The 129,184-nt window shown below is 36.3% G+C and overlaps 7 protein-coding genes and 3 long non-coding RNA genes across 18 annotated transcripts; 4 read left to right on the forward strand and 6 right to left on the reverse strand.

The window, feature by feature from the left end:
- Positions 1-2,474: 2,474 nt before the first annotated feature.
- On the reverse strand, positions 2,475-3,617 carry LOC147762798 (uncharacterized). Its single transcript, XM_087009023.1, has 3 exons — positions 3,454-3,617; positions 3,040-3,327; positions 2,475-2,753 (listed from the first exon to the last, which is right to left on the reverse strand). Exons 1-3 carry the CDS (start codon positions 3,572-3,574, stop codon positions 2,596-2,598), a joined length of 567 nt encoding a protein of 188 aa, XP_086865149.1. The 5' UTR covers positions 3,575-3,617; the 3' UTR covers positions 2,475-2,595.
- A 1,519-nt stretch (positions 3,618-5,136) lies between these two features.
- Positions 5,137-10,227, forward strand: LOC147762799 (uncharacterized). The gene is made up of 3 exons (XM_087009022.1): positions 5,137-8,552; positions 8,760-8,966; positions 9,130-10,227. The coding sequence occupies exons 1-3, from the start codon at positions 5,399-5,401 to the stop codon at positions 9,819-9,821; spliced, it is 4,053 nt and encodes a 1,350-aa protein (XP_086865148.1). The 5' UTR covers positions 5,137-5,398; the 3' UTR covers positions 9,822-10,227.
- A 4,664-nt stretch (positions 10,228-14,891) lies between these two features.
- On the forward strand, positions 14,892-23,074 carry LOC106162858 (uncharacterized). Of its 3 annotated transcripts, XM_087008539.1 has the most exons (8): positions 14,892-15,744; positions 16,038-16,146; positions 16,301-16,443; positions 19,844-19,996; positions 20,455-20,601; positions 20,939-21,056; positions 21,867-21,922; positions 22,703-23,074. In XM_087008539.1, the coding sequence occupies exons 1-8, from the start codon at positions 15,073-15,075 to the stop codon at positions 22,706-22,708; spliced, it is 1,404 nt and encodes a 467-aa protein (XP_086864665.1). In that variant the 5' UTR covers positions 14,892-15,072; the 3' UTR covers positions 22,709-23,074. The 3 variants fall into 3 exon arrangements, with proteins under 3 accessions (XP_086864665.1, XP_013395743.3, XP_086864666.1); XM_013540289.3 differs by lacking the exon at positions 22,703-23,074 and having other exon boundaries at positions 21,867-22,263; XM_087008540.1 differs by lacking the exons at positions 19,844-19,996; positions 22,703-23,074 and having other exon boundaries at positions 21,867-22,263.
- Positions 22,350-30,972, reverse strand: LOC106162859 (gem-associated protein 4-like). Of its 3 annotated transcripts, none has more exons than XM_087008533.1 (16): positions 30,906-30,972; positions 29,741-29,810; positions 29,055-29,429; positions 27,809-28,640; positions 27,569-27,623; positions 27,199-27,325; positions 26,760-26,918; positions 26,449-26,556; positions 25,861-26,112; positions 25,459-25,675; positions 24,874-24,980; positions 24,548-24,638; positions 24,048-24,175; positions 23,680-23,812; positions 23,201-23,343; positions 22,350-22,849 (listed from the first exon to the last, which is right to left on the reverse strand). In XM_087008533.1, the coding sequence occupies exons 2-16, from the start codon at positions 29,798-29,800 to the stop codon at positions 22,586-22,588; spliced, it is 3,051 nt and encodes a 1,016-aa protein (XP_086864659.1). In that variant the 5' UTR covers positions 29,801-29,810; positions 30,906-30,972; the 3' UTR covers positions 22,350-22,585. The 3 variants fall into 3 exon arrangements, with proteins under 3 accessions (XP_086864659.1, XP_086864661.1, XP_086864660.1); XM_087008535.1 differs by lacking the exon at positions 30,906-30,972 and adding an exon at positions 30,483-30,501; XM_087008534.1 differs by lacking the exon at positions 30,906-30,972 and adding an exon at positions 30,053-30,407.
- Positions 30,973-31,115: 143 nt separating this feature from the next.
- LOC106156818 (influenza virus NS1A-binding protein homolog) lies at positions 31,116-57,732 on the forward strand. Of its 4 annotated transcripts, XM_087008536.1 has the most exons (14): positions 31,116-31,254; positions 34,506-34,578; positions 35,464-35,591; positions 45,276-45,590; positions 45,877-46,001; positions 50,649-50,783; positions 50,963-51,078; positions 51,670-51,789; positions 52,241-52,391; positions 52,727-52,960; positions 53,325-53,570; positions 53,815-53,940; positions 54,334-54,507; positions 54,690-57,732. In XM_087008536.1, the coding sequence occupies exons 4-14, from the start codon at positions 45,295-45,297 to the stop codon at positions 55,010-55,012; spliced, it is 2,046 nt and encodes a 681-aa protein (XP_086864662.1). In that variant the 5' UTR covers positions 31,116-31,254; positions 34,506-34,578; positions 35,464-35,591; positions 45,276-45,294; the 3' UTR covers positions 55,013-57,732. The 4 variants fall into 4 exon arrangements, with proteins under 4 accessions (XP_086864662.1, XP_086864663.1, XP_013387701.1 ...); XM_087008537.1 differs by lacking the exon at positions 34,506-34,578 and having other exon boundaries at positions 31,137-31,254; XM_013532247.2 differs by lacking the exons at positions 34,506-34,578; positions 35,464-35,591 and having other exon boundaries at positions 31,158-31,254.
- A 50-nt stretch (positions 57,733-57,782) lies between these two features.
- LOC106156824 (uncharacterized) lies at positions 57,783-59,218 on the reverse strand. Its single transcript, XR_001237740.2, has 2 exons — positions 58,745-59,218; positions 57,783-58,277 (listed from the first exon to the last, which is right to left on the reverse strand). It is a non-coding gene; the product is annotated as an uncharacterized LOC106156824 (long non-coding RNA).
- Positions 59,219-60,869: 1,651 nt separating this feature from the next.
- Positions 60,870-67,675, reverse strand: LOC106162257 (uncharacterized). Of its 2 annotated transcripts, XM_087009064.1 has the most exons (7): positions 67,524-67,675; positions 65,854-66,950; positions 65,389-65,615; positions 63,926-64,748; positions 63,292-63,590; positions 62,674-62,850; positions 60,870-62,122 (listed from the first exon to the last, which is right to left on the reverse strand). In XM_087009064.1, exons 2-7 carry the CDS (start codon positions 66,849-66,851, stop codon positions 61,896-61,898), a joined length of 2,751 nt encoding a protein of 916 aa, XP_086865190.1. In that variant the 5' UTR covers positions 66,852-66,950; positions 67,524-67,675; the 3' UTR covers positions 60,870-61,895. The 2 variants fall into 2 exon arrangements, with proteins under 2 accessions (XP_086865190.1, XP_086865189.1); XM_087009063.1 differs by lacking the exon at positions 67,524-67,675 and having other exon boundaries at positions 65,854-67,141.
- A 6,176-nt stretch (positions 67,676-73,851) lies between these two features.
- Positions 73,852-75,309, reverse strand: LOC147762800 (uncharacterized). The gene is made up of 3 exons (XR_015333592.1): positions 75,193-75,309; positions 74,761-74,848; positions 73,852-74,354 (listed from the first exon to the last, which is right to left on the reverse strand). It is a non-coding gene; the product is annotated as an uncharacterized LOC147762800 (long non-coding RNA).
- A 920-nt stretch (positions 75,310-76,229) lies between these two features.
- Positions 76,230-78,029, reverse strand: LOC147762801 (UDP-glucuronosyltransferase 2A1-like). The gene is made up of 2 exons (XM_087007749.1): positions 76,903-78,029; positions 76,230-76,568 (listed from the first exon to the last, which is right to left on the reverse strand). The coding sequence occupies exons 1-2, from the start codon at positions 77,854-77,856 to the stop codon at positions 76,230-76,232; spliced, it is 1,293 nt and encodes a 430-aa protein (XP_086863875.1). The 5' UTR covers positions 77,857-78,029.
- A 3,531-nt stretch (positions 78,030-81,560) lies between these two features.
- Positions 81,561-83,032, forward strand: LOC106167457 (uncharacterized). The gene is made up of 3 exons (XR_015333655.1): positions 81,561-81,685; positions 82,036-82,123; positions 82,530-83,032. It is a non-coding gene; the product is annotated as an uncharacterized LOC106167457 (long non-coding RNA).
- Positions 83,033-129,184: the final 46,152 nt, after the last annotated feature.

Genomic DNA, 129,184 nt, shown 5'->3' on the forward strand with positions numbered 1-129,184 from the left:
CCCCCGCCATCATTTGTTTGCGTCTCGTTACATTTGAGATGTTACTCAGCGGTATATTTAGACTTTTTAAACCCTGTAAAAAGGTGTTTAGTCCTTGAGGTTTGTATTTCTTGCGCGGTACATAAAGATCGTGGAATAAATCTATTATATTTGTTCCTCGAATGACATTTCCTTCGAATTTTATTTCACCCTGATCATTATATGACAACACATTAGGACGATTGGACATGTATCTCAAAATAACACTAGCCTTCCGTCGCATACGCTGTGGAATTGAATCCAAAATCTCGTCATGAAGATGCGATGTTACAGAAGCAGGCTCTGACTTGACGTCAGGTGTAACGGTTGCGACAGTGGTGTCAGCTCCAAGATGTGCTTCCGAGGGTTGTGACGTATTTTGCACAACAACTGCAACCGGCTCTTTCTTTCGTGCGACTTTCAAGTACTGGACTTGTAATTCGTTGTACCGCTTCATTTTTTCATCAAAAGGTATATCAGTCCTTTGCATAGTCTTTGTCATTTCATTTTCTAGGCGTACAGTTTCTTCCAATAGGGGAGAATAATTATTACTAACTCTCTGTTTTAATGCATTTAGTTCGCCCTCGTTAATTAATACCATTTTCTTAAAGACCGACATTTCGCGTTATAGATGTGACAATAGCCTTCACCGCAGGAATGTTTTGTAACAATAATGTTTTCTTATGATGTACGGAAACTCCTTTAGAAGCCAATTGTTTGATGACGCGTTTAACTCTGCGCAATGACAATTTTTCTTTCGAAGTCAGGTTAATATCCGTATTATACAGTAGATTCGATGCGTAATTAGACAATATGCGAACAAGGTCGTAGTGAGAATTCTGTATTATAGCTTTTATAAGTTTCTTGTCGGCAATTAAAAGCAATTTTACGTGAGCGTTATACAATTTCTCAGACCCGGCTTTCATGGTACATCAGAGCTGCGAGTGTATGCGTAATGCGTTTCTCCTGGAAAGATATTTGTTCGCAGACGAATGTTGTCCGAACTGCTCTGACGAAGGTCTATCAGTAAGTAACCATGTGCATTGACTGTGGCGTCTTTATAAACATCTATAAAAGGCTTAAGGTCATTGGGGTACATTTGCATTCCTAGCGTTTTGACTTGCAGCAAATCTCGAGGATTTTTAAAAAGGATCAAATAATGACAGTTCAGCGATATAGTTCGAGCATGTTTTTCCTTGGGAAATAAATTTTGCACAATCAGCACTACACTTATGTTACGATGATGAGACCCCTTTGTGAAAAGGTCACGTATCAGGGGATCGTCCCCGCATTCAGCAAAGAGATCATCGAGAATTATCAGATTATTCAACTGAGAATCAAAAAAGGCTTCGTCACTAAGGTCTGTCGGAATACCTTTAAAAAAAGTTATTGCGTCAGGGTGTTCACTCTGAATGTCGTCGTAGATCGGCTGCCAAATTGCATAACAGTACATTATCTTTTGTGGCGGGGGAAATATCAACGTGTCAGTATTTGCTAACAATCGTTTAACCCACATCGTCTTTCCGGAGCCAGTTGGGCCGGCTATAAGAGCTGTAAAAGGATGTTTTAGGTGTATCTCGTACATTGCCAATTGTTAAATTGACCTGTACTTACTTGAAGGGTTTATTTTATAACTTAATGCATGATGATATTCATCGACACCTATGTACACTTTCTTAAATATATAACCCTTAATTGCACATGATGGACCCAGCAAACAGTGCAGTGTTTTGACTGTAACGCTATGGCTGCCAACGTGTGCATTAAAACCTATAGAGTTGTGTAATAAGCTTTACCACAGAGCACGTTAAGTGTTAGTTTTCCGTCGGGTCCCCACCGCTATTAACAACGTACACAGTGATTTCTGACAAACATCGATTGGCACTTGTTGAGGCAGTCACGGCTATGGATACCTACGTTGTGGGCGATTCCTCATTACGAGAGGTAATCAAAGCCAACGAGGAAGGCCGAGTGCCAGAACTCGAAGGGACTGCCGATATTAGATACTTGGCAGCGCCTCGAGATTTAACTAATGAGGCGCTGAAGGACATGATGCCTGATGTATTGGTGGGATTTCCCCATCTTATAATTTTAATGGGGTGGTGTCCTACACAGGGCAACCTCAATTCGGTGGGAGAGCTCGTTGCTCTCCTATTTACCATAATCAAAACTATGGCTCCGCCAAATCAATTTCAGCACGCGAGGATAGTTGTTATCCCGTCCGCTGACTGTAATTTAGATGATTTAGAAGATCTAATGCGGGCCGAGTTTTGGTTAAGAGGTCTGAGGACGACACCGGTATGGCGCCCTGGGAGTCCTGCTGCTGCGATGGGCGCCATACAAGCTGCCCTGGACAACGTGAGGAGACGAGTCCCTCACCCCAAACCTAGGGCAGTAGTGCCTCCCACCCCCCGAGACGTTTAAGAAATATCAAGAATAACAGGTAAGACAAATGATTGCTGATACAAATGTTTTATTTACAGAAGAGGATTTATATATTAAGTATGTACATACTAAAACTATGAAATACAAAACTAAAAGACTACGTAGGCTATTTAATATGAAATCGTAAACATATTATATCTCCGTCTCCAGTGTGGTTCCGATGGGTGTTGCACGATCTGGATTCTCTACCATTCTATCTACTAATCTAAGTTTAATATATTTTATGAGTCTATGTACTAAATATATGATAGTGAAACTCGCTAAACTAGCCACTGCAGATGCCAAGCCAGCTGTAAGAAAGAAATAAAAGCATTTAGAAAATAAGCTGAATGGATTAAATGAACGCTCAATTATCTAAAGAGGCTACAGAATCATATATTCTTTCTTGTAATTCTATGGGTGCTAAATAACTACTATTACTAAAATTACTCGCACTATTTGCCGAATTCGGTTCTACGCGTAATTGTAAACGTCGAAACATTTTTACAAAGTAAAATATAATGAAAACAATTAAGATAATTATTAAAAAACTAAAGCTAAGTGAAATGAAGTCCGATGCCTTCCATTCGCACGTACAGATAATTCCTTTATCATCATCATCATCAGCAGTCGTCATCGGTACGTAGGTTTGAGATTGTGTAGTGGCTGGGGCAGCAGGGCGGTGTTCAAGGGTAGTGGTCATGTCTAGGGGTTCTGTTGTCAAGGGCATTGACGTCATTCTGTTGTTGCACAATATTTCCATGCCTGTATTTTGGTTTAGGTCGCAGGGTCCATTGAGTATAATCAATAGTTCTCCGTCAGGAAATATGTTGTCAACTACGATATCCTTGTCAATCACTTCATCTAAAACAATGACTCTGGCCCCTAAATTAAAACAAAAATCGTGCGTCAGCTCCTTTTTACGTGCCAATTTCATCTCTGCTTGCATATTCAGAAATTAAGACAAAATCACAGTACGTTTGTTACTAAGTACATAATAGTTTTGCTTACCATAATATGTCTGGCCGTTTTCGATCTCTCCTGTACATCTGACGATATAATCAGGAATTTCTGTCATACAGTCAGCAAACGCAGTGCTGAAAAGTGTGAGCAGTACAAACAGGGGAAACATTTTGCATGTGATTACGATGAAAGCTAGAGTGAAAATGAGGATTGTATCTTGTAAAATAGGGAAACTGTTATAAAATTTACAACCATGACCTTTGTTGATAGTTAGGAGGATTATCTTTGCACTGCACTGTCAGTGTGACGGGAAACTCATTAGGACCGTGGATAGGATTGACATCTGCGACTGATTTTGCCTTTGATGCGCCCGATTTATTACTCTTTTGAAAGTACAGTTTGTCCAAAGGCGTTAACGGCTATTTGCATTAGAGCGTTTGAAAGCCTAGTGTATTATCAACACATGTTCAAATATTTCACCCTTACCCCTTGCTTACATAACACATGGTGCGTATCCACCTTATAATGTGTCTCGAGCAAATAAAATGAGTGTATTACTAACGATGGATTTTGAATTACCTTGCAATTATGCTGCACGATGTCGATAGAGGGAATTTAAATGGAATTTGACTACTGAAGACCAAGCTCAATAAACAAGTTATAAAATCCTTGCCTACGAATTTTAAAATTTCGGTGATCGATGAAAATAAATAATTTTTAAACTGATGCGTCGAGGTTGATATAAACACATATACGTAATTAATTAACAAATTTTAAAATCCACGCCTACGATTTATGTAATTTCGTTGATCGTTAGAAATAAATAAATTTTAAAATGATAATCATAGTAACCAAATAAAACATATACGTAACTAATAAACACGATTTTGAAATATGCGTCAACGGTCTTTAAATTTCATTGGTCGACAAAAATATAACGTTTTTAAACTGATGATCATAGCGACCATATAAACACATATACGTAGCTAATAAACACAATTTTGAAATTTACATCTACGATTTTTAAATTTTATTGGTCGATAGAAATAAACAACTTTTTTAATTGGCCGACGATCATGGAAAGTGAACTGCAATTGGTCATTTCAAATTTATAAAGGATGCGTTCTCTATAAATTTGACCATTCCTTCGACATTTTAACAAATTTGAAATCAGCGAGAGAGAGAGAGAACATATGAAGCCTCTGCTGCGACTTTGATCAAGACTTCAGTGGCTGCTCAAGACTGCAATAAGATAGAGAGAGCATATGAAGGCTCTGCTGCGACTTTGATCAAGAATTCAGTGGCTGCTCAAGATTCTACGATAAGGTAAATAATCATTCGTAATGTTATTACTATAATTTTCACTTTTCGTTTTATAAAATTTTTATTAGATTCATTAAGTGGGTTAGAACTTATTTTCATTTTTAATTTCTTAATTTCCAGTGGGAACGTTGCAGAGATATTTCGTTTACGATACCCCCCTAATGCGACTTGCCTTTAACTTCAGTATTATGTTGCATATTTTTGTACGTCAGTAGTTCTAGTTATGGGAGATAACTATTCTACAGTTTGGTTAAGACGTCGTAATAACCCCAGATCTCTAAGTTTGTTAGCATCAAAAGCCATTGTAAATCAGACACATATAATTGAAAATTACAATTTATCAGACCTTATCAACATAGCTAGTCAACTCCGAGACCAATACCTTTTAGATAAAGTTGTTCGCTACATTGAAAGGACATTTTCCTATCTTCCGAAAGAAGAAAAAAAAGAGCTAATAGCCGATCACGGGGTGCTTTTATTGGATCTCGTATTAGATAATTTAGCAGACATTAGAGAAGATTGTTTTTGTGGACATTTCTAGTGAGCGCGCACGAAAAACTCAATTTGTCTGTGCAATCTTTTCATTGATTACTCGTTGCTTTAGTTGAGATTGCAGTAGTAGAATTTTTACAAGTTAGTAGGGTCAGTTTCATATTTCATTGCGTTGACGATGACTGAAAGAAACGATTCCTATTTACAAGGGGGTGATGGACAGGAAGACGAGGGAAACAATTCTTTAGCCCATTTATGGGGAAGGGAGGACGAGTACGACGCTGATTTTTTGTCACGCGTCGATGCAATAGAGAGGGAACACTTTAACCCTCGAGATTACTATGTGTTGAATAGCATAGGCGAACGTTACGTTCAAAAATTCCGCACCACTTGCCGTGACTATCGTTTAGGGTTCAATCGCCTAGATAGGGTGCCCGTTACTTTTGCAGTGCCATTAGTACGTGCTGTTTTTGACAGTATTTTCTCAGAAATAACAACTGGATTTCAGGGTTACGATTTAATCAGAGTAGTCCTTCAGAGTGACACTTTAGAACACCCTGTGTCCATACCCTTTGTTCGCGTGTCAGAATTATCCGCAGACCTATTTTTGTCTATACTGATGCGTGTGTTGCAAAGTCACGAAGATTTCAGGTTAGACAGCAAAGTGATATTAACTATATGTCACGTAGCTATGCCACAGCCAGGCCTCGGTCACAGACGTAGAGGTTCTATGGGGGTGCAATCTTTCCTGAAAAATAAGAAATCTGTCGTAACTATTCGTAATAGCGATGAACTCTGCCTAGCTAGGGCATTAGTCGTTGCTATAGCGAGGGCTGATCACTTGCCAAATTACAAAGAGATCGCCGACCCTCGTTGCACGATTCAATTAGAAAGAGCAATGGCTCTTCACGCGGCAGCCGGTGTACCTGAAGGTCCATGCGGATTGGAGGAAATTAAAAAATTCCAAGATCATTTGCGTGACTTTCAAATTATCGTTTTTTCTGGCGATCATTTTAATTCTATTATACACAAAGGCCCCACGCGACTACAACAGCTTAACCTTTTTCATCATAACGGACACTACGACGTGATCACTTCTGTCAAAGGTTTCATGTCGCGTTCGTATTATTGCGCCTCTTGTAACGTAGGGTACAATATGGTAACCGATCATCTTTGTGCAAACAAATGCAGGTACTGCAGAAAGGGCACCGAGTGTGTTTTTGAAAATTGGACGCGGTGTGAAGACTGCAACAGGGCTTTTCTCTCCCGCGCATGTTTTGAATATCATAAACATGTGGAGAATGGGAAGTCAACCTGCAACACTTTTTTTACTTGCAAGAAGTGCAGCAAGTTTGTGGTTAAAACGAAAGAAAAAGATCACATTTGCTTCACGTATAACTGCACTACGTGCAAAGCACGTGTTAAACAAGGACACTTGTGCTACATGCAACCCTTGCAAAGTAAAAGTGGTCCTGCACAAGGTGAATCTAGCACCTCTAAAAAGAAAAAGAGAAAAGTAGAAAAAGACATGCCCTACGTTTTCTTTGATTTCGAAGCAATGCAAAAAGAGAATGGCGATCATAAAGCAAATTTAGTGGTCGCACACAAGGTGTGTAGGCATTGCATCGATAAAGAGGTCACGCCCACAAGCGAATGTATCGTGTGTGGCAAAAATGAAAGGATTTTTAGTGGGGCAAACGCGCGAGACGAATTTTGTTTTTGGCTATTTGAAGGACAAGGGCAAGAAATTGTAAACAGGCGCAAACAAAAACGTATCGTCACAAGAAAAGAAAAAGAACGTCTACACGCTTTGCAAGGCGAAAATTATATCGATGACGAAGACCCTGTCGAAGACGAACTTGAGAATATTTCCTGCGGTTGTATTGCTCTTGCCCATTATGCTAGCGGTTACGATTCGTATTACATTTTACAATATTTAAAGAATCAGGGTCTACTGCCAAAAGTTATACTTAGAGGTGCTAAATGCATTTCTATCGAAATTGGAGACATTAAAATCATTGACAGTTACAATTTCCTTCCCATGGCTTTGAGCAAATTACCGTCGGCTTTTGCATTGGACAAAGGGTTAAGCAAAGGTTACTTTCCACACTTGTTTAACACGCCTGACAATCAAAATTACATCGGTGCTTTACCCCCTTCAAACTATTACGGGGTGGAGTCCATGACCGATAATGCACGGTCCGACTTCTTTAAGTGGTACGACGATCTCGTAAAACAGAATTATGTCTTTGATTTTCAGTCTGAAATTGTTAAGTATTGCAGAATGGACGTCGACATTCTACGCAGATCTTGCTTGAAATTCAGACAACTGTTTTTAGAGATCACGGGCGAAAAGGGTCAGCAAATAGAAGTGTTTCGATCAGCAATAACCATTGCAAGTGCTTGTAATGTTGTGTATCGCACCCTGTTTCTCCCTCACAAAACAATCGGCATTATGCCAAAGGGTGGGTACAATCCTAGACACACTACCTCTGCAAAAGCCATAAGATGGTTAGCATACATTGCTCATAGCCGTGACATTCATTTAGAACACGCACGGAATGGCGGTGAAAGAAAATTCGGCAATTATAGGGTGGATGGTTTTTGCCCCACCCTAAATAAAGTCTTTCAGTTTCACGGCTGTTACTGGCACGGTTGTCGCGATTGTTACGATCCCTGGAACATGAACAGTGTGCGTAACATGACCATGGGTAATTTGTTTGAAAAAACAATGAATGCTAGACACTATATAGAATCTCGAGGGTTACAGTACGAAGAGATATGGGAATGCGAGTTTGAGAGAAATCTAAAAGAAAATTCAGAAATGAAAACTTTCGTAGATTCCCTGGACATTGTAGACCCATTAAATCCCAGGGAAGCGTTTTATGGCGGGAGAACAAATGCGGCGCGTTTGTATTGCACGGCAGAGGGTGCCCAGAAAATTCGGTACATAGATATAACAAGTTTGTATCCGTGGACCAACAAAATGTGTTCGTACCCCGTCCATCACCCCCATGTTATCACAGACAATTTTGTAGGTCTTGATCAATATGAAGGGATAGCCAAGGTCAGTGTGTTACCCCCTCGCGGATTGTTTCACCCCGTATTGCCCTACAGAAGTAATGGCAAATTAACATTCCCCTTGTGCAAAACTTGCGTTGAAAGTATGCAACAATCACAATGCGAACACACCGATGAGGAAAGAATTCTCACGGGTGCATGGGTTACTGCTGAACTTAAAAAAGCAGTCGCTAAGGGGTATCGTATCATCACCTTCCACGAAGTCTGGCATTATGACACCGTTAGCCGCTATGACGCAGGGACGAGAACAGGTAAGAATCTTCTTGCGACTATCTATCATTTTTAATCTGGGCACCTTGTCCTGTTCTTTAATTATGACATCAGTAAATTTTTTTTTCAATGCCTCTCCTGGCGCTGTTCAATAATTATAATTATGTAAAATTTTTGTTTGCTGGTTCCCCATGAGCTGACAAAATGTTTATATTTTGTATCTCATTATTCATTTTCTATCGTTACAGGTGGTCTTTTTGCAGAATATATCAACACGTTCCTGAAAGTAAAACAACAAGCATCAGGTTACCCTTCTTGGTGTAAGACAGACGAGCAGAAACAACAATACATTGACGACTATGCCATGCACGAGGGTATTCAAATGGACCCTGAGAAAATTGAGAAAAATCCTGGTCTGCGAGCACTGGCCAAACTCATGCTGAACAGCTTCTGGGGTAAGTCATTCTGTCATAATTTCTCTCTCTCTCTCTCTCTCTCTCTCTCTCTCTTTCGCACACACACATACACAAGAGGCTCACACTAGCGTATTGTGATTTTGTTTTATGATGCGTCATGATTATTACAATTTACTTATTTTTTTCTTCTTCTATATTTCAGGTAAATTTGGTCAGAAGACAAACATGGACAAAACAGAATACGTGGGCGATGTCGACGAGTATTTCGAAATTCTACTTGATAAGAAACTCGAAGTGAGCAACATTATGTTCTTAAACGATGACGTCGCCGAAATACGTTATCATCGAACAAATCCCGCCGAAATATCCTCCGATAACACGAACGTTGTGATTGCGGCTTACACCACCGCACACGCTAGGCTCAAATTATACGAATCTTTAGAATTTTTTGGTGAAAATATTTTGTATTTTGATACTGATAGTATCATTTTCATTGACGACGGCAGTGACGAAACCAAAAATTATCTAAATTCTATTATGGGCACACATTTAGGCGATTACACAGACGAGCTTGAAGACGGTGATTACATCACAACGTACGTGTCTGGGGGTCCAAAAAATTATGCCTACCAGACTTTCAATGGCAAAACTATTTGCAAAGTGCGTGGTATCAGTCTTAATTATACCACATCTCAAATAGTAAATTTTGAAACATTAAAGAAAATGATACACAAAGAAGGTCCAGAGAAAGTCACTGTGACCAATCACAATATTAGGCGTAACGTTGCTACAAAAGAACTCACTTCAAAATTAGAAGAAAAGACCTACAGAATGGTCTATACAAAGAGAGCAATAATGCCAGACGGAATTAACACATTACCATATGGTTATTAAGAAATTTTTAGATAATTTGTAGTATTATTGTACATATTGTGTGTGTGTGTGTGTTTATTTCAATAAAAATTATGTATACAATTCTATGTTGTTTTGCTTTACTTTATTTTGTATCTATTAATAAATATGCATTAAAGAATTGAAATTAACATGATCAGACTTGCCCTGTGACGTCATAGCAAAACATAAACAAACGTCCCACATGTCCAGACGTGTCCAGCGACATCATCATTTTGTCACAACAAAATTCCGTTACCATGGCAATACAAACATAAACATATTTGTTTACTTGTTACGTCATGTCCCATTGTACGCTATAATTTTTCTTTGTCCTGTTACGTCATTAAAACAAAGGGTTTTACGTCAATTAACGTCATTTCCTTTGTTACGCCAAAGTAGCCTCCTACTACTCCTGGCAGCTAAGAAATCTCAAATGCAACTTAATTTTTTCTTCCCTGCTACATGGTTTCTGTCCCAGGAAATAAAATCCATAAATCATCATCTTCAGTTTAAATTACTAAGCTTATTTTGCTTAAACATCTAAATAAGGCATGTGCACAATTAACTCCAAATGAGTAAATTAGTAAGGATAAAAAACTGTTGTTCAAAAGCAGCAGCAACAACAACAAAAAAAACAATGAAATGAATAACGCGCATGCACTTGTAATACACAAGTGCTGCCGTGTTGGGTGGGATGGGGAAGTATGTAGTCATCAGTTTGCAATTTACGGATATTGGGTCATAAATATCAAAGGTAGATACTCCTGTGAATGTGACTAAAAAAAAATTCACAAACTAAAAGGGAATGCATTAATTGCAAACTTTATCTGGCTTTTATTTTTTACTTTTTCAATATATTATAACCTAACAATATGGTATAAATGACAGAATTAAGTAATTTGGACCCGTTTAATTTCTTTTTGGTGATAAGATGGACACTTTAAAATCTTAGTTTAACCACATACTATATCATAAAGCTAAGGACAAATGCTGTCAAAAAAAGTCCACTGCATTTTGGCCTAAATACATTCCACCTAAAACTCAATAAAACTTCCTCAGACAACACATCTCAACCTGATGCACTTAATTCCAGCCACTTATTTCCCCCCATCAGAACACCAAAGGTCCTTATTTTCCCTCTTCTGATACATCCCCTGCCTCATTTCTCTTCCCTTTCACTCACTATTTAACACAAGCTAAGATGTTAAACAAAGATTTCTCAGTCGTGCAAATAACTTCTCTGCCAAGCAGCCATACTTCAAAGAACAGATTCTCCCTCTGGGCATAACCCTGTTATACACTACCCCAAACAGGTGAAATCAAAATTATATTTTCTTTCATGTTAGGTAGACAGGCTTTGTCCAATACCACAGCAGTTGACAGAACATTTAAAGGCAGGTCTTCAAATATTTACACATATTTGTGATGATGTTTTCTTAACATTTTCAGATTGTTGGATGAAAAAATGTATCTGGGGTACATGTTCTATAACCAAAAGATGGCCAAACTTGTCAGTTCAGTTTTAATGACAATGGTACTATTCCATCTTCAGGGACATGTTTGTCAACTTTCAAGAAATAAAAATGTGTCCATAAGAAATATAGATAATTTTAATGCACAAACTCCTTTTGTACAGTATCTTCATAAAACTACACCATTCTTCCTCTCCATGTGTGGTAAATACAGGTGAAAATATCTTATAGGGATAAATTATACTGATACTGTCTCTACTCAATTATTCGATAAAAAAAACTCAATTTGTCCTTTTTTCTGCAATTTTCTCATGTAAAAAATCCTGAGAAGTTGCAGCATATATCGCTACAAAAATTATCAACTTTTTTACAAATTGTTTCATTTTTCAGAAACACATACAGCCTTGATACAGGGGAAAAATCCACATACCACTGTGCCACATTATAACTGAAACTTCTCTTAATATATTTCAGTAAAAGTAAACAACGCAATGACATTCCCAATAATACACAAAACAGCCAATACACGTACTTACCAGTAGAAGAGACGTAATTTTAAATGCACATTTTTAAAAGTCCTTCTCATATATTTCTAAGCAAATTTGCATATAACACATAAGAAAAAAATCAGGTTCAAATTTTTCTTCACAACAACATATGAAATTATAAAAGCAAATAAAACCTTACCTGCTGCAGGATCTTTTTCTCTTGACCTACTGTTGTTATGATCTCCTCTGTAAGTGAAGAATAAGATGTATTTGTACATACAGGTAAAACCTTTTGAATGCTATTCTCTGATGATAGATCGTTCAGAGTATAAATTCCAATCAATCTTCACAAATAATATGTCCATGTTATCTTGTTGCAGTTCTCAACGTCTGTAATCTTTTCACCTGTATGTCGACATACCAGAACATTGAGGTACTCTAGCTTCTTTTATCATCACAACACCAAGTTTTGATGAACCTGTATTCCTTAGATTACGGCCGATTGAACTGGCATTGTCCGCTTCGCTTTGATATCAAATTTTTCTAATACAAAAATATGAAACGAGGGACATAATTAGATAATAATTTCCCTTTCTGTGATGCAAGTAGTACAAGATGGGGATAGGGTTACTTCAACAAAATAGCTCTCTGTCAAATGCCCCGATCAAATTGCCCAAATCAAGCATATGCAAAGCATTGTTGTTGCTTACAGAGCGGGCCTTTCAACTCCGGTAATTCAAGTAAACATGCATACAGGGGTATTGTTGATCAAAGACGCCGTAAAAGGATAAGAGGTTATGTCTCTTGAGCTGTATCATGCTCCAAAATTAAAGTGCAACATTGTCAAGGGAATATGATTATGAAATTTGGCATAATATTACTATTGTGCAAAACGCTTGTATAGAACTGAAAATTGTAGTCACAATGTCTGAGTGTAAGAGAAAAGAAGCGCTTCATAGTCAAAACATACAACAAGTCAAGGGTCTCTCTCTTTTTTTGACCCGTGTGTATATGGATATGCTAGCACTGGTGCTTCTGACTTAAAAGCTAACAAAGGGCAAGCAAGTTATCAAGTCATGAATTAAATGGCATTATGTTTACCAAATACAGTAGTTTGAGTCAATTGAAGGCAGTAACTTCACACAATAACTGTCTCACGTAAAATGATGCTCAAATATGTAAGGAATCAGCGAAATTGGCAATTGTAGGGCATAAATGGGTGATTTTATGTGACTCGTGTTACAACAATATTTAGTAAATAAAAAGTACCATTTGTGACTAAATAACCACTAGATCAAAATAAACATTTTATATAAAGTTGAAATGCTGACACACTTCAAAGCATATTTGTGTTGCATAATCCACAAGTAAATGGTGTGATTTTCTTTTTTGAAAAAATAAATAACAGCCTCTCTTTAAGTGCCTGGCCCTACATAACCTTCTTTTTATTTATCATTTTGCCACCCGAGTGGCATCACATAATCATTTATATTTGCAAATTATCTGCATGATAGCACTGGGTGGGGAAATAATCAAAATTATGTCTTTGAAGTCATTTTTATATTTCAAGAGGTTGGCAAGGAAGTGATACCAATCTTATGATGAATTACACAGCGACATCCTTTTCCAGACAGGTGTCTGCATGATATGGAGATATGCAGTTTTTGTAATAAACCATCATATATATAAGAATACATCACGAATCACAAATATTACAAGAATTTTTCATTATCAGTAAATACCTTGAGCAAGCCTCATCATTTTTTGGTTGATTCTCATTCCGGAATTCCTGCCAATTTAAGAGAGAAGTACTCTGCAAAACTGATGTTTAGCCTCTATTAACCAGTGTTTTGGAGAAGATTACCTGCAACTGAAATTCTAAAAAAAGATTTTTGGTTCCTTTATTTAAATTAGACAAAGTAAAAAGTAGAAATAGGAAAAAAAATTAAGCAGTAGGCTCAGCCTATAACCATTCATTGCAGAAATACAAAATCAGTAGGAGATGGAGGGAGGGAAAAAAGGCAAAAAGAAAAAACGTATTATACTGCTCTTTGGTTAAAACGTGTTATAACAAGTTTCTGAAATTTTTAATAAGGACCAGATGATTGTTTACTTTACATAATAACATTTATAATAAAATTAATTTCTTTTAAGTATTTATGTTTATGATAATCAATTTCAGTTTATTGCTTTTTCTAGCCACTTGCCTCAAGTCTTAATTTTTCCATTCCAGTGATGTGGCAATGCAAAGGGCTCACAGAACTTAATTGTGGTGAATTCCCCCTGTTAACTCCTAGTATCTTCACATGAAGCTGCATGGGTCTTCACAGGAGTGTCACCTGAATTAAATGTTCCACCGTAGGATTTACTTAACTATAAGTCAAGGGTTGCCATTACCGATCTCTGGGTATATTTTTGCAAAACTGTCACCACTGTTTGCGTAAAACTGAAAATTATAGATTTACTAAAAAGTTTGAAGAGCAATAAAAAGCTTGCAATGTGCAAAATTGACTTTATATAAGTCCGTCAATGCTGGGGTTCTATCAACGAGGGAAAAACGAGACTATACTGTATATTACCATAAAAGTATTATTTGCAATGCTTACCATGCATAGATACAGCTCTAAATTCTTGCGTGGCTCTTTCTTGCAATTAATTACATGTACGTTAGCACATAATAAAAATATTAATTAATGTTAACATTAACGAGTTCCTGAAATTAAAGTGACCAGAAAATTGTTTCCAAACAATTAACTTTTGTTTACGGATTTTGTTTCAGAGACGGACATAATATCAATCTGTTCTCCTGTTTATCTATAATCTGGACCTCTATTTCTCCGTTGTGGTGCAACGAAAAACATTCCTCATTGTGCAGTTGATGAGTGTGGTCACGAGTTCATGATTTCACGTGCAGGGCGTTCCTGTCGTCAGTGCGTTGTCAATATGAACTCTAATTTGCCACAGTCTGAGGGCGCTGTGTTACTGGGGGCCGCCAGCTAAAACCCCTCCAAACGCAAAATAAATGCGTCAGTTGAGATCACGAGTGCATTTCCTCGATGCATTTCTCGGTACCTATATGATCGGCAGTCAGTAGTTTTCCATTATAGATCGCTGAGAGCGTGTGTTTGGCGGTGCATTTGTCTGTTCAAGATAATTATTTTAAGAAGTTTATATACTAAGGGGTTCAAGTCTTTCAGGAAGATCATTGTATCTTATATTTTCACATTTACCACATTATGTTGTAAAACTCGATATGTAGTGGCCATCAATGCAACAACGTTAGCAAAACGCATGAAACGAACAGCTAACCCAGCGATGGCTTCTGCCACTGCATCAACACCCAGCCCTTCGTTGTTGACCAAAGTCAAAGAGTGCATTGATGACGGAGAAAAGGTCAAAGCTGAAGCAGAACGGGTCCAAGCTGAAGGAGAACAACTCAGAGAAGCTGAAGCAGAACAGGTCAGAATTGAAGGAGAACAGCTCAGAGCTGAAGCAGAACAGGTCAGAATTGAAGGAGAACAGCTCAGAGCTGAAGCAGAACAGGTCAGAATTGAAGGAGGACAGCTCAGAGCTGAAGCAGAACAGGTCAGAATTGAAGAAGAACAGCTCAAAACTGAAGCAGAACAGGTCAGAATTGAAGGAGAACAACTCAGAGAAGCTGAAGCAGAACAGGTCAGAATTGAAGGAGAACAGCTCAGAGCTGAAGCAGAACAGGTCAGAATTGAAGGAGAACAGCTCAGAGCTGAAGCAGAACAGGTCAGAATTGAAGAAGAACAGCTCAAAACTGAAGCAGAACAGGTCAGAATTGAAGGAGAACAGCTCAGAGCTGAAGCAGAACAGGTCAGAATTGAAGGAGAACAGCTCAAAACTGAAGCAGAACAGCTCAAAGCCGACACAGATTGGGTCAGAAGAGAACTTCTTCAAAGAACTGGACCTGGAGATGAGAAGAGAAAACACTTGAATGTATGGCTATGACTTTTATATGTTTTTTTTATTCTTCAGCAGGAATGATTGTCACAATTTCCTGAAACATGTATTGTTTACTGTGTAAAGTACGTGTATACTGATCTATTTAAAAAAGGGAAATAAGAAAGAAAAATATAGTAGTATATGTACATCGTATTAATGGCTCATTCAGGTTAAATCTTCTAGCATAACATTTAAGATTTTTTTTTCTTTAAAAGTGGAAAGGTTTCTCATTTTTTGCACGTTAATGACTTATTATGATCGTTATATTTATTAATTCATTTTTTCAGAAAAGTGAAAAACTTAGATTAAGATATGAAAGGATTCAAAGTCAACACAAGTTAAAAAGAAAGCAAAAGAAGGAACAGAAAAAACAAAACAGGCAGCAAGAAGCTAGTAGTAAGATGTTATTTTTATTATCATTGTTATTGGATTAATTTTTTTAATTAAATTTTTAAAAAAATGAACTTTTCACACATTCTATCCAGGTCACACTTTCAGTTGTACTGAATTTCAATTTCTATCTGTAAATGATTATTCTTTAATTTTGTAGCAGAGGCATCTTCCACCTGTGATTCAGAGAGGCTGAGTAAGCGTGATCTGAAAGCTCTTACTAAGAAAAGGTGCCTGCAAGCCTTGGAAACAGGGCAAAGAGTCTGTGTAGATCTGGGCCTAGAGCAGCACATGAGTGACAAGGTGATTTAGGAGTTTGAGTGTAATTATTTACTGCTATAATATGAAAAGGCAAGAGTTCAGTTTTCCTTCAACTCCATGCCTACTGATATAATTCTTTATTATATCACCAGATGTTTTGATTTTGAGAAAAGTGTTTATTAGATAAGTTGTTTAAACTGTGAGAAAAATAATAAGATTATATTTTTGACAAAAGTTTTGTCTTTTTATGTACAGACACAGATGTGTCTGTACATATTGCCATCACCTGCGTCTGTCGTCGCCGTCGTCGCCGATGGCGATGCCGATGCCGATGCCGATGCCGTCGCCGTGCACTTTCCTTGTAAACACCATAAGTGGAAGGCAGTTTTACTTTTTGGCTTTATATTTACAGAGCTGATGAATATTCATAAAACGCAGGTCAAGTTCGAAAATCAGCATGATCGGGCCATTATTGTAGAAGTTATGCTGTTTTTTCACTTTTCAGCATATATGCAACCTTGTAAACACATTTTAAGGAAAACCGTTTGGCCTGTTGTCATGAAACTCACAGGAGTAATCAATCTTACTAAAACGCAGGGCAAGTTCGAAAATCAGCATGATCGGGCCACTATTTTAGTAGTTATGCGTTTTTTTCATTGTTCAGCATATATGCAACACTGTAAACACAATATAAGAAAAACAGAAAGCCCAATTGTCATTAAACTCACAGGAACGGTCAGTCTTACTAAAACGCAGGTTGAGTTCGAAAATCAGCATAATTGGGGCATTATTTTAGAAGTTATGCTGTTTTTTCACATTTCCTCAGATTTCCTCAGATTTAATTCTTAGGCATGTTAATAGCCTTATTATTTAAGTAATAAGATACGTAAAAGTGTTTGTTTGACATTTCCTGAATCTTTACAACATTGTTAGTTGATTATGTAAAAATGATGGTAAACTTGTTATCGTGTATTGTGTAATAAAGTGTCAAAAATGGAAATAAACTCATATCATTGCAGTTTGTCAGATTCAATCATTCACTATGTTCAGAATCTCAGAATGGAAGAAATTGGACATTTAACACTGTTCTATTGATATTCTTCACATCTCATCAATTTTCTTAGTTGATCTTATAAAAATGGCAGTAACCTATTAATTTTGTTTTATGTTAAAAAAGTGTTAAAAATGGAAATAAACCCATTTCAGAACAGTGCAGTCTTGTTTACATTTTGGCATTTTTAAGGCGTGACTTTGAAGTTCCATCGGCCTAAAAACATTTGTTAGTCATGTTTACTATTTGTCCATGATACTAATATTTTATTATTAAAAATTGATGATCATTATGCTGTTAAACATTATGTAATATTGCATCAAAATTTGAAAAAAACCTATTTTGGGCACTGCTCCCATGATGACCATTTAAGAAAAACCATGTCACTTACTGTTCTCAAACAGTACAGTTAATATGTACAGATGTGTCTGTACATATTGCCATCACCTGCGTCTGTCGTTGCCGTCACTGTCGCTGTCGCCGGCGCCATGCACTTTCATTGTAAACATGATAAGTGGAAGGCAGTTTTACTTTTTGGCTGTATATTTACAGAGCTGATGAATATTCATAAAATGCAGGTCAAGTTCGAAAATCGGCATGATCGGGCCATTAATGTAGAAGTTATGCTGTTTTTTCACTTTTCAGCATATATGCAACACTGTAAACACATTTCAAGGAAAACCGATAAGCTTTTTGTCATGAAACTCACAGGAGTAATCGATCTTACTATAACGCAGGTCAAGTTCGAAAACCGGCATGATCGGGCCACTATTTTAGTAGTTATGCTTTTTTTTTCACTTTTCAGCATATATGCAACACTGTAAACACAATATAAGAAAAACAGATAGGCCAATTGTCATTAAACTCATTCCTGCTAAAGCGCAGGTTGAGTTCAAAAATCAGCATAATCGGGCCATTATTTTAAAGAAATGCAGTTTTTTCACATTTCCTCAGATTTAATTCTTAGGCATGTAAACAGTTTCATTATTGAACTAATAAGATACGTAAAAGTGTTTGTTTGGCATTTCCTGCAATTTTACAACATTATTAGTTGATTATGTAAAAATGATAGTAAACTTGTTATCGTGTATTGTGTAATAAAGTTTCAAAAATGGAAATAAACTCATATCATTGCAGTTTGTCAGATTCAATCATTCACTATGTTCAGAATCTCAGAATGGAAGAGATTGGACATTTAACACTGCTCGGTTGATATTTTTCCCATCTCATCAATATTCTTAGTTGATAATATAAAAACGGCAGAAAACTGTTAATTTTGTTTTATGTTAAAAATTGTTAGAAATGGAAAAAAAAAATACATTTCAGAACAGTGCTGTCTCGTTTACATTTTGGCATTTTCAAGTTGTGACTTTGAAGTTCCATGAGCCTGAAGACCTTTGCTAGTCACATTTTCTGAATATCCATAATACTAATATTTTATTATTAAAGTTGATGGTCATTATGCTGTTAAACATTATGTAATATTGCATCAAAATTAAAAAAAAAAAAAAAACTATTTTGGGCACAGCTCCCATGATGACCATTTAAGAAAAACCATGTCATTTACTGTTCTCAAACTTACAGGAAAGAAACATGGGACTAAAATACAGCTTCAGTAGGAAATACAGTCTGTTTAGTAATTCTTACTGCCAGTTAAACAGTTATTTTGTGAAAATTTCATTTTTCACATATTGGCATTTTCAAGGTGTGACTTTGAAGTTCCACGGGCTTGAAGACCCATGCTAGTCACATTTTCTGAAAATCCATGATACGTATATTTTATTATTAAAAATTGACGGTCATTATGCTGTTAACCATTATGTAATATTGCATCAGAATAGAAGAAAACACAATTTTGGGTGCTGCTGCCATGATGACCATTATGGGAAAACCATGTTACTTATGATTGCCAAACTTTCAAAAAAGAAATACAGGACTAAAATGCAGTCTGAGTTGGAAAAGCAGTCTAAGTGACTTCTTTTTCTGGAAGTTATACATTTTCAAAGTGAAACTTGTCACATATTTTAATTACATTGGTATTACCTGTTGAGGATAATTAAAATTTGATGTTGAATTTGCAGTTTAACATAATGTACTTTTGCATCAGAATTGACAGTAGCCTATTTTGTGCATAGTTATTTCCTGTTTTTTGTCTGTACATTTGACAGCTTTGCTGCCTTGTTCTACTATATTATTTAATAAATATAGATAATGCTGAGCTTTGGATTCATTTGAACAAGTTTTATTTTAATGAATTTCAGTGTAATGAAATTATTACCTTCTTTGAATTGCCTGTTAAAAAATGTATCTGTATTTGAAAGACTGAAAGAGTTTTATAACAGTTTTGCTTTTAAAATGAATGTTAAATTTAAGCAGACATTTTTTACATAGGAAAAAAGCAAACTAGCCCAGCAGCTTGGCCGGCTGTATGGTTCTAATAGACAGTCTGAAGATCCTATGCACATATACTTCACAAACCTTAACAAAGATGGTGTGCTTTACCAAGAATGTGTGAGGAAAAATGAAGGATTTGAAAATTATATGGTGAATACTGGAATCCACGTTAGACATTGTAAAACATAGTAAGAGAACTGTGATGTGTGGGGGTCATGTGATGTGTGGGGGTCATGTGATGTGTGGAGGTCATGTGGTCGTAACAACTACTTTGCTTTTTGTTCACCAGTGAAGTCCATTTACTATAACACATTTTGGTTATTGAAATAGAAAGATGTAATGCAAGTGTGTCTCTTTTTATATGTTAGATGCAGTGCATGCAAGATTAGTTGCTCTCCCTTTCTTATGCATTCCCTCTTCTGTATGCTGTGTTATAGCCAAGCAACTTTTGCTTTACGGCAAAAGGTCAATTAGAATATCTAACACAGTAGTTTTCTTTGCTGAAAACATTGGTGAACAGTTACATGTATGTTTGATGCTATTGTTTGAAGGAGCAATGAAGAAAAAGAATAATGATTGCATATTTTTATTTTGCCATTGTTTTGCAGGTTGACATGACTGAGAAATCTCACATGGAATTATTTAAGCGGGAAGATCTTGTGTTCTTGACCCCAGATGGCAGCACTGTGCTCACTGGTTTGGACAGGAACAAGGTGTATGTCATGGGAGGACTGGTTGACGAGAGCCCTAACAAGGTAGGGGTGGAACAAAACAAAATTATTGATAATTTTTCATATCTTCGGTATTCATTATTTGGTCAAAAATTTTAAGTCTATTAGCCTTTTGGAATACTATGGTCTAAGAATCTACTGACGAAGAACAGAAAAAGTGGCCAGTAGGTAGTATTGACATGGCAGACTGCATACAAAAGTTACAAATGTTTCCAGACCCAAACAAAATATTGCCTGACAGTTTTGATCATTATCTAAAAGATTTCAAAAGAATATTTTGTCTGTTACAATTTAAAAAAATTTACCATGGCATATGATTTATTATTTTTAATTGGTGTTCTTAAACATCTATATCTTGCAGAACATCACTTCAAGTGCAGCCCAGACAGCAGGGGTTCAGACAGCCAGACTACCCATAGATGAATACATGACCAAAGGCGACCAGGGCACCTTCTCTAAAATATTGGCAGTAAACCAAGGTAAGTGAAATGCTTAACCATCTTTGTTCTTATCTTTTTAATCCTGTTAATTCCCCTAAAGTTTTGACTGCTGCTTCCAAGTATTGTCAATATATTTTTTGGCTACAAGATGGCAAAATGGTTAAACCAGTTTGAGATTAGTAAAACTAAAAGAACAAGGCAGCAAAGCTGTCAAATGTACAGACAAAAACCAGAAAATAAAAACGCAGGAAATAGGATACTGTCAATTCTGATGAACTAATGTATTATGCTTACTGTAACTGCATAGCCAACATCAAATTCTTATTCTGCATAACATTGGATTAGGATGAAAGTAAAATGTGTATCAAGCATTAGACTAAGTTCCCATACCTAGATCAATCTAACAGGATCAATGCAACTCCAAGGGGTTTCTCACTAAATTGCTTTCAGTTTGAGAGTCTTAGGATTCTGGCATGCCAGTTTCAGTAGGCGTGACAGACAACTAAGCCACTTACATTGATTGCAATTTAGCAAGAATTCCCACATCTGTGTCTGTACATAAAAATCATTTTGGCATTAACTGTAGCCATTGGTTAAATGTTTACACTATTGTTGTACAAATAAATGGATTTGGTTAATGACACCTACAGAATGTTTCGATGTTATCAGTGAACATTAGGCAAACATGCTGTAAGAATAAAGTTGCGAAATTTTACTTTTTTTGCGTTTTTTTTTTTTTTTCACTATAACACAGCAATATTATACTTCTTGCATGATTTTTTTTTTCTTTCAGTATAACATGTATCTAAAATGTATTGTTTTAATTTTCCCCATCATTTCATTTTTCAGTATTTGACATTTTGTTGAAGTTCCAGCAGACAGGAGACTGGAGACAAGCGTTGATGGTGGGTGTACCACAGAGAACGGGGTTCATCTTGAAATCAGATAACATAGTCTGATACCAACTTACCTGTATTTGAACTGTCATGATGTAAGGGGGGCATCACAAAAGAACTCCAGAAGGAAGTTTTTACTCGAGATAAATCAAACCTAGTCCATTTAAGGTGCAATATTTTGACTGTTTTATAGCAAGAAAGACATGGCTTTGGATTATGTGATTGATCCATAGTTACTGTCTCCAACTAGACAACTGCAGATATGTCAGTAACTGAACTGGGGCAAAATTTCAGTCAGAATTTATTATTGCTCGTCTTAAAATGAACAACTTCAAGTTTTAAATTTGTTTGTGAAGGACAATGATTAGCCTGTCATGTATGCACAATTCTAAATCCTAAAGAATCCATAAACAAATCATTTTTTTCATTATATTTTATTTGAAAAGAGTTCCATGATGTCATACCCAACTCTCAAATCTACCTCTCTTTTTGCTGTCTTAAAGGTCAGAGCAACATTACATGCGAGTCTGTGATTTCAGAACTGAGGTCCCTGTATAATGTGAATGTATTTCGCAAACACCAATGGATACATTTTTGTGTTGCCTTCAGGGAAGTCTTAAATATGATTTGGCAAAAATATTCTTCCTGGGTCTCCTTGATGAAATGACACCATTATAACAACTTTTTCAGCAAAGTTTGAGACCACTGCTCATTTTGAATGAGTCTAATACTTTCCTCAATCGTTTCTCTGTACAATAACGTATACTTAAGTACACTATCTGCCTGTAGCTCTGACAGCCAGTCTAGAACAAGGACAAACATGGATTCTGTGCCTAGAGCAGGGAGAATAGACAGAAGATGGCAGACGTGGCATACTGCTTGACTCAACAGGAAGGCCTGGCTGGTAGCTGGGTGAGAGAGACTGCTGAAGACACTCTGAAATATAGACATTGTGTTCAACATGGTTGTATTAAACCTTTTTAACTGAATTTGAAGTTTTGCAAGTGACAAAAAATTACAAAGTTGTTATCATAACTTCAGTGTTGAAATATTTTTTTAAAAGTTGTTCAAGTTAAAGGTTGTTGAAGTTAAATTATGATGTTGTTACCTGTTTCTAAAAATGTAATAAAACAATGAATAAAAAATAATTAAAAAAAATAATGATTGTAATTCAATTTGTCTTTCGAATACATTTTCCAAAAAATCAATTTTATCACTCGGTCATTTCCAAGGCTACCTTAGTCTAATAAATTTTTCTGTAGATGGCATTACTTAGAATGTGCTTACTTTGAGCGTGTTGGCACAACATTGGTTAAGATGAAACCAAAATCCTTTGCCACTTTTTTCTTGCATCATAAACCCATACAATGTCTGCCATAGGCACATCACATCTGAGGTAAACTGTAACAAGCTCAGTTCATACTTAAGACCTGGAATTGGACATTTATTAAGAATCTTTAACATGTACTGGCATATATATAAAGTGACATGTCTTCTTAACTGTCTCCTAAAATGATGGCATGACCAACTAGATAACAGTATTTTGTAATTTTATGTGACAAACACTAAAAAAAGAAAATCCAAAATTATAAAATGAGGTGATTCTGGGACATTTTTTACAATATTCATAAAATGTTCTAAAATTCCATAACCACTGGAGAATTTGTTAAGTGGAAAAATTGCAAATAAGAAAGATTTTATAACTTGGATTATCTGAATATTGTAACATAAGATGATATTAACAGATATATTGAACCCATATTTACCTGTGAGGTCCACAAGTGGCAGATGTTTCATGTAATGTGTCTGAAACTGGACGTGGACCTGGTCAGCCCTCACCAGATGACCAACTAGACATACAATGTTTGACCACTCACTCATCAAACAATTTGGTAACACCTGAAAGGTGAGTTAAAGATTGAATGTCAATGTCTTAGCACAGCTCCACTTTAAGCTCCACTTCACATTAAGCTACCTGGCAGAAGATACTTGAATTTTCCAAGAGAAAATGTGTTTCAAGAACAAAATTTTAAAATCCTATCTATTAAGAATAATTACTTCTGTCCAACAGTCTTATCCCCGAGCTGCGTAATTGTAATGCTTTGTGTAAAAAAAGTCAACATTTGATGATTACCTGTATGGCTGCTGACAGAAGACACTGGTAGGACATTACTGTATTACAATCCATTCCTTTCAATACTGCTGATGTCAAAGTGTTGCTGATAGCACAAAGCTTGAGAAGTGAAACTTCCACCTCCTCATCTGAGAATAAATTATCAAAAATCAAAAATTATTAAAAATACAATTAACAATATACGCTGTGCATACAGTAGACTCTGTATACCTTTGGCACTCTGAGACCAGTAGATTTATTTGTTCGTGGAAAATGATAATTTGAGTTGTACAGTGAAGAATCTACTATGTACATGTAAATAATCAACATCCAGTTTTTTGATGACTGACAAGCATTTAACATTTTTGTCCTGATGATTCCTGATTATTAGTACTACTGTAACAGCAGATGTTTGTTCATTTTGGGTTATTTAGTGCCCACTTGATGATGTACTTGTATGCTGTTTCTAATACTGATACAGCATTTTTTCTTTACACTCTAAGAAAAGAAAGTAAACATACCTGTCGTCACATCGACTGCAGACCATTCATCAGCAGGAAGATGGCAGATACTGGAGATGACTTTGGGATAGTCCTTTAACTGATATTTCATCTAGAAAATATAAGATTAATACTGACATATCAATCTTCTCAGTAAGACATCTTATCTAACAAAAGATCATCATTCACTTAATCATAAATATCTTTTCTATTTAAACATCAGGAGTGTCATCTTCTACTAGTGGCATATATTCCCTTTCTCTTTTAAATTACTTACAATTAATATCACATAAACATGTGATTAGAAGAGTATATATGATCCTCTTTCAGTAGAAATCATAAAATACCTTGGGTAATGTGTCTGAAGTAATAGCTTTCAGCACAGGTTCAGCCTGCAGTCTTGCCTGCCATCCAATATTACACAGCTGCTCACATAACCATTCCACATCTAACTCTAAAACATACAGGAGAAGATTAGATGTAAATCACTTTGTGTCAAACATTTTTGAGCCTCCTTATCTTTCAGGACACGTGTCTAAGAATCTCCTGTCCTAAAGGAGAAATTTAATAGTGGCCAGTAACTGAACAAATTAACCAAAGTTCACTGGCCTGACAGTAATACTGACATTTACCATGGGCCACAGCTTAACATCACAGACTAGAATGTGTAAAATAACTTTATAATAAATTAATGAGGTCACTCTCTAACACTTTTTTAAGCTATCAAACCCAACCGTTAAAGCTTTAAAATAATTTAAATTACTAAAAGCAACATGAACAAGTAACTGACATAGCACTGACTGCAACTGGTAACACAGACAGCCCTAACTGATGGTCATTTGCGCATATATATATATATATATACATATTGTAAAAAGGTGTGAACTCTAATAAAACTTAGGCTGTAGGATGTAAAAAATCTGTTTCCTTACCTACAAACTTGTGATTTTGCAGCACATTGGCCATGTCTTGTAGTATATCAAGACAGCACTGCTTCAACACTGTCCTGTTTCCTGTGTCAGCAGGGTCCCACAGGGAACAGGAGCACTGTTCTATCATACCACACAAGCAGACTACTATGGCAAGGGGGTCACAGCAACCAGAGTCCAATATGGAAGACGGAGAGCACTGTAATACTTTGTGAAAAACCTAAAAGATAAGATTTGTTTTCAACATTATAATCAAGAACTTTCATAAAAAAACCAAGATATGGTTTTTAAAAATGCCATATTTGAAAATCCACAAATCAAAAAGAAAAGTATTTAGTCAATGTTTCAGCTATTTCTAATCAGAACATCCTAATAAGCAAAGAAACAGCTATAATATTATAATACCTGCAATGCAAAAGTTGGATCAATTTCCACCAAGGAGAGCTGTGGTACCACCAACTGCTCCAAACAACACTTGGGAGATATCAAAAATGGGGCCTCCTGCATCGCTGAAACCAAAAGTGCCATCAAGTTCTGTCTGTGAGTTTCTGTCATGTTTGGTTTATTCAGCCATGTTAATAAGACATTTTCCAGTAAAGGGAGATCTGACTGGCTGGCTGGATTGTACTGGCAAAGGACTGGGACTGACTTCAATAGCTGTGGAAAAAATTATTTTATTACAATGATGTATGCAAAGATATACTCAAATGTTCATCAGTAAACAATCAGCTACAGATGTTTCACAAAATATGACTGCACTGTTCATAAATTTGATTTTTCCAAAACTCCTGTTCCACAACCTACCTAGTGATGTTAAAGTACGAAGTACTGCAGTATTTTTGGGGTAAAAAATGTCAGTTTCTTGTAGTTTCTTGTAACATAGCAACAAGCAAACAAACATACAAACAAGCAGACCAATAAACTTGTAAAAATTCTTTAACAAGTAATAAATATTTTAGAAAGTAATATAAGTGCATAAAACAACTATCTGACCTGTGTGATTAACTGAGTCTGTCCATTATTGACCACTGCATACTGGATGATCTTTTCCATTACATCATGCGGAGACTGCAAGGCAAGAGCCAGCACCTCACACTGTACCTAAAAATATAATCAAACAGATAGCAACAAAAGCGAGATGAGAATGACAAAAAAAGCCATAAAAACTAGTAGTTATGTTGAAAAAATAAAAATATTTGAAAAAGAAATATTTTTTACATAAAGAAAAAAAGCATACTGCAAGAATAAATTAAGTTGGTGAGAGGGAACCATAGAGGTCACAATTAAATCAACCACTGACCCACCTGTCTCCCTGGCTTTCCTGCTGTAGTTAGCCTGTTGAAGGCGGATGTTAAAGTCTGATCAAACTGGTCATCTTTATGCCACTGATGACTGGTCAGAAACCGATGAAAGAGCTGGTTCTGGTTGTAAATGTCCAATAGCCCATAAGCACGGAGAACCAGCTGAATTTAAAATTGTTATTATTGGTTAAAAAAAGACTTCTGTTTACAGCCTGTGCCAAAAATTTTATATTTGCTCTTCAAGACACCAGTGATTAAGACTCTACTAACCCAAAGCACACACACATCTAGTCCCTCCCAGTGGACCTCCACATATGACAGGTGAAAAGAGTGATATTATTTCTTCACACTCTCTTTGCTCTAAACTTCAAAGGTCACAGAAAACTGTACATATTTAAAACCTACATATTTCTAAAATATGAGCAGGGGATTAAGGACCCACCTTCTCAAGCTTGCTTGCCACCTGCCCTTTTTTGGTTTCTTGACCACTGCCCAGCAGACCAAGGAGTTTAGGAATATATTCAACTTTGGCCAAGGCAACTACATTGTCTTCCAAACAATCCAACCACCTGCAAAATTATACTCACTAGAATTTCAACTTAACTTACATTTTTAGTTTCCAAGTTTGCTTTTGTGCAAAACAAGGTATATACTATTACCCAAACTTAGCCTTAAAACTTGCTCAAGAACAAAAGTACTGATGTTAAATAGATAAACCATAAATAATGAAGTTACTGTAGTTAATATCAGTATCTCTGAAAACACACAAGAACAGTAGCAGGCATGCTGTAAGTGGTCACACACATACTGACCTATCTTCAAGTCCTGACGTAATCTCTTTAGCATCGAGTAGCCATAACAACCAGTCTGAAACAAGAAAAGTATATATCTAAACTTCATCTAAAACATAATGACAATTTTAATCAATTATGTACATACATACATATATAACAGAACTTCCGAGATATTTCTGTGCATTCTATATGCTCTCAAATGAATCTTTTCTCGCCCATTTTCAAACTAAAACTCCTCTCAAGAGCTCTGATGCTTACTTTCCCAACCAGCCTTTCGCTCGTACACACATAAAGCTGCTTCAGCCAATTTTTCTTCAGGTGTGGGCTCTCGTCTCTTAAGCTCCTCTCTGTATTTTCTACTGATATCAGCATGAACTGGGGCCACAGACTTGAGCACAGTTTCCAAACAGTTTCGCATGCATGAAAACTCCTCTGTTTGCAGAGCCAAATTCAGGGATGCTTCAAACTGCTCCAATGTTATGAAAACGCAGTCGATGGTTATATTCTCGGACTGAGGGTCAAGATCAAATTTGTAAAACAAGCTTTGAAAATGGCCCTCTGTCTGAATGCAGTGGTTTAAAAAAGCTAAAATGTCACCAAGAAATGATTTCAAAGAATCCCAGAGGTCATGCACAGTGGACTGAGTTCCCCCTTCTTCTGATCTGACAGAACTGAGAACATGTACTGATTCCATGGCAACTGCCATTAAACACAGAAGCATTTCCCTCTTTTGTTCTTCCATGAGGGAATGTTCTAGCATTATCTGACAAGTGTTAAGTAATCTTTTCAATGTGGGAAGTTTATATGGCCATTCACATAATTTATAGTCATGCTGCACAGGTACACTGATATCTTCAGTGTGGTAAGCAACCAAATTTTCTTGCTGTCTAGTGCCATTGACAACTGCCCTGCCCTTGGATTCTGTAGATTTAATTGTCTTCTTGGCTGATACAAGTAATGCATTGTGTTTGACAGAAAATTTGCATATGGCATGGAGAATGTCTGCATCTCTGTCCTCATAGAGTGAGAGGTGAGACAAAAATCCATTCATAAACTTCATCTGTATGTCTTCTCTAAGTTCTGAGAGTATCTGAAAATAAACAGGTGACCTGACTTACATCTGGGGACGTAAATTTTTGAAACTATTTTTCTTTAACGAAAAATAGTATAATGTTTCTCTTTAATTCAAAACTTTGTTGACAAAAAGTGTGTGTGAGAGAGAGAGAGAGAGAGACAGAGAGAGAGAGAATAAATTACAATAGGATTGTTTTTTCTCAAAAATATTGGGCCTCACTGCAACATCCCACTTACCTTCCATAGAAATGAGAAATGATAAAATGAGACAGCCAAATTACAATCACATACTTCTTACTTAAAGTCAAATAAAAAAGATCACTTTTCTGGTAGCCTGAAAGATATATGACATACATAAAACCTTTCATTTAAAGACTTCATATCTCCATTGAAAATGTGTAAGAGCTACTAAATCAGATACCATACTTACTTCACAGAGTATTGCTTCCCAGTGACATGCTTTCACCAATTCATAGTAGACATCCATGTTGAGTCTGGGCAGACATTCTTCTAGGACATCACTCCACTCCTCCTCCTCCTCATCTTTCTCTCCCTCCTCATCACTGCCATGCCCCCTTAATCCACTGGAGCATACCTCCTCTTCATTATCCAGCTTCTTGGCCTTTTCTTCATTATTACTCAAGGTCCTGGCCAGAAGTATTGCACACAGCTTCCAGGCCCAAAACTGCTTGTCAGGAGCAGCATGTGGATATTCCAAACCTTCTATGATCTCTCCTATGGTTTCTATGACTGGCCTGATGACATCTACACAACAAGGCGGTTCATATGTCTCCAAGTCAATGCCCTGTAATGAACAAAGCCTTTAAGGTGAACCTATTTAAAATTTTTTTTGTGATAATATTATTCGAACAATCCCAAAGCTGGGTGACACATAACAGGTGAAACAGACCTTTCAAACAATCTGGTTTGAATCTTTAATTGTTGCCAGGAAGACAGGTGACAATTAAGGGACTGTTAGACAAACCAACTTGTTAATCATACTGAGTATAGCCAGGCGTATCATAAATGGAAAACTTCTGATTCAATAGTACCAACAAAATTCTTTTTGAGGAATATTTTACTCTTATATCTTTCCCCTTGTACTGTTAAGTTTACCTGTGATTTAATCAGCATGAAACTGCCATGTAGCACAGCCAGTTCTGGACAAAACTCCATCTTGTTCTATCTGGAAAAATGAAGGTTTATATGATATTATACAATTATGATGTATATTAACTGCTATCATTCTTGAAAGAGTAACCATCTCCATTCTTCTAAAATTGTTAAACAAGTTTTTACATGCATATAAATTTAATAATTTGTATCTGCAAAGCGCAAACTGCTTTTACAACTTTTAATTTTAAATTTGGAATATTTTGATGACATTCAGTGATGTATTAATTCAATAAATGTATTTCAAATGCACACCTTTCTTCAGACTAATAACATTGGACTTTTCATAAAAATGATGTATAAATTAGTCATAATTTCCCAACCATGAAATCTACAATATAATCAGGTCCGAGATCTCCGTCTTTCCAAATGACAAGGTTACATGTTAGCAGCACATATAAAAGTTCACCCCTAGAACACACTATATATAATTACTTAGAGATTTGGCATGTCTGAATCCATAATTTTGTTGTCACTCTTCTTAATACTTTAAAGACAATTTAAAAGAAGACACAAAAGTTAATTGCAATCAAGAAACATATCACAAAGTGCCAAGAATTCACAGATACTGGATAATGCACTTTACAGGTCAGTCTACAATTTGATAATGCATTTGATATCCCACGTCAAAAAAAATTAATCTAGACATTGCATGACCAAAGCTTGATTACAAGACAATTTCCACCTAAACTGGAATCTGGATATAGGTAGATAGGCTGTCTAATACATGGTTACACCACCCTACTAGATATGTTCACCAGTCATGCTGAAAATGACACCTTGGTAGACTGAACCTCTGAATACTGGCACAGATAAGTGGGAATTCACATCATCCAACCAGAAACAATATACGGTGGGCAGAATTGTCCTGCTATATCGTTGAAAACAGGTGCATAAATTTAGTAGTAATTAAGAGTAAGCATAACTAAAGTACACAATGAAAACGAATCAGAGTTAATGGGGTGGGGGGGTGCAAAAGTACCAAAAATCCAAAGCTAAGTTGAATATACCACCTCCAATTATCACTTTGTAACACAAAGAAATGCAATAAATTGCGTATGACCCACTGAACAAGTAATTATTGAGAATATAAACTGTAAAAACGTACGAAAGTGTCACGCAAGAGCGACGCACGTGTTGACTCGGGTTACATAGAAAACCAAGATTGAGGGCAATATTTCAAATCAGCATAGAAAATGTTACATCAAATTGATAAGAATACAAAACACATAGTGAATATCAAAAAATGTTTTTCATGCATGAAATTATATATTCTTGGCCATATTGGATACATATTATTTATGAAGAACATCTGAATATCATAATTTTGTTCCGGCCGTCATAATCTTAAATAGATGTGTGTCGTCATCAGTTCCCGCTCGACCACTGTCGTAAACAACGTGTAGTCAGAAGCTCCAGAGATGAAAATCAAGTTCTCATTGAGACAACTTAAACAGGTAAAAATTTACAATTTAGATGAGGGTGAAAATATTTGATCTACCATTTAAGGTTGTTTTTAGCGGTATATTAATATTTTGTAGCTTTTGTTCATTGTGAGACCACTTCGTTGTTCGGTGAATGAATCAGGGGTCAACCGCAATGTCACTGCGCGACGGTGAACTTCGTAATGTTTGACTATAAACGTCTTTCTTAGCAGTCTGTATGTTGATTTTAAATTAATGTTTGCAATGAGTATGCTGTAAAGTTTGTTTGGATGACTATTCACAGACTCTTGTGGGGGTGTCGGCCAATTTTTGCATTCGGATTTGGGTGTATTTTTTAAAAGTAAAATCAGCTGATCGCAGAATTACTGAAAGTGAAATAGAGTTTCGAGTGTAATTATGGACAAGTGTATTGCTAAACATCATAGCCTTGAATGTCAGTGCATTAAAATATAATGAATCCCCTTTTCATTGATTGGAATTGGATTTAGTGAAAAATTCTATTAATACATATGGGAAATTTTACCTTTATGGAGGAAAAACACTAATGATTAATGATAGGGGTGATTTACCGAGATTGATTTCTCTGCATTTTTAACAGTAGGTAACATCAAATTTCATATCCGTGTTTGCCTGTATGCTCCCTCCTCTCCAAAATTACTTTAAAATTTTTTTTCATGGTTTATCTTTGGCACAAATGATGATAAAAAAAAGTTCTATTTCAATTACTATACTAGTAGGAAGGCTTTGCCTAGAGGGGTTTTCCCTTATTTGTAAACATTTTCCATTTGCGTCACTCTGTATGCCTTTAGATAGCAGAGGAGCTTTGATTTCATTATATGGTTTTATTAGCACCTGTGTATTGAGTCTAGGAACTGTTGTACACGAGCAATTAATCCCCTGACCAAATGGAAGCCTCATATTTTCACTCCCCGTGCTTCATATAAAATTGATATAACTATGCTGCTAAATAGGAACGACTTGTTCTAGGCATTCATGATAGTGATTCAAGTTGTCTTGAAGCTTCAGGGCGGACTTAAGATCTATAAAGGTAATAGCATTCCAGATGATAACCAGGCTGCACTGTGAAAACGTGATGAAAGTTAAAGAAGTATTAGGAGCTTTCTGCTGTACTGCCAATCTTGTAAATTCCTAACTCAGGCAGCTAAGCTTTACATAGCAGGAAAAAGCTTCAATTTACTTTTATAACTTTTATCCAGAGTTTTAAAAGTTAAACCTAGCTATTTATAATCTACCTGTATAAATGGATGTTCATCAGTCTACCTGGTATAGAGTTCATTCTTTGAAAGAAAGGGGGAGGGAGACAAGATCTCCCTTAGATAATTGTGAAATTGTGTAGGTTCAATCAATCATTTGCACATGTCAGATATAGTACTCCAGTAATGTCAAATTGGAAAAAATGGAAATGTCACTTGGAAGTATCTTCTAGCTTGATTTGTGATGAACATTTTGAAAAAAATTCATATTTTATTGGATAAATTTGACTTGATGATGTGATTACAGTAGCTCATTGGTTTTTATTATTCAGCTATCTAAATGTTTTAACTTCATTAACTATATGCCCTGAAATGTGATCCCCAAACAAGCACTTGCCATGCCTCCACTCCCTAACATTTTTCTTAGTCTAAGAAAACAGCACCTGGCAGGTGGAAGGGCAGGTGAACACTGAGAGAAGGCCAGACGTTGGCTCCTTTCCAGGTCTACACCCCCAACAAAATAGGTATATATTAGCCAGCTACCTGGAAAATCTTGACTTGGTGATCTTTTATTGCTAAACTGAGTCAAGGCTTGGCTTACTTATCGGTCTTTTTATAAATAGAGTACTTATTTTAAAAAAAGTTAAATTGATTCTGGCCTGTAGTATTATTGGTGGTTTTAGACATACGTTCTTCATTATGTAATGATTCATTTTAAAAATCTTTAAAAGGTTTCTTGTTTTTAATTACATATTCTCCAAATTTGAAAATACCATTTAAGTGAGTCCATAGGGAGTATATATGTACATTATGTTGGTCATAAGTGTTGAGGTTTGTGGTTTCAGCAGCATGTCATATTTCACATCACAGTGACCACCTGCTGAAATCAAAGGCCCTGTTTAATAATAGCGTCTGTTTTAATATTCTCAACCTCCCCCTTAAATTAACCCATACTATTATGTTAATTGTAAATACAGTAAACCTTTTATTGCAAAAATATAGAAATATTACCACCTCGCTGTCAAATTTGCATTTTTTCCATCAACATGAACCTCTTTGTCATTTGGTATGCATGTTATGCACTCATTGCATGAGTGAATTGTTAGGAGAGAGGATAGAAAGGTTTTCCTAGTATATAATACATGTATATATATGCAGTCATTGACTCAATACACAGGTCATGTCTGTTATGTTGTCTCTGCTCCTTTGACATCAACAACTTGTTTTGGCTTTCTGTAATCTGGTCTGAAATAGATAAAGATAGGACAGACGTCAAATTAATCTGGTGAACACATCGAAGTGTTTCTATTTTGATACGTTTCATGATATCGTGAATAATATTTACAGTATGTCTTTAAGCAACATGAACTGATATCACCCTTTTTTGTGCTGCACACCTCCACAAAGTCGCTTCAAATTTATTTACTAGTAGATAACTACGTTTCTGAAGGCACATTTTGGTTTCAATAATTTTGTGTAAAAATGCAATCAGGGTGATCAATTATATAATATTATTGTTACATTATGTATTGGTTTATTGTTTTTAATATATTTATCTCTATAAAGGTTTTTGTGTGAATTTTTTTTGTGTATCTGAATGAATTGTAAAACCACTTCTACTGCGGTGTATACTGTGGCTTCTGTGTTGAATTACCTCAGTATCTCAATGACAATTATCATTTACATCAAGGTACAATTGCTCTTTTGAACTTCATTGGGTAAATGCACACCTCGTTCTGGCAAAGTTGTATTGCTTTTTTTCTCTCAAAATTGTCTGGTGTACCAGATCTTTTAAAACCAGCAGATTTTTCTGCATAAAAATAACAGGGAGACATGTTCAGAATTTATTATGATTCACTTTTTTGTCTAATGTGAACTTTTTGGACTTTTTTTTTCCCATTTTTTCATTGGGAGAGGGAGATATCCTATATACTAGTACTTTTTTTATATATGTTTCTTTTCGTTGTTGAAAGCCACAGTTTATCAGCAGCCAGGTAGGAGTGGTTCCATAATTGGAGCCAGTTGTTCTGCCATGTTTATTTCTTGCAGAAATCTTCCGGGAACAGTTGACCCTGACTCTCTAGCAGAGCTCATCTCGGGTTCTTTCTCTTATAGAAGTTTGGTATGCTTCAAGCAGGCCTACATTCAACGTTCTGGAGTAGGGTTGCCTTACTATCATTAAATATAATACTTGAAATCTTCAGCAATAGATCTATTATAAATATTTGCATTGAAAAATTCAAAAGTCTCAATTTGTGAAGTATTCAGTCAATATAAATTTAAAGGTATGTGTAGTTTTCAACATTTGAATTAATAATTTTTCGACACTTTGAATTAATTTATTTTACAATTTTACACTTTTTAATGGTGGATATTTGGCATTGGACTTAAAAATTACTGTCAAAAAGGAATTATCATTTTGGTATATTAGCAACTGTTTGCAAAAGAAAAGCCATTTGTAACAGTTTTGTCTTTTAAAATTTGGCAACCCTACGCATAACTTTTCCATCTTTTTTTGAATTCAATAATAAAATTTTATCATTACTATTAATGAAACTATTACATATCAAATACATGCTTGCACACTGCAACTCACACTGCTTTGATTAGTTAAATTACATTGTGACTACAACTATTATATCCTGTAGATTTCACATTTTAAGTAATATGACATAATTAAGGAGCTACTTAAGATCATCTGAATAATTTTTTTGTTTGCAAAGCTCATCTTTAAAATTGGCTTTTATTATCTCATGAACAGTCAACAAAATTATCTCAATTGGAACAATGTTACCCAAATTGGCTGTACTACATTATTGACAAATTTCAATATTCAACCTTTTTTTTATCTTTATTTAAATGCAGACAAACATTTACTAGTAAGTACAGTGGTTAAAAAATCATAAAACCCTTGTTACAAGTCACATATCAACTCCAAATTTAAGTGGGCTTTGCCAAACAAATGTCACGGCAGACAGATTAACAGAGAAAATATTTTTATTTCCAGTTGGATGGCCGTAGGAGTTTTTCAGCCATCAGTGTAGGAGAAACCGGTGCTACTTGCCTGCACCTTGATAAGTGTGGGTTTTCCCAGTCAACACTAAACAAATCACTACCTCTCCGTGAATAACCAAGGTAAATTAATGTTCACATATAGCCACCTTTTTCAATTATTTATTTATTTATTGATAAATTTGTCATTGATGTTGTTCTAAATTTTAGTTTTGCCAATTAATTGTACCACCAGCGTTAGCGCTGGCGGTACACATGGTTTCGGTCCCGTCCGGATCGTTCCGCCGGCTCCGCCGGCTCCGCCGGCTCCGTTGGCTCCGCCGGACGGCTACCGTTACCGCTTCTCCTCCTAGACGGTAAGGGCCCCCATACCCATCTCATGGATTTAGGTCACCTATAATCTCAACTCGTTCCACCTAAAATTTGGGCTTTGTCGGTATTGGGGTCTGGGTGTGGCACTCATTGCAATGCACCCTTGTCTAAAAATGGCAAAATTAAATGCTAATTATCTACCCTACGGAAGGAGTTATGGGAAAAATTTCTATAGACAGCTTTCCAAAAGTCATATGTGTAGATTTCAAATATACCCTTGGATTTGACCTTTGACCTTTACTTCAAGGTCAAATGGGCCAAAATTTTCAAAAAAATGAAATTTTTTACGAAAAAAATTTTTTTTGCCCTGTTTTTCAGACACCACACAGACTTAACCAATAATAGTATTGGAAAGTGTTACCCTTCAGGTCATCTTTCATCTCCATGAATTTGGGGTCAATCGGTGCATTTTCACGGGAGTAGCGGCCATAAGATACCGAAACTGAAAACTGTCTCTAATTCGGGAACCGTTAATGCTAGAGACCCATTCTTTTTTGCATTTTGTAGAGCATGTAAAGCCCAACACTGGAGGTGGTCTCGGTTTTTTTGTATTCCATACGGTTTTCGAGTTACGCTGTATCAAAAAGTACATATTAGTGGTAAAAGCAAAATGTGCAGTACGGTAATGGATAATAAATTTTGAACTCTGGAAAAATAAAACATAAGGCTTGGCAAAGCAGACAACTTGTGTTCAAAAATGACATTATTTCATCAAATTTGAACTTCTGAAACTTCAGAGCACCTCCTATTTCAAGAATTTTGACCAAAATGACATTTTCTTTATTTTAATTAATTTTTTCTGTACGAAATTTAAGGCACATTATGGTAACTCCAAAATTATAACATTTAGTCCCTTATATCTCCAAAACTGGCAGAGATAGGTCCATAGTTACTATTGAAGTTGAATAGGAAGTCATATACTGGCAATCTTCCTATGACCTTGAAAGTGACCTTTGACCTACTTTTCACCATGAACTGAACTTTGCAAATTTTTCTTCCCTTTTATCTCCAAAACTGGCAGAGATAGGTCCATAGTTACTATTGAACTTGAATAGGAAGTCATATACTGGCAATCTAAATGTGACCTTAAAATTGACCTTTGACCTACTTTTCACCATAAACTGAACTTTGCAAAATTTGCTTCCCTTTTATCTCCAAAACTGGCAGAGATAGGTCCATAGTTACTATTGAAGTTGAATAGGAAGTCATATACTGGCAATCTTCCTATGACCTTGAAAGTGACCTTTGACCTACTTTTCACCATGAACTGAACTTTGCAAATTTTTCTTCCCTTTTATCTCCAAAACTGGCAGAGATAGGTCCATAGTTACTATTGAACTTGAATAGGAAGTCATATACTGGCAATCTAAATGTGACCTTGAAATTGACCTTTGACCTACTTTTCACCATAAACTGAACTTTGCAAAATTTGCTTCCCTTTTATCTCCAAAACTGGCAGAGATAGGTCCATAGTTACTATTGAACTTGAATAGGAAGTCATATACTGGCAATCTAAATGTGACCTTAAAATTGACCTTTGACCTACTTTACACCATGAACTGAATTTTGCAAATTTTGCTTTCCTTTTATCTCCAAAACTGGCAGAGATAGGTCCATAGTTACTATTGAACTTGAATAGGAAGTCATATACTGGCAATCTAAATGTGACCTTGAAATTGACCTTTGACCTACTTTTCACCATGAACTGAACTTTGCAAATTTTGCTTTCCTTTTATCTCCAAAACTGGCAGAGATAGGTCCATAGTTACTATTGAACTTGAAAAGGAAGTCATATACTGGCAATCTAAATGTGACCTTAAAATTGACCTTTGACCTACTTTACACCATGAACTGAATTTTGCAAATTTTGCTTCCCTTTTATCTCCAAAACTGGCAGAGATAGGTCCATAGTTACTATTGAACTTGAATAGGAAGTCATATACTGGCAATCTAAATGTGACCTTGAAATTGACCTTTGACCTACTTTTCACCATGAACTGAACTTTGCAAATTTTGCTTTCCTTTTATCTCCAAAACTGGCAGAGATAGGTCCATAGTTACTATTGAACTTGAATAGGAAGTCATATACTGGCAATCTAAATGTGACCTTAAAATTGACCTTTGACCTACTTTACACAATGAACTGAATTTTGCAAATTTTGCTTTCCTTTTATCTCCAAAACTGGCAGAGATAGGTCCATAGTTACTATTGAACTTGAATAGGAAGTCATATACTGGCATTATAAATGTGACATTAAAATTGACCTTTGTCCTACTTTTCACCATGAACTGAACTTTGCAAATTTTGCTTCCCTTTTATCTCCAAAACTGGCAGAGATAGGTCCATAGTTACTATTGAACTTGAATAGAAAGTCATATACTGGCAATCTAAATGTGACCTTGAAATTGACCTTTGACCTACTTTTTATCATGAACTGAACTCTGCTAATTTCTTTCTCTTTTAACTTCAAACTTGACAGAGATAGGTCCATAGTTACTCTTGAACTTGAATAGGAAGTCATATACTGGCAATTTACTGTGACCTTGAAATTGACCCTTGACCTACCTTACGAAGAACTTAAATTTGATTGTACCATATATATTTTTTGCAATAGTTTAAAAATTCTTGTTGACTGCATTTTTACAGCTTGTCAAGCACAAAACTGGTGGCTGTGTCCCTTATTTTGTGTATGTGGAGTCTATACGAATGCGCTTGCTCCAGCTGGTGGTACAATATTCGGAGGCGGTATCGCCTCTCTGATCCTCTAGTTTTTGGTTAGTTTTAGGTTAAAAGCAACCTTATCCAAAATTGGAACAAAATTCTCAGTCCCAAAGTGTCAAAGTTATGCAATCTTCTGTGTTTTGTTCAGTGCTTGAGCTTGTTATAGATATCTATATATATGTAAATATATAAGGTTTTCAGCTGTATGCTCATACTCCTATTGTTCGGCCTACATGGGTTCCTTACTAGTAGGTATAGAGCACTGGATGATTACTAAGCAGTAATTTTATCGATCTTTTTCCTTGTTCGCTGGCACGTAATATGCTGTACAATTATTCAGGTATTTTCTGATTGCAAAAGTGCATTGATGTTGCTTCATGAAATCAATAATGCCATATCATTATATTGCCAAGTCATTTGTTTTGACATTTGTTGGTTTAATTTAAAATTCGGCTGTAGTGATTCAGAAAATGCAGAGCTGTCTGGAACAACCTAAATCAGTTTTTACGGGACGGATCCCAGGTTTATACTGAAAATGTATTTGTAGCTTAATCATTTAGCCTATGTATGCGGAGAAGGGATCAATGATAAAGAATACTTAGGTTAGTAGACCTATGGTTAAATGAACCACAAGGAGGAACCGTGACATGCAAGGAGACTGCAGATGTGCGAAAGGACATTGTAAGGGCATTTCAATATCAAAATAAAAAGGGTAAATGGGTGCGGCAAATCAGCTGCAAGGAAGAAAAAACAACCCTTCACCCTTGGTTGTGCCTTTGTGCTGGGTATTGCCAAAACTAATAACTGTGTGTAAATAATCCTATTGTGGCCATTGACCAGCTATTGGCAGACCCGATCACATCCAGTATGACTGCAGCATTTATATATAGCCTAGGCAATTAGAATGGGCTTTGTAATAATGCATCCTTGTAGGAAGAGCGGGAAATCGGTGGAATTTTCCAGAGCACCTGACAGTCGGGGTTAGGAACCTTGATTCATTGCGTAGTTTTTTTTTTTTTTTTTTTTTTTTCCTTTTTCGGCTTCAATCCTCTCCGTCCATTCTCTCAAGGGATCATACTGAACACGATGTGGTATTTTACAAGCTGTAACTCAGCAGGTTTTTGCTTAATCAAATTATTAATAGACTTGTAGATTGATACCATCTTGTGGTCTTGAAGGAATAAAACAAATTATTTTTAAAGACCAAACATTGAATCGAAAATTTTAAATAATGCCATGCAAGAAAATTCCGAATGTATTAGTACTTAAATACTTTTCCCCAATTTTAAAGCATTGAAATATTATGATATGTATAATATTAGCCAAATCACTGCTTTTTGTCAATTTGTTATCAAATTGGTTATAATTTGACTAAAACAAGTCAAATCAAGCTCTTTTTCTTTAGCCAATTTAAGGCAGTTTTGGCATTTAGCTAAGTTGGCAAGTGTTAGTGCTAGGTACCCCAGATGTAAAATACCAGTATTTGAATAGTTCTTACTATAGAGAAGCTAAGGGGTCTTGACATGGAAAATGTTACTGGTTTTTAACGTAAAGAAGCAGCTAAGTTCCACCATACCTTTTGCTCTCCTGATCATTGATATTGCCTGCCCTGCAGGGAACATATGTAAGTTACAAAATGGCAAATAAGCAAGGTGTGCAGGCAGCTGATTTGGTTAGCAGCTCCAACTCAGTCTCCTTTTTAAACTGACATATATGTTTGTTGGATGTTGCTATTGTCCTTTCCATGGTCTCAAAGGAAGAAGAATGTGTTTTCTCTCTCTCCCCCCCCCCCCAAAAAAAAAAAAACATGCATGGGTGATGTCATTCTTTGCAAATATTTCCTTAATAAAAAAGTCCAAATCTTGTCTTGTTTCTCAATGTTGACAGCAAGTCGAGAACAAAATGACACTGTTCAAGATTTAAAACATGATTCATTGCATAAATGGATGAGTGGAGTAAAATCTTTTAAGAACCACAAAATTACCCGTATATAAGTCTGTTGTGATGGAAGGCATTTTATAGTGAGGATATTTGTCTGCTGCATTCACATTCCTAATGGTAGCGGCAACCTGTAGCTCTGCAGTAAGGGGGTTAAAGTCACACTGACAGGGTTGGGAAACTAAGCTATTGATTGGTCGTTTCGTTGAGGTAACTACTTTCAGTTGACGTCAAGGGTATCAATCAATCGATACATTATACTCGCATTTATATCCTGCAGATTTTGTTCTAATTTGGAATACTGCAGTATTTGGACCTGTTGGAGCTGGATGCATCTTCTCTGTCTCAGTAACCATGGTTTCGCACTCTGTAATTGTGGCCTTGATTTTGTTTGCAGACTTCAAGATCAGCAAAGAGAAAATGTGTTTGTGTCCCCTGTCAGCAAACAAAAATTTCAGCTTGGCAACAACCCCTATTCAGCAAATCCTTCTGCAAATAGGATGACGTTAATTCATGAGAAAATAAAAAGCTGGGGGTTGAAGTATGCCTGCAAAAGATAATTATCCATGCAAAGGTGCTGTGGCCTTGATAATAATGTGTTTTAAAGGACCAAGAAACATGAAATGTATTAACTACTTGGTTGGCTGATAAATCTAAAATTGAAATAAGTTTAAGTTGCAGCATTACCCAAATTTATAATTACAAATTTCAATAAAATGAATAAAATTGCAACTTGTTGCTAACTGAAATATATAATATTTCAACATATAATCTGACAGTTGTAAAATTCAAATATGGTCTCTGTGGTTTATAATCCTATATACATGTATAAAAAATTATGACTAAGTAAAATATCAATAGTTAATCCCACAGTACAGACAAGTGTAGGTTACTAAAACATGAGGGCCAATGAACACGTACAGATAAACCTTTTATCCTCCCCTATATGGTGCTGCTAAAGAAGAACTTGTGCTTGTGCACTCTGAGCAGCCACTCTAGGTCCAGGAAATCATAGGTGCTATAATGTGTTTTATATTTAGACCAGTTAATTATTAACATTAACTACCTCAAGTGTATATTGCATATTGCAATAAATATGTTTGATGGGCATTTGTGTTTCTTTCCAGTTTGGAAGTGTTTAATCAGTTGTAGAATGTACATGTTGACTCTAGTATTCATGACCTTGCTGAAAACATTTTAATGCTTACCTTACTGAAACATGATCTTGGAAAACGTGCAGGGCTCACGTTTCCATGGGAAGTATTTACCAGTGGCTAATAAAATATAGAATATATTTTCATATGAACTGTAAGAGATATTTGGCTTCTTTCCATTGAATTATCATTTATTTAGTTAAGAACGATTGATATTGCTGCCAACTCTGTCAGTAATTTCTTTTTTTATACGGAAAACATACAACAGGGATTTAAAATCTGTTTTGATAAAATTTGTAAGATTAATTCACTGAAAAATGAATTAAAGATGACCCACTTTGGAGGAATTTTGTGAAGAGTGTTTGTGTGACCAGAATTTTTATTCAGAGTACGAGCCTGAAAAAATATTGAGAAAATTGTTACAGAAATTTCCAGCTATATGTAGCTGTCCTTGTTTGTTGTTGCAATTGATCAACAAAAGTGTAATCAGTTCTGGTTCAAAGTCCCATTTTGGGTCAACATTGTATGATAAGATCAGAATTGAATCATACAGACATCATTCATTGCTTGTTACTGTTTATAATTTATAATTGAACTTAGGCATTATATTGGTGTCATTGTTGCAAAGTTGTGGTCAGAATTTATTTTAACCTGACTTTTTCAACATCGGATTGCTGGAAGAAATGGTGCATTATAAGTGAAATCGAAAAAAAGAAAAAGCCAATACAGGTATGATTTTGATCCAGAGACCTGGGGTTTAAGGAATATGGAAGTTTTTTGGCCAGTGTCACCAGATATTGATTTCAGTTTTGTTTTTGCTTTCACATGGTTGGTAAATTGTTATTATTCATTGACCGGAATTAGTATCAATCGGTAAACAGGAAAGTGTGTGTTGACTTTTAACTATTTGTTTCCATCTTCTTTGATATTTAATTATCACGTTACAGTGATGAAATATGATGAAAAATAACATGTTCCCCCTCTACCTAAAAAGGATCAGGTTTGGTCCAGAAGACATCACGGGGCAACCCTACAACCTGGTCATTCAAGGATATCAGAGGAGCTTTCATCACCTTGGATTGTCTGGCTTTGGACATGACTTTTGAATTATCAAAACATTCACCAATATTTTACTATAATACTGGGTCAACAACCTTCTATCTCCAATGACAGAAGACCTGGAGTGACCCGTGAATCATGTAACCACAAAGTTATTGATCAGCTTTTCGTCTCATAAGACAAACAAAAACATGGTGAATTTTGAGGTCATTGAAGAGCCCAGTAATTGTTGATCAGAAAAATAAATCCAGTTTATGGTTGATATCATTCACTGAGGCCAGAGTGGCAAAATGTTTTACTGCCATGTGAATATTTATAGCCAAGGTTATGAATAAATATTGCAGAGGTGATTTTATTCCCTGACGTTTATAGCCAAATGAAGTTACCTCCTCTTTGCACAAAAAATTGAATTATGTAGGATCAGTCCAGCACAAACTAAGTTACTAGTATGAATATTTACCACTATGCTGGTTGGTTCAGTACTGGAGTACCCATAGAGTTAGATTAATACAGGCTAGGAATTTATATCATCAATATAATTCAAATACATGACAGTATCCATTTTCTGTTTTTTATATTTTTTTAATATCTCAGTCATGAGAACTCAGTTGATTTCAAGTTTTGTTAAGAAAAACACAGGAGAACAGATATAGAGAGCAAAGGATGTTGCAATCAAGGCCATGATTTATTCATCTTTCCCTTGCTGATGGTAGCCATTATTAACTTTGTGCCAAATGCTTTGAATTGTGTTCTGATAACCAGTGTACAAATGTGTATTCCTGAGTGGATGGATAGGATTGAAAACATTTCGTTTCAAGTAGTTGGCAATATTTTCTTTTTGAATGGCAGTTATCTTATTCTGCAATTCTGTCAGCTTATGTCTTGAAGATGTTCATGTCTTAACAGGTTTTACAGGTATATGGGATTTAAGAGGTCAAATTATTGGCGTCAAACTTCACAACAGGTTTTGATTGCCCTTTCTAATAGTGATCAGTGTTTGTTTCACCTCATGAAGATTTGTTAATTCTCATAAAGCACTGTCTCTAAATGCATTCCTGGATTAATATTCTCGGAATCAGTATAGTATTAATGTAGTTTGAATGTTTTCAGCAAATCTTGGTTCATTTTGATACAAAAAAATAATAAAAAAAAGCATCCAGTCCAGTATCTTCAAGTGTAGCCTCACAATATTGGCAAACTTTCTCATAACAGACTTTTCTTGGACAGTTCCTAAGCTGAGATGTGATTTTGAATTGTTTAACCAAAGGATATAGTCCAGGTTTCTTAGAAATTTGTTAAGCCCAGTGTGACACCAGGAAATGAACTAAACTGAGTTTTTATTCCTTTAAATCCCTTCATTTCTAACACACATTAAGAAAAGAGAAAATCTGAAAAGCCCCGTATCAGATCAGGAAATGGAAAAAAAAACTTTATTCCATGCACATATTTCTTATCACAGATATAAATGTAGATTTGGAAAAGAGGCAATCTGTAAAGCCCTGGATCAATTCAAAAAATGAATAAAACTGAGTTTTTATTCCCTAAAATCTTCTCATCACTGGGATAGATTAGGAAAAAAGAAATCTTTAAAGACTCGTATCAAAACAAGAAATGAATAAAACTGATTTTCGTTCCCTTTAATCTTCTTATCACTGATATAAAAAAATGGAGAAATCTTTAAATCCCCCTATCAAATCAAGAAAAACAAAAAAGGGTTTTTATCCCGTGGATTTTTCTTTTCACTGACATGAATAAGGAAAAGGATCAAATGCAAGTCAGCAATTATGAATAATACAATATTGTGACGCACATTTTTTCCCCTCTGTGAAAGCTCTGTCCTTTGGGAAATGATTAGGGAATGAAGTGAAGAATAGATAGTTTGTTTTAAAAGGCAGCTTTGCATCTTTCATGAGGAAGTATTAGGTGCTGTATATTTAAATGCTGCTATTTTTTCGGCAGCACTGGTTTGGTTTGACTGTGTCATGTGTAAGAACCAGTAGATTTTACTGTCTGTATTTGCATTATTCAAATGAAAGAAATGTCATAGATCTAAGGTATGTTTTGTGTACCTGAAAGCAATTGATAGGGTAAAAGCTATGAAGTGAATAAAAATAAAATGTCTTGTTCCTAAACATGGCATCTAGTAGTGATCTCAGCCAGCAATTATTTCCTGAAGTACAACATTTCTGCAAATTTGACATCATTAAATCAGAAAAACTGATACTGGTTTCGTGCAACTGATAGGCTGACATTAAGTAAATGAATGAAAAGAAATAAATTTTATTGCTATAAATGGAACCTTACAGTGATCTCAGGGATCAATTATTTTGGAGAGGACGTCACTGGTTGTGTAATGCCCTATTATTCTGTAAATTGGACATCATTAAAAGTAAAAACTGATATTGAGAGCCAAATCCAGGTATTCGCACACCTGTAATATGATAATGCTGTGAGACCACTGGATATCAATTACTGTGAACCCCATACCAAGCAGTTTTATAAAGAGTTGACAGCAGAGTGAAGGTTTATTTCGCTGAACGCTACCTCTGTTCTACATTTCAGTGCCCAATTTTCTGCCACCATGGAAGAAGACGGGGAAATTATGGAGCAAGATGTGATGATCTTTGACGACATCCAACAGAAGCAGACCATTCTCAACGATCTCAACATTCTGCGGAAAAATGCTCAGTTCTGTGACGTGATTCTCGAGGTTGAAGGCCATGAGATACCTGCCCATCGCGCCGTGCTCGCATGTGCGAGCCAGTACCTGTTTGATCTTTTTCAACAGGAGGAGGGAAATCATTTGACGCATTGCAAGTTACAGGGCCTTGATTACGAAGTGTTTGAGTATCTGGTCACATATGCTTATACAGCAAGGTGAGGGAGAGAAAAAATCCTTCATTCACTGTGGACTATTACCAGTTTGACTATTACAAAAGAATGGTTTGTTTTGGATTGATTTCCTATCTTCTTACTTATTCTGGAGTAATTTTGTATTTTTGCCAAAAAAAGATTTTAAATATGTGCCCCTAAAAAGTCTTTCAACCAATTGTTAGAAGTGCTAGAAGTAAAAAAAATTAATAAATGTGTTTGGCCATTTTTAGAAAGATTAGATCAAATTTAAACTTTGCTCATTTATTTTATAAAATCACAAATTTTTCAGGTTGGAAGTTGCCGGGGACTTGGTGAAGTCTGTGTACAAGACAGCTACCATGTTGAAGATGCAGCGTGCAGCTGATGCCTGCTCTTGCTACTTGGCTGAGCATTTAACACCCATCAATTGCCTGGGTAAGTACAACCTAGGCTTGTAAACATACAAAAATAGCAAAATGAATAGGTGTCTTTTCATTCACGCAGGCTCAAGGTTACACCATTTTATGTAAAAAGGCGTTTTGAATTCCTGATGTATGTGAAGTAAGCGTGCAGATGCTTAAAGACAGGTAGAACTGATGAGGAGCGCCCTTGACTGTGACTCTCTCTGTACTTCATCAAGGTCAAAAGTTATTTTTAACAAAATTTTCAAATTTTAATGTAACCAATTTGGCAAGTGGGGAAAATTTGAATTTTCTCCATTTTGTCAAATTTCATTGCAACAACAGTTTACATTCAAATAAAAAAAATTGAATTAGCAGATAGAAGATAAATGAGACAAATCGATGGTAAAAATGTTAATTTTTTTTTTTTCAACAAAATCAAAGTGCAAGATTGCGAATGTTTGCAAAAGAATTAAAAGTGCACAAAAACAGGAAAGCCATGAGGATGTGGTAGTTATTTTTGGTCATGGTCTGATTACCACCAAGGCAGTGAGGAGAAAAAACAAGGTTACTATAATTGAAGACCACTGTGGCATATAAACATTAAGCCTTTTTTTAATGCTGATGCAGCACATCATAAAAAAAGTTAAATATCAATGTGATGCCCAATAAAGAAAAAGAATATGCAATAGGCTCATGCTTAAAACTAAATTTGATGTCAAATAGTTGAGACCTTTCTTTTCCAGGCATTTGAACTTCTTCACTTCATTCGTTTTAACTTAGTGATGCATGGCCTGAGTTTAAATGTCGGTTATTACCAAAAAATATTTTAATGTAGAAAAATCTGTCTATTCTGCACCAAGTGACACTATCTGTACTGTGTCACCTATAAGTGTGATTGTTGGCTGTCACCGAGACATGATTAACATTTTCAAAGGTCTGAAAGTAGAAACAAACAGCACAAAAACACTGGCACATAACCTTAAACCAGACTTGTGTTTAATGTCTTTTTCTTTTATGTGGCTTTGTTTCCAAAAAACCCTATTCATTCCAGTGGTTTGGATGAAAGTGTTTTGGTTAAAGTAAAGGATTCTTGTCTATTGAACAGGTGCAAGTTAAAAAAGAAAAAGTGTCAGTTTAAGGAGTGCTTGTCTTTGGTTGTGTTTGGAAAATATGAAAGTGTAAGTGGTTAGATTCAATTTGCACATTAATGGACCCTGAAGAGAAAACCATTTAAATTAATTAGTGTGGAAAGGCCATTATATGATCTTGTTAAAAATTTTGACCCAAATGCTGTGGGAATGTGACTTAATTATGCTCCCATTAAAGAGTCTGGTGCTGGTCTCTTTGCTCTTTAATTAATCAGCATGGACAGCACGTGTGTCTAACCATGTGTTTTCTCTACTAGTATATAGGTTACATATAGTGAGTTGTGGTATAATAGCTAAAATGTTTTTCTCACCTGTTACTGTCATTCTTAGTTCTTTTGAAGAAATCGTTTCTTGTATTTCATCTCAATGCAGCTACACTGCGAGCCTGTTATGAACAAGTTGGATCTGATACACTTTATGAAAGATACAATATATAGGATAAACATAAGTAAAGATGGAACATATTTGATTTTGTGAAAACTTGCTATTTCAGCAAGTTTTCATGTTGACCTCAAAATATAGGTAGCCTTTTTCGTGGCTCTTAAACCTCATATGGGTGATGATGGAATGTTTCCTCACCCTTCAGCTAAGAAGATGTTCAGACAGTGTCTGTGTGAAAATTAGTCCAAAATGTCAGCATGCAGTTAGGATAAGTTAACTAGGGCTTTCACTGTTTGGGTGTGCATTAGGCTCCTGAAAACCTTTTGTACAAATGGATTCATCTTTTGCATGAGTAATTAATCTTTTCATTTAATAATATTAATAATAATATTAAACATAATAAAAAAAGTGCCTGCGCTTGCCTCAACTTGGGTTTTAGTTGACTTAGTGTGAACAGTCACATTATCCACCTGAAGATCATATTTTGGAGGCCTACTGACATCCCTAGATCAGCAGAAGTGTGATAACAAGATCATATCTGTCAAAAAAAAGAGCAGAGCACCTGCAGAGTGAAGTGTGAAGAGAAAGTGTAACACCTTGAAATAGTAGTCTCCTCTAGCCTGATGTCAGGCTCATCCAAGAAAGCCAAGAAAGTTTTGGTTCATCTCTAACATTTGCCACTGTCTGTTACTAGGAAACGGGTGTTTCAAGTGTTGGCAGCTTTCTGCATTTCATCTTTTAGAAAATGGCAAGATAACTTGTATATTATAGTTAGTTGTATATTTGGCAGAATGAGCCCACCACGTCCCTCCACACACACGCGCGCGCACACACACATACACACACACACACACACACAGAGAGACAGACACAAAAAGAAAGATTGAAAATATTATGTTTTGGAAAGAAAATATCACATGGCAAAGAACAAGTATGTGCTGTCATCCTTGCAGTTGAAAGGCTAAGCCTTCTCACATCCCTTCCCTTACACAAAACGGGAAAGAAAAGATGTGCTTTGATATAAAGTATTACAAACTTTGCATTTTCTTTAACTGAAAGAATTCTTGGCTGGGAACTGCTTACTGTTGGAGCAGGCCTTGTTTAGCCTAACCCTGTCTTTGTTGTCAGTTGAGCAATATGTCGAGTATGTTACCATAGCAGCATCAAGTAATAATACATAATATTTATAACATGACGGGACCTCTATTTGCCCTCAGGGCTCGTGTGCTTCTTTGGTTACATGTGCCCTGTGTTAAGAAGGAACACAGTTGTACAGACACTTGTGTGATGGCAATTTTTTTAATTTTTTTAAATTTTTTTTTATTTTTATTCTTTACTTTCCAAATTGGGTTTTTGATAGTTGCTATGAGAGTTGAAGTTTTCTTGTTTCATGTAATGTATAATTGTCAGAATTTTGTATGATTTTGCGTATTATTCTGCATGTATTAATTCTGCATTTAATTAATCCTGCATTTAATTAATCATAGATATTTAATGTAAATATCTGGTAAACAGTAAACTCAAAAGTAAATACAGACATATATGCTGTTAGAAGTTTCAGGCCAAAAGAATCACCAGATATCACTATATATAAATAAATTAACAACCTTTCTGTTGTGAGTACGTTTCACAGAATTGCCTAAGGTAGAAATTAGATATCTTTACAGTGTAACCAGGTGCTGAAAATCACTTCTGCCTCACAGATTTGAGGTTATAATTCATGCTGTAGATGGGTTCTCATGAATTTTGAAGCATTTGTCAGTCTGTGGTTCAATAATGTCGTAAGGTGTGCTGAAACCTGCTTTAATTAACCTCAATATGGGCCAGCACCAGACGGCCTGAAGTAATAATCACGTTCTTCCAAGACAGTGATGATCTTTATGAGATCCATTTCTCTGGTCTGTTTTAAGGTTAGACCATTTACGTAAGCGTCTTTGTGTTAGCCAGATTCTAAATACTAATAGCAACAAAACCAAGATGGCTATAGAAATTGTTTTTAATTTTCTCAGATTTATATGTTCACCGTTGAAGATGATGATCCAGGGGGGGGGAGGGGAGGGATCGTTTTGATCCAGAGTTATTAGCCTTGTTATATTTTGACCTCTGGCTATTGGGCTGTAATTATAATTTGATCTTTCACTCAATGTATATATGATGAACATGCTATACATTTACATATAAATGGGTTGCTTGGTTGATATAAGGTATTGATTCCCCAGTAATCTCTGTATTCTATCTCTCCAGGCACAGTTTTGGTCTATTCATTCCCAGTGATTGCTGCACATTGTGCTGGGGTATATCACTAGTGATAATTGGTCTCTGGTTGATGTGCTTGTTCCAACATTGTTCATTGATTGTCACTTTTCATAAGCATTTTAAGTGTAACAAAACAACTTGTTTGCAAGTGTTGTAACAAATGGGTGCAGGTAGCATTTTTTTAAATGCATATATTAGGATATAATTGGGTTGACAGGTAGTATTGATTTAATACTATATCACCCAAGAATAAGTTTTATCTTCGCTACAATTGCAGATCCATATATGATGTACTAGTAGGTATTTAATGCAATTTTATAAATGGTAATTGACTTGTCTTGAAATCATTAATACAGCCTCCATTTTCTAACAATGTGACGCACACAGTCTTAGGCATAAGCCCAGTGTGAAACCCTAGTTTCTGCATTCTCTCCAGTGAAAGCACATCTCTAAGTATCTTGTATTGATCGCTACTTTCTGCCACAGGGCATCGGAATAAGATCACGACAGGATGTGGAATTCAAATCATTGCAGAAAGTAGATTTATTCATGGAAATTAAATAATCCATGTGGTATAACTAATGTACTACGTTCATTCATTGAATACCACTCATTCATTTTTAGTCATCATGGATGTGTACAGTTTGTAATGATTTTAAAGGCTGTCCTTAAATGTATAGCCAGTATGGGACACTCATTATTTTTACAAAAAAATAATAAATAAATAAAATAAAATAAAACACTATTTGTATTAATTAAAGTTTGAATTAGCTATTTCCAGCCTAGATTCCACCTAAAAATTAGCATGACAATAAAAAGCTAGAAGTTGGGATTGAAAAATATATATTAATATCGATAATAAAATATAAGTTTCTCTTCGTTTCTCTTTGCAGGCATCCGTTGCTGCGCCATCAGTGATGACAACTTGAAGCAAAAGGTGGATAACTACATCCAGCAGGAGATCACCGCCATTACGGAGACATGCCCTGAGTTTATCCGCCTTCCTAGAATTCAAGTGGATATCATAGGTGTGAATCACCAGTGTAACCTCTATCTGAGACACAGAAATATTGTAGTCAAAATAAAGATTTTAACAGTTGTAGTGAAGCAATTATCATTATAACTTGCTGTATACAAGAGACAGGTGGTGGAATTAGGTTCTCTTTATAATTAGTAAGCAGCTGTTAATTGGTGGCTAAATTTGCAGGTGCCTCTGAACATGGTCTGCAGAGTAGTAATGAGAAGCATCTGTGCCAGTTGGTGCTGGACTGGTTGAAGGACAACGTGGGGCAGACCAATAATTTGGATGCTGTCACTGATTATGTATGTGGTCTCGTATAATTACAAAGCTGCAAATTATATTGAAGATATACCTTCCTGTATTAAGTTTAATAATTTGTCTTAAATGATATTTGTCTAATGGAATATTTAAAGAAAGATTTTATATGTCTGTTTAGTTATTTGGGTTATTGGTATATTGCTGTATTTGTATTTTATGAGAAAATGGCTTTGAGACCATCCCCAAAGACTATTGTACTAACTTTGGATTGAACTATCTCCAAGGGGATTCTCGCTTGATTGCAAGTAACTTAGGCGACTAAGATGTCTGTCACGCCTGCTGAAGCTGTTAGGGGTAATTAACTTTTGCTTACCAGCTTTAGTAGGCGTCCGAGACATCTAAGCCTCTTGGGCTGAAAGCAATTTAACGAGGGACCCTGTGGAGACGGACTGATCCTTTTAGATCGATCTAGGGATGGGAACCAAGTCTTTGTCCAAATTTTGTTATAGTACCAATGTTTAACACCCTGAAAAATGTTATTCTTCACCTTACATTTCACTTTCCCCCCACAATTAGTATACATAGATCTCTGATATGTAATAATATAAGATTATACATGTTCCTGTCATCCTCAGGTCAACATGCTGTACTTGAACAATGACAACACCCTTCATGATGCCAAAGACCTGGATGACTACTCCCTGAACAATGCTGAGATTATCCAGGATTACAAGAAGCTGGCAAAGAAGAGACACGTAAGGAGGCATTTGATTGATTTACAAATTGCTGATGATATATCTTAAAAAGATGATGCTTGGGTCAGACTAGCCAGTGCAATGTAGCACTGTAAAGAGTTGACACAATTTATCCATGGATATTTTCTGGTTTGTCTCCTCTCAAGTTCTGTCAAATAAGAATCTGTTGCACAACAGTATCAGTTCACCAAATTTTAGGGATCACTTGTTTTGGTTTCTAAGAAGACATTACTGGCACTTACAGTTTAAAAAATCACCCTGTTATTGTTAATATCAACTCAGATGATCCCCATTCTTACTGCATTCATTTCGGAAAGTTCTGACAAAAAATTATCTTCATGTTCTTGAAATCAGTAATTTAGAAAAAAATGGTAATAGGTAAAAAGTGAACTAGCTGTTAGCATAACACATGGTTTAAGTTTAATATCATATGGATATCCTATATTTTCAGAGGTCACCAAAGAACAGTTTCAGCCGTATTCTGCCCAGTGAGAACACCAACACTACTTACCCAATGAAATCACGCAAACATTCTGGAGGGCGCTTTAGTCCCCAGTTGATTGCCGATGAATGGAAGGTGATTGCCTCTTTGAAGAATGGAGGTAGGAAAATAATTGATACTGTTTCGAACACACAAAATTTGCTTTGAAATGGAATTGATTGTTAAAAATGTATTACTAATGATTTAAGTATTTTGTTCCATTTAGTCATAGGCAGTAAATCAATGCATAATTATAAATCCTTTACTAGTTGTAAACTAAATCCTATGACAATTTCTTTTTTGGAGTGATTAAATTTCTGTATAGAAATGTGGAATGGTATAGATTATAAAATGGATATTACAAAGAGAAAAATCTGCAATAAAATCTACAATACCCCTTCCTTTATATTTATCTGGAAAATTTAATTTTTCATTGTTGACTTATTTTAATTCCAGAGCAAAGTATCATGTGTATTGCAATTCTGGACAGCACTGTTGTCAGCATGTCCCTGCACCTGCTGTCTCGCGACAATGTCACTCCCGTCGCCACCAATGGAGAGGTGTCTCCCACGCACTCACCCAAGGGCTCAATCTTTGAGAATTCCAAGTCCCTTACGATGCTGGCTCCTATGAGCTCCCCGCGCTGTGGAGTGGGCACTGCTGTTTTGGATGGGAAGATTATCGCCCTCGGTGAGCACATGTAGAAATTAACTACTAAAATAGAAATATTTCAAGGTAACAAAAAGCTTTGCTAAATTGGGTTGGCAAGTGAAGAAATATCAGAGCATTGATGTGATAATTAGTTCTTGTTAAAGGCCAAAATCAAATGCAGCCTAGCTTAATTTATGTACTAGAAGATACATAGAAGCTTTGACTATATTGAATATATTGAAGAATTGTTGTTTTCAATCAATCAGCATAGCTTTCCCCATTCAAGATGATTTACCTTTGACACACTACCTCAAACCAATAGGCTCTGAGACTACAATTACATATGTTTCAATGGGAAGTTTCCACGGTCAGTATAAATTTTCTTCTCATTTTTGAATCCCAGGTGGCTATGATCGTGGCGAGTGTTTGAGGACAGCAGAAATGTACGACATGTCCACCAACTCCTGGACTGCCTTGCCATCCATGGGGACCCCTAGGGGGCGCTTTGACGTCTCCCAGATCCAGGGCCGTCTCTACGCCTGTGGGGGATCCAATGGACACACTGAGCTGAAGTCAGCCGAGTGCTATGATCCCGAGAGTGAGAAATGGACACCCGTTGCTGATATGTTGAAATGCAAATCGAGTGCAGGTGAGATTACTATTATTATTATTTTTTTTTTTTAAGTCTGTATTTGTTAAGTCCAGAATGTACAAATATCTGTTACTTGGAAGTTGTAGCATGGTCTTATTTTTATGGGCAAAATACCCATCTGTTTTTTCAGTCCACACCTAGAATAATGAACAGACAATACATTTCAGGCTTTGATATATTAATAGTAAAACCCTTTTGATTTAATGGTCTCATAATGATAACAATGTGTGTGATGTTGCAGGGGTTGCCGTGCTGAATGACAAGCTGTATGTGATTGGTGGATGGAGTGGGCTGCAGGGGGTCAAGTCATGTGAGGTTTTCGATCCCGAGACCAACAAGTGGTCAACCATAGCGAAACTCAATGTGGGTGAGTATTTTGCTCTCTACTTTGTAAGTTCAATCAAGACTCTAAAACCTCTAAATCTGACAAGATAGTTTTAAAGCCAGCAAAGACTCATATTAATCAAAAGGATGGTAACAAAGCAGCTGAAGTTAGTTATAATTGATATATTTTATGAATTATAAAATGGTGACTGATATAATATGGAAAATGTCTTATTTAAAAGGAATATCTTTTGTAAATCCAATGTTCTAAGATATAGAAATTGGTGATGAAACTTACCTGTCATTGTCATATATTTCTATTTCTTTCCCAATAGAGATATTCTTAGAGTCTTGTGGAAATCAAATGTACTCTGAAATAGAAATCGTAAGACTTTCCCCTGCCTTTGTCTTATATTGCTATTTCTTTCCCATCAAGGGCGTTCCCAGGCAGCCGTCTGTGCCATGAATGGTAAACTGTATGCTGTTGGAGGCTGTGATTCCTGGCACTGTCTGAATAGCGTGGAGGTGTACTCTCCCGAGGAGAACAAGTGGACAATGGTGGCGCCACTGAGCATGCCCAGAAGAGGTGCTGGAACCACTGTCTTCAATGGTAAGTTGAGGTGTTACCAGAACGTACATGTCACCAACCCTAATTATACTAATAATATATTTTGGTGATATTCATTTCAGTGCATATCGTCTGTATTTCAATATTGTTTCCATTTCTCCTGATAAATCTTTAGGTAACCTTTAAAATTTGATGTCTGATTTCACATTTGTGGGTTTTTCCAGGTAAACTCTGCGTGGTAGGCGGCAGTGACGGCTGCTCCCCCTCCCTGGCAACAATGGAGGTTTTTGATCCGGCGACCAACTCCTGGGCTTTTGGACCCCCCATGAATGTCTGCCGGGCCAATGTTGGCGTGGCTGTGTGCGATAACAAGCTGTACGCCGTGGGGGGATTCAGCGGGAGCACTTTTCTGGACTCCATCGAGTACTTGGATGGAGACACAAATGAGTGGTCAAGTTATTTACCCATGAAGGAGGCGGCCATGGTGAACGGCACTTTTGAAAAACTGGACAGTTGTGCTGGTGATGCTGAGAAAAGCGTTTCATAGTACAGCAGCGCACTCTATTGGCGATGATCAGCAAGAGTAGTAATGCCAAAAGAAAATAAAAACTGGAGTTTCTTCACATTGTGTATATATGATTCAGTAGGATAGAATGGGAGTGGCAGACAGAGACTGCATTGAGCATTGTTACTAACATCACATTAAAAAGGAAAAGGTTTAGTGACTAAGTCTGGTCCAGGGGTAGACGCCATGACACCTTATCTATATTTGCACCAGAATCCAAGTACTGAGTACTTTTGAGCACTTTATATTTATACTAACATGTATTTAGAATGTTGTAGAAAGTTGATTGAATGTCAGACCCGTTCTGTGCATAAAATCAGAGTCATTCCTAAATACAAATTCAGGTTAAGTGTTTTTTTACAAGTTGGTCTTTAAGTATTGAGGAGGCTACATAATTGAACGCAAATTCCTATGTAAAAGAAGTCCAATTCTATATAAAAACAAACACAAGGTTCTATGTCAAAGATCAGTTCCTAATTTATCAAACTGGCTGAAATGTATCCCATTTGAAGTGTCTACAATTTGTAATACTTGCGTCTCAATTTGGTGCTCTATTCGGCTACCGTCCACCATATTTATTCTTCTCGCCTGTCCTTTTTGACAAAACATTCACAGCATCAATTAGTTAGTAAATAATTCCTTGAATTTAACAATTAAATTTATTCTTGGATATAGTATGACCAATAATGATATTAGAATGTATTTTTGAATATCTGTCAGAAATTTGTGGGAATGGGAATATATTTTTTTCCTACGGCAGCTGATCAGTTAATCCCTACTTTCATATACATATATATACACATTTACTTTATTTTCACCATTATCATAAAATCTTTTTCACTTTGGATTCAGTCCATAGTTTTTTTAAAGCACTCATTATTAGTTAAGAGAAGCTTTGTTTGAAATTGTTTGCACTTGTGTTATTAGCACTAAAAAAATTTCAGTTAACATGATAAAGGGCCACAAGCGGGGTCACTGAAAAAAGACATAATGTTATTCAGTGGTTAATGAAATCATTTTAAATTTGTCACATTGCATTTGAATGACCTAGTAGAATTTTAAAGTCTGCAATGGGTAGAAGCATGTTGGAAACCATTGGAATGCAGTTGATTTGAATTATTTCTTAATGTGGGTTGTTCTGCTGAAAAAATTATTTTATAATCTAGCTGCAGGACAGTAAAATGGGGTTCAAATTTGATAACATATTTGGTTTATTGCTCTTGTTTGTTAGTTTTCAGCAAATTTTGGTTTGATACCATTTGCTGCCAAGGCCTGTTCACATTTTACATGATCCTTTATGTGGTTATATATCTGAAATTTTGTAACAGAAGACAGATGGAGTTTGCAGAATTATTGAGATGTATCAATTTTGTACATAATTTATACAGAGTTTAATATTTCCTTGCTGCCTTGTGGTATCGCTTGTTCTCGTATCATACATATTAAACAGTAATATGTCCATAATTCATAAGAAGTTAACTGTATTTAATGTACTGACCCTCATTAACAAGATCAGTAAGGGTTTTTTTTCTAATCAGTGCTTTGATAAGGCCTCAATTTTACCTTCCATCTTGAATGTGTCAGGGATGGGAATGGAAATTGCTTAAAAAGGGGAAACCATCTCCCTCAGAAGTTGCTGTTTTTGAGGATGTACAAAATGTAACTTAAAAAGTTTTTAAAGCATTAATAGGAAATAATGCTGCAGAGGAGCTGTCATACCATCTCTGATGCATGTATAAATATCTGACATCTTTTCAGATAGAAGTCTGTTAGCACTGAACAATTTTGAAGCCACTGGCAAAATTTTTTCAATACATTGCATTCTGGTTAAATCAATGTTTTGGAAGGATTTGGGTATTGTACTCATATACTATTAGCTATACCTAAACAAAGCGATCACAGAATTACTTATTTTTCCACATGGTGGTCATATTTCCTTTCAGAAGTACATAGATTTATGGATGATTATTTCAATTTGAAAACTCTCAACATATCAAAACTTGCATTCCTTCTAGGCTAGTATTATATATTGGAAAAATAAGAGGGATTTTTACATCTTTTGAAAGCTAAAGTCTCTCGTGGCAAGATTGGAAGTTATATGTAATGTAAGGAGGAAAGGTTTTGTGATGCAAGTTGATATATGTGAACCTGCATGTCTTGGTAATGTCCAACGTTGTACAGTTCAATAGTTGGAAAAAATCAATCATTTGTCATGCCACATCTGCTTACCTTGGTGACAAATATAAATCCAATTTATTGCCCAATTTTATTAAACAAAATATACAACCACAACTTTTTATCCTTTAAGAGTTTATAAAAGGACAGTACATTTAAAAGTGAAATACAGTAATGAGGTAACAATGCATCCATTAAGCTGTTAAAGTAAGGCTTTAATACTGGTGCTTAATATGGCTACAAAGTAACCAATTGTGCGTGAACTGCTTTGTAAAAAGTTAAAATATATACTGTGAAACAACTTATTGTATAAAGGCATTGTATGTGTCAATATTAATGTTATTTGGCGATGAATTGCTACATGAACTGTGGGCATTGTCTACTGACGGGTATTTTCTTATAAAATTTGAAAAACAATTGTAATGGATGTGTCATAACTGAAGTGGACTATTAAGTGGACAATCGTTTTGCTTGGTAGGGGTGTAAACATTGTAATGTTTATGAATAAAGTGGTTTGTTTTCCCAAGTGAGAATGTTTTGTTTACCTTGAAAGTAAAAATGACAATTTTCAACAGACTTCACAAGCTAGTTTTAATAAAACTACAAACAAAAAGTACATAAATGACTTTGACTACTAATTTCTACAGCTTTTCATAATTCTTCTGCAGTCCTCTGGCTAGCAGCTGAAATACAGCACACAATCATTCATATTTGTCCATAGTTGAAATGGTTACACTTCATCAGTCCTCACAAATTCCAGGAATACACAATAAAAACTGTTCCAATGGGTTGCTTATACAATGTTCCAGTCGCCACTTTCTGTTATCTACATTATAAAGACGTGAAATTCACAATTAGACAAAAAAAAACAGCCTTTTCCTTTGAAACAACATTCATAATCCATTTCTTCAATGGGTAAACTGGACATCCAATAAGTACCATTCTTTTCTCCTTTTAAATACATTGTTTATGTACACTGTGCACCAACTGTAACCTTTGTCTTTCCTGCATTATTCAGTCTTTCATAAAACATCCTCTTCATCTCATGATAGCTTGTCAATCACAGTTGGCACTGAAACAAAAAGAAGGCAATGTTTTAAAGGTGAATGTCATCTTCTTAGGCCTAAAAATGAACAAATGATTAAGTCTAGCTATAGACAGTCATTCTCAGTACATTAATTTAACAAGTTCAGAGGTAAATAAGAGAAGCAGGGGTTATCATCTGGCTTTACTGGTGCAAGTGTAGATCTCTGTGTACTGTTATGACTACAATACAACACAATACAATAGAGATACCAAGATGTGCTGATTAATCCAGTTTGTACAATATCCACTGAAAGTGTCATCACTCATCAGAAACCGCCTGTATAGATTAGACAGATAAGGGTGATTTTAAGACGTATGAACTGACGAACCAGGATAAAACAATCCTAAGAAAGTTAGCATGGGAGCAACACATCAAACCCTACCCGCAAAAACGAAAAACGAAGGGACTAAGTAGCTCAACTGAGTCGAGTAAGGGGCTTCACTTTTACTTACGTGCTCGTATAACAACAACTGCTCCAACAAAACACGCAAATGTTTGTAACACTGCCGACCTAGCCATTTTTTCAAGCTGCTTCTGGTCAGGGACGCTCATCCCGGGCACTTTAGGCTGCATTCGGATCATTTTGATGCAAGATTTGTAACAGCGTCCTCAAAGAAGCGTGCTCTGGTTTAGCCGATTGGTTCCAAGGATCCAAATTTCCAACATTCCGTACGCACAGTCCTCATGGAGATCATTATATATACAAATATTTACTGACCCATAAAATTAAGAGTTTATTACACTTATTTTATTTTATTTTGTTGATATGATTTTGGATTTATGTGTATGACTATATGCTTCTCTTTTGAAAAACAGGGCAATCTAAACTAGGGAACCAATCAAATATATATCTCACCTATCACACTTGATTTAATCCTCTTTTTTGGCACAACTATAGCATTGCTGTTTGTTGATGGACTACTATAGAACTAAGATCAATGTTACACAGTACTACACACACTGGACAAAAGAAGTGTCACCCCTACTGAGCCAATACTATGGGGGAGATAAATGACTGTGGAATAATATGCTCCTGGTATCATTTTATTAACATCAAATTTCACAAAAAATCACAAAATGAGAACAAAATATACATTCTACCAAAATATGTAGTTTCAAGTCCAAAATTAGTACTTAGTGGCATAGCCACGTGACCTAATAATAGGTGCCAGTCTACGAAGCAAGGATTCATTTAATTGTCTGATGCGTTCAGGGCTTTTGCTGGCCCAAGCATGAAACACTGAATATAACAGAGTTTCTCTGCTGGTTGGACGGGCATTTGTAAAAAGTTTTGACATATCATTCCACACATTTTCTATTATGTTTGTATCCGGACTCTGGGCAGGCCACATCACCCTGCGAATGTCCTGTTGGTCAAACCAATCATCAACTGCTCTGGGCCTGTGACAAGGAGCATTGTCATCCTGGTGAACAGATGGATAATTCCTTTTACCAAACATGTTAGTAATAGATGGTAGCAAGCCTGACTCCAAAACATCGAAATGTTTCTAGTGATTCACGTTTCCATTAACCACTATCAATTCGCCCAAGCCATGGATGCTGATGCAGCCCCACACCATGATGAATATGCTGCTCCGGGTTCGAAAATTCAGTGCATGTGGTTCAAATGTTTTACCAGCAGGTTGCCAGCATAGTACCCGTCTGTCATCAGAGGTCAGACCAAAGCGACACTCATCAGAAAAAATATATAGGACCAATTGTCATGAACTGTCCAGTTCAAGATCCTGTTGACCCTAGTTTACTCTACGTTGCCTGTTTTGTAACGATATAAGAGGTTTCAGTCTTGCTACCCTGCTGTACACTCTCTGAGCATGTAACCGACGCCTAGCAATTTTCACAGACACATTCTTATGTGTGAAATTGTTTCACTGTGTTGTCAACTGACAAGCAGTGTCGAACTTTGACAACCTGGACATCAAAATCAGTCGTCGGTCTTCACGGCCAGTATTTTTTCTTGGACGACCCATCAGAGGCAATTTGTCTCTTGATCCAGTGTTTCTATACCGAGACCAGACCCTCTGCACGGTTCTGACTGAACAATTCAATTGTATCGATATTCTGACATTGCTTATATTCCGCCTCTTCAGGTTAATAACTTGCACCTATAACCGTTAGATAATTACCTGTATCTTGCCATACTGGAGGAAGACAGGAATAACATTTGCTGTACATGTACAAGCCCAACAATACAATTCCATGGTATAGCGGTTTTATACTCATTAGTCACATTATAAGTAGACCAGGCATTATAAGTACCCAAGATCTGCCTACGTTCATTACTCTGAGTTAGGGGGTGACACTTCTTTTGTCCAGTGTGTGTACCTTTTTAGAAAATCATAACAGTGTGATCAACATTTTGCTTGTAAAGTAAAATAGAAAAAAAAAAACAAAGTAAAGCATGAGGAAACATCTTGAACATTGTCCACAAGGAAGGCAAATTTATATCATTATCATACAAAACTTCAAGATAGCGAGTTTCTTCATTTGGGAAATTTAAGAGAGGTAGGCCTACTTGAGCAAAGGAAGCATTTTTTATCAACAGCAAGGAATCTGTGGAACTTTTCATTATTCCTTCTTTTTATTAATGCAGGTTTTGTGTCTGAATGACATCTTCATGATAAAACTACAAAGCAAATTAATGTTTCTTTTTTAAAGACAGTTATATTGGTACCATTATTAAAACGTAGATCTGTGTAGATAATATAATTATACAGTAGGGCCTATTTGTGTCCCTGCAAACTGAAAGCTCTTATCTCTTTGAGACAGCAATCTTAGGTCCAATAACGTTAACGTTCTATAGGCCTATTATAGTATATGTAAAATATGTATATTAAAGAAAAAGTTATACGCAACCAGTCACAAAAAGTACATAATTTCTGTGATATTCTCAAACTTTTTTAAATGAGTCCGTTCAATTTTCTTGAACGCAGATTCTACATAACCGTAACAGGGGCGTAACCAGACCTTTAAAAATTGACCTTTAAAAATTCCCAGCAAAATGTAGACTAACGCAAGAGATGAAGGACAGCGTAATTACAGCATATGTACCACACATCGCAGCTTAATTTTCATTAATAATAAAATCATCATTTAGTCAGAAATATTCTAGCAATTAAAAAAGTTTCAATATTCTTATTACCCAGAACGATATAGGCCTATTTATTTAAAAGGAGGCTAGCTTCGCATATGTGGAACCCCCTTCGAATAATCCTGGATCCAACTCTGAGTTGAACTAACATACGGTTTCATTCGCCTTAAATGTGGATGCATGGCTCCCAAAAACAACCAATTGTACGACACGACAGAGCATCTAAGTTTAATTATTTGTTTGTAAAAGTTGCCCATGTCACCCTGTTAGTTTGGAGGGGTAAGCTGGGTCAAGTCCGTGTCAAACAATAGTGCCTATACAATTGATACAGAGGATTTGTACATACAGGTGACTTTAATAAGCAGAGGATTTTCTTTTATATTCCGTGAAAAATACACTAAATTTATATAAAATAATATCATGGTTGGCAAAAGAAATTGTACGCACAGTGCATCCGTGCGTATGCCTAGTTACGCCCATGCGTAAAATACAGTTTATACATCGCTATTATTGCCACTAGTAAACTCTAATTTTGGATCGTGACTATTGCTTGCTCGAAGTGCCTCTTCATAAGTTGGCAAGCGTTGATCATGTGGTTCTCTTGGTGTTGGAGGACCAAATTGGTCGGTGCTGACATCTGGCGACGAGAGAGTCTGACTGTATGGCGGTGGCAGATCTTCGCCCAAAAGATCACTGCCAAAAGCGTGGTTTCTAAAAACGTCTGGAAGATAAAACGTGCCTATTTGTTAGCATTCAATACTTCGGTGGCACAAACTCGTAAATCACAGATAAGAGTTTCCCCACTTTCATATGTCAACACGTATCGTGTATCATTTACCGGGATTTTTCAAACGTTTATTCTTAAATGCAAAGAGGACGATTGACTTGCGCCAAGATAGGGGTGGTCAACTTAGCATATACATTTAACGAAAAGCCTTTTTGCAATCCTAATTAAAATGAATAATGAATTTCTGAAGTGAAAAGTTATCTTAAAATACTTCCACTCAATAATGTTAACGTTGATCTCGATAAAACACAAAAAGCAACGTCACTTATGAAATTTGTAAGGGAAAAAGTATTTTAGGGCGTCTCTGAGTCTGGAAATCGAAAGAAAGATGGTCGTTTAGTACGAGGAATATGACGTCAAGAAATACGCCATTCGTGCCTCTTCACCCTAAAATCTCGATCGAGTAGGGCGCACTCGGTAGAATCACAAAAATATATATTTGTTTTGTGACCAATCATCGTTATATCGCCATGTAAAAAAGTTACCTATGTGTCCGGTGTCAGAAGAGCCGGTGTTCCTCGCCGCTGCCGCTGCTTCCTTTCTTCGTTTCCTGTAGCCAAGGCAGAATGCGCCTATACTCATTAACAGAGTAAAAAAAGTCGCAGACATGGCGATAGCTATCACATTTGGCCCGGCGTCCCCAGGTACCCCATGTTCTTCAACTGGAAGGTCAATTTATTCAACATATGATCCTAAAGTTACATAGAAAATATAAATTAATGGTTATTTGTAAGTTGTTTTATCTAATTATCTTACCTCTTTGTTTTGCAACCAACGCCTCTCTATGAGTACTATATTCATCTAATGATTTTTCCCTCTTTTTTGCAAACTTTACCTCTAATGCATGACAATTAGGCCTTTAATAAATTTGTTCTTACTTGTATATGTGCAATGGTGAACCTACAATATATAGAATGCAAATCTGAGCTGTTTTAATACCCAGTGGACTATATCATGCCAATATACGGTTTTGCATTCTATGAATGATATTTTCCATAATGATAATAAACAAAATGACCACTCATTCCATCCGAATTTTCATAAATGCATTTTGTTCTGCAGCTAATAAGTCTTAAAATGCAAATAACAAAAAAGCATATTACACATATTATAGAAAGCAATGCCACAGAGCCGGTGGGGAAAGTACTTCTGTCTTCTTCGAACCACGTGAATCGGGTCCTGTTCAACTGATCCGTTTCCCAAGATGGCGGCTACCACCAGTGTTCTGCCTATGCCATTATACCGCAGAGAGTACAGTTGTTCTTTCCTCGTAACCACCACTACAGTAAGGCCGCTGTCATCACTGGAGTACACGGCGTCGAACGTAAAGTAGGGAGGGGCAAACCTGCAATCTGCGGTCAGTGGTAGTTGGATGGCACCCTCTAACTGACCACCTGTTGTGCTGAAATAATAATAGCCAACACATGTAAGGTTATTCACATTATTATATGATGTAAAAGATCCACCCTGATGTTTATGGCTTAAGTTCAATATTTGAAGAAAGAGTTAACCTGTTTAACTGAAAAAGCACTAAGGATATATTTCATATTTCAAAGGCATACCGGGCGATTTTTTTTTTCTTTTTTTGAAAAAAGTTTGTTCATACACTCTTGACCTATCCCCTGCGCCCATTTTAATAACAACGTCTACCGGTAAATAGTGACTGTTTAATTTGTTACTAAAAATTCAGAAAGAACATTAGGAATCAAAGTCACGGATGTAATGCTGTATTCTTACTTGTACACCAAAACGGCGGCCATGTCGTCCTTCAAAGCTAACAATGTGTTGTCTTGTGTTTCAGCAAAGCTGGTGAAATCTGAGTATTCATCTAGTGAAAACTGCTTCTGCAAGTCCTCTTTTGTTGAACTAGAGGCGTCCAGCACTGCCCCACTGCTGCAATAGATGTTCTGTCCGGAATGTTCAAACCAGATCGGCTGGCACACCGAGATGGCGATCTTTTTATCCAAGAGGGACAAATCTCCGCTGCTGTTTATCTCAAACTTGTACAGGTATCTGGGGGCTTGCTGCATGGTGGGACAGTAAAGCCAGATCTGGTTTGGGTGAAGGTAGCACGTGGGCGAACCTCTCAGAGGCCCACCCTGAGCAGACACGATGCCAGACACGGAGTCCAAACGCCAGAAGTTCACCAGGTAGGGGTTGCTGGCATTGCCGTGTTTGGGGAATATGAATATGTGTCTGCCTCGGATCACAGCATTCCATGAGTCGTAAGAAGGAACAGGGTAGGTGCTGTTGGAAGCAACGCGGCGCGGTGAGGCGGTAAGGTGAAACGTCGAGACGTAACTATTGTGAATGACGGCAACCAGTGAACAATTGTCATTTACGGTGATTTTTAAACCAGGCAGTGGCAGCTGAATTACGTGGATGTCGTGACTGGTGGTATTAACAAGGTGTAACTCTGCGTACCGTAGTCCTATGAAAAGCCCCCCATCATGCAAGCACGCCGCGTGTTGGTCGTAGAGAATGTCTTTTCTTTCATTACTGGACGTGCTCAGTATGGTCGTGATATGGTCACCTGGGTGCCGCCAGACGGAAACCGCCACTGCAAAGGAAAGACATGATTGTTACCTTTACCAGACGATTATCGATCAACAAAAGCATGTAAAAATTAAATCGAGAAATGTGATTGTGTAAAATAGCCATTGGTGTCAATTGATGAATTTGCCAACTCTAGCAACTTTCTCTCTACCATCGACTTAATCGTGCATTTTCATATGAAAATTTAAAATAACACATCTTTTCTTAACTTTACTGAGAAGTATAAAATAACACGGGCAAAAATGCCATAGAAATACGTCGAAAATTGACCTCGCCAAGATACATGTACATGTATCCCTAGCCTGTACTTCAAGTGATTTATTTCATCACTGTGATCAAAATTGTTTCATTTCCTTTATACGGAATTGCCTATATTTCTCTCTTTACTCACACCCAGGCGATTAACTCTTTTCGATGCTGCAAAAATTATCGAACCAAAATCACAATTACAGCCCGCATTATCATCCTAGCAATATCACCTTCTTTCACCCTTTTCTAAAAATTCCAACGGTCTATTCTTAAGTAGACCGTTGGAATTTTTTGAAAAAAGTGAAAGATTAAAAAAATTACAAATAATAACCGACGACTGTCTTTGTCTTGAAAACGTGATAACCATCTTCAAGATATATAAAACAATGGCCTACCATTTGAATCGTAAAGTAGGGACGCCTCCGGGACTGGAAGAGGTTCAACCGAAACTCTGACCCAGTAAAGACTGTCCGGTGTTTTACACCTTCCAAGCATGGCCACGATATATCCGCCATGATTACTATGACGCATAATTTCCATGGAGACCAGTTCTGTACTGCTGAGGTGTGTGTTGGGAATCACGTGTATCTCTTTGGACTGGAGACCGTTCAGGTAAGGCCAACTAAAATATGACGGTGACATGAAATTATCATAACAAAACAATTCTTTGAAAAACGAGAGAGCCAAATTTTGAAAATTGCTAAACATATCAAAATTCCGAGTTGAAGAGCTAATATCTATTTATCTTATTGCAGAAAAGTTTGTTTGGAGGAGGTCAAAATTACACGGTTTGTTAAGATTGCACAAATTAAGGCCGTACTGTTAATAACATTAATGGAAAAACGCCTTATTTACTGTACCTATACACGTGGATGTGTTCGTTATCCCCGCTTTTAAACCCGTAAACATAGTGGGGCGGCTCTGGAGACTGGACCAACCATTTGTACGGCGTTGTGGAAGAGTTAACGTAGCCTCTCCCTTCGAGGTCACTGCCAGAAACGTCACTGGACTGTAACACGTGACCGCTGTCCACTATTATTCTATTTAATTCTTTGGTGGGAAAGGCAAAGTTCGCCACTTCAAAGTAACGTTTGATTTCCAAGAACCGCGTAGCGCAGAAGGGTGCAGAGATATCGAATATGATTATTTTGGTCCTCGTGTCTCCTGTTGGTAGCACATACAGACGTGTGTTTTGGGCGTTGACGACGACTCTGTAAAAGTGGAACTGCAGACTACAGTCGCCGTCACAGAAACGTAAAGACTCACTGGTTGACAACTGGTTGCGTAAGTCGACGCATTTAAGCGTCATATTTGGATGATGATCTTCTAATACGTAAACACGATTTGAATCAGCAGATATTTTATGATCGATGATTTGATTACCATCAGCTATATGGAGCCGTCGGATGGGGTTGCTTTCATTATCTCCGAATATAAGCAATCCTACGTTTTGTCTAGCTGAAAACAAGAACTTGCAGTTGGGACTGAACTCGAAAGAAGATGTCTGTGAAGAATCATAAGCACCTATAGAATCTCGGACATTTACCCTTCTTATGGTCGTCTTGCTTGTGAAATTATATAGTTGAATATCACTAGTTACTGGACAGAATGCTGCAATGGTAAGAGCGCTGTAGCTGTCTGGATTACATATTCTAGTTACTAATGGTGTGTCAGCGCAATCTTCGTGTATGTACCACGTGTTGGTATCTTCTGATAGATAGCTAACTCGTGACGTCACTTCTGGTGAAGTCACTTCACACGTCACGAAAATGCCGCAGTACTTGAAAGTCCAAAACGTCACCAGTGTTAAAAAGACTAAGTGCCCACCTTGGCATACTGCTCTTCTGGAGGCAGCCATAAGGGGATGCTGAGGTTATGTAATCTGACGAATAGTGGACTCCTCACTTATGAAGCACACCACGGGTTCATTTACTAACACTGTCTGCTCCCATTAACACTGCAAGAACAGTTTTCTTACAGTTCTCACATTTTTTGTAAATAAGCACGACAAAAGATGACATGCGCTATATAGACACATGGCGATACATTTACTGGTATTAGTGCGTTGTGCATGTTCATATACCCAGTAGAAGTAGGCGCAAAATTAATTAAGTTGAAGTGTCCTGTTGTATCCCTGTAGATTCTTGCCTATTGACAAACATTCTTGACAAACATTTATACCGATTGTACAAAGTACTGTACAGTTGTATATGTTCCGTAAGTGTATAGATCTATAATTTTTGTACATGTACTGTATGGCGAATACATACATGTATGTATGTTAAACCTGGGCCATTATTTTACGTCCGACGTGCTGTAACTGCTCTAGGCCCTAAAACATTCATGTACTAGTATATGTGTAGTGTCACAAAACATACCACTGTACATAGTGTCACAAAACATACCTCCAGCGGAGAACATACGTTCTATACTCTGTAGAGCATGTATTACGCGGCGAGCCTAAACGGTTTCGCACGTCGTAGGCTTCTTTCTCAATTAAACCGACACGTTGTGTAAGTTGTTTAAATACCTGTCTCAAGTCTCTTGAGCTGCAGTCTCATATCTAAACCGGCCCAAGAATTATAGCCTCCTAACGAGCGTGATGCAAATGGCTGATGTACATGTCCCATATCCTTGTAACAGTGTCACCTGTGTTGACCTACTTTAGCATAACCAAAACATCAGGTGTTAACAACGAGGTCAAGGTCACAGTGCTCACGTTCACTTCCTTCGGGGACCTGTTCCACTTGAGTCTGAAAGCAAGGGCGGATCCAGGATTATATGTAGGTTGGGGGGGGGGGGAGGATTTGTTTTTTGTTTAGAATTATGGTTCAGCAATGAAAATTCTAATTACAGGAGGGGACCATACGTGTGATTTTTTTAGAAATAGAAGAGGGGGTCAGGAACCCCTGCCCCCCCCCCCCCCCTAAGTCCGCCACTGGAAAATTGACCTCAACTTTTCGTCTTATGGTTTGGTCCACTTTTGTCCAAGATACATCAGTAAAAGTTCAATTAACCTTTTTTAGAACAAGAAACAGTTCACGCATGGATATTTTTTTAAGCCGATGTTGTAGGCCTACTAACATGGACTACTTTGGATTTGACTATAAATGAAGGAGACTGCATTTTTGTCTAAAAGTTCTGATTAAAGTTAGTGCTTCAGCTCGACGTGTATTGTGAGTTGAGCTCCTATAATCGTAGTCTAACCCGCACAAAAATGCAGCAGTATCGAAGTAGCAAAGAAGCATTAACGCAGTAGTGGTGTGGAGCATATTTGCAGTAGAAATGCAGTATAGCCTACTGCAATTCTACTTCAAAAATTACATAGGGTTGTACAGAGGAGGAGCATCAATGCAGTAGATTAGCAGCATGATAGAAGCATGTTTCAAATATGCTAATTAGCTCCCACATCGAAGCAGATTTGAAGCATGTTTGCAGTATGATTGCAGTAGTCTACTGCGCTGTTGTATCTACTTCGTTTTCGTGCGGGTAAGGTAGAGCACATGCACTTCGCTAGGAACTGTCGTTAACGCATAGGCCACGGTTTTCACAGAATATGATTGAGTCCTATTTTTTAATGATAATAACAAGAAGAAGAGAAATGAAGAGGGCAAAAAAGAAAAATAACAGTCCAACCGATGACAACAAATTGCTGTTTATATCTTGCATTGTCGATCTTACTATTCTTCGTGAATCGTTTTTCAATCACCGACACAGCTGTCGGAATAATTTAAATGTTTCTTTTTAAATTGTATAACAATTACTTCAAAAAATGATATCGGTTTGTATTTAGAGGATACGTGTATACTCTCTGCCAGTCAAACATATTGATTATGACCTAATTTATAACAATTTTTCTCTAACGTAAAATTTTGGTGTGGAATCCATCACCCAGTTAGCCTCTCTTTATAAATAGAGATGTAAATGCTCGCAATTTTTAAAAGGATGTCTGTCTGGAGTAAGTCACTTTTGATTAGAAATGTAATAAGATATTGGAGAACTATATTATTCTCCATATACTGGTTATTTCAAAATATTTTTTGTTCAAATAGTAATTCATTTTAGACGGGGGATGTGTTACGTTTCAAAACGCTGTAATTTATTCTCTTTAAGTGCTTCAAGACATGTTTTGAATCGAATTGGCTTAAATTGAGTGACTTATCACGCGTTCGATGATATCTACAATCTTTTGTACTAATTGAGAAATAATGTTTTGGCAGCCTAAAATTTACATTTCTCATTTCATTTGGAGTTCTCTGACCTTCCATTTTATAACTCTTCCACAAAAAATGAGGTCTATTTTCGATCAGTATATTTTCTTTTGCAAAAAAAAACTGAATATTTGACCAATGTGCCTGTTCCTAACCCAAGTATTGATCAAATTATGCCCGATAATCCCATTTTCGAGGTATAAACTTCTCATTGTTATAATCGTGGGTGTGATCAACCAGTCTCTACCTCCATTACGGTAGAGGCTCGAAAACATGATACCCTTTTGCTGCATCAAAGTGCGTCTAACAATGCTTCTGTTTACGGCGCTACGTTTTGTGCTATGGAGTTGAACAAATCTCCCCTCCCCAACCTTGGGGAACTTCGAGTCCAATTTCAATAAACACGTTACAAATTAACCACGCACTTCAGCAAATCCGCTAATACCTTTCATTAAATTGGATTAATTGATAAGCACACAATATGGTTGGACAGACCCGACAGCGTTGTTGACAGAAATGACTTTGTCGTCAAGAGAGAATATATTGGCTCTGCTGAGCGAGGTCTGCAACGGGTAAATACGCTGTGCGTCTTGTGATTTTTCAGTATCCATTCTCTCAGAGGTTTCTTGTCTCTTCCACTAAGGTCAGCATTTAGAAATGCACAGATCATGTGTGTTATCTATAATATACAGTCATCGGTATTGGTTGGCTTATTTCATTCAAAAATCAATAAAAGAAAACGAGGAAGAAAAAATTATGGATGACAAAAGCAGTATATTAGCAATGAGTAAGGCAGAAACTATACCGATGTGCACCGCTTTTACATATCGGTTTTATCTCGAACTTTTATAAAATTGTTTTAAAACTCATCTTAGCTTAGAAAAAATTCAGGACTTTTTGTATATGACTCTTAATACTTATTAACCAACCTAGAACGTGTCCGAGATGCGAAATCTAGCCTTGATGTTAATATTTTCCAAGCGGTCATTCGTATAGCGTATGGTAGAAGGCCTCACCGCACCGCACCGTTCAATTAATTGAAGACTTGTACAAGAACGGCAATGTCAGCATTGACGGCGCTAAGTCCTTGTCCGACAAGACATTTTCTCAAAGCAGTTAAGAACTAGTATTTGTACTGTTAATTGATGAAATCCAAACAGCATTTTAGTGGAGTGTACCGAATGATTGGACGAATTTCACTGCAGGTTCACACAATCAGCATATACAATCCAATTACTGACAAAAAGAAAACTTTGAAAGTTGGTGATTTCCATGCACATGAAACACTTGGCAAAGGAGATAGCAATAAGGTGTGACGTCAAGGTATGAGGACCAACTAGCAGAAAGTCAACTAAAATGACAAACAACCTGTCTGATCGACAGTGGCGACTGACAGAAAAAACAAGGAGCCAAAACAAACGTGCAGATAGACGACTTGCTCTTGAAATAGACAGCCGATATGGGTTGACCAATGCGCATGACATAAACATCAAACATGTCACCCAAGAACAGAAACGGATCCGAAGGGAACTTCTGAAGTGCACCACCGCACCAGAGGAGCACGGTAAGAGTTTTTGGGGACTGAGGAAGAATAATGTAGGCAGAACAATGCGTCATCGCCTCGAAGAAGAGCGAATGGGAGAAAAACAGACTAGGACCCCATATGACAGTACGCTGTTTCGATCTAATAGCGCCCCCGATTCCAAACTTAAATTGCATCAGACTGGGGATCTTTTGGTTGATAATTACTCACGGCATCGTTCTACTCGCCAGTCACAATTAAACCCTGCGAAACAGCGGTCACGTTTTCTACAGTCATTGCAGCACGAAGAGGAAAGAAGAATGCGAGAAAAGGTTCAACATTTTACAGGTAAACCTACAGTAAGCATAAAGACTAATCTTACTGTTGGTGGAAATACGTCACCACAACTGTATCTTAGAACTAATGAAGTTTCTAGCAATGCACTCCCAGCCTCCTATCCGGATAGCGGAAACACACGCGAGAAAATGACGTCACGTTTTGTGCCCTTGCTAGGAGAACCCCGCTCTGCAGCAACGACGCCTGGAATTACACGCACGGTTCTTCCTAAACTCAAAAATCCAAATTCCTCAATCTTGTCATCAGATCCCCTGTTACCAACTAGTATAGAGATAACAGATGATGAAACTATTACGAAAGGTCCAAAATTGCCTTTACCACCCACGATTGCACCAAGTACCGGTAGAGTGATCCCGGGAACAGTTTCACAGATTCCTCAGTTAGCAAAAAATGGAATAGCTCAGGAACGTATTCATAAACCTTTGTGCGATTTTGAGAGATACAACCCCGACGGTTCCCTGAGAACCATGTTGACAATGCCCAGTATGCCTGAAAGATTTGAGGAAGCTCGCAAAGCTAGGTATTTGCGCGTGCGCACTGAAGATTACCTGGAAACGGAACGAGCACTCAGCATCAAAGAAATATTTGAACCGAATTAGACATGATATAGTCTGCCCTTGGTAAAGCTTTGAGAAAGAACAATTTTTCTTTGGCCTCGACAATTGGCAATATGATAATAGGTCCCATTCAGAACAGGGGACTAACTTGTCCGAGGGTCAAATATAGTGACCCACTACAAAGCTTGCCGTCCAATCCGCTAACAGATACTGAATAGATATCCCGTGGGGAAGTATTCAAGTGGGTCGGCCATGTTTGACTCTCGGACTGCTTAGTCTCCAATTCTGAACGGGGCCATACATGGATTCACCTGGATGTGGCTTTTTGAGACTAGGATTAATTGTAACCATATACAATTGCTCAAAGAAATTGATGTATTTGTGCATTTATAAGATTCAAGATTTTAAACTGTCTCAATTAAGTAGCCCTTTATTTGCTCTTATTTGAACGGTTTCTCAATAAAAAACAGGTATATGACAATCTTGTTAACGGAGATATTCAGGGCTTATTAATTAAGCAATGAGGACAAAAAGACACCGTCTTATGAATAGGTACACAATTACATGCAATTAAAATGTGCGCACTTCAACATTTGTCACTGCTAACAATTATTAGGATTTAATTTCAATAAAGATGTTATATAAGCGTACAGATATCTCATACTCCGTGTAACAACACCTCAATAAAGTGCTAAATATCAAGCGTTATCTATTACCAAGGTATCTTTATGTTTTTTTCATTTTCTCTCTCCTTATCAAAAGCTTACTTACACGTTTGATCATCTTAAAAATAAATACAACGAAAACCTTCAACAGATAGATTAAACAAAGAAATGCGGCTACAAGTGGTAAGATTATATCTAGAAGGTAATATTGGTACCATGAAAGTCTGTAGACCGCCTTGTTATGAAGAAATAATGGTCCACGGTGGCGGATCACGTAGTCAACCCAGAATAAAAATTCATCTTTTCCAGATATTGGAACGTCTTGTAAAATATCGGACATCTTTGCCGCATTTTGTTTGTATTTTTCATTACTTAAGTGTGTGTCCATGATAAGACCAGTCAGAGGGTGGCAAGGTGGGGGTCAACAGATTTCAACCAAATTCATAATATAGTTGCATACATAGGAGATATTCACATTGAAGGCAACAATCCCAAAAGAAATCATTGGATATAATTTTAATATAATATTAAATGTTTTGGCCATTTTTGGCTTGATTTTCAGCTTCGGTCAATAAAGCCACTTCATTAGCAAATAGGTCAAAACTGCTGACTCTTTAAAATAAATTGATAATTTACCTATTTAAACCAGCCATTTGCCATTGAGAATATGTTACTTAATTTCAGTTTAACCCACAAACTAACGAGCCACGCCCATTTTTATAACCCCACCCCCCAAACTCACTTTTCTACCAAGCAATGTTCAAGCATTCATATCTCTCTTTTTGCAGGGTTGACAGCCATAAAATTGTATAGGGATCCTGAGCATATATTGGTCTCATCATACAAATTTTAAAAAGTGTGTTAAACACAACAGAAGATATAGAAAAAGTGCCTCAAACATAAGCAATTTTAGCAGAAAACCAAACGACCAAAATCAAGATATCAGTACCTTTCAATAATCAAATTTAATCAAAGACTCACAGCCAGGAATTCAAACAATGCTTTGATAAGGGCAAATCTATCCAATTTTTATAAATACAAGATGGCTGCCATCAATTCTGTCCCAAAATACAGTTACCTTAATTCCTCAAAATAATCAAGAGGCCCATTTTTGCAGGTTTTTTTTTTTTGAGATCTGTAATACAGGATTGCTCAGATAATATTCTTTTCAAACAGAGCCATACAACCTCTGAATAAATTTAAATTATTAGTGACAAGTTATTCACACCCCCCCCCCCCATTTAATGAGTTATTACTGTGCATATCCAATGTTATCAGCATTGTGTATATACCTTATTTTCAGGGAGCAATAGAGAAAAATAAAAAAAAAATTACGAAAGATTTTTCTAAAGGTAAAAGGGAATGACTGTCTCATTTTATCAGTTTTCTCAAGTGCAACACTAATTAATCCACTTGAAATGATTTATATTGCATTTTTCAACCATTCTTTTTCCTTTCAAATGATTCATAGGTTTTGTAAATACATGTGATATCTTGATATCTATATTCTTTTTCTATAAAGAAAAATAAAACAGAGTCAGCAACATACAATGACAGGAGTACTTTATTTTCATATTATCAATTGGACAGTAAAAGAACAAAACAGTTACTTTTCACAGGAGTGAAATCAAGCTATGAATCTCCCAAGGTTCCAATATCACGGTCATCTTTTCCATATACTGAACACAACAGTGATGGGTAGTGTTCCAGAGATTTTAATCTTATAACTGATTGATCCCCAAGTTTCTTCTTCTGGTTGAGAGATCTAGGGTCTCCTTAGACAGTAATGATAATTCAGCAATCTTAGAATAAGTGTGGTAACTTGAAGCAACATACCACTATAGTTTAGTGTGACTGAACTGTCAATTGTCAATATTTGTCAATCCAATGGAAATCCAATTTGAAATCCAGAATTTCATAATAGAAAGACAGAGTTGGTGCTCACATCTGAATCTGATGAATTTGCCTGTGCAATTTCAGGTGACTCTTCTATTATTATCTGTACGATTGTCCAGGTCAAGGTTCACATCCAGGCCTAGGATGTTAAATCTGAAAAATAAACATAACATCAATAAATGTTTTACAACAACAGAGGCTTACTGTGTTCAGAATAGAAACTACTGTAGCAGGATCAATCTATCTCAGCGGAGTATCACACTCAGGCTCAGTCACTGTAATCAGCTTAATTGTCTGGCACACCCCCTTGCAAAGCAACATGAACAACATAATGGACCACAAAGTCTTCCTGATTTTTAAGTACTTTTAGTTGTACAAGTGTTCTGTGTAAGTCTTGAAAATTGAAGCACAGTGTGTTACAAAGTCACATAAAGCTAAGTGGTTAACTTCAACTTCATTGTAAACACATAAATCTGCAAATGAAACTAAAATATAAAAAACTGGCACAAGTAACATCCCCTAAAATGGCAAAACTTGAAACTGAATGTGTGTTACATACCTTTGATTCTGGGTAAGAAATTTCTAATGAAGCTGTCTACAAGCTGTCTCTTAACTGTTTGTGTTATGATAACACATGTAACAAAGCCCTAGAATTTAATGCACAAATATACTTCATAAGTTAGATACACAGTTAATTCTTTTCAGCAAATATATTTACCATGAAATAGAAATCAAGTAAAATTCTATGAATTGAAATATACCAGAACTTCTTTTAATTCTGCTTATATTCTTTATATTACTTAAAAATATTCAAACTTATTATTTAAACTGGTTTGAGTTTTTAGTGTATCTGATTCTAGTATATGTATGCCACCACTGGCCAACAACAGAGTAGGTTATTACTTCCTGAAATAGTGACAGAACCGACTTTGTCTGTATATATATATATATATATATATATATATATATATATATATATATGATCACTTACCTTACAACAAACATCCAGAGCTAAATCGATGAGCTGGATATATTGAGGAACCCAAGCCTGACAACAGTCTGAAGTGGTTCAACAAAAAAAAAAAAAAAAAAAAAAGAAAAAAAAAATGCACATTCCAGCTGCTATGGCCATTTCTTGTGATATTCTGGTGCACACCAATCCTTCTGAGATGTACATAAGCATCACCAGTGCGTGTTCTTCATAAAATTAAGAAAGCATTATGTTTTCACACTGTAAAGACGATGTGCTTTGCTCCACAGTTGCTCCGGTGATAATCCTAGTACCCGCCATGTTGAAAATAGGTCACAGAGTTAGCATCGTTATTTTACATTTAGTTTCTACAACATAAACAAATTTAAAAAACGTATTTTTGCTTCTTACGTTTGTCTGCAGGGCAAACATGACTATCTTAAGGGCTTTTCACAAACCTATACATGGTTTTGACTTATTAATTTAGTTGAAGAAACAGTTTAGCATTTAAGCAGTATGAAAATATTCGTTTTTAGACCCTTTTTAAAATTGTTATAGTTCTAATTTTACAAGGTTTAACACAGATTTTATTTCACAAAATTTATTTTTCAACCCTTTTCTGTTAGCACATACCAAAATTATATGGATACAACCTGCAAAAAAGAAGTTGTGTGCATTTAAAGAAGGGGAGGGGGTCAAGCATACGGAAATCGTGCCTAATTAGAATCAACCTTGTGTGGTCATGACAGTGCCTTTTCTGTACTGGGTATTAAAGGTCTTTCCTTAACCTATCATGTGGCTAACCTAAATAATTCCTTATGATGTACATGATTTTTTAAAAGAATATTTAAAATTATAACTTTTCAAGAACTAAAAAATGCTATATTTTGGCAAAATTGCCAATAAAAGAACTGCCACCATATCTCTAAAACTAATGATCCAAAATAAGAAAGCCAGTGTCTCACAACATCTTTCATGTTGATGATTTACCACACCAAAAATTATTAAAATCTGCTGACCCCCACCTTGCCGCCTTCTGACCGATCTGTTTGGCTTTCTCATGGACGCGCTCTTAATAACTCGTTGATTGCTTCCTCTAGCTCTATCTGTGTCATTGTATGAAAGTCGATTAAAACCCCAATTTTGGCCCTTTTCACCAATTTAGCTGCATTGTGATGCTGGTCTGCAAAAAGCGGTACTGCTACCACGGGCACAGCGTGGAACAGCGTCTCCCACGTGCTGCTGATACCACAGTGCGTGATGAACAGCTTCATGGCGGGGTGAGCTAGAATGTCGTTTTGTGGAATCCACTCCATGATCTTGGTGTTTTCCCCTAAAGATGGTGGAATAGGTCCTTTGTATCGCCATAATACTTTCTGTGGAAACTTGGAAAATACCTATTTAAGGAAAAAAGAAATACTTGATCCAGTAGTTTTTATTGATAACCAGCATGTAAGCCCCTATATCAAATTTTATCAGATGTATACAAATTAGGTAAGCTTCAAAATCACTACATTAGTGGAGATAACCCCAGCTATCGTTACTTTGAATCCTACATGCAAGCGGATCAAGATAATTCAGACTAACAATAAGTATAATGTGTGTACCAACAAACAAGCCAATATGTCCGAAATGTAAAGCTGAATCTGCTAGCAGACACTATTTCATTTATCCCAATTGTGTCATTTGTATGAACATATGTTTTTATAAACAAGTGAACTAAAATTTCACCTTTGCAAATAATTCTGCAGTTTCCTCCTCCAGCGTCGGCACCATAGATCCAAAACTCATTAGTATAACCCCATGATGAGCAGACGACATGAAAGACAATAGATCGGGCGATAGAGGGCGCGCCGGTGTCCACTGTAGCCCGGATATTGGTTTTATGTGAGGCATGAGGGGCCTGGGGAAGTCAAAGGCAAAATGCACATTTGCTGTGATAATAATAGAAACGTTTTCATAAGACCAGCCAACTGGAAGAAAGTTGTTCCCTGGGAAATATGTTGCTGATAATTCCTCTATCTGGTTTAAATACAAGTACCTATGTACGAATCCAATGGTCACCCATGACACTGTATTCAAAAATCGGTCAAAGTAGTTCATGTCGGTTGTCAGCCTTCCACTTATCAACGGGGTAGTGGCTGGGTTAAATGGATTGCGGGTTATGGTCCACAAATCTTCTAATCCGTAATTTGAATACATGATGGTGGGTAGCTGTAAATACTGTACTAAAATTACAGAACACATCTCGACATAGTCAAATATGAACAAAGAATAGTTTCCTTTCTTGATATTCCCCATCATTTGTTTGTCCGCAAGCATGCTTTCACAAGTAAACCTATTATGCCGAGCTATATGTAGAACTAAAGCAATGAAGTCACTTTTTGCTAGGCGCATCATTGATTTGAAATCCACTGTTTGAAACGGTCGAATTACGTCCGAAAGAGTGATATTGTACTTCTGAAATGTAACACCGTTTAGCACCCGCGAAGGTGTATAGTCCGCCCTGACTATCATGGTCACATTATGACCATGTTCAGTCAACATCAAAGCCAACTTCTCCATATTCATAGCTCTCGAATTGTACGTTGCCGCATAAGGTAGAATAAGAATGTTGTCCCCATTGCAAAGAGTGATAATGTGCAGTAGAAGCAAGGAGACCAATCCCGCTCTGTTAAGATCCATGGTCCAGCCCTAGCCATATAAACGAACCGATACAGCTGGATGGCACTTTATATGGAATATATATTTAAACCACGGCTAGCGCATAGCACAAAAGATTCGGCCGTGCTGTATTCGACATACAAGCACGTCATGTACGAGAGCGTTCCAAGGTCTGTTGCACTACTAGTGTAATATTTCGCGTACGGCTCTGTGACTCCTATTGTATCTATCACATAAAACGAATTTAACTCCACATCTGGAAACACTTATTGTTATACATGTCAGTATTGGTATATGAATATGTAGGCCTATTACTTCTGTCGATCCATCATTTGCCTTGTCAAAATTCCTCTAATCTCAATATAACGTCTATATGACCACACATGCCTGTATTCCACGCTTTCCTTCCATACGATGAGTCATGTTCAAAGCCCAAATACGCACCCGTTAAAGAACTATAAATCTTTTCTTTTTGTGGAGAAGAAATATGAGACCGCATGACCGGCTTTACCTAGTAAGATATTTTTGTGCCTTTCGCATACAGTACAGTACGTGTGTGTGTTGTATTCACGAGTTCCCCGCTGTTTATAGTGACCAGCACAAGAATGTGTTGATGATTGCCAGATTTTGATGACAATTCTTAAAGCGTAGTCAGGTTATTTAAAGGAATGCCTGTTTGGAAAGTATTTTTAGGCCACTTCCCCCGTTTTACTCTGCTATTGCTGTTATTTCTAGTTTCGATCTCAAAAGTTGTTTGCTATAAAATACAACATGATGGCTGTCCGAAAAGCAATGAAACGAAATCAAAAAAGGTTTAATATTTGGATATTAATCTCTTAATCTCTTAGAATTTCAATTTCAGTGTTAAACACAATTTATTGACAGGAACATTATATTAAAATAAGTGATATATATGCAATGTATTGTACATGTAACACAAAGATCAACAAGAAATCCTTTTGTGACTTATTACTCAAACACGTCAAAATAGTAAGCTGAATCTAAATTATATTTGTGGCTGTTTTTTTTTTAGTTCAGTTTTTCATCTCTTTCTAGAAACCACTATTCATAAATAGTGCAAAACACGTCTTGCTACTTATTCCTTGCTACTGCCTTCTCGATATACATATACATGTGATTGTCCATTAATATGAATATTTAAAAAATAGACATTGAAAAATCAATTCACTGTTACGTTGTTTGAATATTATTATATCATACACCATACATGAAAAAAAATAAGGAAGAGAAAAAGATTGCTGTACTGCCTCCTTTTTGGTTTTGGGTAATTGGATTAAAGTTCAATAAGGTTCATAGTATCTGTTTACAAACTTTGATAATATTTATCAGTATTGCTTTCGTTATTTACATGTTTGTGAATCATAATATATTTTACTGCCTCAGTGCCGATCGATATCAAGTGTGATTGATATCCTCCCTATTCAGTATCCCGTAGACTTACAGCCCTTATATCCACTTGTGACAAAACCCATTATTCCTTCCACGGCATATATATTCTAACAGTTTTATCTATGCTATCCAATGGATTTTGTCGTCTGAGATCAACTTACTTTATAGTTTCAAACCACTGGACTGCCAATATCGATATCACTAAATTAAGTCTTTGTAGCCAACAAAAACAACCAAACATTGGGCTAACAATAATTTTCCATATCCAATCTTATACATGTAGAACATTGCCATACACATGTTGAATCACATGCACATTACAGCAAGGATTGTTGAATGTGCTCACGTACCAAGACAATATATGTAAGTTTCAGACGACAGTTCTGTCACATATGAGGAATTTAACCTCACTACTAAATTTTGTATTTAATCTTCTTTTTGAACTGCAACTGCTGTACACACAATGGACAATGGAAGTGTCACCCCCTGAATCAGAGTAATCAAATAGTACCCAAGCGATCAATAATCAAAGTAGGCAGATCTTGAGTAATAATAATGTCTGGTCTACATTTTTATGTGAAATGTGATGTGAATAAAATGATACCAGGAGCATATCATTACACAGTCATTTATCTCCGCCAAAGTATTAGTTCAGTAGGGGTGACACATCTATTGTCCATTGTGCTTATGTTACGAACTATGCTCCTTGTAAGTCCAGTTGTTGCCGTGGGTCATTCATCAGTTAGGTAAAATAAGGTACATTTGGCATTGTCAATTTACAACGTCTATAGTAGAAAATGAAAGAAAAATGAAAGTCTTAAAACGATGTTTTGGTCCGCTTTGCTTTTTCACCGTAACAACCCATTATTATAACAAGACCTGTTTCCTTTGTAGTCAAATGTCTTTCCCTGCTGGGTCGATTTTGATGTCTTTTCACAGCCTTTTTTTGCCCCACAGTTTCTTTTCTTTTCTTTTGATCTTCCCTTGTCTGGAGCAAATGACATAGCGTTCTAAACGCCTCACGAAGGCTTCTTTTCGAACCCAAAGATATCAAACTGCCGTTGATCCGTACCTATGAAAGGATAAAGGATAGGATATTGGAAATTTACCATGATATACAGATAACCAAATAGACTGCCAGCTAAGTACGTTAGTTTTTTTTACATTATTCAGCAATAAAATAACTGATATTGCAAAGAGAAAAACAAGATCCACAGCACAGCTGTAGTTATACAGCAGGTGGCAAACACAAATAAAAACAATAAGCCCAGATGGAGCTTATTACAATATTATGAAAAAATCAAGAAAATAAAATCAGATATTCATAAACGAAAGCAAGTTTTGATTCAGTTTACTAAATTTTGTAAAAAAAAATCTATTAGTTGTTAAGAGCGCGTCCATGAGAAAGCCAAACAGATCGGTCAGAAGGCGGCAAGGTGGGGGTCAGCAGATTTTAATAATTTTTGGTGTGGTAAATCATCAACATGAAAGATGTTGTGAGACACTGGCTTTCTTATTTTGGATCATTAGTTTTAGAGATATGGTGGCAGTTCTTTTATTGGCAATTTTGCCAAAATATAGCATTTTTTAGTTCTTGAAAAGTTATAATTTTAAATATTCTTTTAAAAAATCATGTACATCATAAGGAATTATTTAGGTTAGCCACATGATAGGTTAAGGAAAGACCTTTAATACCCAGTACAGAAAAGGCACTGTCATGACCACACAAGGTTGATTCTAATTAGGCACGATTTCCGTATGCTTGACCCCCTCCCCTTCTTTAAATGCACACAACTTCTTTTTTGCAGGTTGTATCCATATAATTTTGGTATGTGCTAACAGAAAAGGGTTGAAAAATAAATTTTGTGAAATAAAATCTGTGTTAAACCTTGTAAAATTAGAACTATAACAATTTTAAAAAGGGTCTAAAAACGAATATTTTCATACTGCTTAAATGCTAAACTGTTTCTTCAACTAAATTAATAAGTCAAAACCATGTATAGGTTTGTGAAAAGCCCTTAAGATAGTCATGTTTGCCCTGCAGACAAACGTAAGAAGCAAAAATACGTTTTTTAAATTTGTTTATGTTGTAGAAACTAAATGTAAAATAACGATGCTAACTCTGTGACCTATTTTCAACATGGCGGGTACTAGGATTATCACCGGAGCAACTGTGGAGCAAAGCACATCGTCTTTACAGTGTGAAAACATAATGCTTTCTTAATTTTATGAAGAACACGCACTGGTGATGCTTATGTACATCTCAGAAGGATTGGTGTGCACCAGAATATCACAAGAAATGGCCATAGCAGCTGGAATGTGCATTTTTTTTTTCTTTTTTTTTTTTTTTTTTTTTTGTTGAACCACTTCAGACTGTTGTCAGGCTTGGGTTCCTCAATATATCCAGCTCATCGATTTAGCTCTGGATGTTTGTTGTAAGGTAAGTGATCATATATATATATATATATATATATATATATATATATATATATATATATATACAGACAAAGTCGGTTCTGTCACTATTTCAGGAAGTAATAACCTACTCTGTTGTTGGCCAGTGGTGGCATACATATACTAGAATCAGATACACTAAAAACTCAAACCAGTTTAAATAATAAGTTTGAATATTTTTAAGTAATATAAAGAATATAAGCAGAATTAAAAGAAGTTCTGGTATATTTCAATTCATAGAATTTTACTTGATTTCTATTTCATGGTAAATATATTTGCTGAAAAGAATTAACTGTGTATCTAACTTATGAAGTATATTTGTGCATTAAATTCTAGGGCTTTGTTACATGTGTTATCATAACACAAACAGTTAAGAGACAGCTTGTAGACAGCTTCATTAGAAATTTCTTACCCAGAATCAAAGGTATGTAACACACATTCAGTTTCAAGTTTTGCCATTTTAGGGGATGTTACTTGTGCCAGTTTTTTATATTTTAGTTTCATTTGCAGATTTATGTGTTTACAATGAAGTTGAAGTTAACCACTTAGCTTTATGTGACTTTGTAACACACTGTGCTTCAATTTTCAAGACTTACACAGAACACTTGTACAACTAAAAGTACTTAAAAATCAGGAAGACTTTGTGGTCCATTATGTTGTTCATGTTGCTTTGCAAGGGGGTGTGCCAGACAATTAAGCTGATTACAGTGACTGAGCCTGAGTGTGATACTCCGCTGAGATAGATTGATCCTGCTACAGTAGTTTCTATTCTGAACACAGTAAGCCTCTGTTGTTGTAAAACATTTATTGATGTTATGTTTATTTTTCAGATTTAACATCCTAGGCCTGGATGTGAACCTTGACCTGGACAATCGTACAGATAATAATAGAAGAGTCACCTGAAATTGCACAGGCAAATTCATCAGATTCAGATGTGAGCACCAACTCTGTCTTTCTATTATGAAATTCTGGATTTCAAATTGGATTTCCATTGGATTGACAAATATTGACAATTGACAGTTCAGTCACACTAAACTATAGTGGTATGTTGCTTCAAGTTACCACACTTATTCTAAGATTGCTGAATTATCATTACTGTCTAAGGAGACCCTAGATCTCTCAACCAGAAGAAGAAACTTGGGGATCAATCAGTTATAAGATTAAAATCTCTGGAACACTACCCATCACTGTTGTGTTCAGTATATGGAAAAGATGACCGTGATATTGGAACCTTGGGAGATTCATAGCTTGATTTCACTCCTGTGAAAAGTAACTGTTTTGTTCTTTTACTGTCCAATTGATAATATGAAAATAAAGTACTCCTGTCATTGTATGTTGCTGACTCTGTTTTATTTTTCTTTATAGAAAAAGAATATAGATATCAAGATATCACATGTATTTACAAAACCTATGAATCATTTGAAAGGAAAAAGAATGGTTGAAAAATGCAATATAAATCATTTCAAGTGGATTAATTAGTGTTGCACTTGAGAAAACTGATAAAATGAGACAGTCATTCCCTTTTACCTTTAGAAAAATCTTTCGTAATTTTTTTTTTATTTTTCTCTATTGCTCCCTGAAAATAAGGTATATACACAATGCTGATAACATTGGATATGCACAGTAATAACTCATTAAATGGGGGGGGGGGGTGTGAATAACTTGTCACTAATAATTTAAATTTATTCAGAGGTTGTATGGCTCTGTTTGAAAAGAATATTATCTGAGCAATCCTGTATTACAGATCTCAAAAAAAAAAAACCTGCAAAAATGGGCCTCTTGATTATTTTGAGGAATTAAGGTAACTGTATTTTGGGACAGAATTGATGGCAGCCATCTTGTATTTATAAAAATTGGATAGATTTGCCCTTATCAAAGCATTGTTTGAATTCCTGGCTGTGAGTCTTTGATTAAATTTGATTATTGAAAGGTACTGATATCTTGATTTTGGTCGTTTGGTTTTCTGCTAAAATTGCTTATGTTTGAGGCACTTTTTCTATATCTTCTGTTGTGTTTAACACACTTTTTAAAATTTGTATGATGAGACCAATATATGCTCAGGATCCCTATACAATTTTATGGCTGTCAACCCTGCAAAAAGAGAGATATGAATGCTTGAACATTGCTTGGTAGAAAAGTGAGTTTGGGGGGTGGGGTTATAAAAATGGGCGTGGCTCGTTAGTTTGTGGGTTAAACTGAAATTAAGTAACATATTCTCAATGGCAAATGGCTGGTTTAAATAGGTAAATTATCAATTTATTTTAAAGAGTCAGCAGTTTTGACCTATTTGCTAATGAAGTGGCTTTATTGACCGAAGCTGAAAATCAAGCCAAAAATGGCCAAAACATTTAATATTATATTAAAATTATATCCAATGATTTCTTTTGGGATTGTTGCCTTCAATGTGAATATCTCCTATGTATGCAACTATATTATGAATTTGGTTGAAATCTGTTGACCCCCACCTTGCCACCCTCTGACTGGTCTTATCATGGACACACACTTAATCTTGGAGGTTTTTACATATCATTTGTGACTAACCTCATGAGGTTCATGGGGAAGAAATCTGCAAACGAGATTTGCAGGGTGGATTTCTTTGAGGTTTACGTGACAATTTGCGCTTTTAAGTCAAAATAAGATTGGCGACCTCGCCGTTTCCTGTAGGATATAGCTATAAATTCACATATATGCATTTAAAAATACTGAACTTTTTTGTAATTTTGCTTATCGCTTTATCAATTTGAATTCTATACTTTAAAACAAGCTTTCAGTCAGTTTCGTAGATGGATTCGGTAGTGAGGTTCCTCACCAGTTTGACTGCCCAGACACCTGGAGACTTCATTGGTGTATATACAAATGATCTATTTACATACACTTTTGGCGCAACCTTTCTTTCTTACCTGCCTCACAGCTCGCAATTTCAGTTTGGTGTACATTTGCTTCTGTCTTTTTGATTGTAATAATTTACAAATTGCTTTATTATCTGGTTTCACTGTTTTGAAAAAAGAATAACTGCTAGTACCTTTAATGCATCCTCGCGGCCCCGGAGTAGTTTTTCAATACAGCGGCGCCATACAACTGCATACACATTCGAAAGAAAAAATAATGAGTCAGATCAAAGATATAGAGTAAGACTGTATCAAGACGATCAAAAGATAGGTGATTAATCTGACAGAAGAACTAAACATTTTGTACATAAAGTTTACATCCAAAATGTAGTCCGTACCGACAGGATGACCTAGTGGTCTGCGTTTTTGCCTCCAGAGTGGGAGGACGTGGGTTAGGGGCATACCAGGCAAAAAAGGTATAAAGGGCCTGGTCTGGGCAGTAAAAGATAATGTTTGTACGGCACCTCATACATGGGCCTCGGATTTATGAGCGCGAACGCCGAATTAACGTCTCAAAGCGCCATATCTTGGCAGGAACGCTTAATTAGGGGAAACCTAAAAACCACAAACCGTTATTCTGCTTAACTAACCATGGTTTTGTAAATGCATCATGTAGCAGCAGCTATCATGTCAAGCTTATTGACACGTAAGATTCACATTCTTTTTCTGTAAAATCATTTCATTAAATTAACAAAATATATTGATCAATTTTCATTATAATATACCTGTTCTGTACGTACCGAATGCATCGAGGATTACAGAGAGCGCATGGCTCCCGTATCAGTAAGCGATGTGAATAGTATATAAATGCATTAGTTTAATTTGTGTTAATGTTTCTGTATTCATTTTCTTTATTTTTTAATGATGAATTTAACCTAAAAACAATTGTGTTGTGATGGAAAAAGTCATTGAATTCATTTTACTTGTATCCTCACCACTTACAAACGCTTCGTTGCGGCACGGCCCAGTATTTAAGTATGTTACGGCAGCCGTAACATACGTGGATGGTTTTATTGGGCAAATGATGAGTTTGCAGCTGCAGTCATAATAGGATGACGTCATTAATAAAAACGAAATGAGCATTACAGTGACGGAGAAATTAAGAAGTAACATTATTCCATTTTGATTTAGAAATTAAAACGTTGAAACCAACTGGCTTTTCTCCGGCGTAGCGTTTTGCGTTGGATTTACGCCGGCACAAATCTACCCCTAACCTACGACCGGGTGGTGCAGCTGGGCCCTGTATTTTTGTACTTAAAGTATTTAAAGCTTTGAATGACCACTGTAGTAACATCATCTCCTCATCGCATTCTGCCAATAAAGAAACCATGGTTTGGGTTAATAATTTTGTGTTTGAACTCACAGATCCGAGGGTATATATCACAAACAGCAATTACGGTTTATGAGGCCTCATGTGGCAGCTGGGCTGTATCAACACCACAGAAGTGGTAACATCTGCACGCAGCATGTGGATTTTGGAACGGATAGAGGAACGGATTACACTTTTTTCACTTGTACAACCTGGCTTATCGTTTAACAAAAGACTAACCCTTCAAAGTTGGGAGACCAACCAGTGTTAATAAAACCAACAATGATATATATTACATTTAAGACGACAACGTACCTTCTGATTCGCTTTCACGTGGGCTTGAACATATGGATACCATTTTGAAAGCGAATACACCATGTTGTTCGAGCATTGAGAAATTTCCCTGGATCATACAAAGGTTTATTAGATTTATAAAAGCCATAAAACGCTTGTGCGGGAATTGCAAGAAAATTATACACAAATACACAAAACATATACATAATTTGTCAAACCATAAAATGTGTAATACCAAGACAGAGACCTAATATAAGGACTTGTGAAATGAAAGACATTACCTTAGGCTGACCCCAACCATCTGTGTCGACCTGATGTATTTCTTCTATAACAGGTGGATAAATAAGTGACAAATTTATTGACCAGCTACCTTAAAAAGTAGTCTCAAGCAGAAAGTAGTTTTAATGATATAGGCTATTATATACACAGTTGACCTAAAGTTGTACATTGGCAAATGCTTCCAAACAGTTGAAATATAATCAAAATTAAGTATATTATTAAATTGATCGCCTAACTTTATACATACAATAAATACAAAAGCTTTCAAGCTATGACGTGGGGAAACACATCATTATTATGTACTAACCGCAACTTATAAGAATCGATGAATAAAAACAAGAGCCATTCTCATCATCCTCTTTCGCATCATCAGTACCTTCACAGATTGTTGTTTTATCAAAACCTGAAAAATATCACACGGTGCCTTTTTGATATATATGGAGACAGAATTAAAAAAAAATATTATTCCTTCAAAGACTTTTTGAACTGTAAATATGCAAGAGAGTATTTACAGTAAACCGTTTGAATCATAGACGACATACCCGTGGCATATTTGGCGCCCTTAGCGGTTAGTGCACCTATGAACTGCTCGAAGCTCTGAACCTTTTTGTTGGCATCAAACTTGTGTTCGTCGTTGTCTTCAGGGTGACAGGGCAGCGGTCTCTCCATTGGGACATTTACCTGGGTAATACGAAGATTTGATAGCTTTCAATCATGAAAATGCTTGCGCAGAAATGGTTAGAAAAATTTACACAGATACACAATTGTTAAATCGCACACAAACATTACCTCAGCTTGACCCAATTTCTGAATCTTTTCCCAACCATCTGTGTCGACTTGGGATATTTCTCCTATAATAGTTGGATAAAATAATTTAAAACAATAACGTGCTGTACACATTGATTGGAATAATACTGCAAGCAGAAAAAACGATTTCAGTGACACAAACTATTATATACACAGTTGATTTCATGCAGATTGTACATTCTCAATTGCTTCTAAGCCGTTGAAATATAAGCACAATTTAGTATATTATTAAATAAATCGGCTAATATTATACATAAAACAAGCAATAAAAAAAAACATTCTAGCTTTGACGTGGGGAGATGCAGCATTATTACTTGTACTGACCATGAATTGGTATGTGTAAAATCACCGAGTTGACGCAAGGTCCATTCTCGTCATCTCCAAAATTTGTTATTTCATCAAGACCTGAAAAAGTATCACACGAAAACCTGTTTTATATATTACGAAGACAAAATAAACAATATCGTTAAATAAGTGGTACAGCTCAAACATGGTTGAAGTATATTAATCAGAAAGGATTTTTACTGTAAATCTTGTTAATTATATACGACCTACCCGTGCGATATTTGTCGATTCCTGGTCTGGCAGTGTGCTGCAGGCAGCGTTTCGTCTCTTTGTCGGTATCAAACTTGTGTTTGTTATCGTCTCCTGCGATGGTGGACAGTGGTCTGTCCTTTGTAAAATTGATCTGGATAGTACAAGGGTTAGATGTTTTTAAATCATAGACAAGGCAGCAAAGCTATCAAATGTACAGACAAAAAGCAAAGAATAAGACATTGCTTAGCATAAAAAACTGCTTAGCAAAGGTCTTCAGGACCATGGAAGTTCAAAGTCACACTTTGAAAAGACCTGAAAAAATTAATTAATTATGCACTGCAGGTAAAACAGGCATTTAAAATGTGACTAGCAAAGGCTTTTAGGCCCATGGAAATTCAAAGTCTTACACTAAATTCCAATTTGTGAAAAGTATGAACATTACACTTAAGTGTATAAATGGACCTGTATTTAAGTAATTGTGATCACTCCTGGAAATTTTGTTACAAGATCTGTGTACGATGTGTCTGTTCATAAAATGGTTGAACAGAAATTGCAAGAAAAGTATCAACAAATACAGAAAACTTAGACAATGATTGTCAAATCATACGAATTCGTTACACGTATATCAATGCAGAGATCTTTTAAGATTTGGAAACTAAAAAATGTACCTCACTGTGATCCCGTTTCTGATAACTTAAATGGTGTTGCCTGCGTCCCCAAATATCTGTTTTGGTCTGTGATGTTTCTCCTGTAAGTGTTTCACAATGTGATAAATGACTTAAATGAATAGCTAAGCCCATAAACATAGCTTGCAAAACTCAGAAAGGCACTTTCGGAAGAAGACATCACACACACACACACACACACACGCACACACACACACAAACACACACCACCAGTACATGTTTCATGCATTTACTTTCTACTGGCAGTCTTTGACATTGTCTCAAACCAGACTGAGTAGTCGTGTAACTATAGTGGTGACTATCTGTAAACAGTATTGCAGGTAAAAATAGGGTCGGTCGATTTTTTTTACAGATGGGAAAATGTGAATCCAACAGATTTTTTAAAAAAGTCATAAACATATATCATACCCCACACATATCTCTCGCGTGTGTTAAGTGGACCTCTGAGATAGATGTTTCTCCTGTAACTGCTTCAAAGTTTGATAAACGTATTACTTACACCATAAGACACAGCAAACATACCGTCAAAAGATAATGTATGTGTGCATTTATTCCATCTAACGTAAGAAGATTAGATACAATTATAACGTCAGAAAATATAATAGAGGGAGTGTGATAACGATAGGGTCGCTAAACGAATTTGACGGAATATTGTGACTAGCCTAATCCTTTTGTCGCTTGGTAAGGCACGCCCCCTTAGAGTACTTATGTAAACAAAAGGTCTTCCATATAATTTGATTCTGCATCAAAGTCGACTTCCTTCCAGTGATGGATGGCCAGGTTCAGGTGCCTGTGGGATCACTGAAAGTATCATTCACAGCTGATATCTCATTACATCTTCAAGAACTGACTTTTGGTTAACTTCAGGCTTTGTCATGACTGCACACTTGCTCACACCTCTCGCCAGGCAAGTGTTTGTTGAAGAAACACAATGGTCTAAGGATGGAACAACCATCTTTGAGCCCTGATATTAAACTTACTAATCAACTGTGACATGAATTGGAGTGTGCAATGCAAAGGAGAACCAACCCCATAAAAACGCAGACCAACCCCCCCCAACTTGCTTAAGAATAATGGGACAATATCCCACAAAACAGAATTGTAACCCATGTTGAAGTCTTGTCGCGCCATCTACAGGAGATAATTGCAGTACGCAGTAGACGCACACGCTGTTAGGCACGTGACCTTTAACAAACACACCCTAATGCTAATTGTGTGTGAATTTGGTGACATTTGATGGCGTCTTTTCAATTTTATAGACATTTCTTTACATCTGTAGAAGTCACAGTGAAACAGTCGATTTGAGGGGGTACCTCTCATAAATTTTACTAAATGGTATAAAATATGTATATTTTACCACTATTTTGTATTTTTTAAACCATTAATCACGTTAGACACTGTATCCGTAATAAAAAGCACTATTTCTAACAATTTAAATAAAGGTACATGGAAATGGGGGTGGGACAACCTTTTTTACCAATGCTGTAGTGACGCTATACAGCTAACTTCAGTTAAATCTGTGAAAGCTGTTTTTTTAAATTAATTCTGCTGTGTCAGACATTGTGGGCCAGCCCAATGGTTCATTCACTCATTCTTTTCTGAAGATTGGTGATGCATATTTTGAGTGCTTAATTATTTGCCCTCCTTACAGGAGATAGGAAAAGGGGAGAGAAACAGACAGTGTCAAATAAAAAGGGTAAAGAGTAATATAATACATTAATTAAAGGGAGTCGCGGTGGAAGAAACAATAGACTGTTTTGCATCAAGGTATGCAATTATAATCCCACATGGCCATTGCATATACGGCCGTACTTTAAATACATTACTCATAGGTGTGGTAAATTACATTATTTTGCTGAATAGACATATATTTTAAAGTTGGTCTTTCAGGAAATCGTTTTGTTTGAAATAATACAAACGACAGAGGTAAAATCACATATAAATTTATTTTGCAATAAAATGTTTCGCTAGATCTTGTTAACACTCAGCGAAACGCACCTAGTGATTATATTCAATGTGTCATCACTTAATTGTTTTCTCGGTCTCATTAATTGACGATAATAATTGCAGTAAGCAAGAAGGAGGAAATGCTGAAGACAAAACAACGCCGGGGGTATGTGTGACTTTCTCCCTTAACATTGGCTTCCATGATGCTGTCAAAGAAAACGGAACCGAGATAGCGATCATTTAAACCGTTGCTGTTTACAGGTGGACTTCTTCGTTTATCATTTAAATGCTCCCTCCCCAAGCAGACCCAACTTGAGGAAAGTCATAGTAGCTACAGTACACTGTATATCAAACCTCGGTCCAAGTTATGAAAGGTTGAAGCACAAAACGATAATTTGAGGGTATTTTTTCATTCAAGACAAAATTCAATAACTATGATGTGTGACAAAAGAGACTTTACAAAGCTTTACGTGTACTTGACAATGGAGGCGACCAAGTGGAATAATTACAATATACCCCTGTACAGTCAAAGAGAAATTAATTATGAAAGCTTACTTCGGGTCAGCCTTTAATTTGCTTGTTCGAAAGAAAGAGATAGATGTCGCAACGCGAATCCTTTTATTAACCATTCATGAGCTTGTTTAAAAGTGTGAAAGACAGGCAACGATCTCGAGTCGCTGTTGATATTGATCGCAATTAATATTGGAGTATACCGCCTACATGCAAACATCAGGCGTTGAGATCGATAAAAGTGGAGGTTTCCGTTATCTGAAAAATTAGATGCGATTTTTGTGAAATGACTTATTAAGTGATGTGCGTGTACCTAACATGTTTAAATTCTTGATTTTTTTTATTTGAACACCTTTCATACACGGCCTCATATTTATATTTACTGTATATTTCTCCCAGGCCATACTCATAACTCATTTTATTGTATAACACGGGACTCTAAAGCACAGGGCATTGTGAAAGTTAATTGGCTACAGAGACTTGTTATTCTTCATGCAGTTTTATAGCGTGGATGAACTAGAAACAGGCTTTCCTTAGCTTTACTTAATTTACGAAAATTTAAACAAAATCAATCTGCAAGGCTTGCTTTGACTTGATGTTAACCTGACACTGGTTTTCAAAGAACAAATATGATTGAAAATAAAAATGAGAAATATAAATGAGCTGTTCAAAATTTTTGCCACGAACTCCCGATTCCAAAAAATCGTAGTGAATATCTGGACAATATTCGTGCGAATCCAGCCGAATCCCACGAATATTCCTAACACTATCGGACCTGTATCGGAAGTGTATTGTACAGCGTGTCAAATTAGACCAGAAAATTGGCAAAATCTCACGAATCCTCACGAATACTGAAAGGATGAGTGCGAATAACCATTGGCAAAGTGCCCATCGTCAAAATTTAAAAATAATTTGCTATTGTAAAGTTTATGCATATATTTGTTGCATGGAAAAAATATTATTTGGTTTGAGGTATCGTAACTTAGTATTTTTAATGAGTTATATGTGGGGGGGGGGGGGGTAGCCGGATTTACCTGTTGTATGCAGTCTAATGAATCAGAGCAACTTGTTTCAGCATTTATTTTACATAAACGATTTTTTCTAATGAAACTTGTCTTGTGATGTAAAAAAGAGTTATATGTTAAATAATTATGGTGTGGCGCAAGTAAATGGGAAAGTAATTATTATTTTTTTAATCCTAGAGAAGAGAGGGAGGGGTGGTATATTACGGTATTTTCTCACAGAAGCCATCACTGATTTCACTTAACTGTATAAAAGTCTTGTCACTAGAAAAACTTGTTTCAGCTATTTATTAATTTTATATAACTTTTCTCACAGACCAGCATTTGTTGGTCTAAATAATTGTATTTTTAACCAATACACATTTTGTACAAGGCTCTAAGGAATAGTAAAAAATGCTAAAAGCAAAAGGCTGTTACAGCACGTAACAACAACAAAAAATCATGTGTAAAAGCACTCTAACCAGCTATTTGGAATGTTTCCATAAACCATAAAATAGGTATCCAAACAGGTATCCAAACAGCCTTCTCCACAACATAATTTTCGATTGCATCCCTGCCTCATGGCAAACACCATATACCACAGGACTGAAGTGATATGTGCACAACTTCCAACTGTCTTGGAACCAGCTTTACACTGTCAGTACCAGCCACTGATGGGTCTAGTTTTGCTGTGGGGGGGGGGGGGGGGGGGGGGGGGTGTCTGAATCCATAATGTGTACTGGTGTCTAGATGTGTGTCTTAATTAACTATTTTGGCTCTGATTAAATCAGGTGCATCCTTGCATACACTGATTTCAAACTGGCCATCTAGCAGATGCTCATCAGTATATTGGCTAGCTTGCTTTATCTGGTAAACTTCTGGTATTTATTATAGGCTGGTGGTCTCTTGTATGGACTATTTATCAAGTCAATAGGTTTTCACTGATTTCCTTGACAATTAAAGTCATTCATAGCATTTTGGTGCAAAAAAAAGAAGAAAAAAAACTCTGCAAAGCTACTATGAATAGTGCTGGTGTGGAAGATTAGCTAGGTCATAAGTAACAAAACTAGGGTGTGTGTGATGGAGCCTTTTATTTTACTTTTTATGCAAAATAGACATAAAGGGGACATTTACACAACAATTTTTGTTGTACAAAATGTACTTTCATGCCCATTAGAGGGTGTTGGGTCAAGCCACCCTTATGTGTAGAGGTCTATTACAGCATGGGTCTCTATATAAAGTGGGAGCCACCATAATGTACATCTGCTATTATGATAATTAATATAACTTTGAATATCTAAAGCACATTTTACATTTAATCTTTCTAAATCCTAAGAAATAAGAATGAAAGTAAGATGTACTTACTGTATTTAGACTCTATTTCCTATCCATATTTTCCCTTTAACTTTTTTTTTTTGATAGCATGCATTACAAGAAAATTACTTTTCTTTTTTTTTGGTTGTAATTGAAAAAACATTTACTGACTCTAACCCCTATTTTGCTTTCAATGACCTACATTTTATTTTGAGTTGTTCTTTTTGTACATAAGTTTCAATGTATCTGCCTAGCCATCCTATGTAAGCATGTAGCAGCTACCTCATGGCAGGAATAAACATGGCCGCCTGCTAGTATATGGACTGAAAATGTCCCTATTTAGTTTGAGTACATATCGAGCCCAACCCCCAGACAAGCTGATTTTCACATATATCTCACCTTATATTCATGTCTTTTCAACCGTGAATAATTAGCTTGTCTGAGGCAGGGGCTCATATAGAAAATGAACATCTTTTATCCTTGTAATGTCCAATATCTTGACACAAAACACCTTTGTAATGTCCAATATCTTTTATTAAACTTTGACACTTTGTCGTCCATGCATAAGATCATGTCCGCATATCAAAACATAAACCGCCTTGCACTATCTTCTATTTTATGGTTCTATTCCGCAACATAAAAATGTTTTCTGTTTGCATATATTAAAAGTCTTATCAAGATCATCAATCACAGAACTGAATAGTACATGTATCGCCGTTATCTTTCATTTACTAACTTCTATCCGTTCCTTTCTATCCGTCTGTAATGTCCAGTATCTTGACAGAATCCCTTATGAATAGCTTTGATCATCTGTTGTAATGTCCAAAACACTTTATGAATACCTTTTATCATCTGTTGTAATGTCCAAAACACCTTATGAATGCCTTTGATTGTCCGTGGTATTGTCCAAAACACCTTATAAATACTTTTAAATACGTTTAGACTAGTTTAAACTTGTACATGCATAACCTCGTGGTCTTGTGGCAGCCATACTTTTCTTTGCGACCTTGACCTTGTTACGTCAGCAAACGACCTATATTTAGACTTAACACTGATCTATACTGCATATACCACTGAACCACCAATTATGCAAGGGATTTGGGTGTTTACGAAACTGTATCGATAAATTTGCTCTGGTATTTTGAAACTACTTTCTCCTTTTCTTTTCTGACAAGTTGTTCAAGATTTATCTTCCTCCTCTTTTCCTGTTCTATGATTTTACTACATAACTAGACTTAACAATCCTCAAGTCACTGTAAGATTCTTCTTTCAATCAGCACTACATGTACAAATAAAGCAACCAAAATATTGATCACAAACAATGGTTGGCCACATATTGCCTTACCTTTTTACATGGGCACCTTCTGTACCCAATTACAAAATTTCACAGTTGTCACCCTACTATAACTAAAGATATGTAGCATTGCAATTCAGACCCCCCCCTAAAACACACATTTTCAGGAATATTTGACAAGGTCATTTTGACATTAATTTTTTATATTTCAAATTCAATAAAAAAAAATTTTTTTTAAGTGGATCATAAAAGTGTAAGACCCCAACTTTAATTTGGCTTCAATTTTTTTCTATTCATTTACAATAATTTTCATGTACAAAAGTGGGCACTTTTACCCCCTTATTCGCACTCATCCTTTGTCAATTACTGGCGATTTGTGGGATTCGCGGTCTGTGTGAAATAGGGGCATAGGGTATTGTGTGTTATTACGTCTAAATTCCATTGTTTATCCGCTCTTCTATTCACAGGATAGGGATTAAAACAGGTCAAACGTTTTTAAAACGTTGTACAACGAACATTATTACTACTGTATGTTTACTTTACTTTTCTTTTCAAAACGTAAACCCAAAATTTGTCAAGAAATCAATCTTCTCTCCGAGGGTGGTAATTTCTTGCTTTTCGCCACAATCCAAGGGTTAAATAATGCAATGCAATATTGTGTAAATAATCAACAACATTATATAACATTACGTCAACACAATGACGTAATGTTATATAATTTGTACATTTTCAAATGCATCCAAACGGTTGAAATTTTATTCTTAGATTATTATCTAATTAATCGGCTAAATTTATACATAAAATTAGTACAAAAATGTTCCAGCTATGATGTGGAGAAAGGCATCATTATTATATGTACTAACCTTGAGAAGGTAGCTTAAGAGTTGGTGGTTCAAAACAAAAGCCATTCTCATCATCCTCTTTGGCATCATCGGTATCGTCACAGATTTTTGTTTTATCAAAACCTGAAAAATGGCACACAGTACCTTTTTGATATTTTACGGAGACAAGTTAAAAACGATTTTTATTTTCAAAGACATTTTGAAATGTGAACATGCGGTTCAGCTCAAACATACCTTTTTTTACAAATACTGTCTTTAACTCTAAATATATGATTTATTTAAAATGTAAATTTTCTGTATCCAATAATTTACTGTTAAAACCCTTTGAATCATACACGACATACCCGTGGCATATTGGGCGCCTTTAGCGGTTTGTGCACCTATGAACTGCTCGAAGCTCTGAACCTTTTCGTTGGCATCAAACATGTGTTCGTCATTGTCTTCAGGATGACAGGGCAGAGGTCTCTCCATTGGGAGATTTACCTGGGTAATACGAAGATTTGATAGCTTTCAATCATGAAAATGCTTGCGCAGAAATGGTTAGAAAAATTTACACAGATACACAATTGTAAAATCGCACACAAACATTACCTCAGCTTGACCCAATTTCTGAATCTTTTCCCAACCATCTGTGTCGACTTGGGATATTTCTCCTATAATAGTTGGATAAAATAATTTAAAACAATAACGTGCTGTACACATTGATTGGAATAATACTGCAAGCAGAAAAAACGATTTCAGTGACACAAACTATTATATACACAGTTGATTTCATGCAGATTGTACATTCTCAATTGCTTCTAAGCCGTTGAAATATAAGCACAATTTAGTATATTATTAAATAAATCGGCTAATATTATACATAAAACAAGCAATAAAAAAAAAAACATTCTAGCTTTGACGTGGGGAGATGCAGCATTATTACTTGTACTGACCATGAATTGGTATGTGTAAAATCACCGAGTTGACGCAAGGTCCATTCTCGTCATCTCCAAAATTTGTTATTTCATCAAGACCTGAAAAAGTATCACACGAAAACCTGTTTTATATATTACGAAGACAAAATAAATAATATCGTTAAATAAGTGGTACAGCTCAAACATGGTTGAAGTATATTAATCAGAAAGGATTTTTACTGTAAATCTTGTTAATTATATACGACCTACCCGTGCGATATTTGTCGATTCCTGGTCTGGCAGTGTGCTGCAGGCAGCGTTTCGTCTCTTTGTCGGTATCAAACTTGTGTTTGTTATCGTCTCCTGCGATGGTGGACAGTGGTCTGTCCTTTGTAAAATTGATCTGGATAGTACAAGGGTTAGATGTTTTTAAATCATAGACAAGGCAGCAAAGCTATCAAATGTACAGACAAAAAGCAAAGAATAAGACATTGCTTAGCATAAAAAACTGCTTAGCAAAGGTCTTCAGGACCATGGAAGTTCAAAGTCACACTTTGAAAATGCCAATAGCAAAAATTTAACATTTCACACACACACACACACACACACACACACACACACACACTAATAATAATAATACTTTGAAGGAAAAAAAAACAATCAGACTGGTTTCCAACTAAATCTGTATTTTAGTCCCATGTTTCTTTTCTGTAAGAACAGTTAGGGACATGTTTTACCTCAAATGGTCATTATGGTGACAGTGACAAAATTTAATGAAATATTACAAAATGCGTGACAGCATAATCACCACCATTTTTAATTATGCACTGCAGGTAAAACAGGCATTTAAAATGTGACTAGCAAAGGCTTTTAGGCCCATGGAAATTCAAAGTCTTACACTAAATTCCAATTTGTGAAAAGTATGAACATTACACTTAAGTGCATAAATGGACCTGTATTTAAGTAATTGTGATCACTCCTGGAAATTTTGTTACAAGATCTGTGTACGATGTGTCTGTTCATAAAATGGTTGAGCAGAAATTGCAAGAAAAGTATAAACAAATACAGAAAACTTAGACAATGATTGTCAAATCATACGAATTCGTTACACGTATATCAATGAAGAGATCTTTTAAGATTTGGAAACTAAAAAATGTACCTCACTGTGATCCCGTTTCTGATAACTTAAATGGTGTTGCCTGCGTCCCCAAATATCTGTTTTGGTCTGTGATGTTTCTCCTGTAAGTGTTTCACAATGTGATAAATGACTTAAATGAATAGCTAAGCCTATAAACATAGCTTGCAAAACTCAGAAAGGCACTTTCGGAAGAAGACATCACACACACACACACACACACACACACACACCACCAGTACATGTTTCATGCATTTACTTTCCACTGGCAGTCTTTGACATTGTCTCAAACCAGACTGAGTAGTCGTGTAACTATAGTGGTGACTATCTGTAAACAGTATTTATTTTTGTTTTATTTTTAGAATTTATTTCAAATGCTGTTCAACGTGCATTGCAGGTAAAAATAGGGTCGGTCGATTTTTTTTACAGATGGGAAAATGTGAATCCAACAGATTTTTTAAAAAAGTCATAAACATATATCATACCCCACACATATCTCTCGCGTGTGTTAAGTGAACCTCTGAGATAGATGTTTCTCCTGTAACTGCTTCAAAGTTTGATAAACGTATTACTTACACCATAAGACACAGCAAACATACCGTCAAAAGATAATGTATGTGTGCATTTATTCCATCTAACGTAAGAAGATTAGATACAATTATAACGTCAGAAAATATAATAGAGGGAGTGTGATAACGATAGGGTCGCTAAACGAATTTGACGGAATATTGTGACTAGCCTAATCCTTTTGTCGCTTGGTAAGGCACGCCCCCTTAGAGTACTTATGTAAACAAAAGGTCTTCCATATAATTTGATTCTGCATCAAAGTCGACTTCCTTCCAGTGATGGATGGCCAGGTTCAGGTGCCTGTGGGATCACTGAACGTATCATTCTCAGCTGATATCTCATTCCATCTTCACGAACTGACTTTGGGGTTAACTTCATGCTTTGTCATGACTGCACACTTGCTCACACCTCTCGCCAGGCAAGTGTTTGTTGAAGAAACAAAATGGTCTAAGGATGGAACAACCATCTTTGAGCCCTGATATTAAACTTACTAATCAACTGTGACATGAATTGGAGTGTGCAATGCAAAGGAGAACCAACCCCATAAAAACGGAGACCAACCCCCCCAACTTGCTTAAGAATAATGGGACAATATCCCACAAAACAGAATTGTAACCCATGTTGAAGTCTTGTCGCGCCATCTACAGGAGATAATTGCAGTACGCAGTAGACGCACACGCTGTTAGGCACGTGACCTTTAACAAACACACCCTAATGCTAATTGTGTGTGAATTTGGTGACATTTGATGGCGTCTTTTCAATTTTATAGACATTTCTTTACATCTGTAGAAGTCACAGTGAAACAGTCGATTTGAGGGGGTACCTCTTATAAATTTTACTAAATGGTATAAAATATGTATATTTTACCACTATTTTGTATTTTTTAAACCATTAATCACGTTAGACACTGTATCCGTAATAAAAAGCACTATTTCTAACAATTTACGCCTGTAAGGTTATCATTTGTAAATAAAGGTACATGGAAATGGGGGGGGGGGGGGGGCAACCTTTTTTACCAATGCTGTAGTGACGCTATACAGCTAACTTCAGTTAAATCTGTGAAAGCTGTTTTTTTTAATAAATTCTGCTGTGTCAGACATTGTGGGCCAGCCCAATGGTTCATTCACTCATTCTTTTCTGAAGATTGGTGATGCATATTTTGAGTGCTTAATTATTTGCCCTCCTTACAGGAGATAGGAAAAGGGGAGAGAAATAGACAGTGTCAAATAAAAAGGGTAAAGAGTAATATAATACATTAATTAAAGGGAGTCGCGGTGGAAGAAACAATAGACTGTTTTGCATCAAGGTATGCAATTATAATCCCACATGGCCATTGCATATACGGCCGTACTTTAAATACATTACTCATAGGTGTGGTAAATTACATTATTTTGCTGAATAGACATATATTTAAAGTTGGTCTTTCAGGAAATCGTTTTGTTTGAAATAATACAAACGACAGAGGTAAAATCACATATAAATTTATTTTGCAATAAAATGTTTCGCTAGATCTTGTTAACACTCAGCGAAACGCACCTAGTGATTATATTCAATGTGTCATCACTTAATTGTTTTCTCGGTCTCATTAATTGACGATAATAATTGCAGTAAGCAAGAAGGAGGAAATGCTGAAGACAAGACAACGCCGGGGGTATGTGTGACTTTCTCCCTTAACATTGGCTTCCATGATGCTGCCAAAGAAAACGGAACCGAGATAGCGATCATTTAAACCGTTGCTGTTTACAGGTGGACTTCTTCGTTTATCATTTAAATGCTCCCTCCCCAAGCAGACCCAACTTGAGGAATGTCATTGTAGCTACAGTACACTGTATATCAAACCTCGGTCCAAGTTATGAAAGGTTGAAGCACAAAACGATAATTTGAGGGTATTTTTTCATTCAAGACAAAATTCAATAACTATGATGTGTGACAAAAGAGACTTTACAAAGCTTTACGTGTACTTGACAATGGAGGCGACCAAGTGGAATAATTACAATATACCCCTGTACAGTCAAAGAGAAATTAATTATGAAAGCTTACTTCGGGTCAGCCTTTAATTTGCTTGTTCGAAAGAAAGAGATAGATGTCGCAACGCGAATCCTTTTATTAACCATTCATGAGCTTGTTTAAAAGTGTGAAAGACAGGCAACGATCTCGAGTCGCTGTTGATATTGATCGCAATTAATATTGGAGTATACCGCCTACATGCAAACATCAGGCGTTGAGATCGATAAAAGTGGAGGTTTCCGTTATCTGAAAAATTAGATGCGATTTTTGTGAAATGACTTATTAAGTGATGTGCGTGTACCTAACATGTTTAAATTCTTAATTTTTTTTTATTTGAACACCTTTCATACACGGCCTCATATTTATATTTACTGTATATTTCTCCCAGGCCATACTCATAACTCATTTTATTGTATAACACGGGACTCTAAAGCACAGGGCATTGTGAAAGTTAATTGGCTACAGAGACTTGTTATTCTTCATGCAGTTTTATAGCGTGGATGAACTAGAAACAGGCTTTCCTTAGCTTTACTTAATTTACGAAAATTTAAACAAAATCAATCTGCAAGGCTTGCTTTGACTTGATGTTAACCTGACACTGGTTTTCAAAGAACAAATATAATTGAAAATAAAAATGAGAAATATAAATGAGCTGTTCAAAATTTTTGCCACGAACTCCCGATTCCAAAAAATCGTAGTGAATATCTGGACAATATTCGTGCGAATCCAGCCGAATCCCACGAATATTCCTAACACTATCGGACCTGTATCGGAAGTGTATTGTACAGCGTGTCAAATTAGACCAGAAAATTGGCAAAATCTCACGAATCCTCACGAATACTGCAAGGATGAGTGCGAATAACCATTGGCAAAGTGCCCATCGTCAAAATTTAAAAATAATTTGCTATTGTAAAGTTTATGCATATATTTGTTGCATGGAAAAAATATTATTTGGTTTGAGGTATCGTAACTTAGTATTTTTAATGAGTTATATGTGGGGGGGGGGGGGGGGGGTAGCCGGATTTACCTGTTGTATGCAGTCTAATGAATCAGAGCAACTTGTTTCAGCATTTATTTTACATAAACGATTTTTTCTAATGAAACTTGTCTTGTGATGTAAAAAAAGAGTTATATGTTAAATAATTATGGTGTGGCGCAAGTAAATGGGAAAGTAATTATTATTTTTTAATCCTAGAGAAGAGAGGGAGGGGTGGTATATTACGGTATTTTCTCACAGAAGCCATCACTGATTTCACTTAACTGTATAAAAGTCTTGTCACTAGAAAAACTTGTTTCAGCTATTTATTCATTTTATATAACTTTTCTCACAGACCAGCATTTGTTGGTCTAAATAATTGTATTTTTAATCAATACACATTTTGTACAAGGCTCTAAGGAATAGTAAAAAATGCTAAAAGCAAAAGGCTGTTACAGCACGTAACAACAACAAAAAATCATGTGTAAAAGCACTCTAAACAGCTATTTGGAATGTTTCCATAAACCATAAAATAGGTATCCAAACAGGTATCCAAACAGCCTTCTCCACAACATAATTTTCGATTGCATCCCTGCCTCATGGCAAACCCCATATACCACAGGACTGAAGTGATATGTGCACAACTTCCAACTGTCTTGGAACCAGCTTTACACTGTCAGTACCAGCCACTGATGGGTCTAGTTTTGCTGTGGGGGGTCTGAATCCATAATGTGTACTGGTGGCTAGATGTGTGTCTTAATTAACTATTTTGGCTCTGATTAAATCAGGTGCATCCTTGCATACACTGATTTCAAACTGGCCATCTAGCAGATGCTCATCAGTATATTGGCTAGCTTGCTTTATCTGGTAAACTTCTGGTACTTATTATAGGCTGGTGGTCTCTTGTATGGACTATTTATCAAGTCAATAGGTTTTCACTGATTTCCTTGACAATTAAAGTCATTCATAGCATTTTGGTGCAAAAAAAAGAAGAAAAAAAACTCTGCAAAGCTACTATGAATAGTGCTGGTGTGGAAGATTAGCTAGGTCATAAGTAACAAAACTAGGGTGTGTGTGATGGAGCCTTTTATTTTACTTTTTATGCAAAATAGACATAAAGGGGACATTTACACAACAATTTTTGTTGTACAAAATGTACTTTCATGCCCATTAGAGGGTGTTGGGTCAAGCCACCCTTATGTGTAGAGGTCTATTACAGCATGGGTCTCTATATAAAGTAGGAGCCACCATAATGTACATCTGCTATTATGATAATTAATATAACTTTGAATATCTAAAGCACATTTTACATTTAATCTTTCTAAATCCTAAGAAATAAGAATGAAAGTAAGATGTACTTACTGTATTTGGACTCTATTTCCTATACATATTTTCCCTTTAACTTTTTTTTTTGATAGCATGCATTACAAGAAAATTACTTTTCTTTTTTTTTTGGTTGTAATTGAAAAAACATTTACTGACTCTAACCCCTATTTTCCTTTCAATGACCTACATTTTATTTTGAGTTGTTCTTTTTGTACATAAGTTTCATTGTATCTGCCTAGCCATCCTATGTAAGAATGTAGCAGCTACCTCATGGCAGGAATAAACATGACCGCCTGCTAGTATATGGACTGAAAATGTCCCTATTTAGTTTGAGTACATATCGAGCCCAACCCCCAGACAAGCTGATTTTCACATATATCTCACCTTATATTCATGTCTTTTCAACCGTGAATAATTAGCTTGTCTGAGGCAGGGGCTCATATAGAAAATGAACATCTTTTATCCTCAAGTCACTGTAAGATTCTTCTTTCATTCAGCACTACATGTACAAATAAAGCAACCAAAATATTGATCACAAACAATGGTTGGCCACATATTGTCTTACCTTTTTACATGGGCACCTTCTGTACCCAATTACAAAATTTCACAGTTGTCACCCTACTATAACTAAAGATATGTAGCATTGCAATTCAGACCCCCCCTAAAACACACATTTTCAGGAATGTTTGACAAGGTCATTTTGACATTAATTTTTTATATTTCAAATTCAATAAAAATTTTTTTTAAGTGGATCATAAAAGTGTAAGACCCCAACTTTAATTTGGCTTCAATTTTTTTCTATTCATTTACAATTTATTTTTCATGTACAAAAGTGGGCACTTTTACCCCCTTATTCGCACTCATCCTTTGTCAATTACTGGCGATTTGTGGGATTCGCGGTCTGTGTGAAATAGGGGCATAGGGTATTGTGTGTTATTACGTCTAAATTCCATTGTTTATCCGCTCTTCTATTCACAGGATTGGGATTAAAACAGGTCAAACGTTTTTAAAACGTTGTACAACGAACATTATTACTACTGTATGTTTACTTTACTTTTCTTTTCAAAACGTAAACCCAAAATTTGTCAAGAAATCAATCTTCTCTCCGAGGGTGGTAATTTCTTGCTTTTCGTCACAATCCAAGGGTTAAATAATGCAATGCAATATTGTGTAAATAATCAACAACATTATATAACATTACGTCAACACAATGACGTAATGTTATATAATTTGTACATTTTCAAATGCATCCAAACGGTTGACATTTTATTCTTAGATTATTATCTAATTAATCGGCTAAATTTATACATAAAATTAGTACAAAAATGTTCCAGCTATGATGTGGAAAAAGGCATCATTATTATATGTACTAACCTTGAGAAGGTAGCTTAAGAGTTGGTGGTTCAAAACAAAAGCCATTCTCATCATCCTCTTTGGCATCATCGGTATCGTCACAGATTTTTGTTTTATCAAAACCTGAAAAATGGCACACAGTACCTTTTTGATATTTTACGGAGACAAGTTAAAAACGATTTTTATTTTCAAAGACATTTTGAAATGTGAACATGCGGTTCAGCTCAAACATACCTTTTTTTTTTTACAAATACTGTCTTTAACTCTAAATATATGATTTATTTAAAATGTAAATTTTCTGTATCCAATAATTTACTGTTAAAACCCTTTGAATCATACATGACATACCCGTGGCATATTTGGCGCCTTTAGCGGTTTGTGCACCTATGAACTGCTCGAAGCTCTGAACCTTTTCGTTGGCATCAAACATGTGTTCGTCGTTGTCTTCAGGATGACAGGGCAGAGGTCTCTCCATTGGGAGATTTACCTGGGTAATACGAAGATTTGATAGCTTTCAATCATGAAAATGCTTGCGCAGAAATGGTTAGAAAAATTTACACAGATACACAATTGTTAAATCGCACACAAACATTACCTCAGCTTGACCCAATTTCTGAATCTTTTCCCAACCATCTGTGTCAACTTGGGATATTTCTCCTATAATAGTTGGATAAAATAATTTAAAACAATAACGTGCTGTACACATTAATTGGAATAATACTGCAAGCAGAAAAAACGATTTCAGTGACACAAACTATTATATACACAGTTGATTTCATGCAGATTGTACATTTTCAATTGCATCTAAGCTGTTCAAATATAAGCACAATTTAGTATATTATTAAATAAATTGGCTAATATCATACATAAAACAAGCAAAAAAACATTCTAGCTTTGACGTGGGGAGATGCAGCATTATTACTTGTACTGACCATGAATTGGTATGTGTAAAATCACCGAGTTGACGCAAGGCCCATTCTCGTCTTCTCCAAAATTTGTTATTTCATCAAGACCTGAAAAAGTATCACACGAAAACCTGTTTTATATATTACGAAGACAAAATAAAGAATATCATTAAATAAGTGGTACAGCTCAGACATGTTTGAAGAATATTAATCAGAAAGGATTTTTACTGTAAATCTTGTTAATTATATACGACCTACCTGTGCGATATTTGTCGATTCCTGGTCTGGCAGTGTGCTGCAGGCAGCGTTTCGTCTCTTTGTCGGTATCAAACTTGTGTTTGTTATCGTCTCCTGCGATGGTGGACAGTGGTCTGTCCTTTGTAAAATTGATCTGGATAGTACAAGGGTTAGATGTTTTTAAATCATAGACAAGGCAGCAAAGCTATCAAATGTACAGACAAAAAGCAAAGAATAAGAAATTGCTTAGCATAAAAAACTGCTTAGCAAAAGTCTTGAGGACCATGGAAGTTCAAAGTCACACTTTGAAAATGCCAAAAATTTAACATTTCTCTCTCTCTCTCACACACACACACACACACACACACACACACACACACGCACACACACACTAATAATAATAATTTGAAGCAAAAAAAAAAAAAAAAAAAAACAATCAGACTGGTTTCCAACTAAATCTGTATTTTAGTCCCATGTTTCTTTTCTGTAAGAACAGTTAGGGACATGTTTTTCCTTAAATGGTCATTATGGTGACAGTGACAAAATTTAATGAAATATTACAAAATGCGTGACAGCATAATCATAATCACCACCATTTTTTATTATGCACTGCAGGCAAAATAGGCATTTAAAATGTGACTAGCAAAGGCTTTTAGGCCCATGGAAATTCAAAGTCTTACACTAAATTCCAATTTGTGAAAAGAATGAACATTACACTTAAGTGTATAAATGGACCTGTATTTAAGTAATTTTGATCACTCCTGGAAATTTTGTTACAAGATCTGTGTACGATGTGTCTGTTCATAAAATGGTTGAGCAGAAATTGCAAGAAAAGTATAAACAAAAACAGAAAACTTAGACAATGACTGTCAAATCATACGAATTCGTTACACGTATATCAATGAAGAGATCTTTTAAGATTTGGAAACTAAAAAATGTACCTCACTGTGATCCCGTTTCTGATAACTTAAATGGTGTTGCCTGCGTCCCCAATTATCTGTTTTGACCTGTGATGTTTCTCCTGTAAGTGTTTCACAATGTGATAAATGACTTGAATGAATAGCTAAGCCTATAAACATAGCTTGCAAAACTCAGAAAGGCACTTTCAGAAGAAGACATCACACACACACACACACACACAAACACACACACACACATATATATATATATATATATATATATATATATATATATATATATATATATATATATATATATATATATATATATACTCCAACATAACCATTAAATATTTGCTTGAGGTCCCTTAATTTTTCTTTTGGTATTTGATCTTTCAATAGTAGCCCAAGTTTGTTGTGCTCAACTAAAAATAAATAACACACAGTACATGTTTCATGCATTTACTTTCTACTGGCAGTCTTTGACATTGTCTCTGCGTAGTCGTGTAACTAGTGGTGACTGTAAACAGTATTTATTTTTGTTTTATTTTTAAAATTTATTTTAAATGATGTTCAACGTGCATTGCAGGTAAAAATAGGGTCGGTCAATTTTTTTTACAGATAGGAAAATGTTAATTCAACAGATTTTTGTAAAAAATCTTAAACACATATCATACCCCACACATATCTCTCGCGTGTGTTAAGTGGACCTCTGAGATAGATGTTTCTCCTGTAACTGCTTCAAAGTTTGATAAACGTATTACTTACACCATAAGACACAGCAAACATAGCTAAGAAAGGGACCGTTACAAAGAAGAGAATCTTAGTAATTTACAGGTGAGCTGCCAGTTTGTCTGTAAGGCATATGTAATTAAATTGCAGACGAAATAGATCAAGGCATATATTATGACACTTACATGTACATGTGTGGCAAATGAAATATAGTTGTATTCATCTGAGGATACTTTTAAAGATTATTTAAAGAATATTTAAAGGAAAAGCATTTTAATTTTAAAATTTAATATAATGTAATTGAGATCTATCGATCTATCGAAATAGATTGATTAAAATGTTTAGTAAAGGAATGATTTTAATCAAAGCTGGGCAGGGAAAGCTGGCACGTTTCATTTGTATAAATATTATGAAAACCTGTCAATTTACTAAGAGTACTGGTCATAAAAATTAAAAAGTGAATCTTGTTAAAGTGAAAAATATTGAACTCTGTGTTGTCTTTCGTTAAGTGTACACCTTAACCCATGACAGCATAGAGCATTGACAAAATGGCTTTTTTAAAGGACATAATACATTTTGAAAAAAAAACGCCGGACCTGGCATATATTAATATCATGCTAATTATTATTATTTTGCTATTATCTTAGAATTATTTTTGGTTTCAAATAATAATATGTTAATATTTTAATTAACATTCATTATTTTCAACTACAATTTGTTTTAAATTTCTTAATTTTGAATCATAGAAAAGTGTCTTTGTGCCAGACCATTTCACAGTATTTTGACTGTTATCCTCTGTTATGACTCAGTTACAAACAGCTCAGCTTTGTATTCTTAAAAAAAAAAAACAATCCAAGGTGGATGCTAGACTTTAGCAACAAAATAACTTGAAACAAGACAAGACTTTAAAGCTTTCAAATTGATGTTTTATTGGGGTTATTAGCATAGAATTAGCCAATATTACAAAGTTAAGCTATATAGTGGCAGAAAATAGCTTTAAGCTTTTCTTTGTAATTTATTCTTAAGAAAATGCAGATATTAAAAAACTGAGAAAGATATCAATGGGCATACAGGCTTATTTCTTTAATCTGCACAAAACTTAGATACATAATATACAAAATATACAAACAAACATAACATACACACACTGGACAAAAGAAGTGTCACCCCTACTGAGCCAATACTATGGGGGAGATAAATGACTGTGGAATGATATGCTCCTGGTATCATTTTATTAACATCAAATTTCACAAAAAAAAGTCACAAAATAAGAACAAAATATACATTCTACCAAAATATGCAGTTTCAAGTCCAAAATTAGTACTTAGTGGCATAGCCACGTGACCTAATAATAGGTGCCAGTCTACGAAGCAAGGGTTCATATAATTGTCTGATGCGTTCAGGGCTTAATTATGCTGGCCCAAGCATGAAACACTGAATATAACAGAGTTTCTCTGCTGGTTAAACGGACATTTGTAAAAAGTTTTGACATATCATTCCATACATTTTCTATTATGTTTGCATCCAGACTCTGGGCAGGCCACATCACCCTGCGAATGTCCTGTTGGTTAAACCAAGCATTAACTGCTCTGGGCCTGTTACAAGGAGCATTGTCATCCTGGTGAAAAAATGGATAATTCCTGTCACCAAACATGCCAGTAATAGATGGTAGCAAGCCTGACTCCAAAACATCGATATATTTATAGTGATTCATGTTTCCATTAACCACTATCAATTCGCCCAAGCCATGGATGCTGATGCAGCCCCACACCATGATGAATATGCTGCTCCGGGTTCGAAAATTCAGTGCATGTGGTTCAAATGCTTAACCAGCAATTTGCCAGCATAGTACCCGTCTGTCATCAGAGGTCAGACCAAAGCGACACTCATCAGAAAAAATATATAGGACCAATTGTCATGAACTGTCCAGTTCCAGCCCTGTTGACCCTAGTTTACTCTACGTTGCCTGTTTTGTAACGATATAAGAGGTTTCAGTCTTGCTACCCTGCTGTACACTCTCTGAGCATGTAACCAACGCCTAGCAATTTTCACAGACACATTCTTATGTGTGAAATTGTCCCACTGTGTTGTCAACTGACAAGCAGTGTCGAACTTTGACAACCTGGACATCAAAATCAGTCGTCGGTCTTCACGGCCAGTATTTTTTCTTGGACGTCCCATCAGAGGCAATTTGTCTCTTGAACCAGTGTTTCTATACCGATACCAGACCCTCTGCACGGTTCTGACTGAACAATTCAATTGTATCGATATTCTGAAATTGCTTATATTCCGCCTCTTCAGGTTGATAACTTGCACCTATAACCGTTAGATAATTGCCTGTATCTTGCCATATTGGAGTAAGTCAGGAATAACATTTGCTGTACATGTACAAGACCAACAATACAGTTCCATGGTATAGCGGTTTTATACTCATTAGTCACATTATAAGTAGACCAGGCATTATAAGTACCCAAGATCTGCCTACTTTTATTACTCTGAGTTAGGGGGTGACACTTCTTTTGTCCAGTGTGTGTACAAACAAACTGGTCGCACGCCTTTAATTTCACATTTCTTAACTTAATGTTTGAAACAATCTACATTCTTTTTCTTTTAACATTTCCTCGATTATCCATAAAAAACTATTATCCCCAGATGTATTTTACAAACCACATATAATGACACCATGTTAGATGGAAACTCGATTGGGGTTCGACTCAATTTTGTCTTCTTGGTGAAGAATTCTCAGAACTTTTAAACGATATGGTCACTTAAAATTTGAGAAACAAATCCCGAAGATAGAGGGCATGATTAGGCATTGAAATAGAAGAACACTAACCCCTGTTGGTAGAATTATTATCTTAAAAACATATGCTGAACCATCTTTTCATTTCTCATTCAAACCCAGACCCAATATTCATCAAAAAATTAAAATTCCCTTTTTTACCAATTCATTGGGGTAGCAAACTTGATAAGGTAAAGAGAGATCAGATAGTAAAAGATTATGAATATGACGTTTTGTATAGAGTTGTAAAAGGATTATTACCGTGTTTGTAACCTTAAACATTTATTAATTGAAAAACAGTAAAAATTTTTCTTAGTAGGGGTTAGTTGTCAGAGAATTCAGCTCTCCTGGGTGTGGAGATCAAAAGGAGAGAGAGAGGAGAGTCGGGGCCATGCGGTGTGTCACTGTTTCAGACAGTGTGCGGAGGCGTTTTAAGCACTGGACGTTGTAGTTAGTAGATTTATTGTAGGAAATGACTGTGCTGATGTTCCGTGGACTGCAAACAATGCTTTGATACCATAAATGCACCAAGTTACGACGTATTGAAGTCGCGCTTTTGGCGAGTCATATTTAAGAAAATACACTATCGGTCTACATAAAAAAAACGTTTCCACTTCCGTCCGTCTTTAAGTAAATTCATAACGGCATTAAAATGTACATGGATAAGAAGACTATACTTTAAAGATATCGGAAGATCTACTTATGAACGGCTTGGAGTGGGCAAAAAAATTCACACGAATACAGACGAAATTAGCAGAGAGTCCATGGAATTGTCCAATCGTTTACTTATTAGCGATAGAATAGATAGAACGCAGGCTAAAGACGCTTTCAAAACACTGAAGGATCATAAAGAAAATTTCCCCAATGATATCAAATGCAGACCTATAAATCCGACAAAACCAGAAATGGGGAAAGTAAGCAAGGTTATCCTTGACAGGATAAATAGCGACGTTAGATCAAAGACAGGTTTGATACAATGGAGAAGCACAAATGAAGTATAAGAATAGTTTAACAACCTTTACAAAAAAAAAAAAAAAAAAAAAAAAAACACTTAAGTTCATTTTGTTCGACGTCGTGGATTTTTATCCCTCTATATCGGAAGATCTACTTATGAACGGCTTGGAGTGGGCAAAAAAATTCACACGAATACAGACGAAATAAGCAGAGAGTCCATGGAATTGTCCAATCGTTTACATATTAGCGATATCAAGACCCCCCTCCTTCGGTTTCTGAAAAATATATTACACCAATATCTCCTCTTGAAATAAGAATTTTGACCAGCTAAATCATAGTTCGAATTTTTTTTGGGCTTTTTAGCCGGCCCCAAACCTTACGCCAAGAGGGGTTGGGGGGAAGGGGAGGGACAGTTCGCACGGTGGACCCCCCTTCAAATAATCCTGGAATATATGTGTATATATATATATATTTTCCATTTTGCTTAAGTTGAACGTTTTCCATTGCTCCTAAACCGTTGACATATTAACAAACTGTGGTATATTTTATCAAATTAATAAGTCAATATTACTTACACTGGGTACAAAAAATAATGACAAAAATAGCTTAGTGGAATACGCATAATTTTACTAACCCTCAGATGGTAGCTTAGAAGTCTCCGATTCAAAACAAGCCTCGTTCTCAATATCTTCTTTAGCATCACCAGCACGTTCACAGTTCACGTCTTTAAGTCCGGAAACAAATAAAAAGCACGACATCGAGTTTTATATTTCAGAGAGACAAAAAAAAATATTTTTCACAAATACTTGCTCTAACTGTTGCTCAATTTAAATAGACTCTTTTTTTATGAATATGCACGTATAAAAATGATACACCGTAAAGCTTGTTTATCATAAGCGATCTACCAGTGTGATATTTAATTTAAAGAATACAAATCAGAAACTTCTTAACTTTAACTGATAGCATTACACTAAATCAGATCTACTTACAATTCATTCCACTGGGGACAGAACGGCAAACATTTAAGTACTGTCCTTTGTCAATTTCCACGCCAACAAAGATGTCTTCCCAGTCAGCCATTTCCTTCATGGGGATGGTCACAATGGTATCTGTCAACATATTCGAAAGGTCTCCAGACAGATAGTCGTTCCACATCATTTCTAATGCTGATCTCGTTGTGAATCTGAGTGTTAACCGTAGGCAACCCCGCGCAGCTTTTATTAACGTGGCATTATATCTCTTGACGAACACACGAGTTGCACGTTTTAAGGCTCGTGTGTCAGTGAGGGCTGTTTCAGTGAAGTGTCTGTCCAAGGTTTCGTTAATTGCTCCAGTCGCATAGGAACGAATATCCAGTTTGACGTCAAGATCTGTTGCCAAAAATACTATTAGTACAGATAATACGCATTGGATCTTTTACTCTGTAGGGATAAAAAATAAAAGGCTTACCTGTAATTCAAAGTCACATTTTCTTGTAAATTTGATAATATCTGTTGTTGTTACCATACATGCTCCTCACAGCTCTATCAGCTTATGGAAACTACTTGTAGAAACACATTTACACAAGAAATATATGCTAGAAATAAGATGCTATTCTACATACTAATACAGGGAATATAAAACGTTATTATGCACATGTTCACCGGGTCCGTAGTCAGCAATTTCATACCTTGGTCTCTTTACTATGGCACCTTCGTGTACTTGCACAATATTTACCCGGAGTTGTAATAGTCTTCGAACCTCCAGAACCATCCCTAGCTACGGGTCTTTTTATACATGTACATGTACATTACAACTACATGTATATATACATGTACAATGTATATATAGAAAATAAATTTTTGGAGGGTGTGTCACTCCTTTAAAAAAAGGTGTTTTCAAAATAATGTGACGTATTGTTGAAAATTGAATAGACCCCTATATAAAATATTTTATATTTAAAATGTGAACAACTTTGGCTTACCTTTCCTTTCCATAACAGTGTGCATGCCGTCAAAGAATTCGGTCATTTTGTCACAGTTCTTTTTCAGTAGTTTAATACGGCTTCTCTTGAACAACTCAGTAGCAATTCTGGACCATCTTCTTCTTGCAGTATTCCATTCTAAAGCAATTTTTTTATGAAAAGCAAAAAGATGACATGAACGATCATTAATTGAATCCAAACAAATAAAAGTATTAAGTATATATTAATTATTAATGTAACGTTGCAATACGTGTTTAAGAGGGCATATTTAATTTCAACCTACCTCTTTTTACACGTATCTCCCTTCGTTTGTTGTTGGGATTACTAGAGTTTCTCCCTTCTGAAATGGCAAGGTAAACAAATGCTTTAAATATGCATTTATCATAAAATATATTTACTAGCGGTGAATTATAAGTTTGAAAATAATGATCCCTTAACGAAAATATCACATGTATTTACCTAAAGGGTTATTTTGCATCCACTTACTATTTCAACACAATTTTTTTGCGAAAAATATAACTATACATACGAATCTTTCGGATAGTCGCAACACTTTCTTTTATCTCTTTGTTAAATCTAGGAAGACCAACAGCTTGGAATGCCTTCGTCAATTTTTTATATTTTCCGAACTGTATGATATTGTGATCAAAAAGACAATTAAAGAGTTCACAGATGTCGCCAATTTCGTCGAGTTCACGTCTCCCAACATGACCATTAAACATTTGTTTTATGTCCCTAAATTTTTCTTTTGGTATTTGATTCTTCAACCGAAGACTAAGTTTGTTGTGCTCGTCTGAAAATAAATGACGCACATTACATGTATTAAATTATTGGCTTTTACTGAATCTGACTTGACATATTGTCTATTACCCCGGTAGGTCAAACAAAATTGAGGCATTTTTAACGAGTGGGATCCTATGTTGAAGAAATATATTTTGGTTCTTGTGAACACATCGTGTTCAAAGGGCATTGCTGAATTAAATCAAAAAAGTTTAGGGTCAGTGTCATATCCATGTCAAATCCACAGCGTGGATGATATTTTCATAAAGAAAAATCATCAGGATTTTGTCTGTGATCATTCGTCAATTCCCCGCATGCCAATCTAACGCCCATTTTTGGCATTTGATAAAACAAATGCAAAAAATATCTCATTTCTTCAAATGTGAGGATGACCACACTTGCTGGCTTATATGATTGTATGGACTTCTAAGAATTTATTTATGCTTTAGTCATCAAATACTTGTTAACAAAATGAGCCACAGGAAGTATACATGTAGAATAACACACTTTGCCAAGTCTTATATATACGCTTACCTTGTATTCTGTCGTCTATTTTCTGTGCTTTTGCCCTTGTTTCACCCTGAAAGTTATATTTGGACACTTGACTACAATATATCATGTTGTGCCGCTCAATTTGTATGTATATGTCACAGGCAAGATTGAAATCCAGGCGAGATTCAAATCCATGTCACAGCTACACATCCCAAATATAGCCATTTGCTGCGTGTTCTCTGCATTTTATGATCCACGAGTAAGAGGCAGAGAAGTAAAAGTTATATCATCGGCATGCCAACCAATAGAAAAATACATGCCTTTGTATTGTCGACTTTGGTTTGAGGCTGAACACAAATACTATAATGGAACTGTCAGAGGGAACATATTGACTGACGTTCGTCGAGGAGTGCTTGAATATATCCATAGGGTTGACAGAAATAGGAGGTATTTTAGAGATGTACGAGTATTTTATACATTTGTGATGTTTATATATATATATATGGCTATATTTGGGATGTGATTTATGTAGCTGTGACATGGATTTGAATCTCGTCTGAATTTCAATCTTGCCTGTGACATATACACTTACCATACCATTATATGTAGATAAGGGAGTTACATACATGTAAAGGAAAGCGGAATAGTCTCGCCTCATTTTGAGACGAAGCAATACTTCAACATGATTTTTTTTCAGAAGAAAGTTCATTCGCGTACCTTAATGACTGAATTGTGTCATAACCATTAAAAGTCTCCTGAAATTATTTTTACAGTAAATACAATTTTAAAATCTCTAGTCCAGTTGTGCGAACTTGACCCACCCACACTATGTACACTTTTATTAGTTTAATTTATCTATTTCAATAAAATATATTTTAAAAAATCGGACACATAAGTAAGTCCAAACTTAAATATATTTTTATCCATTTCTATGGATTCTACCCAATAAATCTGAGTAGCAAAATCACCTTTAGACTCAGCATTTAACCACACTAAGTGTATTGCTCTACTTCCTAATATAAAACTGAGCTTCACAACAAAAACAAAAGCACATTCTCTTAGAGCGAAAGAGTATAAGCTTTTTTTAAATAAAAAATTATATCTAAACTGTCAATTAACCACCTATATGTACATGTATGTCTGGGTATTCTCATAGAGGTGTAGTGTTGCTTTTTCTAGTCTCTATCAGAAACAAAAGAAGTGAATGCATACATGATAAGGAGCGAACTTTCCCCGTGAAAAAAGGGCAGACTTGCCCCAACGTTAAGTCATGATTGCATAGTATTGACAAGCCTTATCCACAGTAACTTGTCACAGTAAAGTAGCAAATCCTGGATAATATATATAAATTACAAACTGAAAATGTATTCTCAACTCACAAAAATACAAATGACACCAATGGAGGCTTTAAAACTACTTTCTTACAGTAGTTTACAAATGAGTTCCGATTTGCAAGTCACATTTTATCTGCGTTGCACATGTCAATTTTGTTTTATTGCACTTGCACGTATCATGTTATCTCTCAAATTGACGGAGCGCGAGATAAATTGTTTCATTTTCGAGATAAGGGTGCGTACTGACTTGCCGCGGGGGTGGACCAGTCCTGTCTTCCCCTATATCATATATCATTATTCGTAACCCCTCGCACATTAAACCAAAACTTACCAACGTCGGCTGGTTGGACCGCTTTCTTTTCCCACTCATCGTGGCGTGTAGATGAAATTCTACAAATTCTTCCTTCTCCCTGTTCACCAATCCGTCTGCGGAAGAATCAAGGAAAAAAACACATTACAGGAAAAGGGGAAACTGTGAAGGACAAAACATTTACAAACCACATGTATTTTAATAAAGCCAGTTTCTTAACATAAAACACGGCGGTCAGATAACGTCCAATACCGCAGCGGTTAAGGGAGGGATGTAGGTTTGAGATTTTCTCCTTAAATAAAGGTCTTAGCTTTTTAATTCCTGTCATATTCATTCAATGTATCTTCAAAATATCTAATTATGCTTGGAACACAGCTCCAACTACATCGTGTGACGTAATATTGGGATTTTGGGGACAAAAACACCATTTTTATACACCTGATTTTCTCAGGCACCTGGACAGCTATAAACTTGCTTTTAATGGCATTATAACACTTGAACAAAGTTCTACAGGATGGAGTCAGGGATTTTACTTTAGAAACTTATTGTTGATTTTATCTATAAAAACGTGAAATTACATCAAAATATTAGGGAATTTTCACTTTCAAAGTCTATAAATTAGAAAAGAGAGGATCAATCAAAATGTCTTAAAAAGCACTTTTAGTACATACTTTTCATAACTAGCATGGTGGATTTGGTCTCCCTCAGGTCTACAGGTAGACAGTTATAGCTTGCTACGATAGCGCTATCTCGTCAATATTGAAAGCAAAGAAAACGAGCATAAACCCTTTCAGGGAGGTTAATTGTCCAAAATAGCAAATTAAATTGTTGACAGCTTTACCTGTTATCGTTCTGACGATTGCAAAGATGGGTACTCTATTGCCGGTTGAAATTAGCTTGTTTGCATGCATTTGGATGTCAGAAAATCTTATTTTTGTATCAATCTCACCTCCTGTTAAACCCCCTTTACACTGGACGGCGTCCTTTCTGCGTCCTTTGTGCGACCATGAAACTGGCCAGGACGCCGTCGGACGCTCAAAGAACGCACAGTGATCGCCAAGGTCGCACAAAGAACGTTCAAGCATCGCCGAGGACGCCATGGACGCCGCGAAGTTTTGAGCATGTTCAAAACAATCGCAGAGAGAACGCGATGTAGGGTGGTCGCTCAATGGACGCAGAAGGGACGCACAGTCATCGCCTAGTCGCAGAGAGAACGCACAAGCATCGCCGCGGTCGCAGAGAGAACGCACAAGCATCGCCGCGGTCGTAGAAAGGAGGCACAAGCATCGCTTTGGTTGCAGAATGAAAACTCAAAGATCGTCCAGTGTTCGACACGTAGAACGTTATTTTTTTTTTCACTCTCAAACGGGGCCGTGCTGAGTTATTTTTCACCAGACAGGAATTCTAAGGGTAACAGTGGTCTCATATCAGCCTCCGATTGTTTTTCCCCTAAAATTCATGAAACGATCCATTTTTTTGAGGTTATTATTAAACGAATATTTTGCCTTTTTTACAAGATTAATTGTCAGAATTATTTGCAGAATGCTTCATTTGAAAACGGATTGAAACATTCTATGTTGTGTCAGTCATACTCTCTCGTTTTCGGTCCCTGTCCATCCTTCTTATAAGCATAACAATGAGCATCTGGCTGATTATCAGTCCATGCAGACCTTGCATCACTATAGTTTAAAGCGTTTATTCCCATTTATTTGTTTTGTGTGCTGGAAATGTTCTTTATTGGATGACCTGGTTAGAACCGATGAAAAGATGAGTTAGAATATAGAGAAGGACGCCCAAATAACGCTCATCGGTCAAGCAGGATGCAGAATGATCGTAGAATAGACGCCACTGATCGCTGATGAAGGCACAGAGAACGCAGCAAGAATGCACAATGGTCTCTCAAACATCGCAATAGACGCCTTGGGTTGCACAGGGGACGTACAGTGGAGGCAGGCAGGTTGCTCGCAGTTTTACAGGTAAAATCAAGATACGGTCGTTCAAAGGACGCACAAGGGACGCAGACGCCTTTACACTGAGGCACGATTTAATTGCTTTGGCGACCGTTGAGCGTCCTGACCACATTTTTGAACGCAGAAGGGACGCAGAAAGGACGTCGTCCAGTGTAAAGGGGCCCTTAGTAACTTCAAGGGTTTACCGCTAGCACTACCAAAATGATTGACAGGCAATCAAGTAAGCCCTTATGACTCAAGCAATCAGTGGCCACGTCAATTGCCGTCGGGGCAAGTGTAAGGGATGCGCTCTAGGATGTGCACACAATAGCAGCATCGCAGGCGGTCTTGTCTACATTCGCCAAGCGAAAAATGGTTCGAAAACACGGTCGTGTTACATGACGCCTATACAAAGAGTCAATATTCTTATTACCTAGAACGGTATATTTATTTAAAAGGAGGCTAGCTTCGCATATGTGGAACCCCCTTCGAATAATCCTGGATCCACCTCTGAGTTGAACTAACATACGGTTTCATTTACCTTACATGTGGATGCATGGCTCCCAAAAACCAACCAATTGCACGACACGACAGAGCTCTGATACATCTAAGTTAATTATTTGTTTGTAAAAATTGCCCATGTCACCCTGTTAGTTTGGAGGGGTAAGCTGGGTCAAGTCCGTGTCAAAATTCTTTGAAGCTTTGCATAAAATTAAAAAGGCACCGGCGAAGTCACCAAATTTAAATACAATTAGCAATCGCATGTGCTCGATAAAAGCAACGACTGTGTGAGAACCGCACTTTAAACAGATTTCATAAAACATTCCTTCCAGTGCATCAATAGTTTCGCGGTCTTGTCCGCTTTCTTTTCAGATGTACTGAAAATTGCCTGTCTGTGGTTTATTTGTACATGCTTGCGACAGGAAAACATTTCTTCAGAAACTAGATGATATATTTTGGAAGTACGTGCAAGGTCAAGCATAATTGGAATTCATCCAAAAACTCACAATTCAATTTAGTAATCGGTGGATAAACAAACAGACAAACACACTGACAGGAAGACGGACAAGAAAAAATACACATGTAAAATAGAATTTTGTAGTCGATACACAAACAAAATATACTCAGTTTTCTTTTAGCTAAGATGTATTTCGTTGTAGTGCTTTTGTTGCCAAAACAGCTAGGTGTCATAAACATTCTCTCCCAGGTGACCAACTGTTTCACAGCCCACCCTGTTTTTACCTTTGAAATAGTGTAAATGCGATGTTTGTGGATTATTTGTATATACTTGCTACAGAAAAATATTTTTTCAAAAATTCGATGAAGTGGAAGTGACAGCGTGAGGTCTTTGCACTTAAACCAAGTGTCCAGATTTTCAAATTGCGTAGTTATATTTGGATAATCAGACAGACAAAAACACAGACAAAGAGACAGAGAAGAAAAGAGACACGTGGAAAATTTTTGTAGTCGATTCACAAACACAACTTACTCAATTTTCTTTTAGCTGTTTTGCTGTAGTACAAAGTTAGCATGTGCGTTCTCTACAGTCGTTTCAATCAGGTACTTTACCATCAAATAAAACTTTTAGAAGAGGATTTCGTATTCAAAAAAACCCTACCATGAGCGACGTCCTTTCCCTACCCCCATTCTCTTGCCCCCCCCCCAAAAAAAAGACTGACCCCCCTGCCTTAAATGTATCTATCATAAATCTCACAAACTGAAAAGTAAGTCTCAAATGACCATGTAACATCTGTACTGTAATATAAAGGTGATTTACCAAACATACTGAAAAAAAGGGCATTAACTTTATTGCTTTACTAGTATTTTCCTAAAATAAATTAATTTCACCTCATTTGATCTAAGACCCCGCTATACTCTGGCATAGTTAAGTGTTATATACATATTACATGTGTGTTTTTATACCAAGTATCCAGCTACTTAGTGATATGTAAACCAATTTTATATATCATATTTTATATGATATATTAGTTTCTTTCCCAACTACCGTGAATTGGATAATTGAGCTGAAACCCCTTTCGTTAATTGATCAATCATTACTCCCGTTAACTGAAAAAGTAAGTCTCAAATGACCATGAAACTTTTGTTATATAGATATGATTTTCGAAACAAAGTTTCATGGTCATCTGAGACTTACTTTTTCAGTTAAACTGTTGGCCCAAGTCCTCCATATAACTCACTTTTTGCTTCATTTTTCTGAATTTACATCATTTGACCTCTTTTTACTCTGGCTTGGCTTGGTTCAGTAATACATAGCTTTAATTAAATTACTTATGTGTTTAGAACAATAGTTTGGCTACACAATAATATACAATCCGTTGTTATAACTTATCTAAATTGCAAGCTTTGATTGATTTTTCCCTACCCCTTTTTAAAACGCGCGTATTTGAGCCACAGGGAGTTAAAACTCTTTAAAATTAAACCTCTTGGGAAACTTTTTCGCCCTAGGGAATACCTGGAAACAAAACCATCAAGGATTCAGAATTTTTTTCATTGTTTGTCGTTTACATTACGCTCTGCGCGTAAGTACAACAAGGTCATGTCAATCAAGTCAAGTTACATTACTGAACATCCCTGTTCCTTGCTCATTCGAGGCTGTCAATTACTAACATTACAAAATTAACTCCCTTGGAAACTTTTTCGTCCTAGTATAGGGAATACCTAGGAAAAAATAGATATCAAAGATTCAGAAAAAAAAAGTATTGTTTGTCACGGAGCTGCCATGAACTCCTCCTTCCTACCAGACAGTATGCTGATCCTTTCGTACTTTGACCAGGCGGGATGCAAGCGAGTTATCAAATAACCTGACATGTCTCGACATGTTATGAATCTTGTGAAGCAGGTCCAAGACATGCACAATCCACACAACATTGAGAAAACTGTGGCCCGACTAAAAAGGCGCGACATAACACCTCAGCAATAACATGCGGCGGATAGTTGTCTGCGGTTTGACTGAAAACCGAAGAACGGCAACATAGGCCTCTATCGTTTGATTTGCTGCGACATGGTAGCTTTAAAATAGCAACAACGTTCAACGTTCAACGAGCGCCCATGCCCCTGAAATACCACACTTGAAGATATCTCGCAAAGAAACGTGCTTTCTCAATAACATCTGGAGAGACTTTGCTGCTAATATAATTTTTTGCTTGAAATATCCGAAATATAACCATTTGGTGCAGGTTGTTACTTTTGCACTACTCTTCCCAATTATGTAGATCTATTTATATGCTGTGTAGGGCCTATACATTAGCCCAGTAGGAAGTAGTTTCAGTCAACAGCGTGATGATATCTTCCAGTTACTAGAACAGGATTTAGCTAAATACCAAGAAATTGGGGACTGTCTGCTAGCAGGAGACTTCAATGCAAAAACGAGCACCTCTTCTGATTATATTGTGAAGTAGTGATAGTAATGATTATATAGATGTTGGTGAGGGTTATGTATAGGCGACGTTGATTTACCTAGAAATAGCATGGATACCCATGAGGTAGATCTTTATGGTAAGAAATTACTCGAACTCCGTAGGAGTGCTGGTATCAGAAAAGTTAATGGTAGGAAACTTGGTGACACTACTGGCTATTGTACGTGCTACAGCTACAGAGGCCTTCCTAGTGTAATAGACTACATGATATATCAAATTTCCATACTAGATCAGATAGAGTACTTTCACAACCTCGTGAATAGGACACTGTCCCACAATAATAAAACTTTTGAAACCCTTGTTAATCAGAGAGCACATAACCCTAAGTATAACCTGTTCACAGAATTTGACTTTACCATAACTGAACATGAAGTTAGATTAGCTGCTCGTAGTCTTAAAAAGAATAAGTCCCCTGGGATCGATGGTATCCCAAATGAAATGCTGAGAGAGGGCTTAGACTCACTTGCCCCAGCTATCACTAAACTGTTCAATGCTATCTTCTCCAGTGGGAACTTTCCCTCCCTCTAGAGAGTGAGTATGCTCAACGTTATTCACAAGCAAGGTGATAAAAAACACCCCAAAAATTATAGAGGGATAGCCGTATCCAGTAACCTATGTAAATTATTTTGCAAAATACTTAATAATAGACTTATGTCATTCACTTTAAAGAATAGCACGATTCCTATTAACCAAATAGGCTTTAAGAGAGGGGCACGTACAGTCGATCATACATTAGTACTTAAATCACTGATCGATAAATACTTGAATAAACTGGATAACTAAATGTATGTTTAAAAAAAATTTTCAAGCGCCTACGACACAGTATGGAGAAATGCTTTGCTATCTAAATTACAACTGGCAGGGATAGGTACATGTAATACATTTCTGAATATGATAAATAGTATGTATAATTCCGTCCAGTTTACTGTGAAAACACCAGGGGGATTAACTAATGACATTAATACTAGTGTAGGCGTCAAACAGGGCTGCGTCCTCAGTCCCTTACTGTTCAACATCTTCTTCATTAGGGACATTCCCGACCTGTTCCTTAACAACGATAAATACAGCCCTGTTCACCTTAGGGATAAACCTATGTAGGCGGATGACCTCGTTATATTATCAGAGAGCCCGGCTGGACTTCAGGCTGCCCTCAGTAGTTTGGATGAATACTGTAAAACCTGGGAGTTGTTAGTATATGTCCAAAAAAAAAAAGTAATGATTTTTGATAAACCTGGCCGCTTATTTAATAACCTAACCTTATCTCTAGGAACTGTGCATATAGAAATATGCTCAGAATATTGCTACGTGGGTTTGGTATTCACACCTTCAGGAAATTCAATAAGCAATGAAAATACTGAAAATCAAAGCACAAAAAGCATTTTTTAAAATCCGCCACCAGCTGTTTTCTAGGCCAGTTTCAATTGCCCGTAAACTTTTTCCACTCTAATACTCCCTATACTTAGCTGGGCCCATTTAGTCCCCAAGTGTAGCATGGTGAGTAATCTTCTGGAAATTTGTGACAGACCACCTGCTGAAGATGTCCACATTAAAGCCTGTAAAACAATTCTGGGGGTCCACAGGAAGGCATCTAATCTAGCGGCTAGAGGCGTACTGGGGAGTTACCCAGTGTTGATTCATATGGTTGCCCTGGCAACAAATTACTGGTTTAATCTAAACAAGCTTAACTTTATGGGTAAAGAATCCTTGGCCACCTTAGCCCTTGACACAGACAGGTTTGAAAGTAAAGGTGGTGCCTGGTCCTTTGGCATAAAGCAAATACTACAGCTTAGTGGTAAAGTTGAGTGTTGGGATAGACCATTAGCCAAATTGAATAATGTATCAACAAAAAATATCCGGGTCTCTCTCGAGAAAGTGTATGACCTTCAATGGGGGGAGGCAATAAGGGAAAGTAGCAAGCTAAGATCATATACAGAATTCAAGAAATATTTTAAGACTGAAAATTATGTGATGATCTTTGATAAATTGCGGAGGACTATGTTGTGTAAACTAAGAATCAGCGCTCAGTCGCTCCAGATCGAGAAGGGGAGGCATTGTTAACCCCCAACCCCGCCTCATCTAAGAGTACATGTATGTCAAATCTGTAATTCCGGAGAGGTTGAAGATGAAGTGCATTTTATTCTGAAATGCGAGGCCTATAAGGAGCTGCGGGCAACTTTCTTTGAAAATATAAGGGCATAAGGGCTCATTCCCATAGATTTTAGATCGATCTATCCTCGTGGGGAGTCTCACTAGATTACTGTCAGATAATCCGGCTTAAATGTCCGTCCCGCCTACTACAAGCTGTAAGGGGGTAATTAACTTTCGTGTCCGCTCGGTTGACGGCTATTTAGCGTGAACCCTCAGTGAGTTAGGTCGATCTAGTTGCATCGATCTAATCTCTGGGAATGGGGTCTATGTTTCTTTTGTACTACGAATGCCCACTCTCCCCTGGATATGTTTGCACGTCATGGATGTCATTATGCCCCTCCTCATATTCTTACAGAAATGCATGGAGAAGAGATTAAGCTTTTCTGCGCATGTCCAAACCAGATTTTAATACCATTGTGAGATCTGATATGCGCTGTCAGCAGAGACTGGGCGTGTAGATCAAACCTGGTAAATTGATTACGAAATGCGACATAAGTATCTGTTTGTATAGCCATTTATACCGACATTATGATAACCTATATTTATGTATTTGTTTGTGCTATGTTATAGTTAGCTGTGCTGTCATTGATTGTACTGTGCCTTGTATGTGAGGGTGTTTATCAATAAAGAATCTGAATCTGAATCTGTATACTTTTTACTTACCTACAGGGTAAATGAAAAACTAAGACTGCATTCCCACTGATTTAGATCGATCCATCTGGATCGACCCAACTCCCTGGGGGTTCATGCTAAATTGCTTATAGAGCGCACGGAAGTTAATTACCACTTTACAGCTTTTAAGCTGACATTAATCTAGTGAGACTCCCCACAGGGATAGATCGATCTATCCCCACAGGGATAGATCGATCTAAAATATGTGGGAATGCAGTTTTAGATCCCATTCCCAGAGATTAGATCGATTCAACTAGATCGACCTAACTCTCTGGGGGTTCACGCTAAATAGCCGTCAGCCGAGCGGGCACGAAAGTTAATTACCACCTTACAGCTTTTAGTAGGCGGGACGGACATTTAAGCCGGATTATCTGACAGTAATCAAGTGAGACTCCCCACGGAGATAGATCGATCTAAAATCTATGGGAATGCGCCCTTAAACTCCCTTTGTTCACCTTCCGTCACGCTTTCTGTCTTCTTCTAGAGTAAATGCGATGATCCTGAGTCCTAAATCATGACCCCCCCCTCCTGGATGTCCATATATGGAAAAATATTTAGCCTTATCTTGTACAGCCAGTGTCTAAGAAGACAAACAACCAACAGTTTACGCCTAAATGTTTATCGCACATGGTCTGATAAGGAGATTAGTGTAAATCCCGAGATGTTTGATAGAGCATATGACAACTAGCTGATTATACATAATGCTGTAACAGTAAACAAATATGATGACTATTTTTCTGGCTAAATTACACAACGCTGATAGACTTTGAGCGATAACAACTGTTCATATATGCTGCATGTCACAGCTTGTTTTTATTGGTAAAAGCACCCAACTGTGGGTTTATATTTATATTTTATAAATAATATAAGATGGTGTATTTGCACAGGGAGTTTCAATTTCATTTCATTTTCTCCTTTAATGTCTTTGTAATAAGGGGAACTTTCTTTCCTACTGTAATTATACTTTATTACTTTGGCATGGTAGATAGCAAGCTTGGATGTTTTAGTTCATTTTATGAAAGAAGCTTTACCCTGGTAATGACAAAAGAATAGAACTCTATTAAGGTTTATTCATTACTTGAAAGTAAATATTTCATCTTGCAATGTCGAAACAGAAATTCAGTCAAAATTGATTATGATTCTGACATGCATAGCTAAACAATTTACTCAAGTTTTTTTCTATTTTAGATATGGGAGAAGGGTGCATTGAATATATGGATCATGATCAGGCTGGGAAGAATTAAAAAAATATCAATGAAAAATAAGGTCACTGTGTCTTAGGTAAGTTACTTTTGTCGTAATGCCTACAATGCATTAAACATTCATTAACAACATAACGCTTTTAAAAAACGTTTTTACCTACATCAACCTTGGGCATTTTCCTTTTTAGCGACTGGCCTCTCTGAAATGCCTTTGTGTCCTGTCAGAAGAGAGGGAGCCACGGTAGAATTAAATAATTTTGATATCTAATTTCTTGTAATAAGTACAAATTCTTTTCAATTTCTTGGGATTATGAGCCTGTGATCATGAATCTTGATTTATAAGTTGTAACCTGTACATTTATGTGGTTAACATTATTTCAGTCAAGCCATAACAACGTCACATTAAACTTCGCTGCATAATTCCATAGTGTCTACGTGGATACTAGTTTTTCATAATGCTATTATAATGTTGTTTTTTTAACATGCATGTTTTCCTTTTTTTCTGGGTGGCATGGCATAAGCAAGGCAGAAGGCCCTGAAGAAAATATCACTTGAGTTGTCCTTTTTGGAAAAGAAATACTGGATACTGGACTAGCCAACAGAGACTGCTTGAAATATTATTAAATTTATAGTGCTCCTTCATGACAGTTTAAATGATTTTCAGTCATCTCACAGACTCTATACATTTCAAAGTGGACAAAAATTTTATGTTAAGTGGAAAAAAATCCAATACCTATTTTTAATTTGTAAAGTGGTATGGTATAACAGTCTACCTGATCGCCAGTAAAATTCGCACTGTGTCAGTGAAATTTCTTAAAAGCAGCTGTCACTTACTGACCCAGTTAATTTTTTCAGCTGTAACATGTACTACAATTCTGTTTATAAATGTTCCGACTAAGTGTTGTCTTGTTCTATAATGACCTTTTGAAATGCCCGTGTGTTTAATCCTATTTGTAATAAAAGGCCCGTTTATCTTCTAGGATTTTTTCATTCGGCCCAGTAGGTTCTCAGACCTTGCTGGCCTGTGAGTTGAAAAGTATCAGGCACATACAGGAATCAGCAAGTCAGATGAAGAAGAGGAATTATTTTTATTTGCACGGTTGAAAAAAAATTAACATAGACTGCATAAAACTGGAAAACTGTAGCAACTAAATCATACTTTTGCATTCATTAATTACTGCTTACGTATATTTTTTTGGTTTTGTAATAATAAAATGGTTTTACAAACAAATCCTAATAAAACGATTCTCGAGTATAGAGTTGACTAAAAAAACATTTTAGGTAATAGTAAATAATAGTTTGAAATTCTACATTCTCATCTTTATTCCTGTTTCACTTTTAAGAGCTCAGTTTATATTAAAATTTCTATTTTATACATAAATATATTTATGTTTAAATAAAAATGTTAATGTTTAGCACTGTGTATGTACTTGTTCACAGACAAATAAGAAGTGTTAGTATATGTCAGAATTATCCTGAAAAAAGGAATATTTCGAAGATAAAAAAATTTTAGACGAGAATTCGGAAAACTGTTACATGCCGCGGCATTGTCGCTACCTATCTTTAACATTTTAGTTTTATGCATTATAATATTAAAATTATACTGAAAGAAAAAATATGTCAAGATGAAATTAAGAAATTTAAAACTAAAGGCACAATTAAAGCTGATGCTGTGTCACAATCTAAATGTTTATTAGACCTTAGGGCTGGAGGGATCAAAAGTTCATGTATATTATATTATATAATATTATGTCTTTTGGCAGTGACGACAGACGTTCACTGGAATGACATTTCACAAGCCACAGTTGGGACGTTCTCTTTCCCGACTTCTCCTTGGTGATTTATCACTAGGGTGTTCAATAAATAGCCATCTTCCATCGACTCAAAAATACTCATGGCGACCATCCTCAGTCACCACCTCATTATCGCTTTCTATAATATCATTCCCTGCCAGCACATCGTCCAAATAATCACCTGTGAATAGCGCTGCTTTTGACACAACTGACCTAGAAACCTAATACGATATAACGCACATGAAATCAATCGCCAAGCTGAGGAGAGCGACGTAGACGAAACCTTGAGACAGGAGCACCCCCCCCCCCCCCCACCGGTAGCTAGATCCGCCCACCGTAACAGACATCGGACAATAGAAAGGCCTAAGTGTAATCTTTTTCTGTTGAAACTCCTCGATATGCACGACCTCTCTGGTCAGTTACGAAAGAGAGTCATTCAACATGTACATGTTACAATGAATAAAATACTTAATTGAAACAAAATAACTAATTAAATAAATACACACGTTTAATAATATAACAAAATAAATAATGTTTCATGGCAATTGGATTTGAAAGAATGATTAGTTTATCTGTAGAAATAAAAGTGTTTTTGCACGACCCCTCTGGTCAGTTACAAAAGAGAGAGTGAAAAAGGGTGCGGCAACCGGATCAGGTGAACTCGTCTTTTATCAAGTGAAGGAATTATCCAATCAATGCCAGCCAAATAGAAAGAAAAAAGAAAGAAAGAAAGAAGAAATAGACATACAATATAAACAAATGGATATGGTAAAAAATACACGCGACGGGTCTTTATACAAGTACCCCGTCACACATTAGAGAGATTTTTCGGAGAGAAACGACGCTTTTTCCGGTACTAGCCAAACTTAATGAGTCCGTTCTGACATTCATGTTGGTCTATTTTTTTTTAGTTTGGTTTTTGTAAAAATCCCTTAAGAGATTATAGCGGATGGTAGCTATTTATGAAGGTACACACTGTAAAAACAGTGTTTAGCATTTAAATACATACAACACACGTTAGGCACCTATACGCATTTAGAAATCTGTGTAAATGCTAAACGCGTATAGCTTTTCAAACGTTTCACAGAAGAAAAAGCAAGACACGTTGGCATTGTTACACGTTTAGCTATGTGTTTAGCTTCACCGGCATATTATTCTATAACAAGTCTATCACAAGCTAAGCACATTGGCTAAGCACTTCCTCTGCTAAGCGCGTGAGGCTGCTAAACATATGGAGCTGCTATAGGTGTGGAATTCCTTAACGCGTGGAGCTGCTAAACAACGTGTTTAGGTTTTCAAGCTCGTCACAGAAAAAAAATGCTTCACAATCCCATATATACGATCCCATAACAAGTTTATTACAAGACTCAACAATTTTGCTTAATACTTCCCCTTGTAAACATATGGGGCTGTTGGAGGCGAGAAGCAGCCTACTCGAACGCGTTGTGTCCTTCCTTGCAGTAACGTGTGATTATTTAAAATAGGCCTATTAGGTAATAATCCAAATAACAAATAACGTTTTCACGACGTTATCAGCTGGTTACATGATGGTGATGGTATAGAATTACGTCATGGTAACGTTATGGGTGTTTTTAACTCCATGCAAAATGATGCCCTTGCAGTTTTATAAGCGTTTTATAACATTCTGGAAAAACATTATTTAATGTTTTGAAAACTTTTTTATTAATCACCAAAACACGTCTTATGCTGTATGAACTACAGTTAGCGGTTAATTCCAAAATGGGCTTGGGTTAGCGCGGTGACAAATATTCGGACTATCGTTACCAAAATAACCAGCATGTGATGAAAGCTTAAATAAACCATTTTAATGAATACCCCACCATCATCCTGATGTTCTATTGATCATTACTTCCGGAAAAAATAAATGAACATCAATACCTTAACGTATTTTATCAAAATATGAAAAAAATGTTTTAAAGTAAAAGTGATAGTTGTTTCGTGTCTTTAGTAAAGTAGTGAATTTTCCTAACTTGTTTTTCAGAAATATATTCCAATTAACTTCCTCGCAAGGTCAGCTAACACAAGGATGAATAAGTCCCGCTGTAAAGTTGATGGTGTGAATCAACTATGTTGACAGTTCACGGTACCCTGTTATAGATAGAGATAGCTATAGCAGTTAAAGGTGACCGTGACTTCGCGCGCGCGCACGCGTGTGTGTGTGTGTGAGAGAGAGAGAGAGAGAGAGAGAGAATGACAGGTTAAAAAGGTTTCAATCTTAAAGTTAAACAAATACACCCTACATTTATCAGGCGTCAAGCACGTCAAATCGTGTAACATGTTAATAGGCTAAACGTGCTTAGGTGCTAAACGCGTGGAAAAAATGAGACAAAACAGTCGCTTAGAAATGTGTCTCAGAGCTAAACACTGTTTTTACAGTGCAGTTGGTCCGATGTCAAGCACAGATTCTAGAATAATTGCGATGGCCAGTGTTTTGGTGGTAAGATCAACGGCCTACTGGTCGTATAATAAATCTGAACCAAGCTGAACAATACTATTCCAGTTCAAACTCCAAGAAACCTGTCAGAAGAAATAGCTTACCGTTTTAGAGCCCCAGTAGCAACCAGCTTAGGCCAGGTGCACTACGGACCATTGCTGTGACTATATACAACCATTGTTATAACTTATCCAAATTGCAAGCGTTGAATGATTTTCTTTTTCCCCATTTTTTAAACGCGCTTATTTGCACCACCAGGAGTTACATCTTTAAAATTAACCACCTTGGGAAACTTTTTTCGCCCTAGGGAATATCTAGGAAAAAATAAACATCAAGGATTCAGAAAAAAAAAGTTTGTCACGGAGCTGCCATGAACTCCTCTTTCCCACCAGACAGTATACTGACCCTTTCGTACTACATGTCTCGATAGACTTATGAGACTCTTGAAGCAGGTCCAGGGCATGCAGGATCCA

Source organism: Lingula anatina, chromosome 3 (genome assembly GCF_051362555.1).
Source record: "Lingula anatina isolate TDL-2025a chromosome 3, LinAna3.0, whole genome shotgun sequence".
Lineage (NCBI taxonomy): Eukaryota > Metazoa > Brachiopoda > Lingulata > Lingulida > Lingulidae > Lingula > Lingula anatina.

Coding starts and splice junctions, on each gene's coding strand:
- LOC147762801 (XM_087007749.1), bottom strand. CDS start 77,856: ATGGATCTTAACAGAGCGGGATTGGTCTCCTTGCTTCTACTGCACATT. Junction 76,569..76,902: donor CTGCAGAATTATTTGCAAAG/GTGAAATTTTAG, acceptor TTCCTTAAATAG/GTATTTTCCAAGTTTCCACA.
- LOC147762799 (XM_087009022.1), top strand. CDS start 5,399: ATGACTGAAAGAAACGATTCCTATTTACAAGGGGGTGATGGACAGGAA. Junction 8,553..8,759: donor TGACGCAGGGACGAGAACAG/GTAAGAATCTTC, acceptor CTATCGTTACAG/GTGGTCTTTTTGCAGAATAT. Junction 8,967..9,129: donor CATGCTGAACAGCTTCTGGG/GTAAGTCATTCT, acceptor TCTATATTTCAG/GTAAATTTGGTCAGAAGACA.
- LOC106156818 (XM_087008536.1), top strand. CDS start 45,295: ATGGAAGAAGACGGGGAAATTATGGAGCAAGATGTGATGATCTTTGAC. Junction 45,591..45,876: donor ACATATGCTTATACAGCAAG/GTGAGGGAGAGA, acceptor CAAATTTTTCAG/GTTGGAAGTTGCCGGGGACT. Junction 53,571..53,814: donor GAAATGCAAATCGAGTGCAG/GTGAGATTACTA, acceptor GTGATGTTGCAG/GGGTTGCCGTGCTGAATGAC.
- LOC106162257 (XM_087009064.1), bottom strand. CDS start 66,851: ATGGCTGCCTCCAGAAGAGCAGTATGCCAAGGTGGGCACTTAGTCTTT. Junction 63,591..63,925: donor GCCGCCGTTTTGGTGTACAA/GTAAGAATACAG, acceptor TTATTATTTCAG/CACAACAGGTGGTCAGTTAG. Junction 62,851..63,291: donor CATTGCTTTCTATAATATGT/GTAATATGCTTT, acceptor TTGACCTTCCAG/TTGAAGAACATGGGGTACCT.
- LOC106162859 (XM_087008533.1), bottom strand. CDS start 29,800: ATGGAGTTTTGTCCAGAACTGGCTGTGCTACATGGCAGTTTCATGCTG. Junction 28,641..29,054: donor GGGAAGCAATACTCTGTGAA/GTAAGTATGGTA, acceptor GTTTATTTTCAG/ATACTCTCAGAACTTAGAGA. Junction 26,113..26,448: donor AGACTCAGTTAATCACACAG/GTCAGATAGTTG, acceptor TTTTTTCCACAG/CTATTGAAGTCAGTCCCAGT.
- LOC147762798 (XM_087009023.1), bottom strand. CDS start 3,574: ATGTTTCCCCTGTTTGTACTGCTCACACTTTTCAGCACTGCGTTTGCT. Junction 3,328..3,453: donor AAACGGCCAGACATATTATG/GTAAGCAAAACT, acceptor GTTTTAATTTAG/GGGCCAGAGTCATTGTTTTA. Junction 2,754..3,039: donor TGATGATAAAGGAATTATCT/GTACGTGCGAAT, acceptor TCTTTCTTACAG/CTGGCTTGGCATCTGCAGTG.
- LOC106162858 (XM_013540289.3), top strand. CDS start 15,073: ATGAAACGAACAGCTAACCCAGCGATGGCTTCTGCCACTGCATCAACA. Junction 16,444..19,843: donor AGCAGCACATGAGTGACAAG/GTGATTTAGGAG, acceptor TTTTTTACATAG/GAAAAAAGCAAACTAGCCCA. Junction 19,997..20,454: donor AAGGATTTGAAAATTATATG/GTGAATACTGGA, acceptor ATTGTTTTGCAG/GTTGACATGACTGAGAAATC.